This window comes from Erinaceus europaeus, chromosome 17, assembly GCF_950295315.1.
Source record: "Erinaceus europaeus chromosome 17, mEriEur2.1, whole genome shotgun sequence".
Taxonomy (NCBI): Eukaryota; Metazoa; Chordata; class Mammalia; order Eulipotyphla; family Erinaceidae; genus Erinaceus; species Erinaceus europaeus.
In genome coordinates, this window is record NC_080178.1 from 65,811,642 (window position 1) to 65,955,820 (window position 144,179).

The 144,179-nt window shown below is 38.9% G+C and overlaps 12 protein-coding genes across 12 annotated transcripts; 6 read left to right on the forward strand and 6 right to left on the reverse strand.

Annotated features, from left to right (window-relative positions):
• Window positions 1-2,813: 2,813 nt before the first annotated feature.
• Window positions 2,814-3,764, reverse strand: LOC103122784 (olfactory receptor 51S1). Its single transcript, XM_007533403.3, has one exon. The coding sequence runs from the start codon at window positions 3,750-3,752 to the stop codon at window positions 2,814-2,816; it is 939 nt and encodes a 312-aa protein (XP_007533465.3). The 5' UTR covers window positions 3,753-3,764.
• A 25,330-nt stretch (window positions 3,765-29,094) lies between these two features.
• LOC103122786 (olfactory receptor 51H1-like) lies at window positions 29,095-30,051 on the forward strand. Its single transcript, XM_007533404.1, has one exon. It carries the CDS (start codon window positions 29,095-29,097, stop codon window positions 30,049-30,051), a length of 957 nt encoding a protein of 318 aa, XP_007533466.1.
• A 5,979-nt stretch (window positions 30,052-36,030) lies between these two features.
• Window positions 36,031-36,981, reverse strand: LOC103122837 (olfactory receptor 51H1-like). The gene is given in 1 exon segment (XM_007533458.2): window positions 36,031-36,981. A coding segment is annotated over 1 exon segment (951 nt).
• Window positions 36,982-46,649: 9,668 nt separating this feature from the next.
• On the forward strand, window positions 46,650-48,661 carry LOC103122838 (olfactory receptor 51H1-like). Its single transcript, XM_007533459.2, has 2 exons — window positions 46,650-46,940; window positions 47,528-48,661. Exon 2 carries the CDS (start codon window positions 47,554-47,556, stop codon window positions 48,496-48,498), a length of 945 nt encoding a protein of 314 aa, XP_007533521.2. The 5' UTR covers window positions 46,650-46,940; window positions 47,528-47,553; the 3' UTR covers window positions 48,499-48,661.
• A 6,640-nt stretch (window positions 48,662-55,301) lies between these two features.
• LOC103122839 (olfactory receptor 51T1) lies at window positions 55,302-56,269 on the forward strand. Its single transcript, XM_007533460.1, is given in 2 exon segments — window positions 55,302-56,243; window positions 56,246-56,269. Coding segments are annotated over 2 exon segments (966 nt in total).
• An 11,347-nt stretch (window positions 56,270-67,616) lies between these two features.
• LOC103122787 (olfactory receptor 51A7) lies at window positions 67,617-68,550 on the forward strand. Its single transcript, XM_007533405.2, is given in 2 exon segments — window positions 67,617-68,048; window positions 68,050-68,550. Coding segments are annotated over 2 exon segments (933 nt in total).
• Window positions 68,551-71,983: 3,433 nt separating this feature from the next.
• LOC103122788 (olfactory receptor 51G2) lies at window positions 71,984-72,919 on the reverse strand. The gene has a single exon (XM_007533406.2). The coding sequence runs from the start codon at window positions 72,917-72,919 to the stop codon at window positions 71,984-71,986; it is 936 nt and encodes a 311-aa protein (XP_007533468.1).
• Window positions 72,920-83,728: 10,809 nt separating this feature from the next.
• On the reverse strand, window positions 83,729-84,664 carry LOC103122789 (olfactory receptor 52J3). Its single transcript, XM_007533408.2, has one exon. The coding sequence runs from the start codon at window positions 84,662-84,664 to the stop codon at window positions 83,729-83,731; it is 936 nt and encodes a 311-aa protein (XP_007533470.1).
• Window positions 84,665-95,108: 10,444 nt separating this feature from the next.
• Window positions 95,109-96,244, reverse strand: LOC103122790 (olfactory receptor 51G2-like). The gene has a single exon (XM_007533409.2). The coding sequence runs from the start codon at window positions 96,048-96,050 to the stop codon at window positions 95,109-95,111; it is 942 nt and encodes a 313-aa protein (XP_007533471.2). The 5' UTR covers window positions 96,051-96,244.
• An 8,100-nt stretch (window positions 96,245-104,344) lies between these two features.
• On the reverse strand, window positions 104,345-105,301 carry LOC103122840 (olfactory receptor 51L1). The gene has a single exon (XM_007533461.2). The coding sequence runs from the start codon at window positions 105,290-105,292 to the stop codon at window positions 104,345-104,347; it is 948 nt and encodes a 315-aa protein (XP_007533523.1). The 5' UTR covers window positions 105,293-105,301.
• A 13,455-nt stretch (window positions 105,302-118,756) lies between these two features.
• On the forward strand, window positions 118,757-119,722 carry LOC103122841 (olfactory receptor 51A4-like). The gene has a single exon (XM_007533462.1). The coding sequence runs from the start codon at window positions 118,757-118,759 to the stop codon at window positions 119,720-119,722; it is 966 nt and encodes a 321-aa protein (XP_007533524.1).
• Window positions 119,723-137,751: 18,029 nt separating this feature from the next.
• On the forward strand, window positions 137,752-138,702 carry LOC103122843 (olfactory receptor 51G1). Its single transcript, XM_007533463.1, has one exon. It carries the CDS (start codon window positions 137,752-137,754, stop codon window positions 138,700-138,702), a length of 951 nt encoding a protein of 316 aa, XP_007533525.1.
• The last annotated feature ends 5,477 nt before the right edge of the window (window positions 138,703-144,179 follow it).

Consider the following 144,179-nt stretch of genomic DNA (forward strand, 5'->3'; position numbering starts at 1 on the left):
CAGCCCAACAGTTCCAATGGTTTTTTTCTTCAACAGAGCCTTATTAGTGTGTTATTGTCATTTAAAATGCATTTTCTATAGTCATAGTAGAATAAGAATATTTAAAAATGATGAACACATTAAAGCAGGCAATTATGACTTTATTAGTAGGTGCTAATATTAGATAAGATTTGTTAAGTATAAAATAAAAATATAATATTGGAATAATATATAAACTGTGGAAAAGCTATAATATTGACCCAAAGATCTAAATCAAAATTTATTCTAATTTTTGAAGCACTAGTGACATGTCTATTAAAATAAGAACAAGAGTTAAATGTTCACTTTCCCTCTTAGTCTTTATCAATGGAAATTATAGTGATTAAATAATTAAAATTAAATATAATTTCAAACAAATTAATGGGAATTTTAAATAGTGGTAACAATAAATTATGTTAGCTATGCAAACAAATATAGTAATCTACATAGCAATATGAACTTATAGGGTTTTTTATGAAAGTAATATTCCAATGCATATTGAAATTTTTATTACTTTTATTTATTGGATAGAGAGAGCCAGAAGTAAAGAGGGGAGGGGGAGACAGAGATGGAGAGACAGAGAGACACCTGCAGCAATGCTTCACCATTCACAAAGCATTCACAATTCACACATTGTAACACGTGTGCTTAACCACCACCCAGCCTCCCAATGCATATTGAAATAAAAATTTTATAACACCTTTAAACCAACAGCTGTGACTTAGAGACCAGGCCGATGGAAGTGAACTTCATTAGAGATGCAATGCTACTACTTGGAGGAAAAATGTCAATAATTTCATCTACTGTGTGTAATATGGGAAGGGGGATCTATAAAATGCTTATCACAGCATTGTTTGGAGTGGCATGAACGTGAAGACAACTCTCCTTCCCATTACTAAAACATAGCTGAAGAAACTGCAGCTCCTTATGGCAGGGAATGTTCTGTGACCAAAAGAATTATATCTGTACTTATTTCCTTGGAGGGATTGGCACCATCAGAATGACAAGATACAGAAAAGCATATGGAATTTTGTTCAAATTTCTGTGAGACTAACAAAGAAGCTCTTGACATATGAGTGTTTATAATTTAGGGGAAAATCACTGAGAGATTGTATTAACAGATTACGATAGTAATTACAGTCTTTGTCTGCTTTTAAAAACTACAGGTTAATCAAAATTCTCAGTTGCCTCCTGAGAAAAAAACTGTAGCATTTGCTGTAATAGTTGTTCATCATCTTATTAATGGAGGTTTATTTATTTATTTATTTATTTATTTATTTTGGTGTAGGCTGTCTTTGACCTGGATATTCCATGTCAAGTCTCTAGTCCTCTGGCACTGGCCCCAGGATGTAGACTGTGTTTGGGACTGCACCACAAGTTTTGTACCATGGATCAGGTTGAATGGGGTATTACTATTTTGGAGTAAGCACCATTCAAAGGACAAAGAGAAATCTCATTGGAGCAAACTGGAAAGATAGCAGAGGAGTTCTGCAGAAAGACTATCATGCCTGAGACAGCATATGTTCCAGGTTCAGTCCCCAGTACCACCATAAGCCAGAGTTTAGCAGTCCTTCAGTAAAAGAAGAAAAGGTAAAAAAAAAAAATCATTAGAAAATTCCACTAAGTGCCTGCTCCTATCACACCTATAGACTTCCAGATGAACAAAGCAAGTGTTACGGACCATACTGTTAAAGAAAAAGCCATGTCCAAGCTCAAAGTCAAAGTGAAGAATTTATGATGTGTGTTCTCCTAGTCCCAAGATCCTAGGGGATACAATGCTACTACTTGGAGGGAAAAATAAGGTCAATAATTTCACTTACTGTGTGCAATATTCCATATATATATTGCAATTATTAGGATGCTAAAATAATTATGGTTCGGCTAGGTGGTGATGCATTGGCTAAATACACATATTACAGTATGCAAGGACCCAGGTTCAAGCCCTTGGTCCCCACCTGCAGGAGGAAAAGCTTCACAAGTAGTGAAGCAAGGCTGTAGGTCACTCTCTGTCACTTTCTGTCTCTATCTCACCTTCCTCTCTCAATTTCACTCTGTCTGTACACAATAATAAATAAATAATACTAAAAAATAATTATGGTCACATTTGAATAATATAACTTAAGGGAATTTAATTATTATGTTTTATGGATTTGAAATTTCAATTCTAATATGTATTCCAAAACTATAATATTTTAATAAGTAAGGGATAAAAGATTACTTTCCCTTCCCTTTCTCTCTTTCTCTACCTCTTCCTTCCTTCCTTCCTTCCTTCCTTCCTTCCTTCCTTCCTTCCTTCCTTTCTTCCTTCTTCCATTCCTTCCTTTCTTTCCTCCAGGATTCTCACTGAGGCTCAGTGACAGCACTGAAAATCCACAGCTCCTGGCGGCCACTTTTTTCCCACTCTATTGGATAGGACATAGAGACTGAGAGAGGAGGGGAGATAGAGAGGCAGCTTGTGAAGCATCCCCCTGCAGGTGGGAAGCTAGAGGCTAGAATCCGGATCCTCAAGTGGGTCGTTGCAGTTAGCACTATGTGCACTTAACCAGGTGTGCCACCACCAGGTCCCGCTTCTGTTCCTTCATATGCCATTGAGCTGTACTATAACAGTGGGTTGACTATTGCCATTCCTTGTGGTTTGCTATGCACATGTGCAGTTTTTAGGACTAGGCAGATACATCCTTGTATAAATATGTTGCCTTGAATTATCATTTTATATATGGTACTCTGAGTTCTCTGTCCCCACCTTTATATCAGGTAGTCTTGTGAGACCCATTGTGCACACACCTCCTCCTCACCTAAGCACAGCCCACTTTCCTAGGATGCAACCGTTTGAGTATCCTCTCTCTAATCTCCTTCATTTTGACACTGTAGAGAATAGGGTTTATTAAGGGAGGAATCAGGAAGTGCACATAGGAGAGAAGAGTATGGGCAGGCTGGGGGATTGGCACCCGAAGTCTGTCAATGAGTGCTAAGAGGATCATGGGCACATAGAAGAGAAGCACAGCAGAGAGGTGAGCGGCACAGGCTTGACCAGCCTTCCATCGATCCTCGCTGGACCCCAAACCTCGCAGCACTTTGCCTATTAGGCCATAAGACAAGAAAATCAGTAGAGGGTCCAATCCCATGGCTGAAAGAACCACAAAGAGGCTATAGACTGCACCCCCTGCCCCTGGGCAAGCCATCCGGGCCATATCTGGGTGCAGGCAATAGGAATGGGTCAGCACCTGTGGACGGCAGTAGGGCATGTGGGCCAGGAGGAATGGCAGAGGTAGGTGGAGACCCAGGCATCGAAAGATGACGGCCAATCCAATTTTGGTAATGACATCATTAGTGAGAAGTCTTGGGTAGTGGAGAGGGTAGCAGATGGCCAGTGCCCGATCGAAGGCCATGGTGAGCAAGACAGAGGATTCCATGACAGAAAAGACATGGACAAAGAACATCTGCAGGAGGCAGGCTGAGGCAGGGACAGCCTGAGCATTAGCAAGGGCGAGACCCAGCAGGGTGGGCATGAGGGCTGTGGCCAAGCCAACATCAGACACACTAAGCAGGAAGAGGAAGAAGTACATTGGACGGTGCAGGGTAGGCTCCACAGCAATGATCCAGAGGATGGTACCATTGCCCAGGGCAGACAGAAGGTAGACAGTGATCAGGGGAATTGTCCACCAGGAGGGTACAGCTGACAAGCCTGGCATGCCCACCAACAGGAAGGTAGGGGCCATTGAAGTGCTGTTCATGGGGATTTCCTGCATGGTTCAGAATATTGACATAACTCAGGAACCCACTTAGAATGCTGGAACCTGAAAAGTAATTAGAAAGCTTTGTTTACTTGTGTGACACGTTTGCTTTAGGGAAAGGCTTGATCCTCCCCTCCCTGACCCCTGTACACACTTTCTCCCTACCCCTACATACATCTTTTTTTAAAAAATATTTATTTTATTTATTTATTCCCTTTTTGTTGCCCTTGTTGTTTTACTGTTGTAGTTATTATTGTTGTTGTCATTGTTGGATAGGACAGAGAGAAATGGAGAGAGGAGGGGAAGACAGAGAGGAGGAAAGAAAGATAGACACCTGCAGACCTGCTTCACTGCCTGTGAAGCAACTCCCCTGCAGGTGGGGAGCCGGGGTTCGAACCAGGATCCTTATGCTTTGTCCTTGTGCTTTGTGCCACCTGTGCTTAACCCGCTGTGCTACAGCCCGACTCCCCCCCTACATACATCTTAACATCTCTTCTCTAGCCACCCCTGATGTTGGAACTTATTTTTTTTCCTACATCTATCCTCAAAAGCTCTACTTCTCTTTATAAAACAAGAATTTCCCTTTGACCCTGCATTTTCTTGTAACAGTTTTTCTGAGTCCCTTCTCTTAATGTCAAACACCTGATAAGTAGGTCTATATTCCTATAAATACTTCTTCTTTGCCCAAATCCAAGCAATCTGTTTTCTGTGATATCTTTACACATTTCAGACTGCCTGAAATCCGTACATTGATATGGGTAATATTACATTTTATAATGCTAATTATTATTAATGAGCACTAAAAACTATAAAACACTGGGCTGAAAGTATTAGGGATTCCAAACATCACAACCCCAAATAATCTACAGATTCAAAGTGCTTCCTATTTAAATCCCTGTGGTATTTTTCAGAAATTGAAAAATCAATCCCAAAGCTTCCACAGAAGCACAAAAGACCTTAAACAACTCTTGAGAAAGGAAAAAAAAATCTGGAAGCATCTAGTTTAAGAATTTATTACTGGAATCAGGCGGTAGTGCAGCAGGTTAAGCGCAGGTGGCATAAAGTGAAAGAATTTATTACAAAGCTATAGTGGTCAAAACAACTTAGTTCTGACATGAAACCAACAGATGAGTGGGACAGAATAGACAACCTACAATTGAACATGTCCATGTGCCTTTAACTGATCTTGAATAAGGGTGTCAAGATTATGTAATGGAGAAAAAATTGCTCACTAGTAATATTGACAAGACTGGATATCCAGGGGGTTGAATAGTGGTGCATGGGGTGAAGTGTACTTAGTATGAAGCACAAGGACCCTATCCAGGATCCTGGTTCAAGCCCCACAGATCCCCCACCTGCAGGGGCGTCACTTCACAAGTGGTGAAGCAGGTCTGCAGGTGTCTATATTTCTCTCTCCCTCTCTATCTCCTTCCCTCTCAATTTCTCTCTATTCTGTCAATAATAAAAAATACTGGATATCCAAACACAAAATAATTAAGTTATACTTTGTTATAAGTGAAAATACTTTTATATTTTGTCATGTCTGAGGCTATGTAAGGAATCCCAATGGGATAATTGCAACAAATAAAATAATCCAATTTTTAAAAAGGGAATGGATCTGATTAGACATTTATCTCAAGGAGATACAAACATTGTCAACAATAATCAAAGTAACTAATCTTCAAGGCAGCTCAAATCAAAGCTATGATTGGAAATAATCTCACAGTTGATAGGATGGTTATTATTAAAGCAAAAATGAAAGACAGGAAGCATTGGTGAGTATGTGGAGAAATTTGAACCCTTATAAACTGTTGGTGGGAATATAAAATTATGTAGTAATAAGGGACAGCAGTATGATGCTTTCTAAAACAACTCACAAAACTGAATTATGCTGTGATCCAGAAGTATGTTTTTGAGTATGTCTCCTTAAAATCTGAAGTCAGAATGACAAGGGGTATCTGTTCTCTCATTATTATTGCACAATTATTCACAAAGCTCAAGTCAGTGAGATAACCTGCATGTCCATCATATAGTAAGATAATAATATATAAATAAAATATGGAAAACATGATACAATGTGATGAGAATAAATCTTTGAAATGAAGGAAGTCCTCTTATGTACAACAATATGTCTGGCTCCAAAGAACAATACACTAAGTGAAATAACTGTCATGAAAGGGCATCTACAGCATGAGTCTACTTATATGAGGTATATAAATAGTTAAACTCACAGAGACAGAATTGCAGTTACCAGTGGCTGTGGAGAGGGGCAAAACATAATTCCTAATTAAAGAGGATAGTGTTTCGGCTATACAGGATGATTAGGGCTAGATAGCTTTTGTATAGCATTGTGCTTATAGCTAACAACTTAAATTTTTGTAAGAGCTTGGATTTCATGTTTGTTTGTTTTTTAAAACAACAAAAATTTATAGCAACAACAACAACAACAAAATAAGAAACAAACAGAAAATTAAAACATACCAGCGGAACCACATGCAAGGTTAAGAGATAAGAGAAAGAATGGCATAGAGTGTCTGAGAATCAGATAACTTACATTACTGAAATACATTAAGAACTTGAAAATATGTAAAAGCCTACAAGTGAATAAGACATGGTCAGTCTAGTAGGAAGTAAGGCAAAAAATAAAAAAAAAAATCCCTGAAAGAATAAATACAAAAAAACAAAACAAAACAAAACAACAAAAAAATAAAAATAAAAAAAGAATAAATACAAACATTAACCAAACAAGCAATAAAATCAACCTCAATGGTTAACAGTATGAAAAGTTTTTAAATGATACTTTTTTTATCTATCATGTGGGATAAAAATCATAAAATTTTTACATTGGAAATCATATGAAAGAACTATTAAAGATATCAATATCATAGAATTGTATACCTTTTTAAAATCGGAATTTTAGTTCATTTGGCAGTCCTAGATGTTGATCTATTGATCATAGAAAAAGATTCATGAATAATGAAACAAAAGATATTTTGTTTATAAAAGGAACACTGTAGAGTTCATAATTTTTGCATTAGGCTGAGAACTCACCAGAGTTGCTCTTCTCTGGAGTGACACCCTGAACCTATTTCTTCAGACAGGTCTATGTGACATTTTCTAAAATATTGCCAATGCCATACTCAACTCCTAATATGCCTTTCTATGTTTCCCTCTATAATGAATTATTATTTTCTGAAGAATTTTATTAATTATAGTGATTTGTGAGCCTATAAGTTAATAGGAGTGTATATTAACACCATCCCCCCACCAAAGGTCTGTGTCCCTCACCCCATGTGAATTTTTAATTTTATTTTACTCATAGGTGTCAATATAGTTCCTCATTTATATTAAGCCTCAAATAAGGTGTTTTGTAAATCTTTCACATTTCCATTTTACAACTGTGCAATTGAATTACTCCAAATTTTCTCTAAGAGATGATTGATTCATCTTTTGTTGTTATTTGTGCAGTTTGGAGGAACCAGGACCTCACACATACATGGCTTCACTGCTCTGGCTCTTTTTTTTTTTTTTTTTTTTTCATTCAGATAGACACAGAGAAGTGGGAGATGCCATGCTATACCTCCAAAATTTCCTCTGTTGCCCAGATTTTGACATGTTGTGCTGACAGAGCTGGTCCCTTGTACGGTAAGATATCTCTTTGACACCCATTTAGTCTTTTTATTCCATATTTATACCTTTCTTAAAATATTTTCATCCATTTAATTATACAGACCATGTAGGTTTCTTTAAAAAAAAAAATGCTGTTTTTCCTTCCTCATCGCTCCAACATATTTCTAACCTCTTCTTTCTCCTCAGACGCCTGGCCTTTTCGTCTCTCCCCAGGTATCTTCTAGATGCAGGATGTGCGCGATACTCTTCAGAGGAACTTAAAAATGGGCCTAGTGATGGGAATGGCTAAGAGAAGGTAATGTAAAAAGTTCTTGAGAAAAAGTACAGTGAGGCTTTTGTGGTAATATTTAAGACAACACTTGGAAATCTTCTTATTTGATGCATTCACTTTTTTCCAGAATTTTGAAGGCCTACTTAAAACATCCCTAAATAACATGTCAGAAGCACATCACACTTCTCACACAATAGTGCACATACAGAGAAACAGCATGGCCACATATGCATATACATGGGAACACACAGTCCACATCGACACACAGAAACGCTCACTAATGGAAGGTTTATATTCATGGACAGAAGTTTTGGGCTACATATATGTCAAATGAGCACATATTAAAACAAAATTTTATATATATAGGCATATATATAGTCACCAGGGTTATTTCTGGGGCTTGATGCTAGCGAGCACTACACATACACTTCTCCCAGTGACCATTTTTTTCTTTTTGCTTTCTAACTTTTATTATTAGTAGTATTATTAGATAGGACAGAGAGAACTTGAGAGAGGATGGGGAGATAGAGGGAAAGAAAGATGGACACTTGCAGACCTGCTTCCCTCCTTGTGAAGCAGACCCCCTGAAGAGGGGAATGAGGATTTGAACCCTGGACCTTGTGCTTGGTAATGTGTGTGTTTAACTTGGTGCACTATTGCCAGCCCCCAACGGAATTCATATTTGTATTCAAAGATACAAAATGTCCACTTCCTTATAAATACTTTTGAATATGTGTAGATAAATGTGCATATACTTACATACAAAGTATGTGAAAACAAAAGTACACACACACACACATATATATATACATATATATGTCACCATATATAAATTTATCTCTACGTATCATTAATGACCAAATCAAAGATTCATATTTATCTTTTGCCACCTCATATAGTCACAGGGTAATTAAAAAATCAATAATTGTCCTAAAACACAATTATATGTACGGACAATGAATAACTTTAATCTCTCTCTATACACACATACATTCATAAGATGCTCACAAAGTTCTTTTCAATATTTAATATACATTCGTGCATCTCTAGGACAACCATACAGGGAATCACACACCTAAATTTTGCAAGTAAATCTTACCGGATGACCTTAAATCCTTCTCTTTTTATTTCTAACTAGAATACAGACCAGCTCTGGCTTATGGTCTTGCCAGGGATTGAACCTGGGACTTCATATTCTCAGGTATGAGAGTCTCTTTGTACCGTAAATCATTCTTTTTCATTTAAGATATCTGATAAGTATTTATAAAACAAATTAAAACTCTCCTTTCCCCAAATTGAAATCCTCCTTTTTATAGACCTGGTTCAATGATTCACAACATAAAGGGAGGACATTGTCAATAAAAGGCATTTATAAATGCTAAAAAGATTTTTTTTTTCTGGGAGGGGAGAAAAGTTTCATTCATTACCAGATTAATTCTCTTCTATTTGAAAGACAAATGACTAATATTACTAAAGAGATGAAGCACAGAATATCCGAGGATGGGGAGACTCAAGGCTGTCTCTGAGATGTAGGCACCTACACTGAGAGAACAAGGTGTCAGAAACAAACTTGCTCTCTTTACACTTGTGTACAGGTCTCTTCCTGGTTATTGGGTCCCTGGTCTCACTCCTACCTGCTGCTTACCAGACCAACAGTCAAGAATGTGTGTGTCAGACTGTATCTTCTGTTGTAGATAAGTGCAGCAATATTAGAATGGTTTCAAGAAGTGACCAATGTAAGATGATTTAAAGCATTTGCTTTCTAGAAGTTAGAATATAGGAAATACCAGAGTGGGAAGAAGTAACTAAGAGAGAGGACTTGTCTCCAGGCTGATGATTGCCTTTCTATATCCTGGGAGCCTCCAAATGGCATCCGTGTTAACTAACTATAATGAAAGAGAATTTCATTTCTGAGCACTAAGCAGTCTGTTACTGACTGATTGTACATTCTGTGGGTAACTACTCAACAGAATAGGAAGTCAAATTAACTGGTACAATAGATGTGGTAAAATATTGTATGTTTATAGGAAAGATAAAAAAACAACTATAGCATATATAGTTGAGAAAGAAAAGTAATCCAGGGAATGGAGATGTGTAGGTAACTCATATGACTTGTGCTTAAATAAAAATCTCTGTAGTGTCGTCTCTCTCTCTCTCTATCTCTGTGTGAGTGTAATGAGTTTAGGCAGTAATCGATTCTGCTACTTCCTAGATCCAGACTGGTTCTCACACTGTTGCTTTATTGGAGACACCTGTGGGATTTAGCTTGGCCTTGAACAGTCTAAGAAAAGGAACCCCAGCAGATTATCCTTGAGGTAAATTAGGCAGGAAGCCAAACTTTACATAGAAAATAAAAACATACCACCACTGAATTAAGTTTCATAACTCACTCATTTTGACCACCCATATATTTAGAATCACAGCACTTTTGAGACATCTCTCTTTATTAGATCTGGTTTGCAAAGTCTGACCCAGAATCTTCCTAGTTCTTAAGTAAGGTGTTTCAGCATAATGTGAGTCTTACATCTCAAAGACCTTCTCAGATACTGTATGCTTGGTTTATAATCCACCAGAATTTACCTTTGCCTTCTATCCATTTTCCAACTCAGTAAATAATTAATCTTTTTTTAAAATATTTATTTTATTTTGTTTATTCCCTTTTGTTGCCCTTGCTGTTGTTTTTTTTATTGTTGTAGTTATTATTGTTGTTGTCATTGTTGGATAGGACAGAGAGAAATGGAGAGAGGAGGGGAAGACAGAGAGGAGGAATGAAAGATAGACACCTGCAGACCTGCTTCACCACCTGTGAAGCGACTACCCTGCAGGTGGGGAGCTGGGGCCGGAACCGGGATCCTTATGCTGGTCCTTGTGCTTTGCGCCACCTGCGCTTAACCCGCTGCGCTACAGCCCAACTCCCTAAATAATTAATCTTATCAGAACTGAGATGCTCAAAGATCTAACATATTACTTCCTCCAGATTCATCCCTGTGGCAACAGCTAGTAAGTTATTGTAACTTTGAAAAGTGTTGCTTTTATATTTTCACTCCTGTAATGACACCTTTCCATTATATACTGCATGCTTGCTAAACTCCATGAGCTGCTTTAAAGAGTTGGCACATACAGATATTTCTCTTATTGTGAAAATTCTACACCTCATAGATCTCTACCTTCCCAGAGGTATTTGTGCATTTCTGATCTCTCCTCCTCTCCCATCCACATTTTCTAGACCTAATCTATTTCCCTAGATTTCAAAGGAAAAATTTAAGTAACGTTCTGAGAATGGGCAAAGGCTTAACCCTGTCACCTTCTTGTCCTTCCATGCTGAGAAAATAGCAACACCACACCTATCCCCCTTTTCCTTTCTTTTTCTTTTTGTCGCATTCTCTTCACTTACTCCATTTATTTATCACTTCCACCCCAAGATTTACTGCCACCAGCTCCCCCCTTGTGCAGTTCACTCACCACACTTGATCCTCCCAGCAACCCTCACACACTGATGTGTTCTAGTGGATTGCCTCAGCTCTATTCTTTATGCCACCTTAGCTGCGTCACATCTAGGAAAGTGGTTGGGGTGTGGGATACAGGAGTCCAGCCTCTTGATGCCAGAACCCCCGGGGGGGCCTCAGTAAGAATGCTGTGTTAGTTAAGGACCTGCTCTTCTGCCCGGAAGAGACACCATGATGACCTTTGCACTATAGAGATGAAAGCATCTCTCCATGCCCAGCCTCCAGTTCTGCTGTCACAGCCTGTGAGGCTGCCCCCCACTCCTGCCACTAGTCCTGACTTCATAGACCTGGTAGATACTGTCTTGCCCTGACTTGTCTGCTCTTTGCCCGTTAACACAGTCTCTCCCCAGCCTTTTTTCAGGAAAAAGATAATGAGCCCCAGAGAGCGTCCGGCACCATCCACAGGGATACCTTCTGGTTTGGCTGCTTGTCTTTGTTTTGGCTAATTGTCATTAGCTCAGTGGAGTGCCACATGGTGCTAAAGACTTGAAGGTCATAGGTCCCATCTCTATAGAAATCTCTTAGACACTTTGCTGAGCATCCTCCAGCTAAGAGCTGAATAGACGGCAGCACTAGCTGGAGTATGGGCTGACCTCTCATTGCAATTATGGTTTGACCCCTTTGCCTGATCACAAGCACATGGCTATGCGCACAGTCCACCACATCTGTGTGAAACACCACTGCTGACCTGCGTGTAGCCCTTTGCTTCTGGCCTAGCATTTTGGTTCTTTTTCTCTCTTTCTTCCCTGAACTTTTTACTTTCTCATTCTATCATTTCTTCTGCTTTATCCTTATTGAGCTTTCTGATGGATCAAGTATCACTGGGCACTCCCGTGCTAAGCTTTTCTTGCATCCTGTGGATGTAATCAGTGTGAATCTCTAAGAGCAGCTTGCCAATCATTGTATGTCCTGCTTTCTAGTGTTCCTGCCTCTCCGAGACCTTTCAGGGGAGCTTTGTCCCTGTAATCCCTGCAACAGACAGGAGTAACCAGACGCCAGCTTGTGGGTGTATCCTGGCTCATCCCTGTCACTTCTATTCATTTTCAGGGAGTGGTGCATTAATCCCTCTGCCCACAGAGTGCTACTAAACTCCTCTTGGACTCGGGTTACTATTCCTCTATTCTCACTTCATTTTTGGTAATTCCAAAAGGTGTCATATTAGATTTGGGTGTTGCCCTACATTTTTTAACTGAAGTTTAACCCAGTGTTAAATGGATCCTGGGATACTGATTAAGCTAATCTACTCTCCTCAGAACACCCACAATCCCATGTTCAGGAACTGTGTCAAATTCCTTGTTTACTTCAATGTACCTTTTTTTTTTTTTTGCCTCCAGTGTTATCACTGGGCTTGGTACCTGTACTATGAACCCACTGCTCCTGGCAGCCATTTTTCTTCCTCCATTTTATTGGATAGGACAGAGAGAAATTGAGAAGAGAGGAGGAGATAGAGAGGAGAGAGGACGATAGACCCCCGAAGACCTGTTTCACCACTCCTGAAGCAGACCTCCTGCAGGTGGGGCACGGCCTGCATGTGTGTGTGGGGAGGTGCTAGAACCGGGTCCTTGTGTGGGACCTACTATGTGCACGTAACCTGGTGCCCTACTGCCCGCCCCCCCCCCACATACCATTCTTTACCCTTTCAATATCTTTTCTGATCTCTAAACTGCAGTCTCCATGATGTTTAGGACAGTCATTCATAACTTTGGAAACAAATGTGGTCTAAGAGGTTAAGAAAGAAATAAAAAGTTAGTTTTCAATTCTCTGGTCAGTTCCTGACATTTTTTAATTCTGCTGAGTCTTTGCAAAGTTGTCTGTGTTGTGACTTGTTCTGCCTCAGTGTCCCAGTTTTCATTAATGCTGTCTTAACTCTGGACTTCTCCTCTTCCATATTTAAATAATATATCCATGTTATTATTGCCTTCAGATTTTCTCATTGTTATTTATTTGCTTCATAGATATATATCAAATTCTCTTAAAAAGACTGTATATTTAATTAAAGAGGGAAACCAGAACATATCTCTATCATTTTTGTCTTCTCTTTCTTCTCCTCCTTCTTTTGCTGTTATTCAGTGAACCTAAGATTTACAAATTTTTTTTTATTTATAAAAAGGAAAAACTGAAAAAACCATAGGATAAGAGGGGTACAACTCCACAAAATTCCCACCACCAGAACTCCGTATCCCATCCCTTCCCTTAATAGCTTTTCTATTCTTTAACCCTCTGGGAGTATGGACCCAAGGTTATTGTGGGATGCAGAAGGTGGAAGGTCTGGAACCCAAGACTTTATGCATGCAAGACACCCTGTTTCCTAGCTACCTCTACCTAGCTACACAAATCTTAAATGACTGATGTTTGTCTGATCTTGTACAGTTCATGATTCATTTAGTTTTCCTTATTAATATATTAAGTTTTGAATATAGGTATAGTATGGCTTTGTACTCCAAGGCATATGTTTTCAACCTCAGTATGACTTTATTGAGGAAATGTTGCCCTACAGCATTGTTGCTGTCTCAGTGGTACATTTCCCTGTCTCCCCAATATTGGTATCCATCTCACATTCTACCAAGCCACCCTCCTCTTCCACCTCTTCCACAGGGTACTGGATCTCCAGACTCTCCTCAGCACCCTTCCCTTTCCCTCTTTGAGTGTCCAGATGTGTTGAGACAGACCATTGCCTTTTCGCCCTATACTGTTCCTGATTTCTTTTCTTAGCTCCCACCTGTGAGAGGTGAGGATAACCTGCTGTCATGACCTTGAAGACAGTGGGTCCTTCACAGAAACTCCAGTGGTGCTCTGCTTACCCTAAAAATGTTTCAGCTGGGTCTCAAAAAAGTCTCCATGTGGCTGTTCCAGAGGTCACATCTGGATTCCCTGCAGCATCTGTGACATAGGGAAAAGGACCTGGTTACATCGTTGATATCAGGTTGGGCACAATGGCCAGCAGGGTGTGTCCCAGGCAGTCTAGTCATGCATCAAGTTCCAGCTCTGCCACCCACTCCCACAGAAGAATGGCCTGTACAGCCAGTACACGAGCCAGCCAGGCCCTGCTCAGCTGCCTGTGGGTATGATCCAGACTGTGTCCTACTAGGAGGAGAAGGGAGAGCAGATGGACAAGGAGGTCATGCTTTGCTAGAAGGTGAGACAGTTCCTAGGATGGAAGCCACAGCATATCCAAGACCCAGTCTGCCCCTCAGGATGCCCACAGGTCAGCCATTCCTCATGCTCTGCTTGCCACCATCCCATTAGGCTTTCCACCCCTCAGGACAGGTAAAGTGAAGTTCAGTTTTATGTTATCTAATTATTGGCCTTTATAATTTGTCTAGTTTTAAGGTTTTGTACAGAAAAATAGCCCATAAATTTATAAAGTGCCAAATCAGATGTGAAATTTCTGGTTCCAAAACTGATCACAGCAGTTTCCATTACACTTGATGCGAGAAATCAGTTTGGTGCTTGCCATTTATGCCAGTCGTTGTGCCTTCTGGGAACCAATTAAACACAAGTACTGAGGTAACCCTGTACCTCACTTTCTTTATCCATCCATCTGTTGAGGGGTATTTGAGTTACTTCCACTTCTTGGCTATTGGGAAGAGTGGGCATGAATGTATGAAAATCTTGTCTTATGGAATAGATCTCTGTTCTGAATCTCCTGTGGCTGAAATCAAGATGCCAAGTGAGCTGATCTCTTATCTGGAGACTCAGGGCAGAATATTCCTCCAAAGTCATTCATCTTGTTGGCATATTCAGTTCATTTCCTTTGTAGGCTCTCACTGACTGTTGGCTATCAGTTGGAGGATTTCTCTCAGATCTTAGAAGCTGGGCTGGGGAGAAAGAACAGCGGTTATGCCAAAAACTTTCATGCCTGAGGCTCTAAGATCCTTGAGATTGCTCTAGGATTTATGTGTGGAAGTGACATGTTGAACAGAACAGCTGTGTATGGTAAACAGACAAACTAACAAAATCTCTTAGGAAATTAGGACTGAAAGGAGAACGTAATACAACTTCAATCACAATTCCAGAAATGGCTGTTTTCTTTTTTTCCAGATAAAAACAAGCTGAATATATATGGAAATGCAAAGGAATGAAATGGATACCATTGATTTCCAAAAGGAAGAATAAAAATTGGTAGGGGTGAGAGAAGTTTGAACAACTCCAGTATTTGACTTCTAAATTTCATATACATCTATATATGAAATTATTCCCTCCTTATCTATAGTGATAAGGAGGAAACAGTTTCAGCAAAGGGAAGGATATATAAGTCAGTGAAATGGTAAAGGAGATCTAAAAACAGACCTACTCAAATATGGTCAGATGATTTTCGATCAAAAATTGATCATCCTAAAGGTAAAATCTAGTATTATAAAATTTCTAGAGCAAAAGAGGAGAAAATCTGACAAACGCTGTTAAGCTAATGACCCTTAAATTAGATAATAAAAACATAGCTTATATAAGCATAAAGATCATTTGTGATTCATCAAAAACTTACAAAAAAGCATAATGAAAAGCACTTTTAAGAGAATGAACCTTTTCTTCCTGAATTTACATTAAAATAAATTTCTATAAATTCAAAAATCAAAGATTAACCTTACCTTAATAGTAGACAAATAATTTAGACAAACACTTCCCTAAAGAAGATATATGTATATCACATAAAGTAAGGTCAAAATTAATAGTCAGTAAAGAGATACACATTAAATCCACCATTATGAGATACCGCAATATATCTATTGGAATTTAAGAAAAAAGATAATTTAAAGTCTTGGTTGAATTCATATTATTCTCAAGCACTGGTGGTAGGAAAAAAAATAGAAAATCCCCTGGGCATTTTATTATAAAGTTAACCATGTTAGTATTTAAATAAAGGGAATTAAAACACTTTTACATCTGAAAACTTATACATAAGAGGATTATAATACCCTTATCAATGAATTTTTTATTTTAAAACTCCCTTCAATAGTCAAATGAATAGGTAGTATTCAAGAGAGTTATCTGTTTAGTTTCAAAACCTATATCTATACTATGGAATATCATTCAGTAGTAGCATGGGTAAATCTTAAATGCATTAAATGAGAAAATTTAAGTCTGACAATTTATATACATTATTACTAACTAAAATTATAGGATCAGACAGCAAATCAGGGTCAAAGGCCTCTTTTACTGTCTTCCTTCTAGCCTTTTCTTATTTCTCTTTACCTCTCTTCCCTTTCTTCCTCTCTCTCTCTCTCTTTCATTCTCTCTATCTCTTTTTTGATCTGCATATCATCAGGGCTTTACTGGTCTGGGATGACTTTTTCAGGTAGAGAGAGGTGGTGGTGGGGAGGAGAGAGCGAGATAGAAAGAGAGAGAGAGAGAGAGAGAGAGAGAGAATGGGAGATGGAGAATGGGAGAGGGAGGGAGAGAATGGGAGAGGGAGAGGGAGAGGGAGAGGAAGAGGGAGAGGGAGAGGGAGAGGGAGAGGGAGAGGGAGAGGGAGAGGGAGAGGGAGAGGGAGAGGGAGAGGGAGAGGGAGAGGGAGAGGGAGAGGGAGAGGGAGAGGAACAACACCAATACTTCTTCCAACGCAGTGGGGCTGGGTTCCAGCCTGGGTAACACACATGGCAAAGCAACATACTACGCGTAATCTATCAATATTTGCCAGCCCCTTTTAGTAGCTTCAGTTCTTTGAGATTTACCTTTCAAGGCTCAGGCTTCTTCTCTTAAATTCTACATCCTGTTTCTCATTATACACTACCTCTTTGGTTTCTTACTTCCTTTCATTCTCCTTCTTAAAATCCTTCTACCATTCCATTTTCTTTTCTTTTTGTGACACGTATCTTTTAATCACCTTGGTTACACAATTGAGGCATCCCTGTCTGACAAGTAATAGTTATCCAGATGTTTAAATGTGTCAGAGGTGTATTAAGAATGAAATAATAAGAAATAATGTTTTTGAAAAAATGAACACTTTCATGAAGGTTAAAAATGGTTAACTGTTATGAAAACTGCTTAAAGACAGACAAGATGTATTATATAGGCTTACAAATTGTAAATCCATTCCATTTTCAACTTCTCATGATTATGATATTTCATAAAAATCAAATTTATGTGACAATGAAATCATTCAATTAGGTATAATTAAGACATCTATGTAATTCAAATTTAGCTAGTGTCAATTATTAGAGTAATATTTCCTAAAAGAATTGACAAGAACTAAGAGAAACTCTATTTCTAACTCATAGCTAACAGAAAGAAATCATAGAAAAAAATAAAGAATAGGCAAAGAAATTTATTATTATATGAATTTAAAAATGCTATGATCTTATTGTATAATTCCTGAAAATTTCAAGGCTTATTGCTTTTGGATGATTTATATTTTTTCATTTTAATTGACTATACACACATACACATACATGCACATATGTATAGATATGGAAGAAATATGCCTATAGTGGAGGATATATGTGTATGTATAATGTAAATATACACATATGTATATGTGTGTGTGTGTATGTGTGTGTGTGTTATTCTGATTACCAAGGGTGCAGGTAGAGTTAGAAAACAATTGGGGATTTCCGGGAGGTCATTGTGTGTGGCCATGGAGTAACAGTAACAAGGTCAGATTTTCCCCCAGAACAACAAATATCTACAACTGTTGAACTTAATAAAATTGACCAACTATATTTGAGACACCTGCCGAAACACCACAGTCTCAGGTAGGTTCTCACCTGTGTTTGGGTTAAGAAGGTGTGTGGGACCAAAAACAAACACAATTTAGAGCTTTAGCAGAGCATGGCGCCATTTCCCCTCTATGGGCAGCAGTAGTCAAGGCCGCCAGTGCTGGCTGTGAGAGAAGGGAACGTCTGACCTTTTAATCTATGACCTCAGGGGTATTAGCCTACTTAATTACACAGCAAAAGGACAGGGAGCATTTGTGACCAATGAGAAGTCTGGTTTGTTTGCAGCTCAGCAACAAACCCCTGAGGCTTGATTTCAGATTGAAATCATACAGAGAAAAAATATGTGGTTTATATATATACATACACAAATACATACATATATATATACATATATATACACACATCACAGAGCATAAAACAGCTCAGGGAAACAATAATAAGAAGAAGAATTAAAAAAACAAAACCAGAAGGCATCGGGTGGTAGTGCAGTGGTTAAGCTCATGTGGTGTGAAGTGCAACGACCGGGGTAAGGATCCCTGTTCGAGGGAGTCCTGGCTCTTCACTTGCAGGGAAGTCACTTCACAGGCAGTGAAGCAGATCTTTCTCTCCCTATCTCTGTCTTCCCCTCCTCTCTCCATTTCTCTCTGTCCTATCCAACAAAAATGACATCAATAACAACAATAATAACTATAACAACAATGAAAAACAAGGACAACAAAAGGGAAAATAAATATAAAAAATTAAAAAACAAACACCAAACCTAACCCAGGCACCACCCACAAAACAAAAGATGAAAATTGGAAGCATCATAATACTCAACTTCAGGTTATACTACAAAGAAGGAATAGTTAAAACAGTGTGATACTGGAACAACAATGGACATTTAGACCAATGGAACAGGAGAGAGAGAGCCCAAAACTAAAGCCACACATGTATAGGCACTTTATATTTGACAAAGGGACCAAACTCTTTTCAATGAGGAAAAGAGGGTCCAACAAATGGTGCTAGGGAACTGGACAGCCACATATAGAAAAATGAAACTAGACCCCCAATTAACACCATGCACCCAACTTAGCTTAAAATGGACCAAGTATCTGGATATTAGACCTGAAAGTATAAAATATAAATAAGGACATATTATTCAAACATTTCATGTCATTAACACTGAAATGATATATTTAGAGACTTTATCCCATGGGCAAGGGAAGCACAAATAAGACTGAAAAATGGTACTATATCAAATTGAAAAATATTTTAGTTATTTTTCCCTTTTTAATATAATTTTTATTTATGAAAAGGAAACACAGACAAAAAACATAGGATAAGAGGGGTACAGCTCCACACAGTTCTCACCACCAGAACTCCGCATCCCATCCCCTCTCCTGATAGCTTTCCCATTCTCTATCCCTCTGGGAGTATGGACCCAAGGTCATTGTGGGATGCAGAAGGTGGAAGGTCTGGCTTCTGTAATTGCTTCCCTGCTGAACACAGGCGTTAACATGTAGATCCATACTCCCAGCCTGTCTCTCTCTTTCCCTAGTGGGGCGAGGCTCTGGGGAAGTGGAGCTGTAGGACACATTGGTGGGGTCCTCTGCCCAGGGAAGTCCGGTTGGCATCATGGTACCATTTGGAACCTGGTGGCTGAAAAGAGAGTTAAAATATAAAGTCAAATAAATTGTTGACTAATTATAAAGCTAAAGGCTGGAATAGTGCAGATGAAGAGTTGGGGGTGTCTCCATTTTGTAGATAGTTAGAAGGCATATTTTACTTATATAAGCAAAGGGCTTAGGACTATATTAGTGTTTTTTTGTGTTTTTTTTTTCTGAGCCTGACATCTGATATGCAGGTGGACCCAAGTTATTATCTGGGGAGATGATGTCATGGCTGGAAAAAGGACCAGAAAGCTGGATCAGGGAAGAGAGTAGCTCCCAAACATGGGAAAGGTATATAGATATTGTTGACTGCAAACCCCATCGATTCGATCTGATCTGGGGCCCATATTCAGCTTAGAAGCCTATGTGACCTCTGCATCCCTGTAGATCTGAGCTCATATTCTTTGGTCATGAGTAGGAACATTCCAAGCTGCCCCAGTTTTAGAACCCATCTTCCTCAGGTGGAGCATAGAGTATGTTATCCAGGCTCCCTACAGAGGATGGAACATTTTCTATCATTGTTGCTCCATATTGAGGGCAAGGTCCTATGGGGATCCACAGAGGGGTCTATTAATAGAGATGACTAGTAATATTGCGGAGAGGGATTTATTCTAGGTCTAGGCCCATCACGTCTATTTGGGAATCTCAGGACTCCCCAACTGATGGGCCCCAGCTGATGGGTGGCCTGGTAGTGACTAAGGAGTCATCATTAAAGTATGCCAATGCCTTCCCCTTATTCAGCTTTTGCAGTCCTTGCTTTGATAAGGTTAGCTTTGGAATGAGTGAGAGAATTGTAATAGGAAGTAGGTGAGCAGGGTATCTAAGTCTATTTAGACACTATTTCACTATGAACTTTATACTGACTCACTGCAGACTACTGTGGCCTCCCCCAGGGCTCTGTTCTGGCTCCTATGCTATTCAATATTTACATCAATGACCTCCCAGAAACTTCTTCAAGGAAGTTCATCTACACTGATGACATCTGCTGTGCAACTCAGGCATCCAAGTTCGACATCCTCGAGGAAACACTCAAGAAAGACATGTCTCTGATATCTGATTACTGTAAAAAATGGCGACTAATCCCTAGCACTGCAAAAACGGTATCACCTGTTTTCCATCTACACCATGCCTCGGCCTCACATGAGCAGCTTGGCGATACGAGAATCCAGCATGAAGCCCAGCCAGTCTATCTTGGCGTTACTCTCGATCGCACTCTGTCATTTCACGAACATCTCATAAAAACTGCAGCAAAGGTGGGCGCGAGGAATCACATCATTGCAAGACTGGCCAGCTCCTCATGGGGCGCGAGCGCTTCCACACTACGATCATCATCTCTGGCATTATGCTATTCCACTGCAGAATACTGTGCCCCAGTATGGTTCCGTAGCCCCCATGTCCACTTGGTCGATTCCAAATTATATTCCTCCATGAGGATAATTTCTGGAACCATCCGTTCCACCCCAGTTCCATGGCTGCCAGTTCTTAGCAACATCGCCCCGCCAGATATTCATTGGGATGTGGCATCATCTAAGTTCATTTCCCATGTCTACACTCGACCGGACCTGCCAATATATGCGGATATCTTCACCCACCCTGTCCAACGCTTGACGTCTCGTCACCCAATCTGGTCCCCTTCGCCTACACTGAACTTTTCTGTTCCAGACTCTTGGAAACAGAGTTGGCAGTCAGCTGAGGTAAAGAACAAATACCTCATCACAGACCCCTGCAAGCGTCAACCCGGCTTTGACCTAGCACGTTAAGATTGGGCCCTCCTCAATCGCTATCGAACAGGCCATGGCCGGTGTGCTGCTATGTTCCATCGCTGGGGAGCCAGAGACGACCCGAACTGCCCCTGCGGCTCCAGACAGACTATGACCCACATAGTCAATGACTGCCACCTCTCCAGATTCAAAGCAGGTCTCGAAACTTTACATCAGGCTCAACCTGACGCTGTTGACTGGCTACGGAAGAAGGGCAAATGCTAGAAGAAGAACTGTGTACTTTTGCTTTCAAGTATATCTTTTGCCCTAATTTATGGATACATGTGAACATATGCTCCATCTCATGGGACCTGGTCTATATCTAGGTTTTGGGACTTTATGAAGAAGTGAACCACCTGGAATGGAATTCGAGAATCCTATGAAAGGAAAGGCCTCACCTGAGTAATGAGGCTGAAGGGTTGACAGTCCATGCCTGATGTCTCTGGACACAGTCTGAAGTGAAGCATGCTGAGGTGGTACTCATTGCATTGTTATTTTGGGATTGGCAGATGCAATATCATTTGGTATGAATTGAGAGAAGCATGCAGGAAAGTGAGCCCCACCCTAGAGGTTCTAGGACTGGGGAAAATATGGGCTCTATGGTGGAAGCAGAAGGTTCCTGCTGTGTTAGGGTTTAAGAATGCAATAGATAATTATTACTGTAATCAAATTATTTGGCAATTGGGTTAACTTTGAAATATCCCTTTGTTAGGATTTGCTGTATCATACACAACATCACCATAATTTATGTCCTTTGACATTATTTGTGTATAACTGTATATAACTTCTGTTCTCCCTGGTCTAAGCTTTTAAGAGAGACAACATATCAAAGACTTACCCTATGGTCTGTGCATTAAAGTTTTGAGATATTTAATCAATTTTCCCCTTTCATATTAATTAAATAGTTATTTATATGACTACAAATTAACAGGAGTGTACACAAACACCGGTCCCACCACCAAAAGACTGTGTCCCATCCCATCCTCACCCCTCCCCCTTGCCCCAGCCACATGAAGCTGAACATTCACCCTCACGAGCCTCAACCCAGGGTTTTTACTTTGGTGCCCTATTGTTCAGTTCTAATTTCTAAGTAGTTGTATACTCTTACAGTTTCATAAAAGTCCACTCCCCAGTATAATACCCTTTTCCATTCTATAACAACATGGATGATATGATACTCACCTCACAAAAGTATGAGGATTATGATAATGGAAGTTTATAAAGTAAAGGGATAAATCACATATCTAATACACCTCAGAATTAACTATGAATATCAGTGTTATCAGTTTCAAGAATGGACAGTATTGGTAGTTGCAGTTGACAAGTAGATATTGTCGGCTTTGTATTACCTCATGATTGATCATTGTATTGATTACAGTATTTTGGACATTCTCTTGTTTTCATTTTGTGTGGAGCACACTTGGACTTAGGGTGACCTGAAAACTGAAAAATGACGATTTAGGAATGATTTATAATTTAGGAATGATTATGAATGGGAAACACAGGGAGTCATTTTTCATTGGAGTATTTTTAGCTGCTAGTCTTTCTTTTTAAATTTTTTTATTATCTTTATTTATTGGATAGAGACAGCCAGAAATCAAGAGGGAAGGGATGATAGAGAGGGAGAGAGACAAAGAGACACCTGCAGCATTGCTTCACCACTGGAAAAGATTTCCCCCTGCAGGTGGGGACCGGGGGCTCAAACCTGGGTTCTTGAGCATTGTAATATGTGCCCTTAACTAGGTGTGCCACCACCCAGCCCTTAGCTGCTAGTATTTCTATGTTTTGAGAAAAATAAAAACAACTATCATTCATTTCGTGTGTGAGGGCTATGTCGGAGATGCTCAGTGGGTGAAGCACAGGATTTAAATGTGTCAAGGCTTGGGTTTGATCTCTCTGGTCTCTCTCTCTCTCATACATAATAAATAAATCTCTTGAAGAAGAGTGAGTTTGGCTAGACGTGGTCCTGAGAGAACTTCAATTGAGTGAATGCTAAGCAGCATCTGGAATTCCCCTAGTAGTCTCCTTGATAATTCCCCTTTCCCATACATAATCATCTAGGGATGAATGCAAAGCCCTGGAGAGATAGCCTTGATTTTGGAAGCCTGGGGGAATAACCTCATTTTTCGCTCTTTGAAAATCTCTGTGGTCTGGTGTAGGGTGGAGTTTTGGAGCTACTCAGATGATAAAAGATATTACCTGAAAGATAGCAATGGTTTTACCTAGTAATTCTCAGGCAACTTAAGAATTTTCTTTCAACCAGGTAAGTGTTAGATAAAATAAAAAATAAAGGAGGTTTATCAACTTTATATTTGAAGAGACCATCACTGAAGTTCCTAACTACCCTTAACCACTTATTTCTTGTCCCATTACCTCTCCTTTGTTCTTCATTCTATTTATCTATTTATTTAAAAATTTTTTTTAATATTTATTTTTATTTTATTTATTCCCTTTTGTTGCCCTTGTTGTTTTATTGTTGTAGTTATTATTGTTGTCATTGTTGTTGGATAGGACAGAGAGAAATGGAGAGGGGAGGGGGAAGACAGAGAGAGGGAGAGAAAGATAGACACCTGCAGACCTGTTTCACCCCTTGTGAAGTGACACCCCTGAAGGTGGGGAGCCAGGGCTTGAACCAGGATCCTTATGCGGGACCTTGTGCTTAGCGCCACCTGCGCTTAACCTGCTGCGCTACAGCCGGACTCCCTATTTATTTATTTTTAAATTATCTTTATTGGATAGAGACAGCCAGAAATCAAGAGGAAAGGGGAGTTAGAGAGGGAGAGAAACAGAGACACACTTGCAGACATCTTTGATCATGCATGGTAATCTTTAATCTTTAATTATTAATAATTAATCTTTAATCATGTATGCATAGTCAATGGTCCCCCCTTTTCTAAGGACTAATTGTAGCAAATGTGTTGCCTTTGAAAGTAGGGAGTTTATGGAGACAGAACTGTCAGCAATTCAGTTTTGCGTGAGTATGCCTGCATGAAACATTGAGCTTGAAAAGTTCTTTTATATAGAACCTCAGAGTGATGAGTATTTGGAAATTTTTCCCTTGAGAAATTTTACTACTTGATTCTATGGTTAATTTCCACACCAGAAGGGTTTTTTCCCCCCCTCTTTCCTCAGATTTTCTCTATTGATCACACAACCTTTTAAGGCCTGCCTCAATCTTTTTTTTAATTTTTATTTATTTTTTTATTTAAGAAAGGATTAATTAACAAAACCATAGGGTAGGAGGGGTACAACTCCAGGCCTGCCTCAATCTTATCCTATTGCCAATAAATATTTTAAAGTGTGTGAAATCATGGAAGTCTCCCGAGTACTTCCAGCAACCAGAGTGTATTTCTTTGTTCATTAAAAAAATTTTTTTCTGTTACTTGTGTAACAAAAATTAGCAATTTTAATTTTTGTTCTCCTACTCATTGATCTGGGATGTATAATGAAGTCACATAGTCTGTGGTATTCTAGGGGAAGATATAAAACAGTTATTTAGTTTGTTTTTCTGTAAACATGCCAGCTTAGATTGCAGTTGGATAGATAGGACTCTGAAAAGAAGACTTTCTGATCTAAGTCTAATCTTTAAGGAGTAAATACGAACTTTATATTTTGTCTAGAGTCCGGTCAATATGCATAAAGAACAAAAATCAAAGAACACATATAGGGAGTAAGTACCTTAAGGGATTTAATTGTAACTTTGTCTTTTTAAAAATTTTATTGGGAGGTTAATGGTTTACAGCACAGTTGTTGGCACATGGGTCCAATTTCCCATCTCACCAAGATGGGTGTTTTCCACTCTCAAAGTAGGTTCATCATCCTATACCAGGGAGCTGTGCAAATACCATTGGCCTCACCTGTAACAGTCTTTAACAAGACTGTGACTTTCTATCTTCTCATCAGTTTTGTTACCAACTAGATGTTTTCCTCAGGGCAAGTATATTGACTTTCATCTTTGCTGGTCTTTGAATTTTTGCTTTTTCTCCCTTCCTTCGTTCTTTATTTCCTCTTTCCTTCCACTTTGTTTTCTTTGTCCCTCTCATTTTTCTACCTACTAATCCTCTCTCTTATTTCCATTATATTACAATTACTTTAAAAACATAAAACTTCTTTCTCAGAACTAACACAATTAAGGCAATGGTTTATTTGGACAGAAAATGTCAACTAATAGGCTAGGTATTTGTACCAATAGCTAAGCTATTTTTTTTTTCAGCTAAGCCCTCTTTTAGAAGAGCAATGACAAGAAGATTATACTTTACAGAAAAGGCAGGGAAGTATCTGAATCAGAAATATTAAGGAGATTTTGGGAGGTTTCAAAAGTGTGTGTGTGTGTGTGTGTGTGTGTGAGAGAGAGAGAGAGAGAGAGAGAAGAGAGAGAGATTGATCTTGAAGATGGCTTGATTAATCAGAAATGTATACATAGGCATGTGAGTCACGCAATAATTGCTGAACAGAGTATGAAGTATTCAAAGTGTCAAGTTATTTAAAATGAAATTTATTCTTTGCTGATAGAAGATAAGTTTTCAGGAGTCGGACAGTAGAACAGCAGGTTAAGCACACCTGGTGCGAAACACAAGGACCAGCATAAGGATCCTGGTTCGCAGCCCACCTCCCCACCTGCAGGGGAGTCACTTCAAAAGCAGTGAAGCAGGTCTGTAGGTGTCTTTCTCTCCTCCTCTCTACCTTCCCCTCTTCTCTCCATTTCTATCTGTCCTATTTAACAACAACATCAATAAGAACAACAATAATAACTAAAACAACAATAAAAAACCAGGGCAACAAAAGGGAAAATGAATAAATAATTTTAAAAAGAAGATAGTTTTAATTTCCATTAACTTAAAGAACACTGAATAAAGAATCTAAAATAAAAAAGTCAAGAAACATAACCCCCAGTAGCAAGAATAAGAAGATTTGAAGAAAAATCCCCCTGCCAATAATCGTAATAAAAAATATACATTATGTTTTTTGAATATTTTAGTCATCATTATGATCCCATGAAATGGGCACTATTATTCCAAACACACTACTGTACTGAGGAGTAGGGAGAATAGAATCTTTTTTTTTTTTACAAAATGTGTGTCAGAGCACAGAGGAAGAATTCCTATTCCTCAGGATTCTTCTTAGGTTGGGTGAGCAATCAAAACTAAATTATGGAGAGTCGGGCTGTAGCCTAGCGGGTTATGCACATGTGGTGCAAAGCTCAAGGAAGGTGTAAGGATTATGGTTCAAGCCCCAGGCTCTAGCCCTTGGCTTCCCACCAGCAGGGGAGTATTTTCTCAGGACCTGAAGCAGGTCTGCAGGTGTCTGTTTTTCTCTCCCCCTCACTGTCTTCCCCTCCTCTCTTCATTTCTCTCCATTTTCCTATCTAACAATGATGACATCAATAACAACAATAACTGCTACAAAAACAATAAAAAACAAGGACAACAAAAAGGAAAATAAGTAAATAATAAAAAAATGGAATTATGTGGGTCATCAAGGAAAAATCTTAATAAAGTGTAGATGTGAGAGCTATACTGATTATGAAGGGTCTACAATTGGTTGGGGAGAAAAGGACTTGAATCCTAAACCAAGGGGTGAGATAAGCTTGTCCTATTCACTGAATGGAGAGGATAAGAGGAGACTGACACTGCTCTAGTCTGAAAAGGAAAATGTACTTCTCAGACAGAAAGGTTGCTCTCTCTGAGAGAGTGGTCAACATCCAAACCTTAAATGCATTCTTCTATCGTAATAGGTCATCAAAGGAAACATTCTTTATTTTATTTATATTTGGTTACTCATTTATTTATTTTGCCTCCAGGTTTACTGCTGGGGCTTGGTGCCTGCACTACTAATCCACTGCTTCTGTGGCCATTTTTTTTTTTTTTTGACTAGGACAGAGAGAAATTAAGAAACTGAGAGAGGAAAGGAAGATAGAGAGGGAGACAGAAAATCAGTCACCTGCCAACCTGTTTCACCACTTGTGAAGCAACCACCCTAAAGATGGGGAGCAAGGGATTTGAACTGGTATCTTTTTGCTTTGTACTATGTGCACACTTAACTGGGTGCACCACTGCTCAGCCCTCTAAGGAAGCATTATTCTTTCAAGAGTACAGCAAAGGATTAGGAAAATAGCAAATCCCCTCAAACTCCCTTGTTCTCAGCTTCAAAGGATCTTCGTGATAAAGTGAGACATTTTGAGGTAAGGTGCTCAGGATAGTGGGGTAGTTTGATTTAAACACCTTCACATGCATCCAGAATCCATGTTCTTAACATTATATTGTCTTTTAGCCAGCTTGGTACCAATCAACTGATAAAGGCATCTAGTAAGTGTTTGTAGATGAGAGCTTGTCAAAGAGAATTTACAATTAACTGAGATTGAAGTCGAAAGTCAAAGGACTCTGAGGCCCTTCCAAATAGTCATAGTTACAGATTCTGACAGTGTGAACTGGGAAGTCAGTTCTGACACTTAACTCTCCATGCTACCTTTCAGTCAGAATGGACTATCAGGTATCTTTGTATTTTAACAAAAAGAGATTGTCCAACAATCCTGATAAAGATTTTTAGTGAATCTAGTCTTATTTTCAGTTGCACAAAATGAGATTTTTTTCTAAGAAAGACAGTTGGCCTAAGTATAATTTATTTCTAGTTTATAATAAGATTTCTCAAGATTATAGATGAAAACTACATTTAATGCCTCATGATTGGAAGTGTTTATCTGAGGCTTCTTGATTGAGAGTAGTTAGGATATTAAACTCAGATTCAGAGGAAATAAAGGAGGACCATTCTTACAGAGAGATATAGGTTTCTGTCTTTGTCATTTCTATCCCTACTCTAGACACATGGAAAATCCTGGCATAAGGAGTGTGATGGGGGTAGGAACATTTTAAAAATTATTTTCCATACTTTTTTATCTGAAATTAGTAGTGGGTTACAAGATTGTAAGATTAGAGTGTATAGTTTCACTTTGCACTTCCAACCAATGTTCTGTGTCTCCATTCTCTCACCTCCCAAAGATAACCACCATGGTTCTCACAAAGTCTTAGAAACAATTTCTTCTGTTTTGTTTCCTATAATTTTATGTGTATTAGTTCTCTATATTTCACATATGAGTGAAACCACCAGGTAACTGCCTTTCATTTATTTATTTTGCTAAGCATAGTCACCTCTAGTTACATCCATTTTGTTCTAAAGGACACAATATCATCTTTTATGATTTCAGAGTAGTATTCCATGGAATTAATATATATATTCCATATCTTCCTTATCCAGTCATCTAACTGTGGAAATTTAGGCTGCTTCTATTCTTTGGCTATTATGAATAATGTAGCTGTGAACATGGGGGTTAATATCTCCCTTCAAATAAGTGTTCACTTATTCTTTGAATAAATACCCAAGGGTAGTATTTCTGGATCACAAGGTAATTCTGCTTTAATTTGTCAAGGACTCTCCATATAGGGAAATGACATTCTCTGTGGGAATTTAAATAATTCATATTTTATATTGATGATGTCTTACTTAAGATGTCCATAGCTTCTCATTCAACAGTTCATAAGATACTGATTAGAAAGAGAGAGAAAAGGACAAGAATGCCAGGAGGCATTTTACCTAATGTATCAGCACTAAACTGTATGCTTTAAACTGAATATATTTGTACTTGGACAAATATATTCCTGTAGGAGAGCAGAAACTCCTTCAACAGAAGATAACTTGGGATAGCCATTAAGGTACTTAATCCTCTTGTATAATATCCTTTTCCTATTCAAATACAAAATCATTTTACTTCCAGAGACGCTTCAGATATACTGTCAATGTCTGTCATTCTGTTTTCAGGAGAGTCACTCATCAGGATCCCACGTCTCCCTTTCTATGCCTACACCCTACTGGATTCATGGCCGATAATAACTACTCCCAGTACCAGCACCTTTACTTTGTCTTAACTGGAATTCCAGGGCTTGAACAAAAGTATTACTGGATGGCATTCCCACTGGGTGCTATCTATGCCATTGCCCTTTTTGGTAATGGTATTATTATCTCCACCATCAAGTCTGAGTCATCCCTGCATATACCCATGTACTACTTCCTGTGTATGCTGGCATTGGCAGACATGGGACTTGCCCTTTGTACTTTGCCCTCCATGTTAGGCATATTCTGGTTCAACTACAAGTTCATTGGCTTTGATGCCTGCCTTGTCCAGATGTACTTCATCCACACCTTCTCAGCCATTGAATCAGGTGTGCTGGTGGCCATGGCCTTCGACAGAGTTGTGGCAATCTGGAATCCCCTTAGATATGGCACCATCCTAACCAATGGTGTGGTATGCAGAGCAGGGGCAGCCATCTTGACAAGGGCAGTCTGTGTGGTCTTCCCTGTGCCTTTTCTCATCAAGCGGCTTCCCTTCTACCGCTCTAATATCCTCTCTCACTCCTTCTGCCTCCACCAAGATGTCATGAGCCTGGCTTGTGCCAGTACCCGTGTCAACAGTCTCTACGGCCTCATTGCTGTCATCTTCACCAAGGGTTCCGACTCGCTCTCCATCCTCCTCTCCTATGCATTAATCCTTCGAACCGTGATGGCCATTACCTCAGGGGAAGGCCGACTGAAAGCTCTCAACACCTGTGTGTCACACATCTGTGCCGTCCTTATCTTCTATGTGCCACTAATTGGGGTCTCTGTCATTCACCGTTTTGGAAAGCACCTTTCACCACTGACTCATGCCCTCATGGCCAATGCCTACCTTCTTGTACCCCCGGTACTAAACCCCATTGTCTACACTGTGAAGACCAAGGAGATACGAAAGAAGATCATTCAGATGTTTGTTCGAACCAAGATCACTGTAGAAGGTTAAATCTGGTCTGATTAAGAAAGGGAAAGAAATCTATTCTCTAAAACATCAGTTGTGATTATGAAAAAATAAATCTATTTTTCACATTATCTGTGTAGTTTGTATTGGGTGAATAGATGTATCTGTTCTCATAGTACTATTTTAATTTTCCTGTGTCAAACTATTCATGTACAGAATTACAGAAAAAGTGACATCTTCTAAGAATTATTTAGTGGATTTTCCTATAGCACAAAATTTATAAGTTGTTATATAACAGTTGAAGGCAGAGGATGTTATTAATTCCACTTTAATCATTCTTTGGAACAAAACTAGATCACTGGCCTTTTAAATTAAAGGTTATTAAGTTAATATGAGCTGACCTTTTAGCTCAAGAGTCAGAAGTGATGTCCGTTAACTTAACAGAGAAATGAACTGCACTTAATAATAAAATAACACTTGTTATAATTCATTATTAAAATACGATTTATAAAATGATCACATTTTAGGATTAAGACTATAAATGCAAGCAGTTGGGGAGAGGTCAACTGTATAGTGCAGTGTTGGGATCAAGGTTACATGTGAGGCATTTTGTCTTTTTCTTACTTTATCTTAACAGTAGCTTCTTTAAATGGGATTGTCATTTTGCATTTACTGCTGTCATGAAATTAAGTGCAATAATTTGTATAATCTGAAGTGCTTTATAACTATAAGTATCGAAGAATAGTAAACATTAAGAATAAGAGGACTTGTAATTATAACTATCTAGTAAGTAGAAGACAATATTAAGATCCATTGCCTATTTTACTTGATAATTATAGACATCTACGAAACTGTCACACACTGTTGTTGAACACTTTGTGCCACAAACCATTTTTTCTGATCAAGACTCGGCCAGACAGATTTCCTGAAGAGTATTAAATACTATCTACATCAGGAGAAAGGACTAAAATGGAACAGGAGAAGTGTGGAAGAAACTCATAACAAAAGTATAAAGAATCATCAGGGCTGGGTGGAATCACACCAGGTTAAGCACACATATTACTATGCGCAAGGATCTGGGTTCAAGCCCTCACTCCTCACTTTGAAGGAGGGATACTTCATGAGTATTGAAGCAGATCTGCAGGTGTCTTTCTTCCTCTCAATTTCTCTCTTTCCTGTCAAAAAATATGAAAGGAATAAAATTAAAAACAGAAAACAAAGCAACAGAAAAATGGGCACAGAAGTGGGGGATTTCAAGTGCTGGCACCCAGCCCTAGCAATAAACCTGATGGCAATTTAAAAAAAAAGAATTGTGGTTTTTATTAAAGGAAAACTAAATAAAGGAAAAAGAACAAAGGCACATGTATACTTTGAGCTACCAGCACTTCTTTATATTAGCAGGTTGACTTTTTGTTTATTTATTTTATTTACTTTATTTATTACATATGTGAGTTTCACACAAAGCAGAGAGGTTACAAGTCGGTAGGTTTTTTTTTGTTTTTGTTTTTTTTTTTAGAAAATATATTGAAGTGACGTTCTCTCTGATATTTGATCTTGTCACTACGTAGTCCTATCAGTAAATAAAAAATAATGACATTTGGGAGTCAGGTGGTAGCGTAGCTGGTTAAGCACAGGCGGCGTGAAGTGCAAGGGCCCGGCATAAGGATCCTGGTTCGAGCCCATCTGCAGGGGAGTTGCTTCACAGGAGGTGAAGCAGGTCTGCAAGTGTCTGTCTTTCTCTCCCTCTCTCTGTCTTCCCCTCCTCTCTCTATTTCTCTCTGTCCTCTCCAACAACAACGACATCAATAACAACAACAATAACTACAACAACAATAAAAAAACAAGGGCAACAAAAGGGGAAATAAATAAATATAATAAAAAATGACATTCCAAAGATGCTTTCCACTGGTTGCCCATATACACAGTATGTGGCTATTTAATTTTATTTCATGATGTTAAAATATCCTTAGGGGGCCAGGCGGTGGCACACCTGGTTAAGTGCTCACATTACAGTGTGCAAGGACCCATTTCTTAGAGAGAAATGTTACAGGTTTATCTGTTCACTTTATGAGAGAAAGAGAGAGAGAGAGAGAGAGAGAGAGAGAGCAAGAAAGAGAGAGAACCCATATACAGGAATTGAGACCTCTGTGGCCTTAGTTATGCAAATCCTAGACTTTAACACTTTGATAAATCTCCCTGGAACAAGAAATGATCTATCTTAAGATAAAATATATGTGTAAAATATTCATAGACAATTGTCTGCTTTGAGGTTTTCTTTAAATCTTCAGTACTTTGTTTTATTTATGCTTTGCTGGCCTTGAAACTTTTTTGTGGTGCTGGGTCACCACACATGTGTGATCTCATCACATCAGCCGCTCCCAGGTCAATATTATCAACATTCTCTTTCCCTTTTAAAGCTGTCTCTTTTTTATCTTCTATTTTTATAAGTGATTTAATACTGATTTACAAAATTACAAGATAGCAAGGATATAACTGCACTGTTCCCACCACCAGAGTTCTGGATCCCCAATCCCTTCATTATAAGCTACAGCAGTTCTGCCAAGGTTGCAGATATGGATCCACCATTATTTCTACATCCATCGGTCTATATTTATATATATTTGTCCCTTTTTTTGGTCCCATATTCTTTTCCTTTTCAAGTAACATATACAGCTATAACATTAGTCCCTCCCTTTTTCCTTCTTTCTCTTAGGTTACTGACAGAGTTGGAGTTCAAAGGCCTCTGGTCACCTTCCCATTATCATTTCTCCCCCACTGGGATTATGGATCAAAGTTGTTTTGGGGGTGCAGAAGGTGGGGAGTTCTGGTTTCTGTAATTGCTTCTCTGCTGGACATGGGTGTTGGCCCAGTTTGTTTTTACCTTTCCCTAGTGATGCAGGGCTCCAGAGACATGAACCAGGTCAATATTTTCATCCTTTTAATTTCAGAGAGCAGGTGAGAGAGACAGGAATAGAGAGAGAACACACACACACACACACAAACACACACACTATAGCACTGGAGTTTCCTTCAGTGTCATAGTATTTCTTTTTTTTTTTCTTAAATTTATTTTTTATTTAAGAAAGGATAAATTAACAAAACCATAGGGTAGGAGGGGTACAACTCCACACAATTCCCAACACCCATTCTCCATATTCCATCCCATCCCCTGAGAGCTTTCCCATTCTCTATCCCTCTGGGAGCATGGACCCAGAGTCGTTGTGGGTTGCAGAAGGTGGAAGGTCTGGCTTCCGTAATTGCTTCCCCGCTGAACATGGATGTTGACTGGTCGGTCCATACTCCCAGTCTGCCTCTCTCTTTCCCTAGTAGGGTGGGTCTCTGGGGAAGCAGAGCTCCAGGACACATTGGTGGGGTCTTCAGTCCAGGGAAGCCTGGCCAGCATCCTGATGGCATCTGGAACCTGGTGGCTGAAAAGAGAGTTAACATACGAAGCCAAACAAATTGTTGAGCAATCATGGACCCAAAGCTTGGAATAGTGGAGAGGAAGTGTTAGGGAGATACTCATTGCAAACTCTAGTGTACTTCTGCTTTCAGGTATATATTTTGCACTTGTTAATGGATACGTGTGAACATATGCTCTCTCTCACAGAACCTGGTCTATATCTAGGTTTTGGGACTTTCTTAGAAAGTGATCCACCTGGGGTGGAATTAGAGAATACTATGAAAGGAAAGGTCTCACCCGAGTAATGAAGCTAAAGGGTTGTCATTCCACACCTGAAGTCTCTGGACACAGTCTGAGCTGAAGCATGTTGAGGTGGCAATCGTTGCGTTGGTTAGGTTGTGATCAGCAGATGCAATATCATTTGATATGGATTGGGAGAGGCATGTGGGAAAGTGGGCCCTATCCTAAGGTTCCAGGACTGGGGGAAATATAGGCTCTATAGTGGAGATGTGAGGTTCCTGCTGTCTTAGGGTTCAAAAAGACAATGGACAGTTACTGTTATCATCACATTATTTGGTAATTGGGCTAACTTTGAAAAGTCCTTTTGTTAGGGTTTGCTGTATAGTACCCAGCATCTTGTAAATAGCTGTGCCACTGGTTGTCTCTGATCTACTTGGTCTAGACTTTTGAAAGAATCCGCATATCAAATACACAGCCTATATATTAAGAAGATTCAGTCTGTGTTTTAAAAACTTCGAGACATACAATTTATTTTCCCCCTCTCATATTAATTAACTAGTGATTTATATGACTACAATTTACTAGGAGTGTACATAAACACCATTGTCACCACCAAAAGACTGTGTCCCACCCTACCCACCCACCCCCAATCCCCAGGAAGCTGTATGTCTACCCCTCACCACAGGGTTTTTACTTTGGTGCCCTACTTTCAATTTAGTCAGATCCTGCTTTTAGTTTCCCTTTCAGATCTTCTTTCTCAAATTCCGTTGATGAGTGGGATCATTCCATACTCATCTTTATCTTTCTGACTTAGCTCACTTAACATAATTCCTTCTAGTGTCATAGTATTTCTATATGATTCTGGTGTTCAAACTTGGGTTGTGTGCACAGCAAAGCACATTCCTTAACAGGTGACTTATCTTTCAGCTTTTCATGCTTTAATTTATCTTGGATACTCTTCATCCAATAAACACCAGGACAAAAGAAATGTTACTTGTTTCTGTAACAGTTTTCCCTGTTCTATTTTAAGAAAAAAATATCTTTGAGACCCACCCTTTCCAATAGGGCTACAGTGATTCTTTATTCCTTTTTGGTATAATTGTTATTTAATTGATAAAGAAAAGCATTTCTTTACATTGTATGAATAAGTGTCCCCAAGTTAATTAGATAAATATCTGACAATTTATACCATAACAGACCGTTATTTAATTTCAAAGAAGAGAAACTATAATGTCAAATACATTGTAATATATTCATATTTATTTTATTAGTGATTTGATACTTATTTACAAAAAATATGAGAAAACAGGGGTATAATTCCACACTGTTCCCACCATCAGAATTCAGTGTCTCTATTACCCACACTGGAAACTAATAATTCTCCCAAGGTCACAGATATGAGCCGATTATTTCTGGTACTATCTGTAATTACATCTATTTGCTAATTTTTTTCTATGATCCTGCCTTCTCTTCTTTACTAAGTCACACTACATCTATTGCTACTTCTGAATGTCCTTCCTTTCTTCCTCTTCTCTCTCTGGGTCCTGATGGAATTGGAGTTCAGAGCCCTCTGGTCACCTTCCCTTAACATTTCTCCCCCTCTAGAAGTATGGACCAAAAATCTTTTTGGAGTACAGAAAAAGGAAGTTGTAGCTTCTTTAACTTCTTCCCTTCTGGACATAGGTTGATTCATACCCCCCTGCCAGTTTCTATCTTTCCCTAGTTAGGTAAGGCTCTAGAGAGGGGAGTTTTTGGACATGTTGGTGAGGTAGTCTGCCCAGGGAAGTCAGGATGGAATCATAGTAGCATCTACAATTTCGTGGATGAAAGGTGTTAAGATGTAAAACAGGACAAAATATATAGTAAGCAGGAAACAAAAAGTAGAAATAGTACAGATGAGAATAGTGATTTTAAGGTGAAAATAAGGGAGGAAGTCTATGTTATTTATGTACCATCGGGCCCGTGACTTGAGTAAGTTTTGCCTGAGTCTGACAGTTAACATGGAGGCCGACTAATGCAACCAATGCCACCATGTCATGTATGCTGCCAATGCCTTTCTGCTTCTGATTGTATCCAGAGATATATCCAGGTTGGCCTGGCATGCCAACCTTCCAACTCCAATAATCCAGTAAGGCCTTTTATAACACATGGGTCTACCTAGTTTTATTTCAAATAGATAAATCAATTTTCAGGTGTGATACTGGATAAAAATCTATGCATTATAATATGAAGAATATAAGGCATAAAATGATCTGGTTACATCTCCAGTCACAAACCTTTCCTACTCTTACATCTTAACAGCTGTGCATAACTTGACTGAAATGTAACTGCCTGAAATATTCCTCATTCTGTTTTGCACATTGACTTTATTTCCACAGGCACTACTCCCTGTTTTTTCTTCTCTGGAACACAGAAATGATCCGCCTCCGTATCTGCTTGGTCTTCACACTATAGACAATGGGGTTTAGTACTGGGGGAAGTAGCAGGTAGATATTGCCCATGAGTGTGTGAATTACTGGTGACAAGTGTTTCCCAAATCTGTGCATCATGGTAACCCCTATGAGAGGCACATAGAAGAGGAGTACAGCACAGATGTGAGAAAGGCAAGTATTGAGAGCTTTGAGCCTTTCAGCCCTCGAGGCAATACTAAGAACAGTCTTCAGAATAAGCACATAGGAAAAGAGAATGGCAATGGCATCCAACCCCAAAGTAAAGGTGACTATGATAAGACCATAGAGACTGTTGATACGGGTGCTGGCACAGGCTAGTCTCATTGCATCCTGGTGGAGACAGTATGAATGAGATAAAACATTGGACCGGCAGAAAGGCAGTCTCTTTATAAGGAAAGGCACAGGGAAGACCACGCAGAATGCCCTCATGAGAACAATTGTCCCAATCTTGCTGATGACGCCATGAGTAAGGACAGAAGCATAGCGCAGTGGGTCTCTGATAGCCACAAATCTGTCAAAGGCCATGGACACTAAAACTCCTGATTCTACCACTCCAAATCCGTGAATGAAGAACATCTGTGTGATACATGCATCAAAGGTAATCTCAGGGACATTGAACCAGAAGATACTTAACATGGAGGGCAAAGTAGACGTGGATAGACTAATGTCTGTCAGAGCCAAGATGCAAAGGAAGTAATACATAGGCTCGTGGAGACTCTGGTCGACCTTGATGACAGCTAGGATAGTGCCATTTCCCAGGAGAGTTAGTGTGTAGAGAAATCCTAGGGGAAAGGCCATCTAAGGGTTTTTATCTGACATCCCTGGGATACCTGTCAAAATGAAACTTTGGTGGTTGACCTGTGAAATATTAAAATTCACCATGTTTTTCTCACCATTGGATAAGGATGGAGGCTGCTTTTTAGTTTACAGCTCCTAGATAGAAAACACATGTTTTTAAACATTAAAAGAGGAAAACAACTTTATAGACATGTAAGGGGAACAATAAAGGGGAAATTATATTAAAAATGGCATGTGTATTTTGTTTCTCTTTTAGTTATTTTATCATTTTTCTTTCTAGAAGCCACGTGGCACTTCCCTTGGATTTAATATGTTTCTCTTTTTCAAAAATAATGTTTGTCTTTATATTGGAGATAAGACAAAACAATTAGTGTTTAAAGAACAGAAAACTTGTATTTCTCTTCCTTTCATAGTTCTCAAAGTTTGACAGAAAAGAGTTAAGGGCTTGATAATACAGAACATCTTATTAAATAATAAAAATGACTAAATTTACAATACCACATACACACCTACTTATAATTTCATACATGCCACTAACCCACTGCTTCACACACACACATAAATATTCTCCCAAATTCATACTTATTTAGCTTTGTTTGACCTACATATATAGATGTAGTTAGTGTTGGATAATAATATTCACATCAATATTTAACTTCACTCATTTGAACACTTTATACTTTCCCATAATCTCATTTTAAATTAGCAAGAAACAGAGAATAAAGGTCATTGGTCTGAGCAACCACGTATCAATTATGGGAGTGCTTACTGGAATTTGTTTTGAGTCTCCTAATACCAGAAATTTGCACCATTCAAAACTTCTTCTTTTAGCAAACCAACATTTAGCTAGTTTTCGGACTTGCGTTCAGATCATATAAATTATTCATTTATTCTCTTTTTTTAATATAATTGATAAATAATACTGTCTGTTTTTTCCCTAAAATCCTTAAGTGATCTTCTATGCACTAGTGATCTCTTCCAATTACTCTTCATTTGGTCATCAGAATCAATCCTTAATATTTGAACTGTGAGTTATTCACTATAAGTGAATCTCCTTTATAGTTTTCTACTGAGAATAGAGTCTAAACATTTCAGTCATTTAGCTTTTCAGAATTACTAAAACTTTCCCTCTTTGATCTCCTTAATATTGCCAGATTTTTGGTGTTTGCATTCATAAGTCTCACAAGAATATTTTTTCATTTAGAATTTTCACTTCTCTATTTATGATGTTCACCATCTCCTACAAAGATCTTTTATCAATAAAAACATAACTAACCTTCTAATGTAGGTCTTTTCTAAATCACTATTACATTTTTTCTTTAATAATTTCATTGGGGCTTATTGGTTTACAGCATAGCAATTGACACATAGATACAGGGACAAGTGGCAAAAGGGAACAGACAAAGGTCCTCTTTAATTTTCACTGGTAGATGCTAGACTGACATCTACATAGAAGAAACACAGAAGAGATAGCCATGTTTCAAGGAGAGTATTATTTATTGAGAAAAAGCAAGGATAGAGAGGAGAAGAAAATACACACTTTAGAGGCTTATTGACCGCAGAGAAAAATATGAGAGAGAGAGAGAGAGAAAGAAAGAGAGAGAGGGAGAGAGAGAGAGAGAGAGAGAGAGAGAGAGAGAATCCCAGAATTTCCCAATATTCTATCTTTTATAGTGGGTTCTGTGGACTGGGAGTGGGGGTGAGGGGTTTTACGTCAGCCATTGTCTCCAGGTGTTCACATCTGCAATTTTTGGCATTAGCAGTCAGGTAGAAAGGAAGATACTGGTACAGGAGCAGATGTCTTGGCATCTGGCCCTTCTTCCCAGCTGCCTGCAGGGTGCATGGGCAAGGGATGTTCATATCTTTTATTCCAGAGGAATTTTTCTCTATGTAGTCCCCTAACTGGTACATCTTCTCTGTGATAAGCATTTGTAAAACACTCTTACTCTCAGTTTGGATGCTTTCTATTATGTACTATTCCTTGTTATGCTGTTCACACAATCTGGTCTTTTCCTTCTTGTGTGGACTGATAATTTGTGTAATAACTATTTTCTTCATTCAAGAAGTTTTGCAAACTTTTCAACTCCTCCATAATCTTGCAAACATGGATTGAAAACAATGATCTAAAAAAAAAAACCTCTTGAAAAATTTGTTTAATTTAAGAGATGTCTATGTGTTGGGGTGTCTGGTGATGACTCACCTAGTTAAGCACACACATTACTAAGTTCAAGGTTATGGATTCGAGACCCTGCTCCCTATCTGTAAGGGGTCTGTGTCATGAGTGGTGAAACAGATCTGAAGGTGTCTATCTTTCTCTCTCCCTCTCAATTTCTTTCTATCCTATCTAGTAACAATTAGAAAGGGAAAAAAAAGGAAAAAAATAATGGCTGCTGTAAATAATGGAGGGGTAAATTCATAGTGCTGGCACTGAAACCCAGCAATAACAATTGACAATTAAGAGATGTCAAGGTGTTTTGTTCTTACCTAGACACTTTTTGTGAGAAAGCCAAAAGAAAATATCGAGAGCTGTATTGGGAACTCATCCCAAGAGGGGCAGGATGAAGGACATGTGTGTGGTCAGACATATAGGACCAGATGTTCATTTAGAATCACTTTACATCTTGTTTCTATGGCATAAGATGAGAATCTGTGGTTTAGGAGAAAACACTACAAAATAATTTTTGTTATTGTTTTGCAAATATTTATCTCTTAGAAGCATCCTTGAAAGGAAGTATATAGTTCATGTACAAAAGTGGTGTTGTGCCTTGCTGACAGAATCTAGACCTTGCTAAAAATGAATCACAATACTTAGATCTAAGCACAGTTCTCTCATGGTACAGACCTAACTCTGTGATTGCATTTTAAGGAAAGAACTTTTTATACTTTACATGTTAAGTGAGACTCCTTTACTTGTTTGGGCCTGATGATCTTTTCTCTCCAGTAGTTCTGATGGTTTTGATTTGGAAGAACCATTTGGATTGTATATATTGGGAGCCTTGAAAAACCATTTGATCTTCTCTGATTAAGACTCCATTGTTGGAGCACTCCTTTGAAAATAGTTGACTTTCATTTTCCCCTTCCTTTTTCCCCCCTGCATATTCTTATTTTTACCCTGTTCTCTTCCCTCTCTTCCATTTTACCTACATATACTGCTCCTTCTTTTCCTGAGATCCCAACTCCATTCTCATTTAGTCTCTCATTGGATCTTCGCTAATTCTTCTGCATGCACCTGAAAGACTGCTAATATCTCTTTGTTTTGGCCTAACAACATTTACCTTTTGCTATTTCATCCCCCTCATTTTTACTTTGGTTTCTGCTACTCCAAATCACTATGAAATGTCTTATTGTGAATAGTTAAAGAAATACCTATAGTTAAATGGAGATCATGAAAAAACAGATCAGTGTATTACCTGTATAAATCTCTGTGCTTCTGTTTAGAACTGACATGACTTTTTTTCTCCCTTAAGACTAGCATACAAAGCATTTAAGAAGCTTTTTCAAATCTCTGGGGGGTGTCATCATGGTTCTACGACTACTTCACTGTTTCTGTGGAAAAATCCCTTGGGTCTAGAACATTCTGATGATCTGACGAAATCCAAACTGTTTCTTTATCGGTCAATCTGTCCAATCTTCTGCTCAATACTTCCCTCTCTCTCTCAGCTCAGTTTTAGCCAATGTATTCTGATTCCAAAACCAGTTTCATTTTCAATGATGACACAGTGCTGTGATATACCCTGATGCAGGGCTGCTGGTTATTATTATTGTTTTGAAAGAATATAATTACCTAGATTTTGTATGAGGAACACAGCAACGTTTTGGATTTCTTTGGTTTCTAGGATGTTATTCCAATAATCAAGTATGATTTCTTATATTTGTTTTAATTCACTTTTGGTAATGATACTTTCATTCACCATTCTTAAAATTACAGAAGTAACTTATTACTCTATTAGGAGTGTATCTTTGGTTGGTCTTTAAACTGCCTATAGAACCTGCTCACCACCTATTCATGCATTGTTTAATGACATTTATTTTATATCACAGGCACATTCACGTTATAACAATAGAAAACTAAAGTGAGGGAGTCGGGCAGCAGTGCAGCGGGTTAAGCGCACATGGCACAAAGCGCAGGGACTGGTTTGAGCCCTGGCTCCCCACCGGTAGGGGGGTTGTTTCACAGGTGGTGAAGCAGGTCTGCAGGTGTCTATCTTTCTCTCCCCCTCTCTGTCTTCCTCTCCTCTCTCCATTTCTCTCTGTCTTATTCAATAATGACTACAACAATAAAACAACAACAATAATAACTACAACAACTGAGAAAAACAACAAGGGCAACAAAAAAGGAAAATAAATAAATGTTAAAAAATATAAAAATATATAAAAAAAAGAAAACTAAAGTGAGATATAAGCAGTTGTGAGGATCCAATGAACACCAGTGGTGCTGAGTTGCAGAGTAGGGATGTAGTTTCACTGACAGGAAAGATGAGCAAAGAAATATCTCCTGTTCTCTGTGGGAGGGAAAAAGCAAAGACATCATGAGAAGTGGAAGATCTGGGTCTCAGTATCCTGGCCACTTCTCACATCTCTTGGGATATAAAGAGCAGTCATGAGAAAGGTGATGAAAGTATGATCTCAGTAACAATAACCAGGCTTCAGATTATTTGTGAAAATAATGTAAAGTTTCCTTTATATAAAATCTTGTGTGGCTGAGTTTGACTTTCTGTGGCAATTTTATCTGATTTCAATACTGTTGCTTGCAGTGATAGTAACCCATTGATCTCTTGTTTGGATTACAAACTGTAGGAGGCTATGTACACCATATATATGGTAAGGGCTAGTGCTTTACAGATTTTGTTTTATATAATGTTGAGTAAGAATCTGTGGACATGCTGATAAATATGATTTTCTGTATATTTGTACTTACATATGATATCATATGCTATGGTTGGGAACACTAATCTAGAAATAAGAGTAATATGAGGAAATTCATGGACTTTAACAGTAAGCAGGCATTTGATGACATCTTTAAAGACAGTTGTTGGGCATTAAGCGAGCTCCCCTGCATTGCTGATGCTGTGGTCTATTTACATAATCATTGTTTTGCCTGAGACCTGCTCTGCCTGCAAGGTATTGGTTAATTCCACTGGTTAGAACCTTCATAACAGCTTCTATGGAAGCTTTCTACCTGCACACACTTTTCTCTACCCCCTCTCCTAGCCATTTTCTTTTCCCACTTGCCACTTCCGTTTAATGATATATATAAAGACATTGTCTCTGATCAATAAAGGCATTGCACTGCATTCCCACTCCACCACGAGTTCCTGGTCTCTCTCCCATGCCGCTGAGTAAGCAGCAGCACAGGTTGGCTCCAGTGGAGTTCTTTCCAACCCAGAAAGCACGAGCCTGGGAAGAAACACCGGCAAAGCTAGCCCTGCAGACAGTCAGTTAGAATGGTCAAGAACTCTCACTAAAATGACTTGAGGTGTGAATGAGAAGGTCTTAGTGACACAGCCTACAGACCTTAGGAAAAGTTTTACTGTGGAGAAGAGAGAAAAATAGTTACTAGAAGGTTTGTGAAAGCGAGAGCTCATTTTTCTTTCTTTCTTTCTTTCTTTCTTTCTTTCTTTCTTTCCTTCTTTCTTTCTTTCTTTCTTTTTTTTTTTTTTTACAAAATCATCTTTATTCAAACTCAATAGGTTTTATAAAAATAATCTGTGGTATAAAATGATCTCCATGCTGTACAGAAGAATCTGTAAGATGATATAACTAAATATATACATAGAGCTATAGATTTTTTAAAGTAAAATTTCAAGTGTCTTATCTCTATTATATAACATATTCTTTTATTTACAAAGCTACCTAACAACATGCAAATGTGATAGGGGATGCCCAATCACAGCAAAAAGTCCCAGGACTCACAATGGGACTCATTCATTTACACATGGGAAACAAAACAAAACAAAAAAAACTTTATCGGCGTGAAAATCATGAACTAAGGGGTGGAAGTTTTTATATCGGTGAGCTCATCTATGTAAACATTGCAAATGAACGCTAACACTTTTTCCTCAGCTGTCAGTAACAGCTCACACCTGTGCTAACCCATTGCACGAGTGCGCGTGCGCACATTCACACACACACACGCACACACGCACACACACGCACACACATGCACACGTGCGCACACACACGCACACACACACCCATGTGCACAATGATTTTTTAGTGTCCTGTAGTTGGCCCATAGTCAGTTGTTCTCTGGACTGCCTACACCCCAGACGGTCCTGGGGCTAGAAGGGTAATTAATGGAAGCCCTGTAGCCACACACCAGCATTTAGAGAACACACATTTTTAACCCATGGAAAAGAGATGTTTGTGCTATCTCTACGAGCTGCCCTAGGTACAAATAAAAGTATCAGTAGTTTTGGCACTCTAAGAGGTACACGGTCAACCACAATCAGAGAGTCCCACTTCATTCAGGTGGGAAATGCTATCACAAAAATATCTTTAAATAAAAGCCTGATTTTTAAAAATATTATATATATATATGGCAGTCTTCTCTACTAAACCCCTTTCCTCATCTTCCAGAGCAAATGTAGAGATGACCCACTGGAGTATATTTGCATTTTGATATAGCTAGTGAAGCAACATCCTTATAGGACTGAGACTGATTTGTATTATTGATTACCACCACAGGTTTGCCAGGTCCTCTGAGACCCAGGCAAAGAGGACTGATTAAAACTTGCAATAAGGTGATTTTGTCACACCCTAGAGATCACTCCAGAAGGAATTCTGGGTGGAGTGTTATTGGTCTTTATCTCTGGTTGTGACCCTGTAGTTGTCAGCATAAGAGCAAGCTTTGGGTGAGTTGTGGAACAAGATGAGACCTGGGTGGTATCACAAAATGGAGAATAGTTTATGTAAAATCTCTAGGAAGTCAAAATTAGGTGTTAGAGAAGTAGGTCAGATCTATTGAGGACATTCTATTAACTGGGATTAGAACTTGAATTTGATGTAGGCTAACAATGAGTTCCCTGCTACTAGACTAAATGTAACTTCAAAACATAATGGTAAGAGCACCTGAATTTATATTTAATGTTGGAATTTAAATTTTTTATTATCCTTACTTATTTATTGAATAGAAACAGCCAGAAATTGAGAGGGAAGGAGATGATAGAGAAGGAGACTGAGACACCCACAACACTGCTTTACCACTCACAAAATTTTCCCCCTGCAGGTGGCATCTAAGGGCTCAGTCCCGGGTCCTTGCACATTATGACATGTGTGCTCAACCAGGTGTGCTTAACCTGATCCCAAATGTTGGCGCTTGGGTAAAAATTTGTTGTTTTTGCCGGGCTGGCTTCACGGGCGGGTAACAGATGACCTGGGATTCATGACTGGGTTGTATGCAGTATCTCTTTATTCATGCAGGATGCAGCGCAATCTATACCAAGCTAAGCTAGATTCAAAAACTACAAACAATCTTGTCCTTATAAATATACTAGCCCAGTAGGGTGGGAACAGGATGCGACGCAGAGAGGGTGGAGAGAAAAGTGACTGGTGAAAATCAGAGTATGACAAGGAGAGGGGGCAGAGCAGGCAAGAATTCTATCACTGAACCACCAGTGCCCTGGAGGGAGGGTGGTGCTTGTTAACAGAGGTTATGTAAATAGAATACAGTGTTATGTAAACAGAATGCAGGGGGGATTAAACCAAATGAAACAGAAGGGGTTTTTAAAAGCAGAATTAGAAGCATACCAACAATTCCCCCTTTCTTTTTAACTAATGGCCGTAGTATCAGGATTGTGGGGTGAACAGAAACCTATATCATACAGGCATTTTCAAAAGAACTGGCATAAGGCATGGAAAACAAAATAGGCAAGCAGCAATAACCAGTGTGATGCCAAGGGGAACGTTTCTTGCCTCAAAGGGCAAGGCCTAGCAGGAGAAAGGGCATTTCTTGCCTCTGGGAGCACTTCATGCCTCTGGGGGCATCTCTTGCCTCAAAGGGCGTTTCCTGACTCTGTGGGCATAACCAAATAAGGAGGGGGAGTTTTCTGTCTCTGGGGAAAGAGCCTGCAGGCGAGGGAACATGGTCTATAAAGTCCCAAGGCAACTGGCTAAAGTTAGTCTTAGAGAAACACAGCAGTAAGTCCGATGGAAGTGTCAGTCCAAAGTAAATGACCATGGAAGAAAATGCAAGGGGATGAAACGCTGCACGTCTGTCTCAATGGGGAATATCGGCCATGAGAATTCTGCTTTTCTGTAGAGAGTGAGCTTTGGAGTCTGTGAATCTGTTTCTTCAGGTAGTGCCAGGTCACATCACTGGTTTCCGGTGATGCGTTATAGTCATTCCATCTTGTGGGTGATGTCAGAGAACAGGATCCAAATGGATTTCCAGGAATTCCATTTGAGTAGATGCTTTTTCATGTGAAGACTTGACAGCATGTAGTATCATGAGTTCCTGGAGGGCGTCCTAGTCCAAAAAGCTCTTCTAAGTTCCATTTAGGGTGCTTCTGACTGTTCCTGCTGTATTGCTTCAGGCATCTACTTTTAAAAGTGTCTTTCCCATAGAAGAAAGAATCCAATCAGGAGAGTAGAACTAACCACAAGTCTCCATTCTTGGGGACTGCCAGGGTACTGGAGAACGCTCCTCAAATTAGAGTAGTCCTTCTCCATGGGAAACATGCGAGAAGAAGTCCAGAAAGTCCCAGTGGAAATCCCCATGCATATCCCAAGGTCTACGATCACGGTCATAAAGAACCAAATTGTGGCCCGGAGCAAAATGTAGTCCTTTTCCTCAGGAAACATGGGAGAGGGAATCCAGAAAGTCCAAGGAGAAATCTCAGTGCATCTCCCAAGCTCTATGATTAGGGTCACAAGAAACCAAAGTTTCCGGTCAGGGAAACAAAGTGTGGCCCAGAGCAAAATGTTCAAGAGACAGAGTAACTGTCTCATGATGAAACAGTAGAGGCTTTGGCAAACCTCTTCATAAGTAGAAGAGAAGACCATAGTGCATAGGTAGGCAAAGTCTTCACTTATCTGGGAGTTGTGCAGGTCCGGTCCCACGTTGTAGGTGCCATATGTTGTTTTCACCAGGCTGGCTTCACAGGCGGGTAACAGACAACCCGGGACTCATGGTTGAGCTGTAGGCAGTATCTCTTTATTTATGCTGGACGCAGTGCAATCTATACCAAGCTAAGCTAAACTCAAAAAATACAAACAATCTTGTCCTTATAAATATACTAGCCCAGTAGGGTGGGAACAGGATGTGACGCAGAGAGGGTGGAGAGAAAAGTGACTGGTGAAAATCAGGGTATGACAAGGAGAGGGGGCGGAGCAGGCAAGAATTCTACCACTGAACCACCAATGCCCTGGAGGGAGGGTGGTGCTTATTAACAGAGGTTATGTAAATAGAATACAGTGTTATGTAAACAGAATGCAGGGGGGATTAAACCAAATGAAACAGAAGGGGTTTTTAAAAGCAGAATTAGAAGCATACCAACAAAAATTATTAACTTATGCTTTTGTTATTTCATACAGTTAAATAATATTTTTCTCTTAAATATTTTCATGATCATGAATTGACATGTGAGGTATAAAGTGCTAAAACAGAGTATATATACATATATATTCATATTCAGTAAATAGGGGATGCTTCTAATATTGACATAGTTTTAAAATATATGCCCACTGTCTTTTCCATTCAGTCTATAACATCACATGTTATTATTGTTATTTTTATGTGTCTATTGGGACCCTTGAATTAATGTCTCAGTAAGAATTATTGTTTTCATTTCATTTGTTTTTTTTTTTATTAACAGTAATAGTAAAAATCACACTTGCTTTTTAACCCTAGGAGGAGTTAATAATATTACGGAATTCAGAGAGTGAAAATTCCTTATGGAGGTGCAGAGAAAAGTAAGTTCAACCACTTTTTATTTTTTTATCAGGGGCACCAATTTCACAAATTGAAATTGTTTTTGAACAACTCTTTCAGAAGATTGTCTACAGACGGAGTTCATCTGATAGTACCAACTTTAAAACTCTTTGTAAGTTCTAGTGAATATATATTCCCTGAAGAGTTACAGACAGATAACTCTAAGAATGACTTTCTAACATTTTTAGCTGTTAACATAAACTTGTTAAAAATATTGATTCACTTTCTCCTATGGATGCTATCTCTCATATATATTACTAAAGCATTACTCACCTTTGGTTTATTGTGGTTCAGTGGTGGGGGGTTGAACCTTGGACTTTAGAGCCTCTGAAGTGAGAGTGTCTTTGGCTAACCATTATGCCATTTAACCCTGCCCTATGGATGCTATCTCTTGCTCTCTTTTTGTTTGTAGTATCGTTATGTATTATTGGATAGAGAGCCAGAAATCAAGAGGGGAAGGGGAGATAGAGAGGGAGAGAGACAGAGAGATACTTGTAACACTGCTTTACCACTCATAAAGATTTCCACCTGCAGGTAGAGACTGGGGACTCAAACCCAGGTTCTTGCACATTGTAATATGTGCACTCAACCAGGTGCGCCACCACTTGGCTCCTGGATGCTATCTCATTGTTTATTGCCACTGATTCTGATTGAAGGTTTTTTGATTTAATACATTCCTTTTTTTTTTTTTTTGCCTAGTTAAGCTGCTAGTTCACTATGTCATTATGCCATCACTCAATCAAACTTCTAATAACCACTTCACCCTGACTGGAATTCCAGGAATGCCAGAGAAAGACTTCTGGATGGCCTTGCCCTTGTGTCTTCTTTACAGCACCACATTTCTGGGTAATATCACTATCCTTTATGTCATTAAAGCTGGACAAAGTCTCCATGAGCCCATGTATTATTTTCTGGCCATGCTTGCTGTCGCTGACCTCAGCCTTTCATTATCTTCCATGCCCACTATGATCAGTGTTCACTGGTTCAACTGGCGCTCTGTTCCCCTTGATGTCTGCATCACTCAGATGTTCTTCATCCACACCTTTGGGGGAGTGGAATCAGGTGTGCTGGTGGCGATGGCCTTTGATCGCTTTGTGGCTATCCGTTTTCCTTTGCGCTATGCTACCATTCTCTCTCATGGAGTTATCTGCAAGATTGGGGTTGCAGTTCTGCTGAGGAGTGTGGCTGCTGTGCTCCCTGTGCCTTTTCTCATCAAAAGACTGCTTTTTTGCCACTCCAGTGTGCTGTCCTATGCATATTGCCTCCATCAGGATGTGATGAGACTCGCCTGTGCTGATGCCCATGTCAACAGCATCTACGGTCTGTTGGCTGTGATCTTCAGCATTGTGTTAGATGCCCTCGTCCTACTGGTCTCTTATATCCTAATTTTCCAGGTGGTATTGAGTATTGCTTCCCAGGCAGAGAGACTCAAAGCTGTCAGCACCTGCTTCTCTCCTATCTGTGCAGTGCTGCTCTTCTATGCGCCCCTTATGGGCATGACTCTGAGTCACCACTTTGGGAAGCATTTGTCTCCAGCAGTGCACATGCTTATGGCCAATATCTACCTGCTGCTTCCTCCTGTACTCAACCCTGTCGTGTACAGTGTTAGAACAAAGCAGATTAGGCTGAGGATTTCCCGAATAATCTGTAGGGGCAGAATTGGTCCTTAATGACATCTACTATTTACATATAAATGCAATCAAGAAAAAAAAAGTATCAAATGCAGGACTGTTTAGCAAAAATATCTGCAGTGACGAGAGTGTCCTAAAACTTTGTTTAATCTGATAGTCACTAGCCACACATAGATATCAGGCAATTGAAACTTTGCCGGTGTAACCGAGGAATCTAATATTAAAAAAAAAAAAAGTAGTGCAAGCAGCTAAATATAGCTCTTAGTCACTGCATTTAAAAAATGCAGATCTGATGGGTTTTCACACTCTACAGCATAATGTTTTTGATAAAAACTGCAATCTGTCTCAAATAGCTTCATGAAATACATGAGCTTTCTCCAGGTGTGTGGAAGTACTTCTCAACATTAATGTGCAAGAAAATACATTCCTTTTGGCATAAAGTTCTTTAAGCGTTGTCATGTGCATGAAGTCATGTAACCACCACAAACCCCAAGGTAAAGAAAAATTATATCACTCCAAAATTTTCTTTATGCTACCTCTTTGTAGTCAATTTCTCTATCAGTTCCCAATGTTTGACAAGCTCTTATTTGTTTTCTTACACTAATAATTCTTTTTTTTCAGTGTAACAGAGCACTGCATCATAGTCTTTCATGCCTATCTTAACATAATGCATTTGAGAGTCCTCCATATTGTTACATATGCTGTTAGCTTATATTTTTTTGTTTCCCAATTGTATTTCACTGTATGTCATTGTTAACTTTTTCAAGGAAAGTTCCTGGTTTCTTTCTCCACTACTATAATCACTCAGAAATTCAGTGTTGAACATAAGACACCTTTTTTTCTTTTGTTGATTGTGTTTATTCATCAGCTCATTGAATATTTCAGTGTGTTTCTGTAATAGAATAACTTTTAAATAGGTAACGTTATTTAAAACGTCTTCACTTGCGAAATAATGGAGATCAATACTTAATCCTTCAGCTTGACAATGACTAAGACAGCATATTTATTTATTTATTTATTTTTGTTTTATTTTTATTATTTATTTATTTTTAACTTTTTATTTATAAAAAGGAAACATTGACAAAACCATAGGATAAGAGGGGTACAACTTAGCACAATTCCCACCACCAGACCTCCATATAACATCTCCTCCCCTGATAGCTTTCCTATTTTTTAACCCTCTGGGAGTATGGAGTCAAGGTCATTGTGGGATGTAGAAGGTTGAAGGTCTGGCTTCTGTAATTGTTTCTGCGGTGAACATGGGCGTTGATGGGTCGATCGATACTCCCAGTCTGTCTCTCTTTCCCTAGTGGGGAAGGGCTCTGGGGAAGCGGAACTCCAAGGCACATTGGTGGGGTTGTCTGTCCAGGGAAGTCTGGTTGCATCCTGCTAGCATCTGGAACCTAGTGGCTGAAAAGAGAGTTAACATACAAAGCCAAACAAATTGTTGATCATGGACTTAAAGGCTGGAATAGTGCAGATGAAGTGTTGGGGTTGGGGTCTTCCATTTTGTGATAGCTAGTACACATATTTTAGTTATATTTCAAAGGGCCTGTAGCTTATACTAGTGTTTTGTTTTTTTTTGTTTGTTTTTGTTTTCTTGCCAGAACCTGAAATCTGATATGCAGGTGGATCCAAGTTACTGTCTGGGGAAATGATGTCATGGCTGGGAAAAGGACCCGAAAGCTGGATCAAGGAAGAGAGTAATATTAGTATGGGAAATATTTCCTAATATGGGAAAGGTGTGTAAATATTGTTGACTGTAAACCCCATCGATTTGATGTGATCTGGGGCCCATAATTAGCTTAGGAGCCTGTGTGACCTAAGACAGCATATTTAAAGGGAATAGTACAACGTTGGTGTGTATTGTGAGTTTGTCAAATGCTAGTTTCTGCTTAGGAGGGTAATTGTACTGCAGAGAACAGTTAATCAGATGGTTTCTTGGAAGGAGTTTTTAGGTTAATTTAAAGGCATGGTACTGCACAGAGGAAGGGTGAGATCTGTTAGACAGAGTATGTATTATACCAGAAAAATGACTCTGCACTCTCTTGACCCCACTCTGATATTCAAAGTGCCTCCATGACTGAGAATCTTTAGCCCAGGGCAGGGTAAAGAGGAATCGATATGTTTTTTTTAAATAAGACAGGGATTTTTTTTTTTTTTTGATATCCATTACAGTCAGCCCTCAAGGCCAGAACACTTTTTTGCAGTTACTGATAAATGAAATTTACTTTGGCTTTAGAGCAGGACCTGAAGTTATATCTTGGAGATGTGTCAGAGTTACTGTAGAAGGCTATAAGTTTATATGAGTTCTATAATTTTTGCTGCAATACCCTTAATCATGAAGATATATCATGTTGCCTGATGACTCACCTAAGCAGCTTATAAAGTTCCTACTCCAGGTAATTTCTTTAGTCCCTACTCTCTGATGGGACTGAAAAGAGGTCGGTGGAAGTTCCTGCTGTGTTGCAGGTAAGAAGGGTGCAAAGATAGGGAATGGTGGGGGGAGCAAGGGATTAAAAAGTGAAGGAAACAAAAAAGAGGGGAGAGGATTGAGTTGATGGAAGCTGCCTTGCTAGAGCCCTGCCACACTAGGGAAAGAGAGAGACAGGATGGGTATCAACCTTCTGATGCCCATGTTCAGTGGGGAAGCAATTACAGAATCCAGACTTTCCGCTGTCTGCACCCTATCCTGGGTCCATACTCCCAGAGGGGTAAAGAATAGGAAAGCTATTAAGGGAGGGGATTGGATATGAAGTGGTGGGAATTGTGTAGAACTGTACCCCTCTTATTTTATGGTCTTGTCAATATTTCCATTTGAGTATAATAAAAGTTAAAATTTAAAAATATAGAACCAAGAAATGGAGAGGTTTAAAGGCTCTCAAAAAGAAATGGAGATAGAGCAGGGAAAAACAGAAAAGGAGAAAGACTCAGAACTCTTTCCTTTGGCTAACCTTGCTTAGCTATCTTTTATATCCTGATTTAATAGCTAGCATTGAAAGAATAAAAACTGGCAAATAAAAACTTTTAAGGAACTCATATACCGTGAAGTTAAAGGAGATGTTTGCATATATGAATAATCAGAATCAACTTTGTGTCATTATTCGGAGTTAAATGAATAGGCCCAAATGCTAAATGATTTAGTATGTGAGATTTAGATGTTTGTGAATTTCAGTTTAATATGGCCTAAAGCTGTAAGACTATTGAAAGATTGTAGTACATATTTCATACTATTGAAAGAACAGATAGATATTGGTGTTAAGAAATTCATAGACGGTGGAGATTTTAAACAAAGACAGGTCTGTGCTATTAATAATGCAAGAAACCTTTGATCACCATCTTATTGAGTTGGTATATTCTATTGAAAATATCCATTATAGCATTCTATATATGAGTTTGCTACATTCTGTCTGGCAAGTTCGAGTCCTAAAGATTAAAAAGTTTTAACTTCTTGTGATTAGTGGGCAGGGCAGAAACAACCTCAATGAGTGAAGACACTGAACTTTGTTCTAATGTTGGAATTTAATATCTGGAGAGAAATTCCCCTGTTTCTTTTCCTGTCTATACTGCTGTAATAAACAATTTCTGCAGCCATAAAATAAACCATTATGACCCCTCTCTTCCTATCCTCATATCACCCAGTGTAATTTTTTTTGTACTTGATGAGATATAATTCAAAGAACAGAGGATGGTAAGGGTCTATTTTATAGTCATTTATCTGTAGAGCATTCTTTTTTTTATTTTATTTATTTATTCCCTTTTGTTGCCCTTGTTGTTTTTTTATTGTTGTAGTTATTATTGTTGTCGTCGTTGTTGGATAGGACAGAGAGAAATGGAGAGAGGAGGGGAAGACAGAGAGGAGGAGAGAAAGATAGACACCTGCAGACCTGCTTCACTGCCTGTGAAGCGACTCCCCTGCAGGTGGGGAGCCGGGGTTCGAACCGGGATCCTTATGCCAGTCCTTGTGCTTTGCGCCACCTGCGCTTAACCCGCTGCGCTACAGCCCGACTCCCTAGAGCATTCTTTTATCCTAAAACTCATCTTTATGTACACCAACATATGCAAATAATTGAGTATTTCCAAGTGTATTCCAAACGCTCATTGGCTGACTGCATAAAGATATGAAGGGCAGAGTTGTTTGTCTCTTTTATTTATTTCTCATCTTTAGCACTCATCAAATCCTTTATGTACATTATAACAGATCATAAGCAAAGCTTGTATCTTAAATAAAGGAAACCACACTACCCAATTGTCTGATTTCTTTTATAAATCTGAGCTCTCTGACGGTATATGATTTACAGAAATATTATGTACTTTGGGGATAAAAATCTAGTTTTAATTTTTAGTATGCATACACCTATTTTGTCTTTGACATAGCTCACTTTGCTGAGTTGTTTCCTGTCTTTAAGACAGAAGAAAATTACCTCCATTAAACTATTCTAGGATTATATATAGTTTTATATAAGATAGCAAATATATGAAATTTAGAAAGAATCTTCTTGTTCTCTTTTTCTTTTAAGCGATCCTTTTTTTCTCAATGAGTCAATTCTCACTCTCTTTATTTGTAGGGAAATTATTACTCTCTGGTCCACTCTTCTCTTTGGACTTTCTGATGCAGTATATGCTTTTTTCAACTCGTCTTTATCCATTTCTCATCTACTATTTATGTGACCATCCAGCAATACATTAGATTGACTTGTGCTTTACTTATCTTCTTTTTAATCCACCCCTTGCTTTTGGGTAATGTACTAATTCCCAAATAACCAGAGCCTTTATTAATTTTCCAATATATTTTCTCTATACAAAAAATAAATTAGGTTGACTTTTTATCGTGTACCAATCACTGAGCACATTCTGGAGAAAACACAAAAGGTGCATGCACATGCCTTATGTCCCTAGAAAGCTGACTTCTTCAAGAGAGAAAGAAAGGTGGCTAAGTTCTAGAATATTTGTACTGTAGAAAACAAACAAAGTCGTATTGGAAGAGACTCAGTAGATTACATGGCTTTATGTTTCTGAAAGATTCTTGGATGGCTATCATACAGGAGGAGAGTAATTCTTGATATATGTGCTTACAAAATTTAGAAGAAAAAAATCCAACAAATCTCAACAGTCTTTTATTATTCAGCCTATTTATATAGTCTTACACCATTTCCACATGTAGTATTGACCTTACATTAATATTTTACCTTGGCTTCTCACATTATTATTTCTACTAAGTTGAAAATGCAGAAACTATTTGTAATTCACTTCTGAATCCCTACCCGTTGCACAGTATGTGAAATTAAAATAGACATTCAGAGTCTGAGTAGTGAACTTAATTCAGCATGCTTATAATTCATGTCTCATTAAGCAGTAATCTTTCTGATTCATAGTTTTTCCCCCCCCACAAAATCCAAATTAAATTATAAGTATTGTAGCAGAAAAGAAATTAGTCTTTTTCTTTTGTGTAACAAGTATTATTTATATAACCATATCCAATAGACCAGAGAAGGAGTAGAAAATAACTAATAGTCCTTCATATTTACCCTTATCTGGTACTAGTTAATTCCTTGCATGTACTCTGTCACCAGTGTAGGAGGACAAGGCTGATAAAAGATAAAGATAGTTGCTCATATCAGCATAGTCAGTGAATTTGGCATTATTTCTTATTAACTCTATGTTAATGAGCAAATGGCATAGTAAACCTTTGAAATCAACAATGATGACATCATCCCCCTGTGGGCCAGTCCTGCATGGACTTAACATGCTCACCTATTCCAGTTCCTATCTCCCTTATATCATATCTATTTTCTCCACAGCTGCCATTTTATGAACTTTTCTCACCCAGTGAACTAATCGAGGGTCTAATTTTGATGTCACTCCAACCTACCTGTCCCTGTATTAGTCCCTCCATTTTAGATACTGGTCCCAACTTCCATATCATGTATGCTTTTTGAAGATTTATTGCTCACATGATTCCCATTTATCTGGGTGTTTTGTCATGGCTGATGTATTATGTCTACATCTGAATGCCTGTTATCATACACACAGGGCATTTGAAATTTCCCACAGGATTCATTTCCTTGTTCTGCTCATTGTGAATGGACTCGAAGTTGCAGTATTGCTGGGAAGGGGTAAAGACAAGGACTCTTAAGCTATAAGATGAAGAAAAAGGGAACAAGCCTCAGTTATCTGAGTAGAGTTAGAAAAGTACATAAAGAAGCAAACAGAGCATAGATGTACTGATTTACATAGATATATGGGATGGGGGAGGAATTTATCCAATATATGAAAAGAAATTTTAAAAAAGCTCTGCTATCAAAACAAGTTTCTAGTGGGTAATAGTAATTAATGATTCATGTACATGGACACCTGTGGGTAGAATATTCCAGGTCAACTCTCAACAAGGATATCATGGTATCCAGAATCATCTTATGTAATGATTATTAATTCTGAAGTAATGTAGGTAGCTTGGAGACTTAATAAAAATACCTGTAACTTGTAATTGTGGTCTTTTTGTTAGTGTATGCACATCTATATGTGTTACATATATCTATAAACATTTTTTAGTTCAACTCAGAAATAGTTTGGGCAGCGGGACAAGTATACGCCTAGAGAAACAGATAGTTAGAATTGGGATAGTAGAGGGAAAGAAAAATAGAACCAGGCTGTGATAAGCAAACAGTGAGAATTCTGAAGAATTTGATGATGTTAGCATAATTAGATTAGGAGTATTGAATCCAGAGAAACAAGTGTGTGGTTTGGGAAGAATTTATAAAATAAGGTTTGAAAAAAGGATTAATATGAGAATTAATACTATCATTCTTGTCTCTCTTTCTAGCGAGTATACTGAATTCATCATGGTAATTTCCAATAATACCACATCCTCCTCCATCACCCCGTCAAACTTCCTCCTCACTGTATTCCCCGGTCTGGAAGTTGGACATGTCTGGATCTCCATTCCTGTCTGCTGCTTCTACACCATTGCTCTCTTGGGAAACAGTATGATCCTGTTTGTCATCATCGTAAGGAAGAATCTCCACAAGCCCATGTACTATTTCCTCTCTATGCTGTCGTCGGTTGACCTATGTCTGACTGTCTCAACTCTCCCCACTGTGCTTGGGGTTCTTTGGTTTCATGCCCGAGAGATCAGCATTCAAGCCTGTCTTATTCAAATGGTCTTTGTACATGCCTTCTCCTTCCTGGAGTCCTCCGTGTTGGTAGCCATGGCTTTCGATCGCTTCATGGCTATCTGCAACCCACTGCAGTATGTCATCATTCTCACAGACATGATAATTATAGTGATTGGACTAGTCATCTGTATGCGACTAATAATTTTTATGTTTCCTATGGCTCTAGCTCTGAAGAGTGTATCTTTCCATGGTGGTCAGGAGCTTTCCCATCCATTTTGCTACCACCCAGATATAATCAAACACACACTTTCCAACCCCTGGTTCAGCAGTTTTTGGGGCATGTTTCTTCAGCTCTATCTGAATGGCATTGACTTACTGTTTATTCTTTTCTCCTATGTTCTGATTCTTCGCACCATCCTGAGCATCTTGACCCCTCAGAAGCAACGAAAAGCTCTCAGCACCTGTGTCTGTCACATCTGTGCTGTCACTGTTTTCTACGTGCCGATGATCAGTCTATCTTTGACACATCGCCTCCTCAGCTCTACCCCGAGAGCAGTCTGCAGCAGTTTGGCCAACATTTATTTACTCCTACCACCTATACTGAACCCCATCATTTATAGCTTGAACACCAAGACTATCCGTCAGGCTATGCTCCAAGTGATCCTATCTAGAAGGGTTCATGGGGCCCCCTGTGAGGGTTCATAAGGAGACTGAGTCAAAGGGGGGAAATTTCATGTACATATAATGTAAGTGGGAAACAGATTTGGGTCATTGACATCCTCAGATATTTCGCTTACTGAGGAAGCTTCAATTAAACTATATAATTAAGGGTGGAGACAATAATTCTCCCCTAAGCTTATCAAGGAACTTTTAAAAAAGGACGACTCTACTCCAATTTAATTATATATATCCTTCAAACACTTGTAATAATCATATAAATTCCTATTCCCATTAAAAGAAAATAAGGTGATTTCATCCAAGATGAACTGTTTAGTTGTCTGCTAAAAGATGATAATTCTTAGACCATACAATGTAAAAACAGCAATAATTTTATTTCTGCACACAGCCAAACGAAACCATTCATTTCTGTGGCCAAATTTCCAAGGAGAAATTGAAGACACTGAAGATGTTTTCTTGAGTTGGTAAATAAAAATTGCATATGTGATTTAGTATACTAGGAAATAAACTGGCTCCAGTTCCCAGAGTGACGTCTAGAGAGACCTCTCTCCTTAGAGACACTTTTCCTGTGCCTATAATTTGTCACAAGTACTTTTTCAGTGAAACAATGAAACTTTCAAATTTCTAGCCACTATTTATTGTATCTCCAGCAAGTCTGATGGATAAATTGCACTTTGTCTTTTCTTATCTTGCCCAAGAAACTATGTATATATGTTCACATAACTTGTTTTAAAAGAAAAAATAAAGCTATGCTGGGAAGTCATTTTCATAGTTGACACCCTTATTAGTTAGTAAGCACCTAATTAGTTAGTAATTAGTTATTAAACTCAGACTAGAACAACCTTAAAGAAAAAAGATTCAAGGAAAAGACCAAAGTTATATAAGAGTTGAAAAGTAAGTAAGGGAAGAACTTTGTTACTAGTATTGGTTATGTTCAGAATCCTGGGTGAAGTTACAGAGTAGTCTGAGGGCTTCAGGGGTTCACAAAAAATCCCAACAGTATTTATCAATATTTATGTTTCTAAACCTAAACATTTTCTCAGAAAGCAGTAAGAGAGCTTGTCTACATATTAATTAAAGTAATTGGAGGGCTGGAAAAATATCTCACCTTTTTTATTTTTTTTTATATAAGAAAGGATTAATTAACAAAACCATAGGGTAGGAGGGGTACAACTCCACACAATTACCACCACCCAATCTCCATAACCCACCCCCTCCCATGATAGCTTTCCCATTCTCTCTCCCTCTGGGAGCATGGACCCAGGGTCATTGAGGGTTGTAGAAGATAGAAGGACTGGCTTCTGTAATTGCTTCCCCGCTGAACATGGGCATTGACTGGTCGGTCCATACTCCCAGTCTGCCTCTCTCTTTCCCTAGTAGGGTAGGTCTCTGGGGAAGCTGAGCTCCAGGACACATTGGTGGGGTCTTCAATCCAGGGAAGCCTGGCCAGCATCCTGGTGGCATCTGGAACCTGGTGATTGAAAAGAGAGTTAACATACGAAGCCAAACAAATTGTTGAGCAATCATGGACCCAAAGCTTGGAATAGTGGAGAGGAAGTGTTAGGGAGGTACTCACTGCAAACTCTAGTGTACTTCTGCTTTCAGGTATATATTTTGCAAATGTTTATGGATATGTGAACATAAGCTCTCTCTCACAGAAACTGGTGTATATCTAGGTTATGTTAGAAAGTGAACCACCTGAGATGAAATTAGAGTGTACTATGAAAGGAAAGGTCTCACCCGAGTAATGAAGCTGAAGGGTTGTCATTCCACACGTGAAGTCTCTGGACATAGTCTGAAGTGAAGCATGTTGAGGTGGCAATCGTTGCGTTGGTTAGGTTGTGATCGGCGGATGCAATATTATTTGGTATGGATTGGGAGACGCATACGGGAAAGTGGGTCCTATCCAAGGGTTCCAGGACTGGGGGAAGTAGGGGCTCTATAGTGGAGATGTGAGGTTCCTGCTTCTTAGGGTTCAAAAAGACAATGGATAGTTAATGTTATCATCACATTATTTGGTAATTGGGTTAACTTTGAAAAGTCCTTTTGTTATGATTTGCTGTACAGTATCCAGTATCTTGTATATAGCTGTGCTATAGGATGCTTCTAATCTACTTGGTCTAGGCTTTTGAGAGAGTCCGCATATCAAATACATAGCCTATATATTAAAAAGATTCAGTTTGTGTTTTGAAAAACTTTGAGACATACAACTGATTTTCCCCCTCTCATATTAATTAACTACTGATTTATATGTCTACATTTTGCTAGGAGTGTACATAAACACCATTCCCACCACCAAAAGACTGTGACCCATACCTCCGACCACTCCCACCCCTCACTGGCCCAGGAAGCTGCATGTCTACCCCTCACCACTGGGTTTTTACTTTGGTGCCCTACTTACAATTTGATTAGGTCCTGCTTTTAGTTTCCCTTTCAGATCTTCTTACTCAACTTCTGTTGATGAGTGGGATCATCCCATACACATCTTTATCTTTCTGACTTAGCTCACTTAACATAATTCCTTCTAGCTATGTCCAAGATGGGTCAGAGAAGGTGGGTTCATTGTTCTTGATAGCTGCATAGTATTCCATTGTGTATATATACCACAGCTTTCTCAGCTACTCATCTGTTGTTGGGCACCTGGGTTGCTTCCAGGTTTTAGCTATTATGAATTGTACTGCTATGAACATAGGAGTACACACCTCTTTTTGGTTGGGTGTTATGGAGTCCTTGGGGTATAAGCCCAGGAGAGGAATTACTGGATCATATGGAAGGTCCATGTCTAGCCTTCTGAGAGTTTTCCAGACTGCTCTCCACACAGGCTGGACCAATTTACATTCCCACCAGCAATGTAAAAGGGTTCCTCTGTCCCCACATCCTCTCCAGCATTTGTTGCTGCTGTCTTTTTTGATGTATGCCATTCTTACAGGAGTGAGGTGGTATCTTAGTGTTGTCTTAATTTGCATTTCTCTGACAATCAGTGACCTAGAGCAGTTTTTCATATGTTTGTTAGCCTTTTGGATCTCCTCTGTAGTGAATGTTTTGTTCATATCCTCTGCCCATTTTTAGATGGGGTCATTTGCTTTTTTGGTGCTAAGTTTGCTGAGCTCTTTATATATTTTGTGATTAGTTTCTTGTCTGAGGTATGGCATGTGAAGATCTTCTCCCATTCTGTGAGGGGTCTCTCTGTTTGTTTAACAGTTTCTTTGGATGTGCAGAAGCTTTTCAATTTGATGTAGTCCCACTGATTTGTTTCTGCTTTAGTCATCCTTGCAATTGGGTTTGATTCATCAAAGATGTCCTTGAGGTGTATGTGGGAAAGTGTATTACCAATGTTTTCCTCTAAGTATTTGATTGTTTCTGGTCTGACATCTAGGTCTTTGATCCATTTGGAGTTGATTTTTGTTTCTGGTGAGATAAAGTGGTTCAATTTCATTCTTCTGCATGTTTCAACCCAGTTTTCCCAGCACCATTTATTGAAGAGAGCCTCCTTTTTCCATTTAATCCTTTGGGCCCCCTTATCAAAGATTAGATGTCCATAGGTGTGGGGATTTATTTCTGGGCTTTCAATTCTGTTCCACTGGTCTGTGTGCCTATTTTTGTTCCAGTACCATGCTGTTTTGATGATGATGGCTTTATAATATAGTTTATGGTCTGGGAGTGTGATGCCTCCATTTCTGTTTCTTTTCCTCAAGATGGTTTTGGCAATTCTAGGTGTTTTCAGGTTCCAGATAAATGATTGTAGTGTTTGTTCTATTCTCTTAAAGAAGCTTGGTGGAACTTTGATGGGTATTGCATTAAATTTGTATATGGCTCAGGGGAGAATATTCATTTTGATGATATTTATTCTTCCAATCCATGAGCATGGGATATCTTTTCATTTCTTGGTATCAGTTTCTTTTTCCTTGAGTAGCGACTCATAGTTTTCAGCATACAAGTCTTTCACTTCTTTGGTCAACTTTATTCCTAGGTATTTGATTGATTTTACTGAAACAGTAAATGGGAGTGATTTCTGGATGTCTTCTTCTTCAGATTTAGTGTTTGCATAAAGAAATGCCACTGATTTTTGTACATTGATTTTGTAGCCTGATACCTTGCTATATTGCCTAATAACTTCCAGTAATTTTCTGCTGGATTCTTTAGGTCTTTCTATGTATACTATCATATCATCTGCAAATAGTGAGAGCTTGACTTCTTCCCTTCCAATCTGTATTCCTTTGATTTCTTTCTCTTGCCTGATTGCTATGGCAAGAACTTCCAATACTATGTTGAAGAGTAACGGTGACAGTGGGCAGCCCTGTCTAGTCCCCGATCTGAGGGGGAATGCTTTCAGCTTCTGTCCATTGAGTATGATGTTGGCTGTAGGTTTGCTATATATAGACTCCACTATCTTGAGGAATTTCCCATCTATTCCCATTTTTTGTAGAGTTTTGAGCATGAATGGGTGTTGGATCTTGTCAAAGGCTTTCTCTGCATCTATTGAGATAATCATGTGGTTTTTGGCTTTGATTTATTGATGTGGTGAATGACATTGATTGACTTACGGATGCTGAACCAGCCTTGCATTCCTGGGATGAATCCCATGTGGTCTTGATGAACAATCTTTTTGATGTGTTGCTGTATCCGGTTGGCCAAGATCTTGTTTAATATTTTGGCATCTATGTTCATCAGAGATATTGGTCTGTAGTTTTCCTTTTTTGTTCTGTCTCTATCAGCTTTTGGTATCAGGGTGATGTTGGCTTCATAGAAGGTGGAAGGGAGTATTCCTGTTTCTTCAATCTTATGGAATAGCTTAAGAAGTATGGGTATTAACCGTTTCCTGAAAGTTTTGTAGAATTCGTTTGTGAAGTCATCTGGTCTAGGACTTTTGTTGTTGGGGAGATTCTTAATAATGGTTTCAATTTCTTTGTCTGTGATTGGTGTATTTAGATTTTGTAGTTCTTCTTGGTTCAGTTTTGGAAGGGCATATGCTTCTAGGAATTGTTCCATTTCTTCCAGATTCTCTAGCTTGTGGCGTATATTTCTTTATAGAAGTTTCACGGGATTCTCTGGATTTCTGTGGTGTCAGTTGTGATATCTCCTCCATCATTTATAATTCTATTAATTTGAGTCTTCTCTCTTTTTTGTTTGGTGAGTCTGGCTAGGGGTTTGTCAATTTTGTTTAATCTTTCAAAGAACCAACATTTGGCTTCATTGATCTTTTGTATGGTTCTTTTATTTTCGATGTTGTTCATTTCTGCTCTAACTTTAGTGATTTCTGTCCTTCTGGTTGCTTTAGGGTTCCTTTGTTCCTCTTCCTCTAAGTCCTTGAGGTGTGCAGTAAGGTCGTTCATTTGAGCTTCTTCTTGGTGTTTAATATGTGATTGTATGGCTATAAGTTTCCCTCTCAGTACTGCTTTAGCTGTGTCCCAAATATTTTGATAGGTTGTGTCTTCATTTTCATTAGTTTCCAGGAACATTTGAGTTTCCTGCTTGAGTGAGTCTCTGACCCAGTGGTTCTTAAGGAGTATGATGTTTACTTTCCAAATTCTGTGACTTTTAATAATTTTCTGTTTGTTGTTAAATGTTAGTTTTACTCCACTGTGGTCTGAGAAGATGCTTGGGATGATTTCAATGCTCTTGAATTTATTGATGCTGTCTTTGTGGCCTAACATGTGGTCTATCCTTGAGTATGTGTTATGTGTATTTGAAAAGAAGGTGTATTCCAGTTTTGGGGGGTGGAGGAGTCTGAAATTGTCCAAGAGGTCTAGTCTGTCAATCTCTTCATTCAATTCTCTTGTATCTTTATTGGTTCTCTGCTTTGTTGATCTGTCTAAGTGTGAGAGTGGGGTATTGAAGTCTCCCACTATTATTGTATTACTATTGATGTATGTTTGAAATTCTTTCAGTAGGTGCTTAATGTATTTAGATGGTCCCTCATTGGGTGCATAGATGTTAATAATTGTTAAGTCATTTTGTCTGATTGATCCTCTAATCATTATGTAATGTCCTTGCCTATCTTTTATTACTTCATTTAATTTAAAATCTATCGGGTCTGAGATGAGAATGGCTGTTCCTGCCCTTTTTTGTGGTCCGTTAGCCTGTATGATAGTTTTCCATCCTTTCACTTTAAGTCTGTGTTTATCTTGTTGTGACAGATGGGATTCTTGCAAGCAGCATATGGTTGGGTTATGTTTTCTGATTCATCCCCCCACCCTGTGCCTTTTGATGGGTGAGTTTAGCCATTGACGTTTATTGATATTATGGATTTAATGTATTGTAGTGCCATTGTTCAAAAAAAAATTTTGTTTGCTCTGATATATTGCAAGTATTATAGTGATGTTCTTGTTTATAAGAGGTCTTTTAGAACCTCTTTCATGGCTGGCTTGGTGATGGTTGCCTCCTTTAACTGCTGTTTATCTAAGAAGGTTTTGATCCCTCCATCTAGTTTGAATGAAAGTCTAGCAGGATATATTATCCTTGGTTGAAACCCTTTTTCATTCAGGGCTCAATAGATATCTTGCCATTCTCTTCTGGCTTTTAGAGTTTGAGTTTAGAAGTCTGCAGATAATCTTATGGGTTTTCCCTTGTATGTGACTTTTTGTTTCTCTCTTGCAGCCTTTAGGATCCTTTCTTTATCCTTACTTCTTCTCATTGTGACTATGATATGTCTTGGTGTCTTCAGGTCTGGGTTGATTCTGTTTAGTACTCTCTGAGCCTCTTGAATCTTGATGTCCTTTCTGTTATTCAGGTCTGGGAAGTTTTCTTCTATTATTTCCTCTAGAATGTTTGCTTCCCCTTCCTCTCTTTCTTCCTCTGGCGGGCCAATTATACAAATGTTATTTCTTTTGAGATCATCCCATATGTCTCTGTTGTTGTTTTCAGTGTCTCTCAATCTCTTTTTAAGCTCTTTCACCTCTTTCTTTGTTTTCTCTAACTCATCCTCTGTCTGACTAATTCTGTTTTCTGCTTCTGTTAGTCTGCTTTTCCTTGCCTCAGCTTCTTTCTTCATTACAGCTATTTCAGCTTTCAGTTCTCTAATTGCCTCAAGATATTCAGTATTTTCCTTGGGGGTCTCAACTGTTGTTTCCCTAATACTGTCATTCCTTTCCTCCAATGTTGTTTTCATTTCTGTGATTAATAAGTTTATTACTGCTTGCATACTTTTCTTATCTATGGTTACTTCTGGATGATTTGTAATTTCTTCTGGGCTCTTGTCTTCATTCATTGGAGTAGCAGTTTTACTTGTTTTTGATCTACCCATTTTTTTGATTTATGTGTTTCTTTTTTTTTTAAAGCTCTGTTGTTCCTCAGTTGTTGTGTCTTGAGTACAGGTAACACTGTACTAAATACCTTATGACAATGGCACTCACCAACCTCAGGAATTACAGTAACAACTGAAGCAAGTATTGAAGTAGTTTAATCGTTACCAGTTAGCCAAACAATTTCTCCAGTCCGTGAAAAATAGTAACCAAATCCCAGTGAAGAAAGAGAAAAGAAAGGATAGCAAGAAAAGACAGTTATGCAAATCTTCTATCCACTGGATATTCTAGGGGTAACAAGAGGGGAAAGGGAAGTAGAGCAGAGATACACACATAGAGAGTCCACTCTGAGTCAGATTTCTTTCCCAAAATAATTCACAAATTCAGAAAGGCAAAGAAGAAGGAAGAAGTGTATGACAAGATTAAAAGAGAGAGAGAGAGAGAGAGAGAGAGAGAGACAAGAGAGAGAAAAGGGAAAAGATAAGAAAAAGAGTTGTAATTAAAGAGCAGTGAAAGGAAATCCCCAAATGTGTATCAGTGAATTCAAAAAAGCACACTGTGGTGTGGGGGCTGGGGGCTGTGATTTGGAAGCTGTAGGATTAAGGAAGAAGGGATGACAAGAATGAGAAAAAGAAATAAAAAAGAAAGAGAGAAAAAATAAAAAGATAAGAAAAAGAACAGTAATAAAAGGGCAGTGAAAGGAAAGGGTTTTTTTTTGTATTTATTTTTAATTATTTAATTAGCTATGCGGGGTGAGGTGGGGGGGTTGGCTACTTAGAAAGAAAAAAGGCCAGAGGTTTCAGAAGGGTATAGACTTAGAATTAATGATACTCCCTGGTGGGACAGGAATTTGGTAAAGAAAAAGAGCTCCTAGCAGGGTATCCTGCTAGGAGCTGGTCCCCAGGGACTCGTTATGGGGGGGGTCAGGAAGGAGGTATGCTTGAAAATTAAAAGGAAGAAAAAAAATTTTTCCCCCTTTTTTCCCTACTCTAATTCTTAACCCAAATTAAGTTATAGTCATCTCCTTGGTGTTACCGCTAGGACCCCTTATTGGCTGGCCTGCTAAAGGCAGAAAATCCTACCGTTTCCAGGAGATGTGGTCAGAGCTCAGCCACTAGCAGCTTCTCAGTCCACCATCTTCTGGGAAAACCCCAAAATATCTCACCTTTGTCTGCTTTGAGTGGCCAGGATTCAAGGCCAGCCTCCACCACATTAGAGGAGGCTTTGTTATTATTGTGTCTTTTACTCTTCTCTTTTGCTCTATTGGAAAAAATCATCTTGGAGTGGTGAAGCCTGACAGTGAATAAAAAAAAATGAGACTTTGGAGTTGAAGAATTAATAACAAATGATTATACTGTCTGAAGAACATTTTCATAGATATGTGAAACTTGTGTATAAATGTCTGCATTTTATAACTGATTAAACTAAGAGGATAAAAGTAAAGTGATCTGGCCTCAAGTTGAAACCTAAGTATTTGGGTAAGAATAGCTTATTCTTTTAATGATGTTGCCTTATCTCTATCAATGACACACATCAAAGCTTTCTCTAGCAATGTGATATCTGACATTTACTGCAAACTTGAGTAGTTTTCCAATTATTTTGCTTCACAACATGTCTGTAGATCCTGATGAGGTGCTTGTATACCATGAAACTAATGTTCCTACCCTTCTGGCTGAGTGTTTATTTGTAAGCCCCAGAGAGCAGGCTGTTTTTCTATTCCTCCCTGAGGTCTACTCTGGGGAGGGGGAAGGGAAGTAGGTACAGCAGATAAAGTGATGGTGACAGTGGAGAGTTCTCACTCTTATTTTTCAGGGACATATTTTTGCCACAAATTTCAGTAAGTGTAAGCAGTTGGACATTCTTCTGAAAACAAAAATGGGGTTTTGTAAAAGAGCTGATTTGTTTAAAACTGATAATAGGGAGAACGAGTGGTGTGTGTGTGTGTATGTGTAAATGAAGTGTGAAGGGTATAAAGTTTTAGAATTTATGTTAATTCTGATATTAGTGGAGTCCCAGTGACTTGATAATTTGACAAATTAAACCTAGTTGTCAATTAGAAAAAAAAGGGAAAATACTCTTTGGTCACCATAAGGACTTGATATGTGAAAGGAATGATAATTATTAGTAATGAATATTTATAAACATTGCATTACAGTTATATCAGATTCCCTGAAATAACTTTGATAGATAGGCTCTGTGTTTCCTCATATTAGAATAAGAGTGTCAGCTTAGAGGTCTAAGCAGCTTGTCAAGACTTACACAGATGACAAACTGTCAAGTTAAGATGTATACCCAGGTGTTTTGTAATTGACCTTGAGGTTTGTCCTTATACTAAGGGATGAAAAAAATCTAAGAGGTCTGAGAAATGTTTGAATTGATAATAATCTTCCTTTAAGTACTCTCTCTTTCTTTCTCTTTTGGCATCACTATACATTATTCTTCTAGTTTTCCTATCAGATCTCTAGATTTTCTTCCAAAATATGCTTTCAACAAGCTATGCTATTTCTGATGATTCTATCTGGTATCTTTTTTTTTTTTTTGTATTTTGTGTATTTTTCCTAGGTTATTCATTTTATCACCATGACCTGAGATATCAGCTCCCATGTCAATATTTGTGTCTTGGTAATTCTGTTGAATTGAGATCCTGAAAGTCAAACTTCATGTTCAAAAGAATATTCTGAGTAAAACGAACTTATTATTGGCAAAGTAGGTAAGAGGAATAACCATTAACATCCATTTGTTATTACTACAAAAAGAAAAAGTAGAGAGAACACTAGGATTCTTTATGTCTAATGGTTTTGTAATCACATTCACTATTTGCATGCTTACAGAGAACCATTTAAGTTCAAGACATTTGTTATGAAGTCAACATCAGGAATACTGAAGGAAGAACAAGTAGAACAGGAGTAGGAGAGCCAGGGAGGCAGCTCAGTGTGTTAGAGCACAGCGTCTGCCCCAATTCTAGCCCCTACATGGCCAAATGTCAGACTGCAACAGTGTCCTGCATTATCTCCCTCAGAAAAATAGATTATTTTCAATTATTAAATTATTTATAAAATAAAAAATACCAACAAGACCACAGGAAAAGAGGGGGTACAACTCCACAGAATTTCTACCACCAAAGTTCCCTATCCCGTCCCCTCCCTTGAATACTGTCCTATTCTTTATCCCTCTGGGAGTATGGACCCAGAGTCATTATGGGATGCAGAAGGTGGAAGGTCTGGCTTCTGTAATTGCTTCTCCTCTGAACATGGGTGTTGGCAGGTTGATGTATACTCCCAGCCTTTCCCTATCTTTTCCCAGTGGGTGGGGGTCCAGGGTACATTGGTGAAGTCCTCTGTCCAGAGTAGTCAGGTTGGCATCATGGTAGCATCTGCAACTTGGTGGCTAACAGATTATTTTTTTAAAGGAAAAGTAGTGAGGAAGATTCTGAATGACTTTTACTGACTTATTCAAAACAATTTTGCTTTGGTATTCATTTTCATATTTGACTAAAATTTTCAGATGCCCACTGTTTTAGCATACATTGTGTTTTATTTAGTATTTTATTTACTATTTATTACATAGAGACAAATAGAGATTCGTAAGGAAGGAGGATAAATAAAGGGAGAGAAAAAGAGACACCTGTAACACTGCTTCACTACTTGTGAAGCTTCCTCCCTGCAGGTGGGGACTGTAGGCTTGAACCCTCGTCCATGTACATGATAATCTGTTTAGACAAGTATGCCGCCACCTGCCCTCTTAGGATACACCAGAATAAGAAAAATTCCTATGCTTAAGGACATTTGCTATATATTAAAAATTCCATTTTTGTGGTCTGGGAGGTGGCGCAATGGATAAAGCATTGAACTCTCAAGCATGAGGTCCTGAGTTCGATCCCTGGCAGCACATGTACCAAAGTGATGGCTGGTTCTTTCTCTCCTCCTGTCTTTCTTATGAATAAATAAATAAATAAAATTTTTAAAAATGAAAAATTGCATTCTATTCATATCAGGGCATATCCATACTGAACATTGTATATAAAATAACTTCTTCCACACCACAACACCGAACTTTATCTGAAAGTGTGTCTTCTTTGGCTGGTGTGATTTCAGGTCTGGCTAACCAACTCCTATCTCCACGCATGTCTGTTCTCAATGATTCTGATGTCCAGTTTTTTCTTTTGATCGGGATCCCAGGACTGGAACATGCTCATATCTGGATGTCTATCCCCATTTGCCTCATTTACTTGATTGCCATTGTGGGCAACTGCACCATTCTTTATATTATAAAGACAGAGGCCTCACTCCATGAACCAATGTATTATTTCCTTGCCATGTTGTCCATCTCTGACCTGGGTTTGTCTTTCTCCTCCCTCCCTACCATGCTGAGAATCTTTTTGTTCAATGCTATGGGGATTTTACCCAATGCCTGCTTTGCTCAAGAGTTCTTCATCCACGGATTCACAGTCATGGAATCCTCAGTGCTTCTGGTTATGTCTTTGGATCGTTTTCTTGCCATTCACAACCCCCTTAGATACAGTTCTCTCCTTAATAGCAACAGAGTTGCTAAAATGGGGGCTGATCTTAGCCTCCAGGAGCATCCTCTTGGTGCTGCCGTTCCCGTTCACTCTAAGGAGATTAAAATATTGCCACAAGAATCTCCTTTCTCACTCATACTGCCTTCACCAGGACACCATGAAGCTGGCCTGCTCTGACAATAAGGTCAATGTCATCTATGGCTTCTTTGTTGCTCTCTGTACAATGTTAGACTTAGCATTAATTGTTTTGTCTTACATGTTCATATTGAAGACTGTACTCAGCATTGCTTCTCTGACAGAAAGGCTCAAGGCTCTCAATACCTGTGTCTCCCACATCTGTGCTGTGCTCATTTTCTATGTACCCATCATCACACTGGCTGCCTGGCATCGCTTTGCCAAGCACAGAAACCCCCTTGTTGCAATTCTCATTGCAGATACCTTCTTGTTGGTACCACCCCTAATGAACCCCATTGTGTATTGTGTAAAGACTCGACAAATCCGGGAAAAGGTCTTGGAAAAGTTGTTATCTAGGAGATAACTTGGATAGGGATGCAATAAATGAGTAGTCTATATGTATGCTTTAGCATTAACTCTGTACTCAGCACCACAGTGTGATTAGTCTAATGAGGGACTCGGGGGATAAGAAAAGTTGTATAGAATGAATAATATAATCAATTATATGCCATTGATCAAAGGAAGATATACAATGAGATACAGAGGCTTAATAGACATTTAAATTATTGTATTATTATTTTTTATGAAAGAGAGTGATTGAGAGGTAAGGGAGAGAGAAAAAAGGAAAACTATACCTATAAAATCTTATAATATATGATTTAAAAAAAAAAATGTATTTATTTGTGAGAAAAATTGGAGGAGAGAGAAAGAACCAGACATCACTCTGGCACATGTACTGCTGGAGATCAAACTCGGGACCTCATGCTTGAGAGTCCAAAGCGCCACCTCCCGGACCACAATATATAAGGTTTTTATGGCACACTTGATTGATAGCACATGTTACAGTGTGTAAGGGTCCGGGTTTGAGCCCCAGGCCCACCACCTGTAGAGAGAAAGTTTTGCAAGTGGTGAAGCAGTGCTGCAGTTGTCTCTCTGTCTCTGTATTTCCCCTTTCCCTCTCAATTTCTGGCTATTTCTCTCCAACAAGTAAATATTAAAAATTAAAAAATAAAGTTTTATAATGGAAATCAATCAAAAATTTTTTGAAAACAATATAAAACTTTTTTTTTTTGGTTTACAGGGATATTGCTGGGGCTTGGTGCCTGCAATTCAATGCTCTTAGTGGCTATTTTTACTTTTTTATTTTATAGGACATAGAGACTGAGAGGAGATGGAGAAACAGGGTGAGAGAAAGCTACTTGAAGACCTTCTTCATCACTCCTGAAACATCTTCCCTACAGATGAGGAGTGAGGACTCAAACCTGGGGTTCCTTCACATGGCAATCTGTACACTCAACCGGATACACCACTTCCCAGGCCCCTCCAAAAAATGTAAACTTTTATTAGAGAAGAAGAAGAGTCTAAATACATCAGGCAATAGTGAGAGAGTTTAGTCTTCACAACAGACAGATCACACGATAAAGTGAATTTTAAGAACGGCATGCTTTCACATGTGTGTGGTCCAGGATAAAGTTCCAACACTACATGGGAAGTGCTATGACCTTGGGGAAAATGCACAGCTATGGTGTCTATCAGTGTCTCTCTGAATGAAAAATCTGAACCTGGAAGGAAAAAAAAATTGGGAAACGTTTCAGCATATCTTAAAAGCATGAGCAAAATAGATGTGAGTTGCAAATAGAATGGAGAAGGGAGATCAATAGGAAACTTCTGCATCAATTCCACTATGGATAATCCTCCTAGGAGAAGGCAAAAAGATAAAACCATTTAGATATTTTGACTGTGACTTTTTAAATTTTTTTGCTATCTTTATTTGTTTATTGGATAGAGACAGGCAGAAATTGAGAGGAAGGGGGAGGTAGAGAAGGAGAATGAGAAAGAGATACCTGTAGAACTGCTTCACTACTTTGAAAGCTTTCCTCCTGCAAGCGGGGTCCAGGGGCTTGCATCCAGGTCCCTGTGCAATAAAACAAGTGTGCTCAACCAGGTGCACCACCACCTGGTCCTGACTGTGATTTTTTTAAAAATATGAAACTCATACAATTTATAGGACTTTCACAAAATCTATAAAGAAACTCAGATACATGCTGAGCACCCACAGTTAGAAATTGAGGCCAGCCTGGCACTTGTCTGTCACAACTGGAGAAGTACAATTGTCTTCCTCTGCAAGATAATGAGACTTGAGTATAAACATGAAAATATGTACAATAAGCTTTGGTTATCAATCCATGAAAATACTGGGAAGATGGTGTCAGAGATGAGAATAGAACTAGAGAGCTGGATAGGGCAGAGAATAGCTCCCAAACTTGAGGAAAGTATATAAATACAATCGACTAATTATCTCAATGATCTAACCCAGGGCCCATATATATTCACATTTAGCACAGCAGCCTGTGTGACCTCTGCATCCCTATCAGTTTGAGCTTCCAGCCCATGGTCACAAACCCTAGATTTTTTTTCCCCTAACTTGAGGCCAGACCCTATAAATCTAATATCAGGTTGGATACAACAAATAACACTCAACACTTTAACAACTGGGAGAAATCTTAAGGTTGTCAGATAAACAAATGCTGGATAAGAGAAAGAGACTGGATCACTTAATAATGGCCTTTTTGGTCAATACAAGGCCACCCCATCTATGTTCTGGGACCCTAGTCATGGAATCTTTGGATTAACCTGTAAAAATATGGGCCAAGATCTCTAGCAGATCCCTCTCTCCACCATCACTGGTCACTTCCATCAGGATCATCATCATAAGCCCTCTTATGGCCCTTGAGGTCCTTGACCTCACTGTATGGCAGCAATAGTAGGTTTGCCCCACTCTCCAAAGGGAGGCTGGGTCATTTTACTTTATGACTCAGGGAAGGAAGAATTGTCCTGAAATAAGGGGGATATTTCTTAACACTCATTTCTCCCAAATTAAAGGAGGATCTCTCTTTTTGGTCAAGTGTCAACCTTGTTTTACTTTGAGAAATACAGTTAACATTTGATTATGTAAATAACAACTCCAAAAATTAGTATTTTAAAAAAGGTTTATTTGTATTGCAGATCTACAGTTCAATTTCTGGTTAGAACAGGATTGTCTATTTCACTGGAGTGGCTGGAAGCATAGGGGTTGAAATAATTTGAAGAAGTGTTCACCCTCTCCTACTGCCATTCCTTTTGTCAAAAAGCAATGATCTTTGTTGGACCTACTGATTTTGGTCTCTCCATGTGGTCTATGATTCCTCTTAACAGTGACTAGGTAAAAAAACAAACAAACAAACAAAAAATCAAACAATTATTTAGTGGAATAGGTTGGCATATAGGGAGATGGAGACAGAGAGATAGGTAAAGCAGAAATGAGACTAGCCAGGGCATCAGTGGAAGTCACATTATCTTTTATGATTTAGTCTCAGATGTCTCAGAAGGTTGTATCAACAACATTTGGTTCACTGGGATAGATGCAAAGTCCTACTCAGTTACAGGGGAGAGAAAAACAGACTCCATTTCTTGATGAAAGAGTGACATAGTACAATTAGTCATACCAGGCTGCAGTGTACCTCCAACACACGCATACACACACACACACACACACACACACACACACACACACACACACACACACACACACACTCACGCTGAGAGTATTGTAAAATCTGCTCTCTATCTCTCTCTCCTCTCTGTGTGTTTGGGAGAGAGAGGGAGAGAGAGAGAGAGAGAGTAGAGAAGAGAAGAGGAGAGGAGAGTGGAGAGAGAGAGAGAGAGAGAGAGAGAGAGAGAGAGATAGTTGGAGGTACACTTGATGAATAAGCAGATAAGGGATACTTTTAAGGAAATAGAACCTCCTGATTAGATAGTTAGCAACAAAAAGCCCGGGTAATTCTATCTCGAATCTGTTTGGTCTTCACACTGTAGACAATGGGGTTCATCAGAGGTGGTACCAGAAGGTACACAAAGCCCATAACCACCTGGACCAGATGAGGGGCTTGCTTCCCAAAGCGGTGGATGACAGACAGGCCAATCATGGGAGTGTAGAATAGGAGAACAGCACAGATATGGGAAACACATGTGTTAAGAGCCTTGAGCCTCTCGGTCCTGGATGCAATAGACAGTACAGTTCTCAGGATCAGGACATAGGAGAAGAGAATGAGCAGGGAGTCTACACCCACTGTGGAGATAATGACAAACATGCCATAGATGCTGTTGGCTTTGATGTCTGCACAGGCCAATTTCATCACTTCCTGGTGGAGACAGTAAGAATGTGAGAGGACTGCAGAGTGACAATAGGGGAATCGCTTGAGCATAAAGGGCAATGGGAAAATGAGGGCTACACTGCGGCCCAGGGAAGCCAGGCCTATCCTGCCAATGACAGTGTTGGTGAGGATGGAAGCATAGTGCAAAGGACGACATATGGCCACAAAACGGTCAAACGCCATTGACAGTAGCACAGAGGACTCCAGAAAGGATAAGCAATGAATGAAAAAGAGCTGGGCAAAGCAGGCATCATGACTAATACCTCGTGCTCCAATCCAAAAGATGGCCAGCACTGTAGGGAGGGTGCAAAGAGAAAGACCCAAGTCAGTCAGAGCCAGCATGGACAGGAAAAGGTACATAGGTTCATGGAGCGAAGGCTCTGTTCTAATTATTACAAGAACTGTGAAATTTCCCAGGATGGAGACTAGATACATGAGGCACAATGGGACAGAGATCCAGATGTGTAGGTGCTCCAGTCCAGGAATGCCACTTAGCAGGAAGCTAGAGGAGGAACTACTGGCATTCTCCAGGAAGTTCATCATGTAAGAACGGCAGCAGGGCATCAAATTCCCTTCAAATTTCTAAGATGAACTGAAGGTATGCTAGTGGATGTACCTATAAAAGAAATGATAACAATCACAATAACAATAATAAATAAATAAAAATGGAAATAGTGGGATTCAGTAAACCTAGAACTAGACAGAAATCACTTTCTTCTGACTCCTGGTTTCTTCTAAAATTTTCTATAGAGGATTTTGTTTGTTGATATGAACAGGAAGGATATAAAAGGATAATAGATACTCCTTCAGTGATCCCCTTCTAAGAGCTATGAGAGTGAGTCAGATGGTAGAAGGAGTTCCTCCACACTTTCACTCTGGCTCTTACCTGTCTGGACTGTATCAACCAGACTCTACTGGCCAGTGCTCTTTTGTTCAGACTCAGCAAGAAGGAGACACACAGGAGAAATAGCAGCATGGGAGGAAAGAGAAAGTTCAGGATTTTTCTCCTGTGGTTCTGGAAGCAATGGATATGCTCTATCATTGAGGTCCACAGTTTTCATTGGGGATTTTTTTATTTAAAGTAACATATCGGGAGTTGGGCGGTAGTGCAGTGGGTTAAGCACACATGGTGCAAAGCACAAGAACCGGCTTAAGTATCCAGGTTCGAGCCCCCGGCTCCCCACCTACAGGAGAGTTGCTTCACAAGCAGTGAAGCAGGTGTCTATCTTTCTCTCCCCCTCTCTGTCTTCCCCTCCTCTCTCCATTTCTCTCTGTCCTATCCAACAATGATTACAACAACAGCAGCAATAATAACTACAACAATAAAAACAAGGGCAACAAAAGGGAAAATAAATAATAAATAAATAAATATAAAAAATAAAATAAAGTTGCATATCTCCTTAGTGACAGTGATTTCTCTCCATATTCTTAAGGCTAAGAGATCACCTATACTATTTGCACTGGCTATGTTTAATGTTAACTGTCTTTTATAAGAAAGCGATTGTCACACTCTGCTTTTTTGACAGGATCCTCACCTACTTCCAAACTTTCTTTTAAATGATCCATTCTCTCCCCTTACTTTGTTTGATATTCCTTCTTATCTCTCTGCTCTTTCTTTTTAATTTATTGCTTTTGTTTAAATTCATTAGTCATTTATAATCCTTAAATGTAGATACAGACAGTTTCTTCTTGTCTTTATGCTATAAAATGTGAATCTGATCCAGGTAACTCATACATGTTACTCAAGTAACAGAACCCTGATAAGAACTGAAAAAACATACAAATGAAGGCCTGTAAAACTATACATGACTAAAAGAGAAAGAAATCTAAGCCCAGGTCCTCACAGGAATTAGTAACTGACATTCCCTAGGAATCTACGAAGTCAAAGGCTATGAAACAAGATGACAGTGACGTCTGATGCACTCTCAGCCTGTCACACCCCTATTACAGAGTCCATAAGATTTCACGGAACAGAAGGAAATGCTACTGAAAGGAGTCATCCTTCCTTAGATAAAGAAATGAAAGGTCAGGAAAGGATACTCACCGGGCAGAGACTGTAGGCTAACATATAACACATGCAGGACTCTTGACTTCAAGAACAGTTATCTTCCATTTCCAATCAATGATCTCACTAGAATACAAACTCAAAGACAGCAAGGGCTTGGCATTTCTGTACCTATGTCTGTATTCATGCGTTTATTGTCACCAGGGTTATTGCTGAGACTTGGTGCCTACGGAACGATGACTCCATTGCTTCTAGAAGCCATTTCTTTTTCTCTTTCTTCCTTTCTATTTATTTATTAAGTAGAGACAGAGAGAAACTGAGAGGGAAAGAGAAAGAGAAACACCTGCAACCCTGCAGGGAGCAGGGGATTGAACCTAGTTAAATAAATAAAATTTATAGAATACATTTTATAATATGCTATAATATGGATGCTTAATCAAGTGTGCAACCCCTTACCATGAAGCCCTTTCTTTCTTTCCTTTTTTGCTTTTCTGAAGCAGAGAGAAATTGGTGGAGGGAGAGAAAGAGAGATGCCTGCAGCACTGCTCCACCACTCATGAAGCTTTCCTCCTGCAGATGGGGAAAATGGACAGGGAATTGAACCCGGGTTGTTATGCATAGAAACATGCATTCGATCACGTATTCAACTGCCTGGTTTTGATTTCTTTCTTTAGAGGAAATGCTTAGAACAGGTGGTTAACAACCTTTTTATGCATGAAGAAGGGTTAAATTTTATTTATTTAACTATTTCTACTTTGATGCATATTTTATCTTCTTAAAAATTCTTTGGGGAGCCGGGCAATGGCACAGTGGGTTAATCGCACATGGCAGAATGCACACGGACCAGCATCAGGATCCTGGTTCGAGCCTCCAGTTCCCTACCTGCAGGGGATTCGCTTCATAGGTGGTGAAGCAAGTCTGCATGTGTCTGTCTTTCTCTCCCCTTCTCTGTCTTCCCCTCCTCTCTCCATTTCTCTCTGTCCTATCCAACTACGACGGAATCATCAACAACAATAATGACAACAATGACGATAAATAAGGGCAGCAAAAGGGAAAAATAAGTAAATGAATAAAGCTTAAAAAGTCCTCTGTATAGTTCTACTAATAATACCACATTGGAAATGAAGTAACTGTGGCTTGGAGGAAGCTATGATTTCTAAGGTCAAAGGATATTAAATGACCAAAATGCATTTTGAAACAAAATTTAATTTTTTTCCTCTGGATCCTGGTTCTATCTAATTATACTTAGTTCTTCCCACACAAATGACAGCTCCCTGTGATCCTGTAGTAGTTAGCACAATATGAAGATATGAACAGGTCTTTAAAAGAAGTGTTGACTCCAGTTAACCAAACACATGTGCTGGAAAAAATAATGGTAAATATATAGCCAGAGGGGACAGACAAGTGACTCTCCAGTACAGCATATTACATATGCCACCATGTGCAAGACACCAGTTTGAGGCCCAGACCAGCACATGGGATTTCTTGGAGGGGAAAGCTTCATGACTGGTGGAGCGGAATTATAGTGTCTCCTCTTCTTTCCTCATCTCTCTACCTCTCACCCTCTGTCTAGAGACCAGTAAGAAATGGTTTCAGTCTTCTAGTCCTATCTTCAACTCTCACACCATTTTTCCCAGACAATACTTTTAGTCCACCTGCATGTTATTTATTGGACTCAGGCAAAAATTACTAAAGTGATGGGTCACATGGAATATACCTAAAATAGACTTCCTAGTTTCCTTCTACACAAAGAACTATAGTTTCATTTGCTCTATTCCTACCTTTGGTTGCTGTTTACTGAACAATCTGCTTTATAACTTACTGCCTATCAGCCACCAAGTTGCAGACACTGCCATGATGCCATCCTGACCTCCCTGGGCATGTGACCAATCTGTCTTGGAATCTTACCTCCCCAGAGCTCTACCTCACTAGAGAAAGACAGAAACAGGCTGGGGGTATGGATCAATCCATGTCCAGTGGAGAAGCAATTACAAAAGCCAGACCTTCTATCTTTAACACCCCATAAAAAACTTTGGTCCATACTTCCAGAGGGATGAGAATAGGGAAGCTTCGAATGAAAGGAACAGGACACAGGACTCTGGTGTCATGGAACTGTACCCATATTATCTTACAGTCTTGTTAGTCATTATTAAGACACTAATTAAAAAAAGAAAGAAATGATTTTTACAGGCACTAAGTCCCATTTATAACCCAGGTGAAAAACAAAGAAATAGATATAGATTTTTTTTTTACTTCTTGCTTCAAATAGCAGTGACATTAATAACCAGTATGGCTAACTCACTATCTGGTTGGAGCTCAGCTTGATTCTTACGTTGTGTTCCTCAGTTTCTGCTTTAACCACCATCAGTGGTCACCATATTATTCATCACGATGAACTTACAGGACTTCTGATAAGTTTAGCTGCCAAAGACAGGAACATTACATGATGGGTAATGACATGACAGGTGCCATGTAGGGCAAAAAAGATGTTGACATGACAATAAAGTTAGTTAATAAAGTAGAATGGATTTATTTGAACATTTATTATTTACCAGACACACTATCCTGGGGACGTAGCACATGTAGTAATAGCATTTAGGTGAAAGAATAGTCTTGCAAATGAGGGGCAGGGGAGTTTGAACATTTGATAATGTACCTAAAATTACACAGCTATTCACTGGCATAAGTGGATGACAAAGTTCCATCTCTGGAACTCCAGTGGCATACTCTGAAAATTTGGAGAATCTACGGTAAATAGTTCAGGCAGTACTTTTCACTTGGGAGAGTCTAGTTAGTATGAATGTGAACTAATGAGTAATAGGTAAATACTATAAGTCTGGGGAGTCAGGTTATAGAGCAGTGGGTTAAGTGCACATTGTCTCAGGCTCCCCACCTGCAGGGGACTCGCTTCACAGGCAGTGAAGCAGGTCTGCAGGTGTCTATGTTTCTCTGCTCCTCTCAGTCGTCCCCTCCTCTCTCCATTTCTCTCTGTCCTATTTAATAATGACTGCATCAATAGCAAGACAATAATAACTACAACAATAAAAAACAAGAGCAACAAAAGGGAATAACCAAGTAAATATAAAAAAAAATACTACAAGTCTTTGGTGCCTGCCTTTATTTTGCTATCAGCCCAAGATAGACTATCATTGGAATTAGAGCTCGACATTAAGGGAGCTGGCCAAATCAAAGAGAAAGAATTTGAAGTTAAAGGAGAGGTTTCAGACATGAAAAAGATGCAGAATGCTGAAGATCATATTAAGTCTATATTAACTGTATTTAAGATCAAGTTTAACCCGATTACCAAAGAAGTTTTAGTAAGAGGACTATTTAAATGCTTCTCACTTAAAGGTCTTCAGAGTATCCAACTGTCACATTTGGTGATTTTTACAGTGTCTCTCACTACTACACAAAACAGTTGTCTAGGGTAGAAATGGCTGGGAATTGATTTAACAAACGGCCCTTCTCAGGGACAAGGAAGTACACAGGACTTGTATCCCAGGTTCATTCAGTTTTTATTCTTGGCAGCACCAGTAGATGGAGATGAGCAATACTCTGGTGAAAAATAAACTCAGACATGGCCTTTCTGCCTTCAGTGACTTTACTTGAAGAGCACTTCATAGAGGGACTAGAGCAACTTTAATGACTGTTTCTAATGGTCATTCAGAAACAAATTCTCTTTTTATATTATTAAAAAGCTTTTCTCCCACAGAAAACCCCCCCCCTCTCTTACTGCCTCTTGGAAATCATTCTTGATTCTGCTAATCTTGTTACTGAAGTTGAGGGGATGGCTCCTGAGCCCAGGTAACTGAAGATATTTCATACCTGAAGTTTCTTGTCTCTCTGGATCTATACAATATTCCTACATAGGACAACTCTCTGAATATGTAACCAGGATGTGAACAAATGTAACACACTGTTGCTGTCTCTTTTCTTTTTTTAAATTTTTTTCTTTTTATTTATTTTCCCTTTTGTTGCCCTTGTTTTTATTGTTGTTTTAGTTGTTAATGTTGTCGTTGTTAGATAGGACAGAGAGAAATGGAGAGAGGAGGCGAAGACAGAGAGGGAGAGAGAAAGAGAGACACCTGCAGATCTGCTTCACCGCCTGTGAAGCGACTCTCCTGCAGGGCTTGAACCGGGATCCTTATGCCCGTCTGTGCTTTGCGCCACGTGCGCTTAACCCACTGCGCTCCGCCTGACTCCCGCTGTCTCTTTTCTTAACATCAGAACTAGGATCCCTTAAGATAAGCACATTCTGTCGCAACAGTCACTCCCTAGTGCAGGGCACCACCCACAGCCTTTCTTGTGTCTTAAAGTTTCCATCCTCACTCTGAAACTCAGGGTGAGTCTTTTGGAACCTCTAATTTTCCCCAAAATGCAACACCAAACACCTGCTTACTTTGCTGACTCTTCACACTGCAAGGCTAGACCAGAGGTCCCCAGACTTACGACCTGGAAGGAAAAAAATAGCTGAAACTGAAGGCAGAGAGAGTAGAGGGTATCCACTTAACTCCCTGCTTTTTAAAATGAAATTGCCTGAGGTCCCCTTCGAGATTCTTTCAAGGATTTTTAAATCAAGTCCCTACTAGGATTAACTCCTTGGACCTAATTGTCTCAGACCCTGGGGGCAAGAGAAAAAGGAAATGAGATTTTTTTCTCTAGAGATGCCAGGATGGGAAGCCCAGAGGATGCCACTTGTTGCTACTGTGGTAGTGCTAATTCCTACACTTTTACTACAAGAATAATAACCCTATTGGATCCTCTTGACACTTCCTTCACTCAATGACTCCATCTTTCTCTTCTTGCCTCTGATCCATTTGGAACTTAATTCTTTGTTTCTGGACATCAAATAACTAGTTATGGAAATTAATCTCTATGGACCAAACTGTCCTCTTCAAAAGGAAGTTAAACCTGAAAAGGAGTTTTCTGGGCTTATACAGAGATTAAAAAAAAAAGTGAATCATTTACTTTGGACTCTGAAAGATGATGGGGACTATATGTTAAAAAGAGGAGTAGGGAACCACTCCAGTTCTTTCATTACCCAGTTAATTCATTTGTCGTTTATTGAACATCTTTTGGGAGTATACAATTGTAATTACTAATAAATGTCCCAGAATCCCCAACACAATCAATCACAAGAGGTTATTCCAGTTCATTTGATCCACTTCATTTGGTTTGCTCTCTCCAGTGGCCCCATCTCATTAATAGTTGGTCAGGGGGAGTCGGGCGGTAGTGCAGAGGGTTAAGCGCAGGTGGCGCAAGGACCAGCAAAAGGATCCTGGTTCGAGCCCCCGGCTCCTCACCTGCAGGGGAGTCGCTTCACAAGTGGTGATGCAGGTCTGCAGGTGTCTTTCTCTCTCTCTCTCTGTCTTCCCCTCCTCTCTCCATTTCTTTCTGTCCGATCCAACAACAACAATAATAACTACAACAATAAAATAATAAAGGCAACACAAGGGAATAAATAGATAAATATTTTTTAAAAATAGTTGGTCAGGTACATTGTAGATTTTCTGAGTGTTGTGAATAAAGATTAAGAAAACAGTCGTAGTCTCCAGGAAAATCAGGAGTCAATCAATGCTTATTAAGATGAAGATTTCTGGGCCTTATCTTGAAGTACAGAAACAGAAGTTACACAGAAACAGAAGTTAACATATGTGGTAGCAACATACATTTTAAAATTTATTTAACAATTCTTTTATAGATAAATAAGATCTCTCCCCTCCACCAAAAATAATGTTGAATTACAAACTCTCAGTCCAAACACTGGAGAAAGTTAGTACTACTTTGTCAGAAAATAACTTTTAATATATATTGTGAAGAGCGAAAAGGGAGAGACAAAATAGAGACGTAGATGGACTGAATTAATCTTTCAACAGGTTATAAGGGAAGGAACATAGAGTTTGAGCATATTATAAGAAGGCAATGCTGTTTTTACTAAATTTTAGCGGTATATGTCTCTGTAAGGAAATAATATGATACATTACAATAGTTCATATCATCTAGATCAGAATAAAGTGAGGAAAAGAAACATAACAGGGCTGTATCTGAATATAAAAAAATTTAGGGACCAGGTGATGGTACACCGGGTTGAGCACAGACGTTATAATGCACAAGAACCCAGGTTTGAGTCCCTGGTCCCCACCTGCATGGGGAAAATTTTGTGAGTGGTGAAGCTGTGCTGCAGGTGTCTCTCTGTCTCTATCCTTCCCTATCTCCCCATTCCCTCTCAATTTCTTACTGTATCTATCAAATAAATAATGATAATAAAACAACTAAAAAAACCAATGTAGCAATGTACATGATGGTGCTTCATCGAGGAAAGACAGAACTAAGAGAGATAAAAAGAACTGAAATGGGATATGATAGGAATAGACCAAGACAAACTTATAGTCAAATTAATTTTCCAGTATAGTTTTCAGTTGTTCTTATATCTATATATCTATACATATACATATCATATATATGTTTTTCTTTTTTAAATTTTTGTTTTATTTATTTAAAAAAGGAGACATTAACAAAACAATAGGATAAGAGGGGCACAATTACACACAGTTCCCACCACCAGAACTCTGTATCCCATCCCCTCCCCTGATAGCTTTCCTATTCTTTATCCCTCTGGGAGTATGGACCCAAGGTCATTGTAGGATGCAGAAGGTGGAAGGTCTGACTTCTGTAACAGCTTCCCCGCTGAACATGGACATTGACTGGTGGATCCATACTCCTAGCCTGTCTCTCTCTTTCCCTGATAGGGTGGTGCTGTGGGGAAGTGGAGCTCCAGGACATATTGGTGGGGTTATTATAAATGTAAGTTGCTTTAAAGTGATCAAAGTCAAAAATCAATCTACCTCAAATTATAAAATACATATAAATTATTTTAAAATGTATCCAGAAATTAATGAAAGGATATACAGAATATTCTAATTTTATGTATTAATAATAGTTAGCAGAAATATACACAAATATAATTAATTTTCTAAAGAAAAGGACAAGATACTTTATATAAAATAACAAGTGATCTAAAAATTATGTGATTTCTTTTAAGACTAAATATTTTTGTATGATGCTGTCAGAAAAACACGATATATTTCCTATGGAAAAATAAGAGACACCCCCGGCTCCCCACCTGCAGGGGGGTCATTTCACAGGCAGTGAAGCAGGTCTGCAGGTGTCTATCTTCCTCTCCCCCTCTGATTCCCCTTCTCGCTCCATTTCTGTCTGGCTTATTGAACTGCAATGACAACAACAATGATAAACAACAGGGGCAACAAAAGGGAAAAACAAAAAACAAACAAACAAAAAAACAGCCTCCAGGAGCAGCGGATTAGTAGTGCAGGCACCGAGCCCCAGTTATAACCCTGAAGGAAACAAAAGAAAGAAAGAAAAGAGACAAACAAATGTTTGATCTATATCAGATCATTCCAAGTTTAATTCTGTTTACATTTCAGTAAGTGTTATCTTTGCTGAGGATGAACAAAATGTTAAACACTGTTAGCTCATAATATTAACATACTAAATATGTTCCAAATTAGTCTATCTTATATAATTCTACAAAGTATCAAATGAGATGGAAATGTAGGTTAATGTAAAGAAAGATGACTAAGTGAATGATGCAAAAGGCTATTATTTTGTGTTTAGAGAAATCTATTATTCAATCAATGTAAAAGAAATTACCTTTTCATAGTTTGGTTTGAGATTTGGTACATTAGATTACAGAGGGAAAAATACATCATTAATCTAGAATGAGAACCCTTGAATTAAAAGATTGAACACATTAGGATCAAATGTAGTATGAAGGAAAATGAAAAGGATAAATGGAAAATGACAGTGAAAAGCATATAAGTAGAAATACTGCACATGATTTGATTAGAAGAGCACATATGTTTTGTTATGAACCCAAAAGTAAAGATTCTCTTATGGGTATGACATGGCAAATATGAATAATAAACAGTTTTGAAATAATTCTGTTTTAAATGTCATTTTTTAAATTTATTTTCCCTTTTGTTGCCCTTGTGGTCTTTTTTATTGTTGTTGTAGTTATTATTGCTGTTATTGATGCTGTTGTTGTTAGATAGGAGTGAGAGAAATGGAGAGAGGAGGGGAAGACAGAGGGGAGAGAGAAAGATAGACACCTGCAGACCTATTTCATCGATTGTGAAGCTATCCCCCTGCAGGTGGGGAGCCTGGGGCTTGAACCTGGATCCTTACCCTGGTCCTTGCTTCATGCCATGTGCCCAAGTCCCTTGAAACGTCATTTTAATGAGTCTTACATATTGATCTGACACTCCATCTCTCACTGAGGAATGCAAACCAGTGAAATTTTTCAAGACCACCACAAAATACAAACTCAACAAGACTAGACATCTGTAAAACATCTGATTCACTGACATATTTCTTTGAATTATAGTTATCCATGGTCTACTGTCAAAACAAAATGAATATAAATTAAGTGAAAAGAAAATGAATACATGAATATGTGAATTAATTACTGAAGTAGGAAAGGTGATTAATTTCCAAAGTTGCATTATTCTAAAACAGAAAAGCTCAGTATAATTGGCCATTTTCCCCAGTAAAAGAAGCACTTTAATGATAATTAGTGTTCAGATGAAGACACAGAGGAGCCACAAAGTTCCTTTCCAAGATAGTTCATGAGTTTATTTATTTATTTATTTACAAAAGGAGATATTAACAAAACCATAGGATAGGAGGGGTACAACTCCACACAATTCCTGAGAGGAAAAATTAATTGTATGTCTCAAATTTTTAAAGCACAGACTGAGTTCATGAGTTTTTTTTTCTTTTTTTGAATTTCTTTATTGGGGGATTAATATTCTACAGTCTACAGTAAATATAATAGTTCGTACATGCATAACATTTCTCAGTTTTCCGCATAACAATATAACCTCCACTAGGTCCTCTGTCATCCTTTTCCAGGACCTGTAGTCTCCTTCCCACCCATCCCAGAGTCTTTAACTTTCGTGCAACACACCAGTAAAATAGTTGTTGTTTCTCCTCATCTTCACCAATACCTATTATTTCCTGTCTTGTTGATGCAACCCATTCATACAGGTTTGAAATGGGATTTCAATTTGGCTTTATAATTTTTATGTGTCTAATGATAAGTGAAATGGAAAGTTTTTAAATATGTCTTTTTCTGAGTTCATGAGTTTTTGACTTGAGCTAGAAAGAAGTACCACAAGCTTTAGAACCCTTCTGCATCTAAAAACAAATCTAACTGTATCAAGAATTGGCAATAACAGATTAGTTCCAGGAGATACTCACTAAGAAAGAACACAGCAGTCTTCTCTGATAAAGCAAAATCCTTAATTAAGAATAGGGAGGGAGTATTATTTCTGAGTAAAAACGTAGAGCACCCGCTCTCTTATTTGTTTGGTCCTTACACCATAAATGATAGGGTTGAGTGAAGGTGGAATAACCAGGTAGAGATTGGCAACAAGGATGTGGATGTAGCGAGGTATGCTGTGTCCAAATCGGTGAGTGAGGAAAGAGAAGACTGAGGGGATGTAGAAAACACAGATGACGCCAACGTGAGAGCCACATGTGCTCAGGGATTTTAGGCGCGCCTCCTGGGATGGGAGGCGAAAGACAGCGCAGAGAATGTAGACATAGGAGATGCCGATAAGGATGAGGTTCAGGACAAAAAACGAAACCACGAAGAGTCCATAGATAGCATTGACACGGATGTTTCCACAGGACAGCTTAGCAATGCCCATGTGCTCACAGTAGGAGTGAGCTATTATATGAGCCTGACAGAAGGGTAGTCGGTAGATTAGGTAGACCATGGGAAGTGTAAGGAGGATGGGCCTGATAACAATACATGTGCTGATGGCCATCAGCACCCTTGATGTCAGGATGGTTGTGTAGTGGAGTGGAGCGCAGATGGCTACGTAGCGGTCAAAGGCCATGGCCAGTAAGACCTCTGCTTCCATGCCAGTAAAAGTATGGATCAGAAACATCTGGATCACACATGCTCCAAACTTAATCTCATGAGCATCAAACCAGAAGATGCCTAGCATGCGAGGCACAGAAGTGGTAGAGAGGGCCAAATCGATGGTTGACAGGATGGCCAGAAAGTAGAACATGGGCTCCCGGAGGCTCTGATCCATCTTGATGACCATTAGAATTGTGGCGTTGCCCAGTAAGGCCACCAGGTACACAGAGCAGAAGGGTAGAGAGATCCAGCCGTGGACCTCTTCCAGACCTGGAATTCCAATGAGGAAAAAGGTGGCTGGGTGAAAAATACTGCTGTTGTGATAAAACATCCTTTCAGAGGTCAAAAGAAGTGAAGCTGTTCCTTCTGTAAGAGGAAATGTAGGAGACAGAATAGAAAGAAAGACAAAGAGAAATCAGAAGTTTCAGGGTGCATCTATTGGTTTTAGCATAGAGTTCATGTCTTCTATCCTATAAAAGTAGGTTTGATAAAAATGATAAAGTGAAATCCGTTAATGCAGATATTTCAGATGTCACGACATGGTCATATTCAGAGATTATATTCTGCCTGGTGATTAAGCTATCATTCTAGAGGCTTAATATTGCAGCAAGATCAATGTAACTTTCTTTCTTTATTATTAACAATGATCGACAATTCAATAGGATAAGAGGGGTATTGTGTTCCATACAATTCCCACCTCCAGAGTACCATATTCCATCCCCTCCATTATAAGTTTCCCTATTCTTTTTTCCCTCTGGAAGTATGGACCCAGGGCCATTATGGGGTGCAGTGGGTGGAAGGTCTGGCTTCTGTAATTGCTTCTCCTCTGGACATGGTCGCCAGTGCAACTTTCTCTATTAGAGCTTGTCATTCAATGTGAATATGCACTGGTTGTGACTGCACTCTGGGAAAGTCACTGCTTACTGACACTGGAAGCAATTTGTTGCCAAGTCAGCACATTGAGAATATAATCCAAAATGTCCTTTTAAAAATGTCATTTTAAATACTTTATTTATTATTGGATAAAAACAGAGAGAAATCAAGAGGGGAGAATAAGATAGGGAGAGAGCCAGAGAGACTCCTGCAGCCCTGCTTCAATACTTATGAAGCTCTCCCCTTGCACCTGGGAACGAAGGGCTTGAACCCAGATCCTTACACACTGTAATGTGAGCTCTCATTTACGTGCTTCACCACTCAACCCCAGTCCAAAATGTTTCAATGTAATTGATAATCGCTCCTCATATACTGATACTGAGATGTGCAAACTCTGGCCCAATCCTAGAGATATCCCACAGAAACAAAATAAGATTAGAGAAAAAGGCAAAAAGCAATGTCAGCTCTTCTCATACATGCACTGAACCCTTGAGATGGCTGACCAAAGCAGAGAGATCTGTTGTTAATTACTTATGCATTGTGCAGGAAAGGAAAAAGGAGTGTTACCTATTTCTTTAAAATTTTTTTTTATTATCTTTATTTATTTATTGGATAGAGACAGCCAGAAATCAAGAGGAAAGGGGGGAAGATAGAGAGGAAGAGAAGCAGAGAGACACCTGCAGCACTGCTTCACCACTCGCAAAGCTTTCCCCTTGCAGGTGTGGACTGGTGACTCAAACCTGGGTCCTTGCACATTGTACCATGTGTGCTCAACCAGGTGCGCCACCACCAGGCCCCATGTTACCTATTTCTGTATGAACATTCATGTCCACTAGCCACAGCACACCAGTGCTCTCAGAGCACCATTTAATCTTTTGTGGGCTCATTTTACCATTCTGGAACCAACACATGCTTGATTATTCCCTCTACCTATTCAAGACACTTCATACTTGTGTAGGAGACCCTGAAGTGTCAGATGGTTTGGATACTAAATAAGTTGTTCATCATATGTCTCTGAGAGATCTGTGCGATTACAGTGAAACTATTCCTTTATATAAAAAAATAAAGAAAATAAAGAGAGAGAGTTAAGTAATAATGTCTTCAAAATGTTAGCAAAAGAAAACCACAAGGCAAAGAAACTTACCCTATGGTATGTGGGTATAGCAGTTGCATTAAATGTAAATTAATTATTATTTTTGCCATTGTCAGAACTCCAGCATATTTCTTTTCTTTTTTCACAGTATAGAAAGCATACCAGGAATTGGAAGGTGGCGGCAACCTAATTGAGAGCACATGTTACAATGCCCAAGCACCCAGGTTCGAGCCCCAGCTCCCCACCTGCAGGGTGAAAGCTTTGTGAGTGGTCAAGAAGTACTGCACGTATCTCTCTGTCTCCCTTCCTCCATCAACCCCTTCCCTCTTGATTTCTGGCTGTCTCTATCCAATAAATAATGATGAAAAAACAATTTCAAATATTTTAAAAAATAGAAAGCACACCAAAATGAAAAAAAAAAACTATTTTGTGAGTCCACTCTAAGAAAGAGAGAGAGAGAGAGAGAGAGAGAGAGAGAGAGACTGTATGTAGTAGCTCTTGTTTGTACCCTAAACAAACATACATACCCTGGTCAGTTACAATGGTTGGCTAATAGATGATCAAAGTTATGGGTATAGAGAGTTCCCGTTGTTTATGCTGGACTAACACTACAAATCCACCCTCAAAAACAGGTCTTCTCTGGATTTGCATCTTCCCATTGCCACAAAAATGCATTTCATCCACTGTAATACACAGGGTGTTAGTAAATTATTTGGATCTGAAAGGTCTCAAAGATAATCTTACTGGGACCAGGCAGTGATGCACCCTGTTAACTCAACACATCAACTTGTGCAAAGACCCAGTTTCCAACCCCCGATCCTCAGCTGCAGGCAGGACACTTCACAAGTGTTGAAGCAGGTGCGCAGAAGTCTCTCTTTCTCTCCCCCTATCTCCCCCTCCACTGTCAGTTTCTCTCTATTCTGCCAAAAGTAAATAATATAAAATAAATAAGAGGGGCCAGCCAGTGGCGCACCTGGTTAAACACACACATTACAGTACACAAAGACCCAGGTTCAAGTCCTTGGTCTCTACCTGCAGGGGGAAAACTTCACAAGTGGTGAAACAAGATTGCAGGTGTTTCTTTGTCTCTCTCCCCCTCCCTCTTCCCCTTTCAATTTCTCTGTATCTATCCAATAATAAACAAAAATATTTTAAAGAAAAAAAAAGATGATCATATCACCATTTAAAAACATTTTTTCCTCTGTCTGATGCAGGTGGGCCACTTGGTGTACTTCTCAGTCTGCTCTTGTCATCTGCTCCTCCATCTTTTTGTCACAGCCATTCACTGGATGTCAACAGCTGATTCACCTCTGTTATCCATAGGAATCCAGTGTCCGCACAGTATCATGTAGCAAAACATTTATTCTTTTTCCTGAGCAGCAAATGAAAGACACATTTATATTTGATGTCTAGCACTTAGGAGCTATGTCTGAAAAGACATTTCATTTTAATACCCAACATTACACAGAGCTCTGGGACACAGTCCTCAGAGATTGTTCACAAAGTACTACATCATACTCCAGAAACATAAAACCCCAGGAGAGAGCAGATAAATAGACATTAAAAACTGAAGTTGGGAGGTGGGCGGTACCTTAGTGGCCTTAGTGCACATGGCTAAAAGCTCAAGGACAGGTGGAAGGATCCTGGTTGGAGCCCCTGGCTCCCCACCTGCAGGGGAGTTGCTTCACAAGTGGTGAAGCAGGTCTGTATGTGTCAATCTTTCTCTCCTCCTCTCTGTCTTCCCCTCCTCTCTCCATTTCTCTCTGTCCTATCCAACAACGAAGACAGACAACAATAATAATTACAACAATAAAGCAACAAAAGCTGGTTAAAACTGCTTAAAGCAAAAAGTTGATTTAATTTATAAATGTGAAAGAAAGATATGTCTCCTCACATGAATGTGATTTCATGGCCCTTTTCTTCAGTTTATTTACCATCTACCTGTTTGTATAAAACAAGAGTCAACCTTTGCTTTCTTTCTTCACTATTCAGCTTCACTGACAGCTATAGCTGATGTTATGTTACTGCTCTGAGGTTCCCTGATTAACACTAAGAACACAAAACTATGACACTTTCTCAATACGCCTTTATTGTTCACTATCAGACCACCTCAATTGAATATATACAAATTTTAAACATTCTGTTAATATAAGTGCCTAAATACCAAGTTTGTTGTGTAATGTCAGCCTTTATCACATACCTGCTGTGACGCTTTGGGTTACTGCCATAGCATGTCTGTGACTTAGTCCTTTAAATATAAAATGGGAGTCATCGTAGTGGCATGCTCACTTCATAGATTTATGATAGTAATTAAAGGTTCAGAGCCATTTAGGACAGTGTGACAGCAAGTAGTCAATTATAGTTAAATATTATTAATTTGAACTTTTTTTCACAAGAAGAGTTTAATAGATATTATTTAAATAAAGCATATTGAGGAACTAATTTCATCCTAGGAGACATCTGGTGCCAATCATTCCCAATTCTCTATTTTTTTTCTTTTGAACTCTCTAATGATTAAATATTTCACTTTCTTATTTTAGAATCAATCAGATATGTATAATGTAAGTATCAGTATATTATGCATTCTTTTAATTTTTTCTTCACAACAATTGTATTCTAACCAGTTTGAAGGTCACTAAAAGTAAATAAGTAAATAAATAAATAAATAAATAAAATCAGCTTTTTTCGTTACTTGCAGGGCAGGGGTAGATAGCATAATGGTTATGTAAAAATACTTTCATGCCTGGGGCTTCAAAGATCCAGGTTCAATGCCATGCACCACCATAAGCCAGATCTGAGCAGTGCTCTATGGAAAAAAAAATCAAAATAGATAAACTTTAACAATAAGTCAGCAGGGTCCAGGTGGTCGGTTGCATTTGGTTGAGCACATGTTACAATATTCAAGGACCAGGTTTGAGTGCCTAGTCCACACCTGCAAGGGGAAAACTTTGCAAGTGGTAAAGCCGTGCTACAGGTATCTTTCCTTCTATCTACATATCTCCTCCCTCTCAATTTCTGGTTGTTTCTATACAATAAATAAATAAAGATAATAAAAAATAAAAATAATAAGTTACCTGCATAGAGATTTAGGAAATACCAAGTGAATCAATAATAGAGAGAAGAGGTAAGTAATTAAAACAGACTTAGAAAGGGTATTTTGGTTATACAAATTGGAGTTGGACCTCAAAATTCTCTCCTCTATTACACATTCACTAAATCTAGACTCTGCCAAGCTACTGGTGTGGGGGAAATAAGCTTCAGTGAGGAACTGGAACACTATCTTTGTCTTTTCCCACCCGAGGTAAAGTGTTTGTTTCAGAGCCAGACTTCACCATGTAGGATTTCTTGAGTTTGAAGAATTCCTTATGTCTTTTTACTCACTGGCCACCTTCTATACTCATCTGTGGCTTAGTGAGTTTCTGAAGAAATCTTGGTTGTATTTCATTGAATTTTTGGTGATTGTTTTCCCTATTTCATCAGGAGAACCATATGAAAAGGGTCCTATTCCATAGCCATACCTCTGGACCACTAGAAGCATAGATTTTCTCCTGAGTCACAGTGCTTAATAAGTGCCCTTGATGTCAATATAGGGTCTCCCTGCTGCTATTCCAGACTCTGAGGGGGCAACAGCCAGGGAGACTCAATCCTGAGATTCTCAAACAGACATGATGGGTCTAGAACTTGAATAAATTCCTCTCCCCAATATTACCAATACAAACAATATCTATCAGGAACAACACAATAGGCCCCTCTGTGGGCCCCCATAGGACCTTGCCATCATCTTGGATCAACAATGATAGAGAATGTTCCATCCTCTGAAGAGAGGCTGGACAACAGACTCTATGCTACACCTGAGGAAGATGGGTCCTGAAATTGGGGCAGCTTGGAACAGAATGTGAGCTCAGATCTATAGGGATGCAGAGGTCACATAGGATCCTAAGCTGAGTATAGGTCCCAGATCAGTTCAAATTGAATAAGGAAATGGGTAAAGAGATATGAGAAAGACATTTATAAAAAGAAAAATACAAGAGGCCGGGTGGTAGCGCCCCTGGTTGAACGCGCATGTTACAATGTGCAAGGACCCCAGTTTGAGGCCCTGGAGAAAGCATTACAAGGTGTGAAGGAGGGCTGCAGGTAGGTATCTTTCTGTCTATCTTCCTCTCTACTTCCTCCTCTGCTCTCAATTTATGACTGTCTCTATGCAATAAATAAAGGTAATAAAAAACAAAATAAAACAAAAAAAATTGATGGGGCTTACAGTCAACAATATTTGTACACCTTTCCCATACTTGGGAGCTACTCTCTTCCTGATACAGCTTTCTGGTCCTTCTGCCAGACATGAGATCACCTCCCCAGACAATAACTTGGATCCACCTGCATATCAGATTTCAGGCTCGGTGGGGGTGGGGGTGGGGAAACTAGTATAGTCATGGGCCCTTTGGAATATAACTAAAATATGCCTACTAGCTATCTTGAAAATGGATGGCACCCCCCCCACACTCTTCATCTGCACTACTCCAGCCTTTAGGTTCATGATTAGCCAACAGCATGTTACTTTCTTTTCAGCCACCATATTCCAGATGCTAGCATGATGCCAACCAGACTTCCCTGGACAGACAACCCCACCAATGTGTCCTGGAGCCCCTCTTCCTCAGAACCCCACCCCACTAAGGAAAGAGAGAGGCAGGCTGGGAGTATGGATCAACCTTTCAACGCCCATGTTCAGTGGGGAAACAATTACAGAAGCCACACCTTTCACCTTCTGCACCCCATAATTACTCTGGGTCCATACTCCCACAGGGATAAAGACTAGGAAAGCTTTTGAGGAGGGTATAGGATACTGAGTTCTGATGGTGGTAATATGTATGGAGTTGTACCCCTCCTTTTTATAGATAATTTTAAAAAAGAGTAACTCTCAAACATTTTAGAGTACAAAATGTGAAAATATTCTTGCAGCATTTGTTTCAAATCTGTGAAATAGAATATTCTGTACCAGAATATCTTGTCTTTGTGGAAAATTGTATCATTTATTTTTACCATCTGTAGTGGAGGTTTGTTTTACTACACAGATTTTTTTCCTTTAATTGGAAGATTAATGGTTTATGCTCAACAATATAATACAGTAGTTTGTACATGTGTAACATTTCTAAGTTTTCAGCATAACACTCTAATCCTCCACCTAGGTTCTTCTCCAAATCATGTCCCAGGGCCTGAACACTAACCCCACTCAAGATTCCTTTACTTTTTGTTCACTACACCAACTCTAGTTCAAGTTCTGTTTTGACTACACATAATTTTTGATGTGTAAACTGAATGTTAATGACACCAGTGTCATACATGAACTCAGTTTAAGCTTAGTTAGAGAATCTTCATTCTCCATTTTTATAATTTCTGAATATTGTATTTGCTTTTATTCTGATTTCTGTGTTAAGTAATTAATTTGTGGAGCAAATATATTATATATTAATGTTTCATGGGGAAAAGCTAAATATTCCTTGCTTGTTAGAAAATATTTTATTCAAAACTTCTAAATAGGCTCTCTGCTTTGTTTTAAAAACCATACAATAAACAATAGCTGTGTTCTAGCCACCTTGAATGAACTAACAAAACAGCAAAAACAGCTCTTAAGGTTTCTTGCACATCAATTTAGGAAATATCAGACACAATACTGTCAGAGCTACCATAGTGATATGAAATGTAGGAAAGTTCCAATAAGGAACAGATAACCCAATATGCATATCTTATATGAATATTCTGAAATGTATTGGCAATATTTGAAAATAAAATTAAATAAGAGTTCATTGTTTTTTATGTAGTTTCATTTTTTCTTATACATGTGAGGCTAATATCTCCAAATATACCTGATAATACTGGAGGGCACAAACAATTTTAACAGTTTATTGAAGTATTGGTAAATCTGGAAACATAGATGCACACAAAGAATATACAGTTGATACCAAGTCAATCACTGAGCATTTTGGCATCAGTGTTATTAGTTAGTAGATTAGAGCTTATGAATGCTTATTCCACAGTGAACATTAAAAAATCAATTACATTAAAATGCTCCCTAACCATAAGACTGTGGTAATGCTGAAGATATATATATTCACAGAGCTTGTGGGTAGGTAGTATCAAGAAAGGAGATGGGAAATATTGATTAAAATGTGATCTAACCAAACCTAACTCTCAAGGCTTTTACAATAATATGGCATTGCTTCTTAATTAAATTAATAAATTAATGTTTTGTGTATTTACTGGATATATGCAACACTTCCTTGCATTCAGTCTCAATTGAATCTGACTGTCACTTTTGCTCACAGATGCTCATTAAGAGACACGTGAACTAGACTTAGAGGACAGCTGAATTTCCCATCAACCTTGCTTCACACATAATTTGGACAGGATAAGATTTCGAATCTGTTGACTCTTCACACAGTACACAATGGGATTCATTAGAGGAGGGACAAGAAGGAAGACCTTAAGGACTAGAGAAACACTTTTGGCAAAGCGGTAAATGAGAGCCAACGTGATTACAGGCACGTAGAAGACGAGTACTGCGCAGAGGTGGGAGATGCACGTGTGGAAGACTCTGAGACGGCCCTTGTGTGAGGCAATGCCAACAACAGTCTTCAGGATCAGCATGTAGGACACAGAAATGCACAGCAAGTCTAGCTAGACTCCTAATTTCCATATGCCAGTTAGAGTGAATAGTGGGATGATAACTCCTTAAAAATTTCTTGATGTGTTTGTGTGGGTCTTTCCAGGTGAAATTAGCATTTGGATTTTCTACTGACCTCAGTCAATTTAGTGTCTCAACAGAACAAAAATCAGAGAACTGAGGAATCCTGGACTTGCTTGATTTCTTCAGTTAGGCTGCATGCCTTGATATTCTGATAATCTATAGACAGATTTCTACTAATAAACATAGTGACTTGAGTGTTATCCAGATTTGTTAAATTTTAGATTAGCTTTCCTGATTTTTATTTTATGAAAGTTTTAAGCTTCATACATTTGTTGCTTTCTTATGAACAACAACAACAACAACAAAAAACAACCTTTTCCTTCTAGAAGTATTTTTTCTCTCCTAAACAGAAAATCTAAAAAGATGCATTAAATATTTACATAATAATGGCAAGAGTATAGGTAAACATCATAGACTTAGAGCTGTCTTGAAATATAAATTCACTAAAACTGAGGAATTGAAAATGGCATAATAAATAGCTTACTAAATTGTAGACTTGATTACTCAATCATTTATTGAATATTCATTGCTGTTTCTTCAAAAAAAGAGTTGATTCTGCTAAGAATGGCTTAACTGGGGTTTAAAGACTCTGGTATGTCAAAACAGATATGAAACAAAACTATGTTTATAGAGAAATATTAGGAGTTTCTATTATGATTTACATCTAGTACCTCAAAAAAAATTATCATTGGTAGCATTTAATTCAAAATGTAATGTTAATATTACTTATTCTCACAAATTTAAAACATAAAGGGAAGAAAATTGTGTTTCAGAGTCTCTTTTTTTATGTTTTTATTTTATCTATTTATTTTTTTACTTAAGAAAGGATAAATTAACAAAGCCATAGGGTAGGAGGGGTACAACTCCACACAATTCCCACCACCCAATCTCCATATCCCACCCCCTCCCCTGATAGCTTTCCCACTCTTTATCCCTCTGGGAGCATGGACCCAGGGTCATTGTGGGTTGTAGAAGGTGGAAGGTCTGGCTTCTGTAATTGCTTCCCCGCTGAACATGGGTGTTGACTGGTCGGTCCATACTCCCAGTCTGCCTCTCTCTTTCCCTAGTAGGGTGGGTCTCTGGGGAAGCTGAGCTCCAGGACACATTGGTGGGGTCTTCAGTCCAGGGAAGCCTGGCCAGCATCCTGATGACATCTGGAACCTGGTGACTGAAAAGAGAGTTAACATACAAAGCCAAACAAGTTGTTGAGCAATCATGGACCCAAAGCTTGGAATAGTGGAGAGGAAGTGTTAGGGGGATACTCACTGCAAACTCTAGTGTACTTCTGCTTTCAGGTATATATTTTGCAGTAGTTTATGGATACGTGTGAATATGCTCCATATGCTCTCTCTCACAGAAACTGGTGTATATCTAGGTTTTGGGACTTTGTTAGAAAGTGAACCACCTGAGATGGAATTATAGTATACTATGAAAGGAAAGGTCTCACCCAAGTAATGAAGCTGAAGGGTTGTCATTCCACACGTGAAGTCTCTGGACACAGTCTGAAGTGAAGCATGTTGAGGTGGCCATCGTTGCATTGATTAGGTTGTGATCGGCAGATGCAATATGATTTGATATGGATTGGGAGAGGCATACGGGAAAGTGGGCCCTATCGAAGGGTTCCAGGACTGGGGGAAGTAGAGGCTCTCTAGTGGAGATGTGAGGTTCCTGCTGTCTTAGGGTTCAAAAAGACAATCGATAGTTAATGTTATCATCACATTATTTGGTAATTGGGTTAACTTTGAAAAGTCCTTCTGTTAGGGTTTGCTGTACAGTACCCAGTATCTTGTATATAGCTGTGCTATTGGTTGCTTCTGATATACTTGGTCTAGGCTTTTGAGAGAGTCCGCCTATCAAATACACAGCCTATATATTAAAAAGATTTAGTCTGTGTTTTAAAAAACGTCGAGATATACAATTAATTTTCCCCCTCTCATATTAATTAACTAATGATTTATATGACTACATTTTACTAGGAGTGTACATAAACACCATTCCCACCACCAAAAGACTGTGACCCATCCTTCCCACCCACTCCCACCCCCCACTGGCCCAGGGCTCTTTCATCTACAGTTTGTGTTGCTTGAATTTCTTGAGAATTCTGTCTCGGATCTGCTTGGTCTTGACACTGTAAACAATAGGGTTCATTAAGGGTGGGACCAGCAAGTAGACATTGGCCATGAGCACATGGACCATTGGGGAAGCATTTTGTCCATAGCGGCGGATCATTGATAGCCCAATCATTGGGGTGTAGAAGGTGAGTACAGCACAGATATGAGAAATGCAAGTATTGAGTGCTTTCACCCTTTCTGTCTTGGAAGCTATACTCAACACTGTGACAAGAATGAGGATATAAGAGAGGAGAAGAAGCACTGAATCAAGCCCCATGGAGAATATGACCACGATGAGGCCATAGATGCTGCTGACCCGGCGGCTGGATACAGTTGTCTTTATGAGGTCCTGGTGTAGGCAGAAGGGGTAGGACAGAATATTGATAGGACGGTATTGGAGTCTCTTTAGTAAGAAAGAAGCTGGGAAGACCAGAGTTAAGGCTCGTCCAGCAATAGCCAAACCAAGTCCAACTATTACGCCATTGGTTAGAATGGCTGCATAGCGCAGGGGCTCTCTGATTGCCACAAAACGATCCAAGGCCATGGCCAACAGCACAGCTGACTCAATAATGGAGAAAACATGAATGAAGTACATTTGGACCAGACAAGCATTGAAAGAGATCTCACGGGCATGGAACCAAAAGACACTGAACATTGTAGGAAATGTTGTAGTAGACAGACCAAGGTCTGTAAGGGCCAGCATGGACAGAAAATAGTACATTGGTTGGTGGAGGGAAGGCTCAGTTTTGATGATAAAGAGGATGGTAAAGTTCCCTGCAACTGAGGTGGCATAAATCAAGAAGATAGGAAGAGAAATCAAGCCATATCTGTTTTCAAAGCCAGAGAAGCCAGTCAGAAGGAAGTGAGGATACAGAGAAGAACTGTTGAAGACAGACATGGTGCTGATGAAGGTACCTTCAGTCTAGTTGTAAGACAAAAACATGGAGCAATTACGATAAAAAAAAAAAAAACACAGTAAGATAAAGCAATGTTCTGAGGCATGCTGTACATTATTCACTATCTTGAATCACTCCTCTACTCATGATTTATAGCCTCCCCCTTATTAACTACCAAATAATCAATATGTCTTCTATCTGGTGTACATTTTGTATGAACATATTTTGTAAGGGGGAAACAGTTGAGATAAAACAGAGAAACCTGTAAGGAATGTTTTCTACCTAGTTGACTAATAGAGCTTAAATTAGGGCCAGGTGGTGATGCACCTGGTTGAGTGTACATGTTACAATGCACAAGGACAAGGACCCAGGTTTGAGGCCTCAGTTCCCACCTGCAGGGGAGAAGCTTCACAAGTGGTGAAGCAGGTGTCTCTCTGTCTCTCTCCCTCTCTATCTCCCCCTTACCTCTTGATCCCTGGCTGTCTCTATTCAACAAATAAATAAAAATAAAAAACAAGAAATCAAGGTACATCTCCTCCATTCATGTTCTCATGTTCTGAATCATTTTGTCTTTGTGGCTCTCATATGGTGTATGGTCTCAAATCTAGAACCTCATTTATGTTAAGCAGACACTCTATAAATAATTTATCTCCTGTTCCATCGTCATCTTTTCACACTGCTATTTGTAGTTAGCATAAGATAATTCTTGAGAAATTGCCCCACATACCAAAGGGAGGGAGGGTCAACATACTCTGCCACTTGAGGAAATCAGGTCCTGATATGAGTGCAGCCTAGAATGTTCTTAGGTATGATGATGGAATGCAAGTCCAGTCTGGTAGGGATGTAGAGGTTACACAGGCTCCTGTGATAAATACAAAGAGACGTGTGCCCTAGGTCACATTGATGGGGGGGCGGGTTACAATTAATGATATTTATATAATCTCCCCATATTTGGGAGCTACTCTCTACCCTGATCCAGCTTTCTTGTCCTATTCCCAACTCTGACACAATCATCCCAGACAATAGTTTTAGCCCACCTGCATGTTAGCTGTCTGGCCCAGGCAAAAATTAGTAAAAGTCATGGGCTAGCTTCTTCCAATATGAAGGTCATATATCTCACCTGCTATATTCTTACCTTTAGGTTTCTGATTATTAAATCATTTCTTCTGCTTTATATCTTAATGCTTTTCAGCCACCAAATTGCAGATGCTATCATGATGCCAATATGACTTCTCTGGGCAGACAACCTCATCAATGTGTTCTGGAACCCCACCTTCCCAGAGTCCTACCCCACTAGGGAAATATAGAAACAGGCTGGAGATATGGATCAACCCGCCAATGTCCATTTCCAGTGGATAAGCAGTTATAGAAGCCACACCTCCCACATTCTGCACCCCACATACTCCCAGAAGGATAAAAATTAGGGAACCTTCCAATGGAGGAATAGGATACAGAACTCTGGTGGTAGGAATTGTATGAAATTGTACCCCTCTTATCCCATAATCTTGTCAACCATTATTAAATCACTAATAAAATAAACTTTTTCAAAAGATAATTCCTCAGAGTTCAGAGACTTTAGTGAATGGATCTCTATGTACCATTTACACCAGATGAGTTTACAAAGCAACCCATCCTAAAGCTCTTCAGCAGATTTTGAGAGTAGTAGACCAACTTCTTTTTTTTAATATTTGTTTATTTTTTCCCTTTTGTAGCCCTTATTTTTTATTTCTTGTTTTATATTTATTTACTTATTTATTTGCCCTTTTTGTTGCCCTTGTTGTTTTAGTTATTATTGTTGTTGTTATTTATATCGTTGTTAGATAGGACAGAGAGAAATGGAGAGAGGAGGGGAAGACAGAGAGGAGGAGAGAAAGATAGACACCTGCAGATCTGCTTCACCTCCTGTGAAGAGACTCCCCTGCAGGTGGGGAGCCAGGGGCTCCAACTGGGGTCTTTCTGCCAGTCCTTGAGCTTGGCGCCACATGCACTTAACCCTCTCCACTACTGCCCAACTCCCTCTTAATTTTTTTCATTGTTGTTGTTATTGATGTCATTGCTGTTGGATAGGACAGAGAGAAATGAAGAGAGGAGGGGAAGACAGAGAGGGAGAGAGAAAGATAAACACCTGCAGACCTGCTTCAATGCTTGTGAAGGAACTTCTCTGCAGGCAGGCGGGGAGTAGGGGTAAGGGGTGGGGGGGTGGGACTGGATCCTTATGCAGGTCCTTGTGCTTTGCACTACCTGAACTTAACCAGCTGTGCTACCACCCAACTCCAGTAGACCAACTTCTTAAGAGAAATGCAGTTTTCTCTCTCTCTCTCTCTCTCTTTTTTTCTTCCAGGGTTATTGCTGGGCTCAGTGCCTGCACCATGAATCCACCGCTCCTGGAGACCATTTTTCCCCCTTTTGCTGCCCTTGTTGTTGTAGCCTCCTTGTGGTTATTATTATTACCATTGTTGATGTCATCGTTGTTGGATAGGACAGAGAGAAATGGAGAGAGGAGGGGAAGACAGAGAGGGGGAGAGACTGCCTGTGAAGCGACTCCCCTGCAGGTGGGGAGCCAGGGGCTCGAACTGGGATCCTTACTCCGGTCCTTGAGCTTTGCGCCACATGTGCTTCACCCACTGCGCCATGGCCTGACCCCCTAGAGAAATATAATTTAAGCCCATGATCTATCAAAAAATGATTTCACAAGTGCAATGGTTCTTAACCTTACCAATTATGTATTACATTCTTCCAATCTGTTAAGTACAAATATCTTACACCATATTCTCACCTCAGAGGCTTTCCTTCAGGCATAACTAAGCCCTCAGATGGAAGCAGCCATTAAGTCCAGTCAGTAGAGTTTGATCAGGCCTCTAAAACCAAAACTAAGGATGTCTTGTAGTTTGCTAAGGCCACTGAAGATGGACATAAATAAAAAATAAAAAGCTTTATACTGTCTGCTAAGGCAGACAGATCCTCAAAGAAAGGTGCGAGTCCAGAGTCAGACATCCATTTAGCCTTTCCAGATTCAAGACAGGATATTTTTGTGATTGGCATCCTTGACTCTATCCAGTTAAGCCTTATATCAGACGCATGTTCTGTGTTTTACCTAAAGTCTCTGCTCACTCTCAATTACTCCGTCCCTCAGGGCTACTTTTACTCTTGTTACAGCCTCCAGGGTGCATTAGTGAAGTCCAATAGTTATCCTGTGATCCAATAGTTATCCTGCTCAGGGGAAGATTGCAATGGCAAAATCCCAGCGGAGGAATCTGGATTTTAGCAGGAAATTAAAAAAAAAAATTTTCTTGGATCAGGCATTGGAGAAAGACAATGTGCTATTTGTCAGAATAGCATACAAGAGACAGTCTGTGTTTTGAATACTCAGAAATAGTAATCATGCTATGAGCTTAGGAACTTTAGATCATATTTTCACAACAACATAGCAACTTTACCTATGTTGTTGAGCTGTTTTGATGATCACCCAGACTTTTCTGTAAAGTGTAAATGTGTGGTTAAAAATTAGTGCTTATCATAACAATTATAAACAGTAAGGAGATATGAGACCCATTGACATTTGATCCAAAATACTCTACACTACTACCATCCTGAAGAAAAAATGAACATTTTGTTTGCAATATTCATTTAGCAGAATATCCTATTTGCAATTACTCCTAGCCAGAAATACAAAGGTATGATTAGAAAAATAATCTATATTCCCATATTTAGATACTCACTACTTGGCAAAGAAGTAGCCCACAAGGGGTAGATAACATAATGGTTATGCAAACAGACTCTCATGCCTGAGACTTCAAAATCCCAGGTTCATTCCCCTACACAACTGTAAACCAGAACTGAGCAGTGTTTTGATTAAAAATTAAAAAAAAAAAAATAAGAAGTAGCTCACAACTCAAAAGTGTATTATCTGCTAAAAAATCAAGTAAAGGACAACACAGGTTGAAATCTCAATGGACTCTAGTCCATCACAGCAGATTTAGGGACTCAGAAGGGGAAAGGAAGGAGAACTATGGAGAGGTTGGGTACCTATACCCTTACAGTGGATTAAGATGATAGTTTGGTCAAGAGCTAAATGTGCTTATACCTACTTGAGGAAATTTACACTTGTGGCAACAAAAATCCTGTAAATAAACATTTCCTCAGTAAAGTGATATTTGAATTTAGAAAAAAAAATAGGTGCTATAAGGGATCGAACCTGTGACTGCTAAGACTCAGACATGAAATTCTAGCTCTCTGGCCCCCTCTTTTAACTTATAGCCTATTTTTAATATATTTCATTTATTTATTTTAGATAAAAACAGAGAGAAACTCAGAGAGACGGGGCTATATAAAGGAAGATTTACTGAGAGAGAGAGAGAAAGAGAGACCTGTAGCTCTACTTCACTGCTCATGAAGCTTCCTCCTACAGGTAAGGATTAAGGGCTTGAACCCAGATCCTTATACACTGTAATGTGTGTAGTCTACTAGGTGTGCCACCACCCAGCATCTCTTCCATCTTATTTTTGTGCAGATGGCTTAAGAATTCTATTTATTTTTTTAATTTTTTTCCCATTTTATTGCCCTTGTTTTATCATTGTTGTGGTTATTATTATTGTTGTTATTGATGTCGTTGTTGGATAGGACAGAGAGAAATGGAGAAAGGAGAGGAAGACAGAGAGGGGGAGAGAAAGATAGAACCTGCAGACCTGCTTCACCACTTGTGAAGTGACTCCCTGCAGGTGGGGAGCCAGGGCCTCAAACTGGGATCTTTCTGCTGGTCCTTGTGCTTTGCATGCTCTTAATGCGCTGGGCTACTGCCCAATTCCTGTCTTAAGAATTTTAATGCTTAGACATGTGGGTTAGATTCAGCTGGTACCTGAAGGTGGTGCTGATTCTGTAGTGGTGGAATGCTTTTTTTTCTTTCTTTCAATTTTTATTTATAAAAAGGAAACACTGACAAAAAACATAGGATAAGAGGGTTACAACTCCACACAATTCCTACCACCAGAACTCCATATCCCATCCCCTCCCTGTGATGGAATTCTACTTTGGTTTTATGATGTGGCAGGAGTGAGGGAGGACAATGAAAAACCCAGGGAAGCTAAAGGGAAGTGGGGAGTTGCACAGGAAGTAGGAATACTCCACTGGACACCTCAGCTTTTTTCTTTTTTTTCCCCTGCTAAAGTTACAGGAGCATCTTCCTATTTTAACAAGGGAAAGTATCATTTTCCCAGTCCACATACACGGACAAACTGCTCAAGACCCAATTAGTTCTCTGTAGTGGAAGAGTGGATTTGACCAGACTGGTTATATTTATATAGGTTGTTAGTTTTCAAGGTGTTTTCTTTTCTGTTCTAGAACCGAGTTTGTTCAGGCAGATTAGTTTATTGTCCAATTTGAGGAGTTCCCTGAGAAACAAGGAAGGAAAGAAAGGAAAGAAAGGGAAAACACAGGAGGAAACTGGTACTAGGCATTCTCTCTTGCAAAGATGCCTAGTATATGGGGGATGCAGGGAGAGAGGGTGAGTGGCGGTTAGTGCACCATGGTGATGGAGGACCCTAGTTGATGGTTAAAGTAGTGTGTAAACATCTAGCACTGAGAGATAAGACACTGTACTCATGTGACGACTGTGCTCATCAACAGCTATCTTGTAAATAATTATTTACCTAACTGGAAGAAGAGCTAATGGAGAAAAAGAGGAGGATGAGGAGGAGGGAGAGGAGGAGGAAGAAGTAAAACTGTTTCTATTGTGAATCTTCAAGACAGGTCCGCTACCAATATGAATGGCTGGCAGGTTCATGCCCTGCTTCCAAACCCAGTGTGTTCCCTCACCGTTCCTCAACATCCCACTGCTTTCACCAAATGTAGGAAGCCCAGTTTCACGGGTGAGATACTGCTATTGTTTATTCATGAGTGCAGAGTTGTTTCAAGTATTGTGGTTTGTTTGAGACTGTTACACCATGACTGTCTCCTTCCTCAGCTTAAGTTTCAAATTTAATCACCAGTGGTCACAGAGGCAGTGCAGAAGAAAAAGGGTAGAGCTTTCAGGTATATAGTTTGCAGTAGTTTATGGATACGTGTGCACATAAGCTCTCTCTCACAGAAACTGGTGTATATCTAGGTGTTGGGACTTTGTTAGAAGGTGAACCACCTGAGATGAAGTTAGAGTGTACTATAAAAGGAAAGGTCTCACCCGAGTAATGAAGCTGAAGGGTTGTCATTCCACACGTGAAGTCTCTGGACACAGTCTGAAGTGAAGCATGTTGAGGTGGCAATCGTTGCGTTGGTTAGGTTGTGATCGGTGGATGCAATATTATCTGATATGGATTGGGAGAGGCATACGGGAAAGTGGGCCCTATCCAAGGGTTCCAGGACTGGGGGAAGTAGGGGCTCTCTAGTGGAGATGTGAGGTTCCTGCTGTCTTAGGGTTCAAAAAGACAATCGGTAGTTAATGTTATCACCACATTATTTGATAATTGGGTACCTGAAAGCAGTAGTACACTAGAGTTTGCAGTGAGTACCTCCCTAACACTTCCTCTCCACTATTCCAAGCTTGGGATCCATGATTGCTCAACAAATTGTTTGGCTTCGTATGTTAACTCTCTTTTCAATCACCAGGTTCCAGATGCCACCAGGATGCTGGCCAGGCTTCCCTGGATTGAAGACCCCACCAATGTGTCCTGGAGCTCAGCTTCCCCAGAGACACACCTTACTAGGGAAAGAGAGAGGCAGACTGGGAGTATGGACCGACCAGTCAACGCCCATGTTCAGCGGGGAAGCAATTACAGAAGCCAGACCTTCTACCTTCTGCAACCCTCAATCACTCTGGGTCCATGCTCCCAGAGGGCTAGAGAGTGGGAAAGCTATCAGGGGAGGGGGTGGGTTATGGAGATTGGGTGGTGGAAATTGTGTGGAGTTGTACCCCTCCTACCTTATGTTTTTGTTCATTAATCCTTTCTTAAATAAAAAATTTAAAAAAAAGAAAAAAGGGTAGAGCTTATAAACACGAAATCTTGCTTGAAATCCTTGGCATGGCACATGTCAGAATTATGTCCTTATTCTCTCTCTCTCTCAATATATAATATATAAATAATTAAACATAATAACAATTTGGTACGTTGTATATATGTATTTTGCTGTTCTAAACTAAGCCAAGTATAAGTATCCTTTTGGTCTGTCCCTTCACTCATGATTGAAAGTATGGGAATCAGAGTAACAGAGTGATTTCCATCTCCCACATTATTATGCTAAGGTTGAAAATGTTGGTGAAAATTTAGAGAATCAGGAGCTTAACAGTTTATAGTAGCTGACACATGGGTACAATTTCTCATCTTGCCATATAGGTATCTGCAAAACACTATCACCTTCAATACCTGAAAGCCTCCCTTCCCCCCACCCATAAGTCTTCCTTTTCCAGGGTCTTTTGCCTTTGTGTAATATACTAAAACAGTCTTAGTCCAACTTTACTTGATGTTTCCCTTTTCTGTTATTTTTTTTTAAGTTACTCCTATAATTAAAAAGAAAAGAAAATATAAAATATGGTCCTTCTAGCTGACTTGAAAGGGTTTCAGAAAGTAATTCAAAACATACAAAGTAATAAATAATTGAAACCCAACAGACAGTTATTATAGGGAAATATAAAAGCCAAATTTGTTTTGAGTTTGTAACTCTTTGTTTCCTATGTGAATTAAAAGACAAACTCATAAAATAATTATAAATATGTTAATATTGAAATAAAAAAATTAGACTTACACCTCCACCACATATGAAAGCTCTGTTGATGACTGAAAACACAGTAGAGAGATAAAAATCACATATAACAGAGGTACATTTCTTAAGAAAAGTCATTCCTATTATCATTAGTAAGAATGGCTTAACAATATTAACTACATTATATAGATATCAGAAATTTAATCCCTTTGCTGTGTATTCACTCTTTTTAAAAAATTTATTTTATTTATTTATTTGATAGTCACAGGCAGAAATCAAGAGAAAAGGGAGCGGTAGAGAGGGAGCAAGAAAGAAAGACACCTATAGCACTGCTTCATCACTTGCAAAGGGTTCCCCTTGCAGTTGGGGGCTGTGCATTCTCTGTCATAAGTCTCATAAGAATCTTGGGAAGTATAAAGGTCACATGCCACAAACCAGTCAAGTAAAAGCAACATGTAGTCACAGTCATCTGATTTACTGAGATCATATATGTAGAAAATAGAAAAGTAAGACCCAATTTAACCCAGTGGTTAAGTCCCAAATATTTTACGTCTCATACACTCAAATGGTTGACATTCCAGTAGACAAGCTAGAGGGTAAACATTACTTAATGATTTCTCCGTACTCCAAACTTACGGAGAATCCCAAGACGGATCTGCTTTGTTCTGACACTATAGACAATAGGGTTGAGCACCGGGGGAAGAAGGAGGTAAATGTCAGCCATGAAGATGTGCACTGTGGACGACAAATGTTTCCCAAATCGATGAACCATTGACACTCCAATTACTGGCACGAAGAAGATGAGCACCACGCTGATGTGGGATACACATGTGTTCAGTGCCTTCCGCCGCTCTTCACGAGATGCAATGCCCAGCACAGCATTCAGAATCAGCACATAAGAGAACAGTATGAAGACTGAATCCACACCCAATGTGACAATAACCACACACAGTCCATAGACACTGTTGACCTGGGCATCCGAACAGGATAATTTCAGAACATCCTGGTGCAAACAAAAGGCATGGGAGAGGGCATTGATACGACAGTAGTGATAGCGTTGCAATAGCAAAGGCGTGGGCAATACAACTCCCATGCTTCTCAGCAAACAGGCCAAGCCAATTTTGACTATGACACCATTGGTGAGAATGGTGGTGTAGTGCAGTGGACGACAGATAGCAATGAAACGATCAAAGGCCATGGCCAACAGCACAGAGGACTCCAAGAATGTGAACATATGTATAAAGAAGAGTTGAGCATAGCACGCACTTGCCTGAATCTCCTGCACATTCAGCCATAACACAGCAAGCATGGTAGGAAGTGTGGACAGTGACATGCCTAGGTCAGTCAGTGCCAGGATGGAAAGGAAGTAATACATAGGCTGGTGGAGTGAGGACTCGAACCAAACGACACAGAGGATGGTGCCATTACCAATAAGTGCGACCAAATACGCAAGACAAAATGGAATTGACAGCCAAGAATGAACATATTCCAGCCCAGGAAAACCCTTCAGAATAAACAGTGGGTCCTCAGTATCACTATTATTCCAACCTACCATGATGACTCTTTGAAGTGAGAAATGTTTTTTCTTATCTTAATGTATTTGTCAAAATGATCTCTTGTGACCCTAGACAGTATGATCAGAATAATCTTCCCTCTGAATTCACAGAGAAAGGGAAGAGGAATGCTGAATGGTTCTTGGGTAAGGAATATTTCCCACGAGCAAAGAGCTCCAAACTCTGGAACAAAATGTAGACTACACACATCTGAATATATCACTGACAGAGACGTTGATGGGTTTGCATAGAAGATACTGACAAATTTAAGCTGCAAAAGAGTAGAGAAAGAAATCTTTACTATGCTTTGTAACAACAAAAGTGGAAAAAGCCAATGTCTATGAAGCAGCATTTCTTGTTAGTACTATCTTTTTTGACATTTATTTATTTTTTACTTATTTATTTATTCCATTTTGTTGCCCTTGTTTTATTGTTGTAGCTATTATTATTGTTGTTATTATGTCATTGTTGTTGCATAGGACAGAGTAATGGAGAGAGGACGGGAAGACAGAGAAGGGGAGAGAAAGATAGACACCTGCAGACCTGCTTCACTGCCCATGAAGCAACTCCTCCGCAGGTGGGGAGCCGGGGGCTCGAACTGGGTTCTTCATGCTGGTCCTTGCGCTTTGTGCCACCTGCACTGAACCTGCAGCACTGCTGCCCAACTCCCTTAAATTCATTTTTATATTACAGAATTACATGTCAGTACTGTATTTGAGCGAATAAATTATTGTTTCTATGTTATTTTTCAATTGTGAAATCTAATTTGATGCCAAGATCTCAACATAATTTCTCTTCATATTTATCTTTTTAAATGGTTTACTATATCTAATAAGTAAAAACATTCATTATATGAAAGAGGGCATTAAAAATAAAGTTTTATAACCTCAGTATACTTGAATATTTTTATATATTTATAACTTTAACCTAAACTAACATTAGAAAAATTCATATATATATGGTGTAAAGTTACAAAGTAACTGTTAATGTCCATATATATATTCCCACAAGGTGGGGGGGACACGATGATCTCGGACATTTTTTATACAATATGAATCTTATGGATAATATTCACTTAATTCCTAATTATCACTCTTTTCTTTTTCTGTTATATAAGGCCAACAATCACAATTTTTAAATATCCCATGCCAATATTGTATTTCTTCAGTTTTACTACACTTGCACCTGCCTTCATGAACTCATGGAAATCCCAGAAATACAGATCTGAGTTTCTACTTCTAGTGCCTCTTATAAGCAGTCACATTCCTTTTCTAGTTTTAAAATAAAACTCTGGTGCCAGTCTTTTTATTTTTTCCTCTTTTGTTGCCCTTGTTGTTTTATCATTGTTTTGGTTATTATTGTTGTTATTACTGTTGTTGGATAGGACGGAAAGAAACAGGGAGAGGACAGGAAGACAGAGAGGGGGAGGGAAAGATAGACACCTGCAGACCTGCTTTACCGCTAGTAAAGCCACCCTGTTTTCACTCTCCCTGAGCAACTTTCACTATGACTCCACTGCATTCCTATTTTCTTCCTCTAATAAAGGTAGACAAATCAGATGACCCCCTAGATTTTCAGAGCCAGTCTTCTCAAGACACCCATAGTTGGTAAGGATAATTTTTCCCTTCCTCCTCCTCCTTCTCTTCTTCGTCTCCTCCTTCTCCTCCTCCTTCTTCCTCTGCCCATTCCCCTTCCCCTCCTTCTCCTTCTACTTCTCCTCCTCCGTCTTCTTTTCTAGTGACAAAGTTTTACAAACTAGCAAGATTTCAGGGGTATTACTTCACATCCATACAGGGTAAGTGTAAATCACCCCACCCTCTAGTATGCAGTTAGTATAAGGTGAGGACAGTCTAGATCATACAACTTCTAGAAGAAACAATCTTTTCCCCCAAGTTCAGTAACTTAAAGGCTACTTCTTAAGTCATGTCTTTCCCATAATTTAGAAGACAGTGATTGATACTAATACATTAGTTTGACATTACCTGTTCCCCCTCTCTTTCTTCTTCCCCTTCCCCTCCTTCTCCTTCTCCTTCTCCTTCTCCTTCTCCTTCTCCTTCTCCTTCTTCTTCCTTCTTCTTTTTTAATCAACCAGAGTCTTGCTCAGTTCTGGCATATGGTAATGTTTATTATTATTATTATTATTATTATTATTATTATCATTGTTATTATTTTACCAGAGCACTGCTTAGCTCTGGTTTATAGTGGTGTGGGGGATTGAACCTGGGATTTAGGAGCCTCTGGCATGGAGTCTCTTACATAGTTATTATCATATCTGAATCCAGCCTAGTTTGACATTCTCTGTGTTCTTTTCTGCTCCTCAACAACTAAAGCCTTAGTTTTTAAAAAATGTTTATTTATTTATCCCATTTTTGTTGCCCTTGTTGTTTTATTGTTGTAATCATTGCTGTTACTGATGTCCTCGTCGTTGGATAGTACAGAGAGAAATGGAAAGAGAAGGGGAAGACAGAGAGAGGGAGAGAAAGACAAACACCTGCAGACCTGCTTCACCACCTGTGAAGCAACTCCCTTACATGTGGGGAGCCAGGGCTCCAACCGGGATCCATAAGCAGGTTCTTGTGCTTTGTGTCACGTGTGCTTAACCCACTACCACCGGACTCCCTAAAGCCTTAGTTTTTAACATTAAATCATTTTACTGCCTATGATGGGGACTGCACAATCATTGTAGTTCTCCCTTGCACATGGATAATAAATTTCTTCTCCTCCTCCTTCTCTTCCTTCTCCTCCTCCTCCACCTCCACCTCCTCCTCCTCCTTCACATATAGAAATATAGCACTGAAGCTTCCATTAATCCAGTGGGGGAGCCCTAATGCATGTTTATTTGTCCAACCCCTGAAAAGCCTGATGGTGGGTGGTGAGTAAAATTATCTCTTTTTACCTCACAGGTTCCACTGAGAAATTAACAATACCCTTTAGGATCTATTACATATTACTAAGGTCAAGGACCCTGGTTGTGCCCTGCTCCCCACCTGCAGGGAGGGCACTTCCCAAGTGGTAAAGCAGGTCTGCGGGTGTCTCATGATCTCTCTTTATTTTCCTCTCCTCTTTCAATTTTTCTCTATCCTATCAAACAAAAAATAGAAAGAAAAAAACTGGAAGCAATAGATTTGTAGTGTTGGCGCTGAGCCAGAAAAAAAAGAAAAAAAAAGTCAAGGTCTAGGTCTAGGTCTCATCATTTCAGACATTTCTGCCGCAGCAGTGTCTCAGCATTTCTCTCATCCATGCTTACAGATAGGTTTCTGACCTGTTGAAAAATATAACACATGTTTTAGGGTTTTGTTTTTTTTTTGCCAGTTCTGTTTTGTGTTTGTTTTTTGCACATATTCCTGTTGAACTGACCTGAAGTAAAGATTGTTCAAATATGGACTGAGATTTATCATGAGTTCTCTCCGTTGAAAAATGACTATTATCTTTATTTCAGATCAGAATTTTGTCTGATTCTTAGCTCCACTTTATAGTGTGAATACTGTCAGTTTTCAGTATGAAAAACCTGTAATTCTCCAAGAGGGTTTTGACTTCAACTCTATATTCAAGGTAGATAAAGAATTACCATTATTTGTGTGGTAATTGTGTCTCTTTCTCCCTCTTCCCCCAAGTCAAGGTGTCCACTGGATCTAAATGAGGCTTAGTCTAACATAAAGCACTCACTCTGTTCTGTCTCTGCAGGGCCGACTACGTAGCTAGAATGTAACTTTTTCTATGTCTCCAACCACAGCGAACAAAAAGCTACTGAAGTCCCCTGATAACTTTAGATTCTTCTTCCTCACTCAGAAACTTTGCTTTAATTCCCTATTCTGTTCCCTCTATCTCTATCCACCAAATTAATGAATAAATAAAACATTCTAGATATAATATCTTCTATAAATACAATAATATGCAGCCTAAAGTTATGAATCCTTCTTTAATAATATTATTAATATAATATTACACTGCTTCAAATATAAGACATTCTAGCTGTCTTTGTTTAAGTCTCACCTGAGAAGAGTTCCCATCTCTATTTGAAAGTCAATCTTGTACTGATTACCGAAGCTATGATTTTGCTTCTATACAGACTTCGAGACTTGAAATCCTTGAGTGCTTCTGCCATATTTAAAGGTGCTTCTGGTCTCTCTTGAGGTTGAAAATTATAAATTGATGTCACATTGTATCGGCTCCCCAGAGGTGAAATCAATCTAACACTTAGCCACAGTTGTACCAAGAGTATGATTATAATCCCCACAGCTGTCAAGATTTGTCTCTATAAATATCTCCCACTCCTAGTACTTTTCTTTAAATGTAATAGTTTTTGTTGTTGTTTATCAAAAAAAAAAAAGCTTCATGAGAATGAATTCATGATAATTACTAAAACTCAGAAGTTATAAGAATAATTTTTCTTTGTAGGTCTCACAAATAAAGTCATTAACATTTATTTCATCATTAAAGTATGCTTGCTTGAGTTAGTGTATTGCACCAAAGTAAAAGACTCTTGGGTGGGAGGTGGGGGTGGGGGTGGAGGGGGCTCACATCCTAGAACATGATGTCAAAGGACCTAGAGGGGGTTGAATTGTTATGTGGAAAACTGAGAAATGTTACACATGTACAAACTACTGTGTTTTACTGTTGACTGTAAACCATTAATTCACATATATATTAGCTTGAATTATTTGTAACTAACTTTAGCAAATAATGTGATGATTGTATATTCTTAGTTTGATAAGTATTTTATCAAGAATATAAGTAAATTTCACAAAATTATTTTCTGTCCCCACTGGTATCTGATTTTTATAATTCATATGATTTCCTTCCATTATAAAATCACTGTAATTAACTACACTTACTGAGTATAAAATTTCAACTTTGTCATGCTGTAATAAATATAAATTGAATCTGACTATTTATTGGTAGATTCAACTTGGTAATATTTTGTTTGCTATTACTGGATTATAGAAGTCCCATAAAATTACCTGTCTCTTGAGTGGCAACCAGGAACAGAATAAACCTGAAAAGGCTGTGGAAAATGGATAAAACCTAACTATGTACAGGAAACGGAACACAAAGTATTTGAAAAAGTAGAGAGAAAAAGACAGCATAATGGTCATGCAAAAATACTTTCATACCTGAGTCACCTCCAGGTCCAGTCCAAGCATCACAATAAACATGGTTGAGATGTTCTCTGATGAAGGAAGGAAGGGAGAAAGGGAATTAAGGAGGAAGGAAGGGGATATAGGGAAAAGGAGAAGAAAACAAATGTTAAAATTTAAGTAAAAGTTGGCACAGAGGTTAAGAATCTAGGTGGGGAATAAAACAGTAGAAAAGTCAAGAGAGATAAAATGAAAGTGGACAAGAAGTAGAAACTAGTAAATGCAAGCAAAAGATTGAAAAAATGTAATTTGATAAAAGTATTATCTTTGCTCAGAAATAATTCCATCTCCTCCCACTAAAATAGGATATCCACTTCCCCAGCTAAATCTTCCTGCTTCATTCTGACCATTCTAAACTACTTCCTTTTGCCTCTTTTTTATGATGGTCAGATGAAACTGGAATAAGAACTTTGGAGAGAATGCTCGAGAAAGCAGAAACATAGCAATGGTCCTTTTAGGAAGGACATTGAAGGAAGTTCTGTAAGATAATCAGTTGTCCTGCTTATTCCTCAAGACGTTAGCAGTAAGTTCCCATAGATCAGTGTGTTACTGGTTCATTAATAAACTGGTTGGAGGAAAAAGTAGCCAACTGCCGGGATAGCCTGAGGGTACTTCTTCCCGAGCTAGTGCTCTCTGGGTTGGAGAGAACTCAACTGGAGCTGATCTAGGCTGCTGTGTGGGAGAGGGATCAGGAACTCGTGCTGCACCAACTTCCGCAGGAGATACACTCTGGAACTCTCGGAGCCGGAAAGCAATTTCCAAGTGTCTTTAATCAGAAGAGCAGCTGTTTTTATACTCTCCAAGTAGGGTGGAAACAGGATGTGATATAGAGAGGGTGGAGAGAAAAGTGACTGGTGAAAATCAGAGTGTGACAAAGAAGGGATCAGTGTGTGACAAGGAGGGGGTGGAGCAGGAGAGAATCCTATCATAGAACCACCAGTGCCCTGGAGTGCTTTATGTAAAAGTGATTTATGTAAATAGACCAAAGCTTTGGATCAGTAAAATCCCTATATAGGCATATGGTTAAGCAGAAGCCAGGGGGAGATGGCAACTACCCAACAGCCAACCATATAAAATTGGGAAGGTGGGAGACAACCTTTGCAATGCAATGCCAGTATCTGCTCTTCTTAGAGGAACTAATGGAAGGATTTTTATCTCTTCCCCCTATTTAAGGAATGGTAACTCTTTATTTATTTATTTATTTTTTTGGTCTGGAGAGAGCAATGGAGATAATTCATGATGAGAGCACAGGACAAGGTAATTACTTAGAAATTATAAGAGCAGACACAGTACTGGTGATCTAGGACTTGGAAAGAGTGTAGTTCTATCTTCCTGGTCTTTTAAAACCTCCTGGTTGGGTCTGATCATGTCAACTGTCCTAGATTCGAGTGTCACCAGGGTCCTGTATTTGATACTAAATACAGGAGACAAAACAAAAGTGTCCTAGATGAATGTTGAAGTCATCTCCTCCTCCTCATCTTGGATGTAAATTGAAGGAATCATGTCAAGTGAGATAAGGATAAAAGGAAAATGATTCCATTCATAGGCAGAACTTAAGAGAACAGAAAGGGAAAACACAAGATAAAACTTGGATTGGCACAAAGCACAAGGACCGGCATAAGGATCCCGGTTCGAACGCCGGCTCCACACCTGCAGGGGAGTCGCTTCACAGGCGGTGAAGCAGGTCTGCAGGTGTCTATCTTTCTCTCCCCATGTCTGTCTTCCCCTCCTCTCTCCATTTCTCTCTGTCCTATCCAACAATGACGACAACAATAGTAAGTACAACAATAAAAAAAACAAGGACAACAAAAATAAATATTAAAAGAAACTTGGATTGGGTTTGATGTATTGCATCAAAGCAGAGGAGACTGAGGAGCGAGGGCAAGGAGGGGATTTGGTGGAAAAGGGATTTTGGAGTCCTGGTGCATGATGATGGAAGGGAACCTAAGTTTGGGGCAAGAGAATTTTATAGACACAGGGAAATGATTAATGATGCCTATATGTCAACAATTGTCCTGTAAACCATTAACTACTCATCAATAAAATATTTAAAAAAAACTCAAAAAATAATGAAGCCATGGGAGTCAGGCAGTAACACAGCAGGTTAAGCACATGTGACACAAAGCGCAAGGACCAGTGTAAGGATCCCGGTTCGAGCCCCCGGCTCTCCAACTGCAGGGGAGTTGCTTTACAAGCAGTGAAGCAGGTCTGCAGGTGTCTTTCTTTCTTTCCCCCTCTCTGTCTTCCCCTCCTCTCTCCATTTCTCTCTGTCCTATCCAACAATAACGACATCAATAACAACAACAATAATAAAGAAACAACAAGAGCAACTAAATAAAAATAAATAAAATATTTTAAAATATAATGAAGCCATGCTTCAAGAAAGAAAAGCTCAAGAAATGTAAAATGTAAATGGGAATACAGAGAGTATTTTTAATTTCGTTTCCTACCAGGCCACTGGACTGATTCTCAGCTTCTGGGAGAGGGGGGAGTGGATGGCATTCTACTTACTTAATTAGACTTCAGCTGGACTGAAGGTACCTTAGAGACAATGCTCATGTCTAATAAAACTTAACCTTCATCATAGTGTTTATGATAATACTTAAAAGTATGATAAATGGTATAATAGGAGCTGGGTGGTGAAGACCTGGGTGAACCCACATTACAGTGCATAAGGACCTGGGTTCAAGACCCCAATCGCTACCTGTAGGAGGAAAGCTTCGCAATTGGTGAAGCAGGGCTGGAGGTGTCTCTGTCTCTCCCTTTCTATCTTCCCCTTCCTCTCAATTTCTGGATGTCAGTGTCCAAAAAATAAATAGCAATAATTTTAAAATAGTATAATAACATGACAGTACAATAGAATTTTGCATGAATATATACCTAGTGCCTTTATTTTATTATATCCTTGACTATACACTCAAAGATAATTTGTCTTATTTTTCTTCCTTAAGGATTATATGATTACCAGAAAATTTTACCTGGTTCCTGAACAATCAGAAGTATATGACTCCATCAACAAAACAGCTCACCTGATTAGTACTCCAGCTTTACCATGTTTATGAGTCAGGTTTCAAGACTGCCTCTCAATACACTGGAGGAAGGAAGCATTAGTGCTATAGTGTTTTCCAACCCTTTGTTTCTGTTTGTCTCTGTCTCTGTCTTTTCATTTGAAAAAACTAGTCCATATTTGTGAATCCCTGGCATCAACAATAGTGAAAAAGGATATGACTCAAGAAATAAAGGTTCTTAGTTATTTTGGATATTTAAAAGATCTGGGGTGGGGGGAATCAGTTACTCCTGTAATTTGAAATGTGACAGAAACAGAGGGATCTAGATAAGTAAAATATAATAACTGCTCTGGAAAACTCACATACAGTTCCTCGGAATTTTTGATGAGAGAGAAATTACCTTTATTTATTTTTATGAGAAAGATATAAATACACAAGTCAGAGCAGCATGTTGGCAAAAGATGGTGCCGGGAATTGAATCTGGACTTCTAGAACTACAGGCATGGCAATCCTGTTTTCTAACAGGTTAAGCTATCTCCCTCTTCCAAGAGAGCAGTTAATTATGTGTGATGGAAGAAGCAGAATTCATAGGGGATAACCATAAATGACTAATTTATATAAACAGTGGGGATTTGACTGTATTCCCCTGCACTCAGTGAATGAAGTACTCATCTATGGGTTTTTAAATTGCTTTATGTATAACATTCTGAGCTGTCATCCCCAGTGGGTTCTGTGATACTATGAAGGCATCAGTGTAGAGGGACTATAATCGGACTGTCACAATAGCATCGGTGCCTAACGAATAGGACCAGAGTGGTTTCATCCTGTTTTCAGTTTTTAGTTTGACCATGACATGCTGATACCAGCACCTTGCTAAGTACCTGGAAAACTTCTTGCTCTGGCTGGGAGGCTCCTTAAGTAATAGCAATGAGATGTAACTAGGAGAGAACTCAGCTGCAAAAGTGCAGGACTTGTGTTTCTGAGGCATCAGGAAGGCTTCCCAGTCATTCTACTTAGATCAACATATGTAAGAATAAACATAATTTGACACCATCTTCATGAAGGAAATATATATATATATATATATGGAGAGAGAGAGAGAGAGAGAGAGGAGGGGGGGATAGAGATCTGCCTTTATCGTGTGTGAATATGTTATATGGATACACAGACCAAAGAAGCAAAACTCTTATAAAATCACTATGGGCTTAAACTTCTGTTTTGCTTCAAATACTTACCTCATTCTTTTCAGGTTATTGTAAAAAAAGATTTGAAAAGTGGAATGTGACGCGTCTTTCCACATCATGGGAAGAACAAATATTTTACCAAAGAGACAAAAATATTTCTAGTCATGCATGTATGATGAGGAAGGAAGGATGCAAAAAAAAAAATCCGGAATGGATAATAATAGACTTCTACACCAAAAAAGAAAAAAAAAAAAAAACTACAACATTCTTTTGCTTTACTTGATTCCTTATCACAGAGAAAAAACAAAAAGTAAATGAGTAATACTCTAAATAATGGCAATCTCAGAAAGATTTTTAGAAATTAACTTATACCAAGTGGCTAATAACCAAAACATGTAGAGAACTCACAGATACATCAACATCAATTTAAAAAAAAATATTAACAATGAAGAGAATATAAACTGACTCTTGACCAAAAAAGATGTCCAACAGATAAATGAGAAAATACTGCAAGTCACTGATTCAGAAAATTCTAACCAAGAGGAGATGTCATTTCATACCTGTGATTGATGTCACGTATTTCAAAGAACAATGCTGATGAGAATGTTGGAGAAAACAACTCTTCTACACTGTTGGGTGAAATTGTCAATTGGTTCAATCCTTGTGGAAAATAGTTTGGAGATTGATTCATCACAAGACTAGAAATAGACCTGTCCCATAATTCAGCAATTCCTTTCCTAGGGATCAGTTCAAATAGCAAAGAATCACATATCAAAAGGAAGCTATACACTCCTTTGTTCACAGCAGCCTATTTGAAGTAGTCCAAATTGGAAACCCAGATATCCAGTGACATATGAGTGGTTAGAAAGTTGTGGTAGGCGGGGTCAGGCAATGGCACAACCAGTAAAGTACATAAGTTACCATGCACCACAAGCTTCCTGGTTTAAATCCCCCACCCCATCTCTGCAGGGGAAAATTCACAAGAGATGAAGTAGTGCTTTTGTGCTACTGGAACAAAAATGGACATATGGACCAATGGAACAGTATAGAAAGTCCCTAACTAAGCTCACACATATATAGGCACATAATATATGACAAAAGGTGCCAAAATTGTTGAACAGGGAAAAATAAGGGAAATTCTACTTTGTTTTATTTCCTTATGAATCATCAAAGTATCACCTGTATCATGAAGCATAATGTTCCCTATGAAGAGTTTCTATGGAAGCTCTGCCAACTGCTAGAGGTATAATATAGGCAGCTGATTTTCTCCATGCTAAGGTAGTTTTTTCAAACATGCAAAATAAAATCATAAACTAATAGCAATTAAATATTTCATTTCACTAATTTCATTGAATCAGATAAATAATGCAACCAGTTAAAAAAACTATTAACACATTTACAGAAGGAAATGTTAAGTGTGTGTGTGTGTGTGTGTGTGTGTTATACACATAGCCAGGGTCTCACACATGAGCAATTTCACTGCATCCAGCTGCTTTATCATTCAGATGGAAACAGAGAGGGGCCGGGTGGTAATGCACCCAGTTAAGCACATATAGTACTAAGTGCAAGGAGGCATGAACATCCATGTTGGAGCCCCTGGATTCCCACCTGCAGAGAAGCAGGTCTGCAGGTATCTGTCTTTCTCTCCCTCTCTGTCTTCCCCTACTCTCTCATTTTCTCTCTGTTTTATCAAATAATGTGGAAAAAATGGCCACCCAAAAGCAGTGGATTCGTAGTGCTGGTACTGAGCCCCAGAGGTAACCCTACAAACAAAGAGAGACAGAGAGAGAGAGAGAGAGAGAGAGAAAGAGAGAGAGAGCTGATAGTATCTATTTATATACCAATAAACATAAATCACTTTATTTGTAGTATCTAAAAAATCATAAAATAGATTAAAGGCATTGAAAAAAATAAGTTTCCTATATAAAAAAAATCAATGAGCCATATAGCATATTGTAAACAAGTGACTGTGATGTACTAATTCTTGATTAGGTCTAGAAATCTAGATATTTTTATAATATAACATTTTTTTTAATTTCACATCATACCCACCAATAATGTAGAAGTCTATATTTTAATAAAACTTTGTACTTAATAATAGGTATGCATCTTCAGAGATGAAACTTGAAAATTAAAATTTCAACCTCTTCTCAACTTCTAGAAGGAATTACCTAGAAATTAAAAGGAATAAAATCGAGGGTGTGGCCAACACATACAAGCAGAGTTATCATATGCTGTGAAACTGTTCTAAGAATATCTTTTTATTTTTTCTTATTATTATCTATTTATTGGATAGAGACAGTCAGAAATTGAGAGGCTAGGGAGGTAGAGAGGGAGAGAGAAAGAGATACCTGTAGCCCTACTTCACCACTTGTAAAGTACAAGGGGCTTGAACTTGAGTCCTTGCACATTGTAACATGTGTGCTCAACCAGGTGGGCCACCACCTGGACCCTGAATATCTCCATGTGTGAAGGAAGCATGATTTCAGCAGAAGGAAAAGTGAAGACTTAAGGAAGGAGTGTTTTCTTCAAAGATTAATTCTCCTATTTACAGGGGATGGTTACTCTCTTTGCTCTAGTCTCCTTTGAGAATTCACCTACAGGGAGCGCTCTTGCCCTCTGTGGATACCCTGCTGAGTAGAATCCCCATAGTTTTTTTGAAGACATCAGGGACACAGAACTAAATGGTGAAGCTCCGATAAATTCTGCCTTCACATCAGTGAAATTCTGATGACTATATGCTTCTTCCATTTCCTTGCATGTAGGTAGGTCTATTGACTTACCAACTTTACTGGTAAGTTTTCTAATATTCATCACTACAAATTGCCTTTCACCAACTTCAGGCATTAAACTGTTACCTCCAAGTGATTCGGAGGCACACAATTACTCAGACTTAAAAAGTCTAACAATTCTATAGATGCACAGTAGAGTCCAAGATGATGACAATCAAACCAGAAACACTGGTACAAAAGAATTCAGAAACTACTACCTAACAATGGTTATGGTGGGTCAGGTCTTCAGAGTGCAAAATTAACATTAACTTTACGTCAGGACAAACTGTTTCTCATCTATGAGATCATGGCAGATGTAATGAGCATCAATGAAGAGGCGGCAATAGTAACCAGTAGATGTGGCTATCTAATTAGTCTTGGCTAATTCATCATGATTCTTGGAGCTAAAACTTTGTTTTCATTTTTTCTTCTTTCCCAATTAATAAGCAAGTAACTTTGTGATCCTAACTAAAAGGTATAGAATTTCATGGATCTTAAGTAAAGGTATGTTCAGTATAAATTCCATTTAATTTAAATACAGAAGCTCTAAGATAGGGGCATATTTTTTCATGAAGTTATGGCTCTATGATTTCAGTTCCCCTGGGTTACAACATCGTCAATCCTGCATAACATGAATCTTGCATAAGGACAGATAGTGAGAGATTGGATAGATGGATGGCTCTTTCCATCATGTTGCATCCAAAATCCCTGAGACTTTGAGTTCTACATGTTCACTGCTGAGTTCTATACACATTTGAATCCCAGCTTTTGGGAAGAGGAGAGACCATGACAGAGGAAGCAGAAACAAAGTTTCAAGGCCCAGATTTGGAAAGCCCCAACCATCACTTCCTTTAACATGCTTGCCAATATTGCCACAAGGAAGTCTGGGTAATGTAGTTTCTAGCTGGATAACTGTGTGAGTGAGTAGCTGTTATCCACTTACATTGGATGAGTGGCAGAATGACTTTTGGTAAGTAAATGGCAGTCTCCTTGAAAAGAGTAAGTTGATAAGTCTGTGTTTTCCTGGAAGGGTGGGGAAGGAGTGTACATCAGTGATGTGATTTGAGACTGTGACTGACTATGAAAGAGGGAATAGACAGAGGGGAAGGGAAGGAGGAGGAGAGAGTGGAGAGAAAGAATAGTGGGAGAGAGATGTAGGGAGAGAGAGGGAGATAAAGGGAGAGACAGAGAGAAGAAAAAGGAAGGGGAAGAGAGATGAAAGGAGATGAGGATTATCGTTGGAGATTATCTACAATGTTAATATTCATAGTGTCTAAACTGCAGTATAACAATTCAGTACATCTCTTTGTGCTATTGCAGGAAGATTCTTTCAACACCCACACCCAGATTCCCTCACGCTAGGCAATGGCATTCTTCAATACCTCTGATTTAGAAATCTCCACCTTCTTCCTCACTGGAATCCCAGGGTTGGAATATGTCCATATTTGGGTCTCTATTCCAGTTTGCCTCATTTATATTACTTCTATCCTGGGGAACTGCACCATCATCTATTTCATAAAGACAGAGACCTCTCTGCATGAGCCAATGTATTATTTCCTCTCCATACTGGCCTTTTCTGACCTGGGACTGTCCATTTCTTCCCTTCCAACCATGTTGAGAATTTTCTTGTTCAATGCCAATGGAATTTCCAGTGATGCCTGCTTTGCCCAAGAGTTTTTCATTCACGGATTCTCAGCAATGGAGTCATCTGTTCTTCTTATGATGTCCATTGATCGCTTTATAGCCATCTATAATCCTCTGAGATATACCTCCATCCTGACTGGTGCTAGAATCATTAAAATGGGACTCGCTCTTGCTTCATTTTGTATGCTTCTTATCCTTCCTTTCCCCTTTATTCTAAAAAGACTGAAATACTGTAAGAAGAGTCTTCTATCCCATTCCTACTGCCTCCATCAGGATGTCATGAAGCTAGCCTGCTCTGACAACAGAGTCAATGTCATCTATGGGATGGTTGTGGCTCTAGCTGCTATGTTTGTCTTGCTATGCATATCTGTGTCTTATATAATGATCCTGAGAACAGTTCTTGGCATTGCCTCACACCAGAGTCGTCTCAAGGTCCTTAATACTTGTATCTCTCACATTTGTGCTGTGCTCATCTTCTACGTGCCTATAGTCACCTTAGCTATTATTCACCGTTTTGCCAAAAATGTTACACCAGTTGTTAGAGTCATAACAGCGGATGTCTTCATCTTGATTCCTCCTCTAATGAACCCCATTGTGTACTCTGTGAAGAGTCAGCAGATTAGAAATCTGATCCATTCAAAATTATGTGACAGACAGGGCTGCTCTATGAAAGCCCAGTTGACCTGACACTTTCCACTTAGGATTTGGAATTAGTCGTGTAAGAATAGAAATTGTAGTTAGAAAAACTGCATGTATTAAGCAGGTTCATAAATATTGTTGATGATTTAATTATACTCCAGATGAGAAGTTATAGTTGTAACTATAATCTCATCACTATGTCTCCTCTCTTTTCTACGATTTTTACCTCTGGATGCAGCTGGTTATAATCAACTTCAGCCATCACAGTACAGACATATTAGGGTAAAATTACTTTCCAAAGTATTATTCTATATTGAAATAGAATACAATTATATAACATGTTCACTTAGAGAAAAAAAACTATGAGTTAAATAACTCAGGCATGACCAGCAGTAACTAAAGTATGCTGAAAAACTAAGCACATAATTTCATTTCATACATAAACAGTGTCTCCTAGACACCAATAGTGTGTATGTGCATTCATGTCCATAGCAAGTAATATATATATAAACTATTATAAATCCCTCGGTCCTACAATGCTGTGAAATATGTTTGGAGATTGGTGGTAGTTCATATACCAAGAGAATTATCTATGCCAGTCACAATGATAGGCAAGCATCATAGGTACTCAAATAATAACTTATTAATTTGTTTTATCAACTGTTTGCAACAGATTTCATGTTATATAGCTCCTTTTGATATCATTACATTCTCAATCATTTGTTTGTTTATAATAAAGTGCTGCTGACTTATGGCTTATGGTAGTGGGGATGATTGAGCCTGTGTCTTTGAAATCTCAGACATAAAAATCTTTTTTTCACACACTTCATACTTCATGATTTTGTGACACTCACTTTTCTATTGAAAAAATATTAGACAACAATATTATTTGTACTATGTATGACATAAATTAATTTGCATCTGATTCAACACACACACACACACACACACACACACACACATTTGTTATTTGTCAGAAAGCTATAACCAGTGAAACACAATGATATATATATTGCCAAGTACTGAACTCAGAACCTTTTGCATTGTGATCTGGCTCTACCTCTGAACCACCTCCCTGGCTGCAACACTTTCCTCTCTGTCTTTTCCTATACCTAGAAAAGTACCTAAGATACACTAGTTGTTTAATGCATGTTCATTAAAGCTTTATGATTTTAGTCTACTCTGAAAATATGAATAAGAAATAAGGCAGTAAAGCTAGAGAATCACTTAAACTAGGCCTAGAATGCCCTGTCCATGTAGAGATCAGTTCTACTACTAATTGATTACTTGAGACAGAAAAGCAGAACGAATGGAAATAACTATTACTAATAAGAACTAGATGCAATAGTCAATGTCTAACTTAAAATCACAAAACCTACTTTACTAAAATTGACAAATTATTGAAAATGACATCAAGCCAAATGACAGTATCTTAGAAACCAAAGCATTCAACGGTAAGAAAAAAGACACACACACTGAAATAGACTTCATAGGAAACTGGGAGGCTATAGCTCACAGATTACTTCCCAATTCTCTCAGTATTCTGGATGAATTTAATGGACTTGATGTCACATGTGATCCCAAATTGAATGAAAAGCCACTTTATCTTCTAGCAAAATGTATGACCTTGCTAGTTTTTCCCTGGTAGTTTTTTTTTCTCTTTTACTTATAAAGAGAAATTCTTTCATTCAGCAACATGAAAGCTTAGAGTTCTTATTTTCCAGGTGATTTTCCCCTATTATTACTCTACTAAGTACCTTCCTCAGAGGGTTGACTGCTAACAATTTATCCCTATGTGTTGAGCAGCTCAAGAAAAGATGGACAATCAGTGTGTAACCGTTCTGTGACAATTACATTTAGACAATACCTTTTAATTCTTGGTACCACTGATCATTAGAGTTGGAGGTACTTTCTCACCATTTATTTTTTTGCTATTTCAAGCTGTTTGATATAATGATGATGCAGAAACTCTGCCGAGATACTCATTACAGATGTGTGTTAGACTGCCCATTGAAGACATACATATTTAAATATGTGACATTGATTTATTCAAAAGCCTTGTGCTAAATACCTATTTCACTCTAGTCACACTACATGCTTATGAAGAAAATGACTCACGCCATGAGAAAATGTTCTCTGAAACATTTTCATTTAGTATGTATAATAAATTAGTTTAGTTAGATTGCTATTTCTTAGAAAATTTCATCATAATTAAATCAGTCAAAAAGGCATTTGCAATCTCATACATATCACATATTTAAAATCCTTAATTCCTGAGTGCATGTTCATGTGTATATATGTTACCATGTATGTGTCTTTCTCATATATGAATATTCTGGAAGTATAGGATCCTGGAAGCATCACACTCAGGTTTTTGTGAGATTACTGCCATCACTAAAGTATCAGGATTAAAAAAAACATTTAAATCTAAGAATAAACTAGAATATGATTGTAACAAATGTAATAAAGATAATTCAATAAATGTAAGTCCTTGATGGTTTCAAAATATCATCAGACGTCAAGGAATAAAAAAAATCATAATTTCTTTAATGATGCGTTATGAACATTCAACTTAGAACCAGGTCACGGTGCACCTGACAGAACAATAACAACAATAACCTGAGTTCAGGTGCCAAGCCCCCAGCTGAAGAGGAAAAGAATTTAGTGAGCAGTGAAGCAAAGCTGTTAGTGTCTCCCCTCCCCAACTCACTCATCCCTGTCTCACCCTCTATACAGAAAAAAATAAATAAATACAAGAGCAAACAAACTCTCCCAAGACTTTGTAAGCACTATTGTTGTTATTGTTAGGAGAATGGAGACACAAAAGTTTGGTGGTGCGTGCAGTGTGTAATCTTCTAATCTTTTCAACAAATATTAATCACAAGTAAATATTTTGTAAGTCAATGACAAATATTTTTTTTTTTAATTTTTTATTTAAGAAAGGATTAGTGAACAAAAGCATAAGGTAGGAGGGGTACAACTCCACACAATTCCCACCACCCAATCCCCATAACCCACCCTCTCCCAAGATAGCCTTCCCATTCTCTAGCCCTCTGGGAGCATGGACCCAGGGTCATTGAGGGTTGCAGAAGGTAGAGGGTCTGGCTTCTGTAATTGCTTCCCCGCTGAACATGGGCGTTGACTGGTCGGTCCATACTCCCAGTCTGCCTCTCTCTTTCCCTAGTAAGGTGTGTCTCTGGGGAAGCTGAGCTCCAGGACACATTGGTGGGGTCTTCAATCCAGGGAAGCCTAGCCAGCATCCTGGTGGCATCTGGAACCTGGTGATTGAAAAGAGAGTTAACATACAAAGCCAAACAATTTGTTGAGCAATCATGGATCCCAAGTTTGGAATAGTGGAGAGGAAGTGTTAGGGAGGTACTCACTGCAAACTCTAGTGTAATCCTGCTTTCAGGTATATATTTTGCAGTAGTTTATGGATACGTGTGCACATACGCTCTGTCTCACAGAAACTGGTGTATGTCTAGGTTATGGGACTTTGTTATAAAGTGAACTACCTGAGATGAAATTAGAGTGTACTATAAAAGGAAAGGTCTCACCCGAGTAATGAAGCTGAAGGGTTGTCATTCCACACGTGAAGTCTCTGGATACACTCTGAGGTGAAGCATGTTGAGATGGCAATCGTTGCTTTGGTTAGGTTGTGATCGACGGATGCAATATTATTTGGTATGGATTGGGAGATGCATACGGGAAAGTGGGCCCTATCCAAGGGTGCCAGGACTGGGGGAAGTAGGGGCTCTATAGTGGAGACGTGAGGTTCCTGCTGTCTTAGGGTTCAAAAAGACAATCAATAGTTAATATTATCATCACATTATTTGTTAATTGGGTTAACTTTGAAAAGTCCCTTTGTTATGGTTTGCTGTACAGTACCCAGTATCTTGTATATAGCTGTGCTGTTGGAAGCTTCTAATCTACTTGGTCTAGGCTTTTGAGAGAGTCCGCATATCAAATACGTAGCCTATCTATTAAAAAGATTCAGTTTGTCTTTTGAGAACCTTTGAGACATACAATTGATTTCCCCCTTTCATATTAATTAACTACTGATTTATATGTCTACATTTTGCTAGGAGTGTACATAAACACCATTCCCATCACCAAAGGATCGTGACCCATCCCTCCCGCCCATTCCCACCCCCCACTGGCCCAGGAAGCTACATGTCTACCCCTCACCACTGGGTTTTTACTTTGGTGCCCTACTTACAATTTGATCAGGTCCTGCTTTTAGTTTCCCTTTCAGATCTTCTAAGTCAGCTTCTGTTGATGAGTGGGAGCATCCCATACTCATCTTTAACTTTCTGACTTAGTTCACTTAACATAATTCCTTCTAGCTCTGTCCAAGATGGGTCAGAGAAGGTGGGTTCATTGTTTTTGATAGCTGCATAGTATTCCATTGTGTATATATACCACAGCTTTCTCAGCCACTCATCTGTTGTTGGGCACCTGGGTTGCTTCCAGGTTTTAGCTATTATGAATTGTGCTGCTATGAACATAGGAGTACACACCTCTTTTTGGTTGGGTGTTATGGAGTCCTTGGGGTATAACCCCAGGAGAGGAATTATTGGGTCATATGGAAGGTCCATGTCTAGCCTTCTGAGAGTTTTCCAGACTGCTCTCCACAGAGGCTGTACCAATTTACATTCCCACCAGCAATGTAAAAGGGTTCCTCTGTCCCCACATCCTCTCCAGCATTTGTTGCTGCTGTCCTTTTTGATGTATGCCATTCTTACAGGAGTGAGGTGGTATCTTAGTGTTGTCTTAATTTGCATTTCTCTGACAATCAGTGACCTAGAGCAGTTTTTCATATGTTTGTTAGCCTTTTGGATCTCCTCTGTGGTGAATGTTTTGTTCATTTCCTCTGCCCATTTTTGGATGGGGTCATTTGCTTTTTTGCGGCTAAGTTTGCTGAGCTCTTTATATATTTTGGTTATTAGTTCCTTGTCTGATGTCTGGCATGTGAAGATCTTCTCCCATTCTGTGAGGGGTCTCTCTGTTTGTTTAATAGTTTCTTTGGATGTGCAGAAGCTTTTCAATTTGATGTAGTCCCATTGGTTTGTTTCTGCTTTGGTCTTCCTTGCAATTGGGTTTGATTTATCAAAGATGTCCTTGAGGTGTAGATGGGAAAGTGTTTTACCAATGTTTTCCTCTAAGTATTTGATTGTTTCTGGTCTGACATCTAGGTCTTTGATCCATTTGGAGTTGATTTTTGTTTCTGGTGAGATAAAGTGGTTCAATTTCATTCTTCTGCATGTTTCAACCCAGTTTTCACAGCACCATTTATTGAAGAGAGCCTCCTTCTTCCATTTAATCCTTTGGGCCCCCTTATCAAAGATTAGATGCCCATAGGTGTTGGGATTTACTTCTGGGCTTTCAATTCTGTTCCACTGGTCTGTGTGCCTATTTTTGTTCCAGTACCATGCTGTTTTGATGATGATGGCTTTATAATATAGTTTAAGGTCTGGGAGTGTGATGCCTCCATTTCTGTTTCTTTTCCTTAGGATGGTTTTGGCAATTCTAGGTGTTTTCAGGTTCCAGATAAATGATTGTAGTGTTTGTTCTATTCTCTTAAAGAAGCTTGGTGGAACTTTGATGGGTATTGCATTAAATTTGTATATGGCTCTGGGGAGAATGTTCATTTTGATGATATTTATTCTTCCAATCCGTGAGCATGGGATATCTTTCCATTTCTTGGTATCAGTTTCTGTCTCCTTGAGTAGCGACTCATAGTTTTCAGCATACAAGTCTTTCACTTCTTTGGTCAACTTTATTCCTAGGTATTTGATTGATTTTGCTGAAACAGTAAATGGGAGTGATTTCTGGATGTCTTCTTCTTCAGATTTAGTGTTTGCATAAAGAAATGCCACTGATTTTTGTACATTGATTTTGTAGCCTGATACCTTGCTATATTGCCTAACAACTTCCAGTAATTTTCTACTGGATTCTTTAGGTCTTTCTATGTATACTATCATATCATCTGCAAATAGTGAGAGCTTGACTTCTTCCCTTCCAATCTGTATCCCTTTGATTTCTTTCTCTTGCCTGATTGCTATGCAAGAACTTCCAATACTATGTTGAAGAGTAACGGTGACAGTGGGCAGCCCTGTCTAGTCCCTGATCTGAGGGGGAATGCTTTCAGCTTCTCTCCAATGAGTATGATGTTGGCTGTAGGTTTGCTATATATAGACTCCACTATCTTGAGGAATTTCCCATCGATTCCCATTTTTTGTAGAGTTTTGAGCATGAATGGGTGTTGGATTTTGTCAAAGGCTTTCTCTGCATCTATTGAGATAATCATGTGGTTTTTGGCTTTGCTTTTATTGATGTGATGAATGACATTGATTGATTTTCGGATGTTGAACCAGCCTTGCATTCCTGGGATGAATCCCACTTGGTCATGATGAACAATCTTTTTGATGTGTTGCTGTATCCGGTTGGCCAAGATCTTGTTTAATATTTTGGCATCTATGTTCATCAGAGATATTGGTCTGTAGTTTTCCTTTTTTGTTCTGTCCCTATCAGCTTTTGGTATCAGGGTGATGTTGGCTTCATAAAAGGTGGAAGGGAGTATTCCTGTTTCTTCAATCTTATGGAATAGCTTAAGAAGTATGGGTATTAACTGTTTCCTGAAAGTTTTGTAGAATTCGTTTGTGAAGCCATCTGGTCCAGGACTTTTGTTGTTTGGGAGATTCTTAATAATGGTTTCAATTTCTTTGTCTGTGATTGGTGCATTTAGATTTTGTAGTTCTTCTTGGTTCAGTTTTGGAAGTGCATAGGTTTCTAGGAATTGTTCCATTTCTTCCAGATTCTCTAGCTTGTGGGTGTATAGTTCTTTATAGAAGTTTCGCAGAATTCTCTGAATTTCTGTGGTGTCAGTTGTGATATCTCCTGTATCGTTTACAATTCTATTAATTTGAGTCTTCTCTCTTTTTTGTTTGGTGAGTCTGGCTAGGGGTTTGTCAATTTTGTTTAATCTTTCAAAGAACCAACATTTGGCTTCATTGATCTTTTGTATGGTTCTTTTATTTTCGATGTTGTTTATTTCTGCTCTAACTTTAGTGATTTCTGTCCTTCTGGTTGCTTTAGGGTTCCTTTGTTCCTCTTCCTCTAAGTCCTTGAGGTGGGTAGTAAGTTCGTTCATTTGGGCTTCTTCTTGGTGTTTAATATGTGATTGTATAGCTATAAGTTTCCCTCTCAGTACTGCTTTAGCTGTGTCCCAAATATTTTGATAGGTTGTGTCTTCATTTTCATTAGTTTCCAGGAACATTTGAATTTCCTGTTTGAGTGAGTGTCTGACCCAGTGGTTCTTAAGGAGCATGTTGTTTAGTTTCCAAATTCTATGTCTTTTAATAATTTTCCGTTTGTTGTTAAAAGTTAGTTTTACTCCACTGTGGTCTGAGAAGATAGTTGGGATGATTTCAATGCTCTTGAATTTATTGATGCTGTCTTTGTGGCCTAACATGTGGTCTATCCTTGAGTATGTGTTGTGTGGATTTGAAAAGAAGGTGTATTCCAGTTTTTTGGGGTGGAGGAGTCTGAAAATGTCCAAGAGGTCTAGTCTGTCAATCTCTTCATTCAATTCTCTTGTATCTTTATTGGTTCTCTGCTTTGTTGATCTGTCTAAGTGTGAGAGTGGAGTATTGAAGTCTCCCACTATTATTGTATTACTATTGATGTATTTTTGAAATTCTTTCAATAGGTGTTTAATGTATTTAGATGGTCCCTCGTTGGGTGCATAGATGTTAATAATTGTTAAGTCTTCTTGGCTGATTGATCCTCTAATCATTATGTAATGTCCTTGCCTATCTTTTATTACTTTATTTAATTTAAAATCTATCGTGTCTGAGATGAGAATGGCTGTTCCTGCCCTTTTTTGTGGACCGTTAGCCTGTATGATAGTTTTCCATCCTTTCACTTTAAGTCTGTGTTTATCTTGTTGTGACAGATGTGATTCTTGCAAGCAGCATATGGTTGGGTTATGTTTTCTGATCCATCCCCCCACCCTGTGCCTTTTGATGGGTGAGTTTAAGCCATTGACATTTATTGATATTATGGATTTAATGTATTGTAGTGCCATTTTTCTAAAAAACAATTTGTTTACTCTGATATATTACAAGTATTATAGTGATGTTCTTGTTTATAAGAGGTCTTTTAGTACCTCTTTCAGGGCCGGCTTGGTGATAGTTGCCTCCTTTAACTGTTGTTTGTCTAAGAAGGTTTTGATCCCTCCATCTAGCTTGAATGAAAGTCTAGCAGGATATATAATCCTTGGTTGAAACCCTTTTTCATTCAGGGCTCGATAGATATCTTGCCACTCCCTTCTGGCTTTTAGAGTTTGAGTTGAGAAATCTGCAGAAAGTCTTATGGGTTTTCCCCTGTATGTGACTTTTTGTTTCTCTCTTGCAGCCTTTAGGATCCTTTCTTTATCCTTACTTCTTCTCATTGTGACTATGATGTGTCTTGGTGTTTTCAGGTCTGGATTGATTCTGTTTGGTACTCTCTGGGCCTCTTGCACCTTGATATCCTTTCTGTTATTCAGGTCTGGGAAATTTTCTTGTATTATTTCCTCTAGAATGTTTGCTTCCCCTTCCTCTCTTTCTTCCTCTGGCAGGCCAATTATACGAATGTTACTTCTTTTGAGATCATCCCATATGTCTCTGTTGTTGTTTTCAGTGTCTCTCAATCTCTTTTTAAGCTCTTTCACCTCTTTCTTAGTTTTCTCTAACTCATCCTCTGTCTGACTAATTCTGTTTTCTTCTTCTGTTAGTCTGCTTTCCCTTGCCTCAGCTTCTTTCTTCATTACAGCTATTTCAGCTTTCAGTTCTCTAATTGTCTCAAGATAATCAATATTTTCCTTGGGGGTCTCAACTGTTGTTTCCCTAATACTGCCATTTCTTTCCTCCAATGTTGTTTTCATTTCTGTGATTAATAAGTTTATTATTGCTTGCATACTTTTCTTATCTATGGTTACTTCTGACTGATTTGTGGTTTCTTCTGGGCTCTTGTCTTCATTCATTGGGGTAGCAGTTTTATTTGTTTTTAATCTACCCATTTTTTTTAATTTATGTGTTTCTCTCTTTTTTTTTTTTAATGCTCTGTTGTTCCTCAGTTGTTGTGTTTTGAGCACAAGTAACACTGTACTAAATACCTTTATGACAATTGCACTCACCAACCTCCGGAATAACAGTAGCAACTGAAGTAAGTATTGAAGGAGTTTAATCGTTACCAGTTAGCCAAACAATTTCTCCAGTCCGTGAAAAAATAGTAACCAAATCCCAGTGAAGAAAGAGAAAAGAAAGAGAGGATAGCAAGAATAGACAGTTATGCAAATCTACTATCCAGTGTATATTCTAGGGGTAACAAGAGTGTAAAGGGAACTAGAGCAGAGATACACACATAGAGAGTCCACTCTGGGTCAGATTTCTTCCCCAAAGTAATTCACAAATTCAGAAAGGCAAAGAAGAAAGAAGTGTATGACAAGATTAAAAAAAAAAAGAAAAAAAAAGAGAGATAGAGAGAGATAAGAGAGAGAAAAGGGAGAAGATAAGAAGAAGAGATGTAATTAAAGAGCAGTGCGAGGAACTTCCCAAATGTGTATCAGTGAATTAAAAAAAAAAAAAAAAAAAGGAAAAAAAAAAACAAAAAACCCTGTTTGGTGGTATGGGGTATCCTGCTAGTAGCTGGTCCCAGGCATTGCTTATGGGGGGGGGGGGGCGGCGGGAAGGATGTATGCTTGAAAATTAAAAGGAAGAAAAAAGAATTTTTTCCCCTACTCTAATTCTTAACCCAAATTAAGTTATAGACACATCCTTGGTATGACCGTTATGGCCCCTTATTGGCTGGCCTGCTAAAGGCAGAAAATCCTATTGTTTACACGAGATGTGTCCGGAGCTCAAAGGCTAGCTGCTTCTCAATCCGCCATCTTCCGGGAAACCCCGCCCTCCAGACTTTTTTAAAGGATTTCTCAAAAATGAAAACTAGCTCCAAGTCCTTTGATCCAATGAGAGCTATACTCAAGAAGTCTTTGGATCCACCCTCAGGGTCGCGGTGGACCCTGGCGACTCCCAAGAGGCAGCCCCCGAGCTAAAGTGCTCTCTCCGGGTCCTCTGCCCGCCGTGCTCTGCAACCGGGGGAGGAGCCGCCTTCCCGGGCGGGCGGAGGACAATGCCCGGCGCACTCGCCTTGCCTGGCGCCGCCTGGGAATTCTGGCGCCCCGCTAGTCCGTGTCACCTTTGCTCTAATTGTTAACCCAAATTAAACTGTAATCACTTCTTTGGTGCCCCCCCCCTTATTGACTGGCCTGCTAAAGGCAGAAAATCCTACCGTTGCCGACGATGCTATCAGAGCACTCGCTGTTAGCGATTTCTCAGGCCGCCATCTTCCCACAATCCCGACAAATATTTTTAAAGGGGGCTGGGTGGTAGTGCAGTGGGTTAAGTGCATATGGCACACAGCGCAAGGACCATTGTAAGGATGCCGGTTCAAGCCCCCAGCTCGCCATCTGCAGGGGAGTTGCTTCACAGGTGGTGAAGGAGGTCTGCAGGTGTCTCTTTCTCTCTTCTCTGTCTTCCCCTCCTCTCTCCATTTTTCTCTGTCCTATCCAAAATATATATTTAAAATAAACCAAATCCATGAGCAGTGATACACCATATTATCATTTCTCTTCAATTTTGATTTAGGCCTTAGAACACTAACAGTCAGAGAACTTAAAACAGACATGAATGAAATCCTAAGATAATCCAAGCTAAAGAAATAAGTGATAGATGGAATAAATACAACCAAATGAATAAATATTCAAAACAGAAAATGATTTTTATGTCTGGAATTTATTATTAGTTGAAAATGAATACAATTTAACCTCTGCTAATGGAATCAATACCATAATACCTGTCACAGCCTTTCACACACTGATCAGAAAAACTTACAATAAAATGGATTGTAAACATTGTATCTTAATGCTTTTCAGCCACCAAGTTGCAGATGCTTCCATGATGCCAATCTGACTTCCCTGAACAGGCAACCTCATTGATGTGTTCTGGAACCCCATCTCTCCAGAGCCCTACCCAAATAGGGAAAGATAGAAACAGGCTGGGAGGTATAGATCAACCTGCCAAAACCCATGTCCAGTGGAGAAGCAATTACAGAAGCCAGAACTCCTACCTTATGCAATCCATAGTGATCTTGGGTCTATGCTCCCAGAGGGATAAAGAATAGAAAAGTTTCCAGTGGAGGAATAAGATACAGGATTCTAATGGTGGGAATTGTATGGATTTGTACCCCTTTTATCCTACAGTCTTGTGAGTCATTATTAAACAGTAAAAAATGGGGTGTAAAATTAACTTTATTCAACAGTTTCTTAGTATAAATGAAAAATCATGAATATACCGTGTGAAATTAATCTTCAGTATGCTAATACTAACTCATCTCCTTTAGATTAAATGCTTTAAAAAGCTTTAGTTAGACGTGAAGGCTCTGCCATTTTTTCCCCTCTAGATGTTATATAAATTACTATATCATGTTTTTCAAGGATAGTTTTGTTTATTTTGTTTTAATCAGAGAGATACAGAAAGACACAGAGAGAAACACCGGAGCATTGTTCTGCTCTGGCTTATTGTGGTACCGAGGACTGAATCTAGGAACTTGGAGCCTCATGCATGGAAAGTCTTTGGCATAACAATTATATTGTCTCCACAGTCCTATTATATCAATCCAACCACCATAGTGATGGCACATATTGTTTATACGTTGTGCTCAACTTATAACTTTATTAGCAAATTTACCGAGAAACAAAACTAGATCAGTTTTTTAAAATTTCTTTATTGGTAGATTAATGGCTTACAGTCAACAGTAAAACACAATAGTTTGTACATGTATGCCATTTCCACATAACAATACAACCCCCACTAGTTCCTCTGCCATCCTGTTTCTGGACCTGCTCCCTCCCCCCACCACCCACTCCAGAGTCTTTTACTTTGGTGTAATACACCAACTCCAGTCCAAGTTCTGCTCAGAGTTTTCCCTTCTGATCTTGTTTTTCATCTTTGACCTATGAGTGAGATCAACCTATATTCATATAGTTGTGTGTATGTCCCCAGGAACCCACCTAAAATGGTTCTCCTAGCTTTCTTCTACCCTAAAATCCCTAATCTCCTCTGCTCTGATCCTACTTTCTCGTTCCTGTTCATTAACCATCTTGTCTCAACTTAGGTCATGTCACCTTCCAGACACCAAGTTACAGATGCTACGCAGATGCTCTGGGCAGATGACCTCACCAATGTCTCCTGGACCCTCGCATCTCCAGGGCTTTGGTACACTAGGGAAAGACAGAAACAGGCTGTCAACACCCATGATCAGCAAAGAAGCAGCTACAGAATCCAGAACTCCTTCCTTCTGCTCCCCATAAACAACTTTGATCCATACTCCCAGCGGGGGAGAAGTAAAAGGATGAAGATAAGAGGATTCTGCATTTCAGCTCCAACAGCACCCAGAGAGGGAAGGAAAAGGAGAAGGACATATGGAGGTAGCTACTGTGTTATGAGTGGCTTAGAGGGGAAGAAAGGATTGAATCAGGAAAGGGAGGATATATGTATATGTATAAACTATGTATAAATGTGGACAGATAGTTGGAGAGAAGATGGTTGGCCCATATTTACAACTTTAGGGGAACTGTGATGGATTGCAGTGGGGAGAGTAAAGATTTGGAACTCTGGTGATAGGAATAGTGTGGATTCAAACCCCTGTCAACATGTAATTCCGTAATATAAAAATTAAACAATTAAAATAAATTTAAAAAGCAAACAAACAAAAAACTTGCCAAGAGCAATGTTTCCCTAGTGCTGGCACAGAACCCCAGGGATTGCAAGCACAATAATTTAAAAAATAAAGAGATGGGGGAGTTGGGCTGTAGCGCAGCGGGTTAAGCGCAGGTGGCGCAAAGCACAAGGACCGGCATAAGGATCCCGGTTTGAACCCCGGCTCCCCACCTGCAGGGGAGTCCCTTCACAGGCGGTGAAGCAGGTCTGCAGGTGTCTATCTTTCTTTCCTCCTCTCTGTCTTCCCCTCCTCTCTCCATTTCTCTCTGTCCTATCCAACAATGACAACAACAATAATAACTACAACAATAAAAAAACAACAAGGGCAACAAAAGGGAATAAATAAATAAAAAATAAATAAATAAAAATAAAGAGATGAACTAATTTTATATAGGCCACATGGTCATAACACAACTACCCTATGGTTTTGTTAATTAATCCTTTCTTAAATTAAAAAAATTTAAAATATCTGAAAAACAAAAAATAAAAAAACAAATATTAAAAAAACAAAAACAAAACAAAAAAACAAATATATGCCTGAAATTAATTTATGTTTTATCAGAATCAAAATTCTCTCCTGCAATACTAATTTCCAAATCTATTTATATCTGATCCATATTCTGAGAATTAAATCTATACTTTGAAGCATCCTAACACCTTATAAATTGATTTCTCCCTGGACACCCATTTTTTTTCTCAATGCTCAGGTCTTGGGGTTCTACCACCTGTCATCTAACCCCCAACTGGAACTAAAAACCTTGAGTATCTTCAGGGAATACTCAGTCTCAGCTGAGGCCCCTAAGGAGAAGCTTTTGTGCTCTTCAAAAAGACTGTGTTTAAGGCAAAGAATATTCTTGTAACTGAGCTGTGCCCATCCTGAAATCTACAGGAAGATGAACTGCCAATCCCTTTCTCCCTAATCTCTGGTGCTTAGGTACGTGTCATATGAACCTTTCAGAACACCCAGGAATATAGGAACCACTGAGCCACAAACTAGCTTCTAGATTTAACTCCATGTTATTTAAAAAAATATATTTATTTACTTATTTATGATCCGATAGATAGAAAGAGAAATTGAAAGGGGAGGGGGAGACAGAGAAGGAAAGAGACAGAGAGATACCCGCAGCTCTGCTTCACCACTCATGGATATTTTCCCCTGTAGGTGGGGACCAGGGACTTGAACCCAGGAACCCAGGTGCTTGCACACTGTGATGTGTGCACTTATTAACCAGGTGCACCAGTGCCTGTCTGACCCCCTCACACACACACCAATTCTTTATTAAAATTTTCATATAAACTCGGGCAAAGAAGATTTGAGTGGCAGATGAACTAGAAATAGAAACCTGTGTTTCTCATGATACTTTTGTCATTGTGTGTGGATTTGTAGAAGTCACCTCATCCAGTCTATGTAATTATTACTGGACCTGATCTCTGTCATTTGGAGCTTAGTTTCTTTACCTATAAAATTAAACTTGTGGGGTTTGACTGCTGGCTTATCCAGTAAAGCACACAGGTTACCATGTGCAAGGGACCCAGATACAAACTCATGTCCTCACTTGCATGGAGAAAGCTTCACTAGTGGTAAAGCAGTGTTATGAGTATCTCTCCTTTTCTCTCTCTCTCTCTCTCTCTCTCTTTCTTTCTTTCTCTCTCTTTCCCCTTCCTACTCAGTTAATCTATCTCTATTCAAAATAAAATAAATAAATTTGTAATCTCTTTCACCTTCACCAACCCTTGCTCATGCTTCTTTTCAGAAAGATATTTTTATTTATTATATTTATTATTATTTATATTTATTAGGTCACTAATATGTGCCAGGGTTGCGAGTTTCTTATCCCACTGTGATAAAACTACTTAGAATAACTCTGATCTTTTTTTTTTTGGTCACTACGCACATTACCTTTTTCCATACTTAAATATAATACACAAGAAATTTATGTGGAAAGGGTGATAACTTAGAGGGGATTATATGGATACAATTTCTCACTAGAAGTGCAGAATGACCCTTTCGTTGTCTGGAGCTATAGGCATGAAAGATGCCCATTCGATATTGAGTCTATTAAAAAAAAAATACCTGATGTGGCTCAGAGTGAGATGAACAGAAATTAGCTATACCGTGAACAAGCTGGTTGAAAAAAAAAAAAAAAAAGAAAACAGACTTTAAACTACTTTTATATCTCCACTTAACTGAAATGGTGCAGTGACAGTTTTAGAATTCAATTGCCACTTTCTCAGATTCAGAGTGAGATTGTATCATTGCCTATGCCACTCAGAGCATGCTCCCCAAATCATTATCATTGACCCTTTCCATCATAGCCCATTTGCTTTACAAATCTGTTTCTTTCCAAAATTCGCCTCTTTCCCCTTTTTTTTTTTTTTGCTTCCAGGGTTATCGCTGGGTCTTGGTGCCTGCACTACAAATCCACTGTGGCCTACTTCATTTATTTTATTTTACTTTATTTTATTTTGTATAGGACAGAGTTTGAGAGGATAGGGGAAGAGAAGGAGAGAAAGACGGACACATGCAGACGTGCTTCACTGCTTGTGAAGTGACTCTCCTTCAGGTGGGGATCCAGGGGTTTGAACCAGGATCCTTAAGAGGCTCCTCATTCTATGTGTGTTTAACCTAGTGCACCACCGCCTGAGCCCCCTCCTCTTTCATGCTATTCCCTCATACTTTTTAAAATTTATTTTTATTTATTTGGAATAGAGACAGGGAGAAGTTGAGAGGGGAGGCTGAGATAGAGAGGGAGAGAATCAGAGACGTGCAGCACAGCTTCACCATTCATGAAGTTTCCCTCACAGCAAATGTGGACCAGGAGGCTTAAACTTAGGTCCTTGAACACTGCAGCATGTGCATTCAACCAGGTGCACCATAACTTGGGCCTGCTGTCTCTTTTGAGAACCATTTCTTATTTCTCTTTTAGACTCTAAAACTAGAAGAATTGTAATAGTTATTGTATTGCATTCTTATTTTTTCTTTTGCTTTTTTCTGAACTGTAAATGGAAAATCTGAGCATGGATATTTTCTTTCCTTTTTCTGACCTCAGACCTTCAATGTCCTTTTCCCTTTATGGGGGAAAGAAAGACTTAAAAATGTACACTCAGATAAACACTAGTCTTCCTTAAAAGGTCATGAAATTTCACCCTATAGATCTATCTTAGAGAAAAAAAATACTATATGTTTATCCTATAGATCTATCTTAGAAAAAAATTACAAATGATATGGACCTTCTTTTTTATTAATTTATTTATTGACTCGCTTTAGTTGCCCTTGTTTTTTTATTGTTGGAGTTATTGTTGTTGTTATTGATGTTATTGTTGTCGGATAGGACAGAGAGAAATGGAGAGAGGAGGGGAAGAGAGAGAGGGGGAGAAAAAGATAGACACCTGTAGACCTACCTGCTTCACTGCGTGTGAAACGACTCCCCTGCATGTCGGGAGCTGGGGGCTCAAACCAGGATCCTTACACAGGTCCTTGCACTTTGCGCCGTATGCGCTTAACCCGCTGCACTACCGCCAGACTCCCATGGACCTTCTTTATACTCTACCATTGATAGTTTAAACCCTTATTCTCTTTCTCCAAGAAAAACAGTGAATGATGTTCTCCTCATTTTATATGCAAGGGTTAATTTCCATCCCAAACCTTACTTTCTCTATAATGATATCTAGATCTAGGATTTACCTCTCTGTGCCACTATTTTTCAAACAACAATGTAGCCTTTAGTCTAAGTAATTAATCTAAGAAATTGGCAGAGAAACACCACTCAATAAGTTTTAGGTGTTTTAATAGTTTACACTTGTGACAAACATCCTTATAGACATCATACCAATTAACTAACGAACATTTTATTCATTACTATATATATGGTCTCTTCTGTGACTTGAAAGTAAGTGTAATTGAATAAATGTTATAAAGATTGAAAGAAGGAAAGCTGAGTTCAAGTGTTACAGAGGCAGATCTAGAGTAGTGTGTCATGTTGACCCAAGTCCCAATTGCATATTTTACATTAAGAGACTTAAGACTCAGTTACAACATTATGAATTAGAGGTTTCTCCTGACTATTTCTGGATGACATTGTTACTTCCCTTTCAGTTCTGGTGCATTCCTCCTCTGTATCTACCCTCATTGCTCTCTCCAACCCTCACTCAGCTAGGTTTTCAGGAACACAAATCTATACTGAGGTATCTTGCCCCCACAGCACATTTTTGAGAAGTGTCTGTTTTTCTAAAGAGCCTGTTTCTTCTCTGGAATTTCATTTAGACTCCAGGCTTACACACTGTCAGTAGATGCCATGGTCACTGCAGTCTGTGCATGGATGTAAGAGTCACATTATTCTAGTTACAAGTAGCAAGTTCAGTGAATTCAGCAAGCATTTACTCTGTACTGGCTCTGCATCACCCTGCAAACTAAGAACTATATAAATGAAACCCACTCCCAGACAAAAAATTACATTTACATTTGAAGGCACATGGCATGTACCTGATTCTTGTAGACAACTATGCATAATAGTATGTACTATCATCAGTTACCTATGTATACAACACAAATTAAAAAAATATATATATATATATATACTTATTTACTTATTTTCCCTTTTGTTGGCCTGTTATTGTTGTAGTTATTATTGCTATTGTTATTGGTGTTCCTTATTGTTAGGACAGAGAGAAAAGGAGAGAGGAATGGAAGACAGAGAGGGGGAGAGAAAGATAGACATCTGCAGACCTGCTTCACCACCTGTGAAGAGACTCCCCTGCATTTGGGGAGCCAGGGGCTCGAACCGGGATCCTTATGCTGGTCCTTGCACTTCGCGCCACATGAATTAACCTGCTGTGCTACCTCCCTGCAGGTGGGGAGCCAAGGGCTTGAATCAGGATCCTTGTGTATGTCCTTGTGCTTCCTACTATATGCTCTTAACCTGGTGAACTACCACCCAGCCCCTTGAAGTGACTTCTTTAAAACACTAATAGAACAACACTAGTGGACATATCACCAAATAACTAAATCACTTCTCAGATAGGATTTTACAAGTACCCTATAAAACTACCATTCGTGGAGAAACAGTAAAACAGCTCAGGTGTTCAAATTTTTCTTTTTTCTTTTTCTTTATTTTCTTTCTTCTTTTTTTTAATCTGCAGACCTTTCCTGCCTCACTGGTCTCAGGACACCTAGGCAGGTGAGGATTTCAGCCCTATCACTGTTGAGGAATTATATGCTCTACTGCAAGTTGTTGAATCCAAGACGCTAAAGCCATGACCATATTTTATAACAGTAGCCTCCAAAAAGCCACTTTCTTTCTGACGGGATTTCAAGGTCTAGAAAACCTCCACGGCTGGATCTCCATCCCCTTCTGCTCCATCTACTTAACAGTTATTGTAGGAAATGTCACCATCCTCCATGTCATCCGTACTGACGCCACCCTCCATGAACCCATGTACTACTTCTTGGCCATGCTGGCCCTCACAGACTTGGGCCTTTGTCTTTCTACATTGCCCACTGTACTGGGCATCTTCTGGTTTGATGCTAGAGAGATAGGCATTCCAGCCTGCTTCACTCAACTCTTCTTCATCCATACTTTGTCCCTAGTAGAGTCATCAGTTCTATTGTCTATGTCCATCGACCGCTACGTGGCCATCTGCAACCCACTGCGCTACTCCACAGTCTTGACACCTGCACGTATTGTCAAGATGGGGTTGGTCTCAGTGCTGAGAAGTGCCCTGCTCATCCTCCCCCTGCCATTCCTCCTTAAACGCTTCCAGTACTGCCGCTCCCATGTGCTGGCCCATGCTTACTGTCTGCACCTTGAGATCATGAAACTGGCCTGTTCTAGCATCATTGTCAACCACATCTATGGACTCTTTGTTGTGGCCTGCACTGTGGGTGTGGACTCCCTGCTCATCTTCCTTTCTTATGCCCTTATCCTCGGCACCGTTCTCAGCATAGCTTCCCGCCAGGAGCGACTCCGAGCCCTCAACACCTGTGTCTCCCACATCTGTGCTGTGCTCCTCTTCTACATTCCCATGATTGGCCTGTCTCTTGTGCACCGCTTTGGTGAACATCTTCCCCGTATTGTACATCTCCTTATGTCTTATGTGTACCTGCTAGTGCCACCCCTCATGAATCCTATAGTCTATAGCATTAAGACCAAGCAAATTCGCCAACGAATCGTTAAGAAATTTGAGTTTCTAAAATCATTCAAGTAATTTTTTTTTTGATGCCCAAGGAGTATGGTGGAAGATATCTTATTGGGTAATAAAACAATGTTCATGTTAATACTCAAAAGATGTCATTAGAGTTGAGGGTAATCATTACCATTTGGGTCAAGGGATTTGAAATCTTTAGTCATTCTGTAGATTACTGGGGTAAATGGATGGCAGAAAACCTCCTATGTTTCATGGATCTTGCTATATGTCGGTCTCATACCTGGGTCTAACCATATCAAAAAAAAGACTCACATATATTATATACAGAGAGAGTCACATTAAATGTTGACTATAAGTGGTGTGAAGTGCAAGGACCGGCTTAAGGATCCTATTTCGAGCCCCCAGCTCCCCACCTGCAGGGAGTTGCTTCATAAGCAGTGAAGAAGGTCTGCAGGTATCTGTCTTTCTCACCGTCTCTCTGTCTTCCCCTCCTCTCTCCATTTCTCTCTGTTCTATCCAACAATGACTACAACAATAAAATAACAAGAGCAACAAAAGGGAATAAATAAATATTAAAATTTTTCTCAAAGTAAATTAAATAAAAATATTTTTCTCAAAGCTATGTGGAAAACTAAGTGCAAAAATAGGGTGGTTAGAATTTGGTACAAAATTCTGAGTGAAAATCTAATAGTACATATGAAAGTAAAATATTTTCTCCATATAATTTTATCATTCTCATTCACTTCCCCACTTATTCACTACAATGCACCAGTGGAGATATCTGAACATTACCTCCATCTTCAGAGTTAATATTTCTTTGGTTTCTCTCCAGAGTCAAAAGCATGGAGTCTTCCATAAATAGAATACCATAACACTCAGGCTTCAGTAAAATGTATATTTAAATAAAATTAAGTGTCTTATTTGTCATCTCCATCACTACTCTTCTTACGGCAACTTTTGGTCAAAGCCATGGGAAAGAGAAAGCAGAGTGAATAACTAGGTACATTAATGACTTCTATAACTACACCACATGAATTGTATCACTAGGACACTAGGGAGATTTGAAAAGATCAAGCTCAACTCAGAGAAGCCAACAGCTGATCCATGGTCTCAAGGAGGTATTAGTAATACCTATTAATAGAAAATTTCACTAAGTATCCTCCATTATCAACATCGTTTCACTAGAATGGTATTTGTATAATTGATGAACTTACAATAACACTTTGATATTACCCCCCAAATTATAGTTCATCCAGGATCTCACTCGTGATACTGTTCATTCTATGGGTTTGGAAAAATGTATAATGACATATATCTACCACTATGGTCATTTCATAATAACTTTTTCCACTATTCTGAAAATCTTCTATGTACTTCTTAGACTTTTCCCTAGTACCAGATCTAACTCCTGTCAATCACTGGTCTTTCTCCTGAATTTGTACTTTTTCAGAACGTCATATATTTGAAATCATATAGGCTACAGCTCTGGCAGACGAGTTACTTTCACTTAGTAATATGAATTGCTGTGTCTATAGTGTTTTTATGACTTAATAGTTCACTTAACTTTCAGTACTGAAAAAATATTCCATTATCAGAATGCATCATGTCTTACTTGGTCATTTGCCTGCTAAGGATATCCTGGTTGTTTGGTTTAATCAAATGTGAATAAAACTGCTATTTAAGAATATTTGTGTTAAGATTTTTTGTGTGTGTGAATATTATCTTCCAACTCTACCAGAGGATCTTCCACTTTACATGCCAGTAGGCCATAAACAAGAGTTCTTGTTACTCCACATCTTAACCAGAATTTGATGTTGTCAGTGTTTATAGTTTGAGCTAATGAAGTTGAATCTCCCAGATGCTACATCACCTCATATTCTTATTTGATCTATGTATATCTTCTTTGACATGTTAAGATATAACAACAGGGGGTGGAGCCAAGATGGAGACTTTGGAGCCACAGATGCCATGAACTCAAGAGGCAGCAGCTTGCAACCCAGAATCTGCTGGATGGGGTAGGATATTGGGCTGTCTGTAGGAGGGTGAACACTGGCAGGTCAGAGTGACACCAAAATACAGTCCCATAACTCTCTCTTAGGCTGACAAAGGGAGGTCAGGGGAACAAAGGAAAATCCTTCAATTATTTCTGAGTTAACACCCCCCACCCCAACCAGCCAGCAGGGGCAGCTCAGCTGCTCCTAGTAGGCTCCCCTCTGAGCTCACCAGGAATGTCTTCTAAGCCTTTTCCTTTAACTTCTCTTATTTTAAGTGGCTGGAGCCCTGTTTGAGTGACAAATATCTGACCAGTCAGAGCCTCATTTCTGCCTGGGAAAGACTTCCTGGAGGTTTTTTTTTTTTTTTTGGATACTTCTTAAAATTGGCTGTTTTTGCTCAGGCTGCCTGCAGCCAATTAAGCGGTCCAACCTGCAGACTGACTGTTAGGGGTTTCCTACTCTATTTTATTTTATTTTACTTTATTTTATTACTACTATATTAATGTGTCCCTTTCCCATCCACCTTCGTCAGGTTGACCAAAATTAACTGCTGTTGCTTTTTCCATTGCTAGATGACTGGGTGTCTATCCATTGTGAGAGGAACTTGTTTCTCTCTACCTCTTCTCTCCAGTCTCCTTTTGTCCCTCCTCCTAGATAAATTAAAACAAACAAACAAACAAACAAAAACCTTTCCTTTCACTGCTCTTCCTTTTTCCTTCTTTCTTTCTTTCTTTTTATTCTTTCTTCCTTCCTCCTTTTGTTTTCTCAATTCACTGATACTCGCTTGTGAATTATTTTGGTTAAGATATCTGACTTGGAATGGACTCTATGTGTGTGTCTTTCTTATCTACTTCCCTTTATCACCTTTCTATCCCTATAATTTATAGTGGACAGTAGAATTGCATAATTGTAGATTCTTGCTTTCCATTTTTTCCTGGCTCTTTCTTTTTTAATTTGTTTGGTTGCTGTTGTTTCTTGGACTGGAAGTGCTGTTTAGCTAAATGGTTGGCAAATGCTAGAAGAAGAAGAAGCTAAATTGTATTGGTTGAACTTAATCAATACTTGCCTCAGTTACTATTGTTGTAATTTCTGAGGTTGGTGACTGCACTTGTCATAAAGGTCTTTAGTAGAGCATGGCTTGTACTCAAAACACAGTAACTGAAGAAAAACAGAACAGAAAAATAAAAACCACATCATTAAAAAAAGTGGTTAAATCAAGAGCAAATAAATCTGGTAACACAATGAAGCAGGATGGGAACCCAGGAGAAACCCACCCAAATCAGTAAGAACTAACCATAGATAGGAAAAGTATGTAAGCAATAGTAAACGTAATAATCACAGAAATGAAGACAACTATGGAGGAAAGGGCTATCAAAATTAGGGAAACAATAGAGGATAACCTCAAAGAAAATGCAAGCTACCTCAAGGTGATTAGAGAAATGAAAGCTGAAATAGCTGAGCCAAAAGGCCACCTAGCAGAACAAGCTAATACTATAACTGAACTGAAGAAAGAAGATGAGGCAAGGGAAAGTGGATTAACAGAGGCAGAAGACAGAATTAGCCAGACAGGGGATGAGCTAGAGAAAACAAAGAAAGAGGTAAAAGAACTCAAAAAGAGATTGAGAGACACTGAAAACAACAACAGAGACATATGGGATGATCTCAAAAGAAGTAACATTCATATAATTGGCCTACCAGAGGAATAAATAGAGGAAGGCGAAGTAAATGTTCTAGAGGAAATAATGGAAGAAAAATCCCCAGATCTAAACAAAAGAAAGGACATTAAGATAAGATTCAAGAGGCCCAGAAAGTCCCAAGGAGAATCAACCCAGACCTGAAGACACCAAGACACATCATAGTTACAATAAAAAGAAGCAAGGATAAAGAAAGGATCCTAAAGGCTCCAAGAGAAAAACAAAGTCACATACAAGGGAAAACCCATAAGACTATCAGCAGACTTCTCCACTCAAACTCTAAAAGCCAGAAGAGAATGGCAAGATATCTAACGAGCCCTGAATGAAAAAGGGTTTCAACCAAGGACAATATATCCTGCTAGACTTTCATTCAAACTAGATGGAGGGATCAAAACCTTCTCAGACAGACAACAGTTAAAGGAGGCAACCACCACCAAGCCTGCCCTGAAAGGCATACTAAAAGACCTCTTATAAACAAGAATATCACTATAATACCTGCCATATATCAGAGAAAATAAAGAATTGTTGAATAATGGAACTACAATACATTTAATCCATTATATCAATAAATGTCAATGGATTGAATTCACTCATTAAAAGGCACAGAGTGGGATGATGGATCAGAAAACCATATGCTGCTTGCAAGAATCCCACCTGACCCAAGAAGTCAAACACAGACTGAAAATGAAGGATGGAAAACTATCATATAGGGTAATGGACCACAAAAAAGGCAGGAACAGCCATTCTCATATCTGACACAATAGACTTTAAATTAAATAAAGTAATAAAAGATAGGAAATGCCATTACATAATGATTAAAAGATCAATCAACAAAGAAGATTTAACAATTATTAACATGAGTGCACCCAATGAGGGACCATCTAAATACATCAAACACCTACTGAAAGAACTACAAACATATACCAGTAGTAAAACAATAATACTGGGAGACTTCAACACCCCACTCTTACACTTAGACAGATCAGTGAAGCAGAGAATCAATAAAGAAATAAGAGAATTAAATGAAGAGGTGGACAGACTAAACCTCTTGGACATTTTCAGAGTTCTTTAACCCAATAACAAGAATACACATTCTTTTCAATTCCACACAGCATATCCTCAAGGATAGACCACATGTTAGGCCACAAAGACAGTATCAATAAATTCAAGAGCATTGAAATCACCCCAAGTATCTTCTCAGACCACAGTGGAGTAAGGCTAACATTCACCAACAAACAGAAAATTACTAAAAGTCACAGAATTTGGAAACTCAACAAAAAACTACTTAAGAACCAATGGGTCAGAGAGACACTTCAGAAAGAAATTCAAATGTTCCTGGAAACAAATGAAAACAAAGACAAAACTTATCAAAATATTTGGGACACAGCTAAAGCAGTATTGAGAGGGAAACTCATAGCCATACAAGCACATATTAGAGAACAAGAAAAAGCTCAAATAAAATACCTTACTACACACCTTAAGGACTTAGAGGAAGAAGAACATAGGGACCCTAAAGCAACCAGAAGGACAGAAATCTCTAAATTTAGAGGAGAAATAAACAACATTGAAAATAAGAGAACCTGAGAAACAATAAAGATACAAGAGAATTGAATGAAGAGATTGAAAGACTAGACCTCTTGGACATTTTCAGAGTCCTTCACCCCCCAAAACTGGAATACACCTTCTTTTCAAATCCACATAACACATACTCAAGGATAGACCACATGTTAGGCCACAAAGACAGCATCAATAAATTCAAGAGCATTGAAATCATCCCAAGTATCTTCTCAGACCACAATGGAGTAAAACTAACATTTAACAACAAACAGAAAATTATTAAAAGTCACAG

What these genes read in the sequence shown, in the direction of transcription:
- LOC103122784 (XM_007533403.3), bottom strand. Translation starts at nt 3,752, where the DNA reads ATGAACAGCACTTCAATGGCCCCTACCTTCCTGTTGGTGGGCATGCCA.
- LOC103122786 (XM_007533404.1), top strand. Translation starts at nt 29,095, where the DNA reads ATGGCCGATAATAACTACTCCCAGTACCAGCACCTTTACTTTGTCTTA.
- LOC103122838 (XM_007533459.2), top strand. Translation starts at nt 47,554, where the DNA reads ATGCCATCACTCAATCAAACTTCTAATAACCACTTCACCCTGACTGGA.
- LOC103122788 (XM_007533406.2), bottom strand. Translation starts at nt 72,919, where the DNA reads ATGAACTTCCTGGAGAATGCCAGTAGTTCCTCCTCTAGCTTCCTGCTA.
- LOC103122789 (XM_007533408.2), bottom strand. Translation starts at nt 84,664, where the DNA reads ATGTTTTATCACAACAGCAGTATTTTTCACCCAGCCACCTTTTTCCTC.
- LOC103122790 (XM_007533409.2), bottom strand. Translation starts at nt 96,050, where the DNA reads ATGTCTGTCTTCAACAGTTCTTCTCTGTATCCTCACTTCCTTCTGACT.
- LOC103122840 (XM_007533461.2), bottom strand. Translation starts at nt 105,292, where the DNA reads ATGGTAGGTTGGAATAATAGTGATACTGAGGACCCACTGTTTATTCTG.
- LOC103122841 (XM_007533462.1), top strand. Translation starts at nt 118,757, where the DNA reads ATGGCATTCTTCAATACCTCTGATTTAGAAATCTCCACCTTCTTCCTC.
- LOC103122843 (XM_007533463.1), top strand. Translation starts at nt 137,752, where the DNA reads ATGACCATATTTTATAACAGTAGCCTCCAAAAAGCCACTTTCTTTCTG.